We start from the raw sequence: 141,070 nt of genomic DNA, 5'->3' as shown, positions 1-141,070 counted from the left end.
AGTGTTAGATTTAGGGGTTAGGCACTAAGGAAAGGGTTAGGGTCAGGCTGTGGGGGAGGGGCGTGGTTAGGGATAGGCTGCAGGAAAGGTGCGTTAGGGGTAAGGTTAGAGGAAGGGTTAGTATTAGATTTAGGGGTTAGGCACTAAGGAAAGGGTTAGGGTCAGGCTGTGGGGGAGGGGCGTGGTTAGGGATAGGCTGCAGGAAAGGTGCGTTAGGGGTAAGGTTAGAGGAAGGGTTAGTATTAGGTTTAGGGGTTAGGCACTAGGGGAAGGGTTAGGGTCAGGCTGTGGAGGAGGGGCGTGGTTAGGGGTAACGTTAGTGGAAGGGTTAGTATTAGGGGTTAGGCACTAGGGGAAGGGTTAGGGTCAGGCTGTGGGGGAGGGGCGTGGTTAGGGATAGGCTGCAGGAAAGGTGCGTTAGGGGTAAGGTTAGAGGAAGGGTTAGTATTAGGTTTAGGGGTTAGGCACTAGGGGAAGAGTTAGGGTCAGGCTGTGGGGGAGGGTCATGGTTAGGGATAGGCTGCAGGAAAGGTACGTTAAGGGTAAGGTTAGAGGAAGGGTTAGTATTAGGTTTAGGGGTTAGGCACTAGGGGAAGGGTTAGGATACTTACATGCATGCGTCTGAATTACGCTGCGGGGATTCTGACCGCCGGTATTATCAGCACCGGGATCGCGTACCCAACCCACGGAGACACAGCTACCATGACAACACTCTATTTCCTCTATCACAAGGCGTAGAGGACCTGATTCAGAGTTGCTCACTGCTGCACCTCCTATTGCGTCCTTTTTGCTATATGATAATGCTAGTATCGCTGTAATGCCTCTTATTGCGTCGGCTGCCCGATCGGAACTTGCCCCTGCCCTATGGTAAGTGTGCAGTGTAAGTGATTAAGCGTCTGTGTACGTAAGCACTTCAGCAACGCGCCCACCAGGACGGGCCATCTTCCTGTTCTGAGCGGCCACTGCCCAGGAACGCCCAGCATATTGCCAGTACATGTCTGATACCATGCGTCTCAATTGCAACTGCCCTCTGCGCATACAGTCAGTGTGCCGCACCAGATTTTAGGGATAGTCGCGCACACGCAATAGCAAATCGCTCGACTCGATCATCGGCATTGGGTGCAGCTCCTAATCAGGCCCAACTTCGCCCTCCTAAGTTTGTAATAGAAATGTTAACAATTGTCGTGAAATTCAGTTGAGCTGGTTACTGACAACCTGGTGACCGCAAGAGGCTTAAACTGTATGCACACAGATGCAAACGTATGCAAAATAACATGTATACGCCTTGACTCATGGCTGCTATGAAAGTACATTGCCATCATCTATTACTGAGTGACAGCCTGCTATTCATAGCTTAAAGCACCTGTCATCCGGTCCTCTGGTGATCATTTATAACTTTACTACTTTGTGCACAAAGTTTAGAGAAAAAACAAACAAAAAGGGGTTTGCCCAGGGGAGCACTTTATCCAGTGAGCTCTGCTGGGCAGGCAATAGAGCTGTGTCGTGTAGATGAAGCAGGCCCAGGAGTTGGCACTCATATCTCGCATGCCAGTTGTCTCCATGCCCGATGGTGTGTAGAGCAGGCACACGTTGGATAGAGCCAGCTTGAGTTGGGCTGTGAGACTGCAGCACTCGCTCCTACCCCCAGCTTCCTCTACACATCAGAGCTCTACTGTTGTGCGGGCTCTAGGAAGCTCCAAAGAGAGAGAAGAGCGGAGGTCACTGAATTCTACCTGTCCAGAAGACCAGCGCCGGGATGCCGAACATAAGTATAGCGGAGCTGGTTAGGACTTAGCCGCAGGGGAGGAGGGTTAGGTTTAGGCTAGGGGAGGTTAGGGTTAGGTACCCCCTTGGGGATGGGTTAGGCACTAACGGGGAGGGTTAGGATGTAGGGTAAGGGTGAAGGGTTCCTATACTTACCTGACCCTCGTGATGCCGCTGTCTGTATATTGACAGCAGACATCCCGACTTCTGGTATTTCATACCCATTCCAACAAAAGATCCTTTGGTGTAGCCAACCAGGAACTCCACCATTAGATAGGGATCAGCACTCCAATGTCATACGACAAATGATCCTTACTGTGCAATGTTTCAAAAAGCCATAATAAAGTGCAGTAACAATCAATAGTTCCATTAATAAGTCTGCTGGAATCCAAGCCATCACATAGTCCCGACAGCTGTTTCGGTGTAGGAACACCTCTCTCAATATTACCTCTTCTTACCAACTGCCCAGAGTAGGATGAAGCCATTAATGTGTTTGTTGATTCAAGAATGACATCCTGGTACAAACCAAAAATCCCATGATCTTCTGACGACTGTTACACACAATTTACAAAGTCTAAAGAGTACCTTCCTCCTCGCCTACACTCATAGAAGTCATATCAAGGCAAGGTCTGAGATCAATCTGAAAATAAAAGGGACTGATTCAGATGGGTGTAGTAGGTATTACCGCCGACTGCTAATTAGGTAAGTATCGCTAACCTAATTCCCTAACCTCCCCACCCAAGTGCTTTACCCCCCTCTAAGTGCCTAAACCTAACCCTAAGTCTCCCAGGGGGGTGCCTAATCCTAACCCTCCTAGGGGGTGATTAACCCTAAGTCCCCCCAGGAGCCATAAAACTTAACCCTACCCCCCGCCCGGCTTACCTTCGTTCGGTAAGCCGGGCGTTGGGCTCCTGGCGTAGGTCTGACAGGCGTCGGGATTTTGACTCCTGTCATTAGCTCCTTGCCGAGATTAGACAGTTGGGAAGCCGGCGGTCGGCATTTAGACCGTCTGCTTCCTGACTACATCCCATTCAGATATGAACGCAATGCCAATATTAAATGCAGTTGACCGATTATCGGCCGACTGCGCATGGGTCACGGTCCCACTGAGCGCGCACCTAGGTACCTTAGTGATGCCGCTCGCATGTCAGGATTTCTTTGCAAAGTAATTGACATTCATGGACCATTTGTGGGAGGGTACAAGGAGTGGCGGTAAAAACGCAGCTGCTTTGCGACCGCTTTCAGGGTGTTTCAGCCTAAAACTGCGATCCCGTCAAAATGGTCCAAACATCTCGGTTCATGCAATTCTGCGTGACCATAGGCCTACTCCGATGGCCTATTATTAAATTATCTGCGATGGTGGCTGCGCACGTGTACGTAGTTACTTGGATTTGAGATGGCCCCAGTGGGCGTCTCAATCCATATTTTCCGGATCTGCAACATTTGCATTTCAGCCGCGATTTCATTAGCATACAGATCTGAATCGGCCCCAGAGAGTGCAGTTCTCCAAACATCCCCTAGCTGGAGCTACGTTCTAACCGAATACGTTGTATACCAAATGTAAGAAATGTTTTCTCCATCTATCCAAAACTGTATCAGCCATAATATTAATATCGCCAGCTGTGACCATCTGACCTGTAGGGAAATCGTGCATCTGAAATATAACCTGTAGAAAGGGGTGATTACAATGTATGCTACACAATGCAAATCTTCATTCATGTGTAGTAAAATCTATCATTTTGGCCGTAAGGTTCACAAAGTGAAGGCGTGTTCTGCAATAGGTGGATCCCTTTATATTACAATGTCTGCCCCATAGCTTTGGATGTAAATAAGTGAAACATTTTGTTATTTACCATCCTGTCAGTTAAGGCCATTGGAAGAATTTCTCATCGCCTAAACTATGTAGCATCTACCAGCGTGACCAGGCTCTTGGGCTACCTCCTAGCCACTTATGTGGGCCATACATCGATGGCTCCGATTGCACGTCCTGCTGATCTGATTCGCCGATCGGTGGCCATCGATGATTGTGTTCCATGGCCGGGTCGGGGAAAAAAACAGCATGTTAAAATTTCCAGACAAAAAATTATCAGGGTCGGTGAATCGAGGATTTCCAACATGTTTGATTTCCCCCAATTCGCAGACTACGCCATCGGCAGAATGGGGAATTGGGGCAATACATCACAGATGTATAGGCCCTCATTAGTTATCAAACACATGACCAAATCTAGGAACTCTCATTGTCTCAAGTTATGACCAGTCTTAGCAGAAGCGCAGTGAAGTGGTAAGTGACTTATATATTTGCTATCTTTTATGATTTTTAACTTTTTTTTTTTTTAAACCTCTTCAACGATTTACACATTTTGTATTACTATATTTTATTAGCTGGTTAAAACAAGTAATTTTTTGTTGGTGTTTTTGAATCAAATTATTCTTTTAATCAGTCTATAATATTCCACAGCATTGTATGCTTTAATTAATATGCAGCTAATCTACAAGTTATGTAGTGTGTGAGATACTCTGTTAAAGGTGGACAGGATAAGGGGAATTCAGTTAGGTGAGCGTTTTCAAAAGGCGAAAAACTCACACTTCGCCTTCATGCGCGCACCTGAGATACGCACAATTCATTTCGAAATGCGAATTCGCACTACTCGCAGCGAGACTGTGCATATTTTGTCCAAAAAATGAACAGCGAAAATAGCAAGAAAAAGTGGGGAAACCTTCCTGGACCCCCAAAAATGACATGTAATTATTGGCCCAATTAAGCTAATTGAAAAATTCTAAATGCCTAATTAGTCATTAGGGGGGGTGTCCAAGGGGTTCTGAAGTAAGTCCCGACATTTTTATGTTAAAATGCAGATTTTCCCCACCTTTTCCCTGTTCAGGTGGGTGCGATCGAAAACAGGCAAATTTATTCTGAAAAATAAATGTAAGTTTAATTGAATTGCAAATGTAATTAGCAAGGCGAGTTTGCAGTGATTTCACCTTGCGGGACCAAACTCGCACCTAATTGAATTCCCCCCAAAGCGTTACACGTTTCGTGGTGGATTTTTCGTCACGCCTGCGCAATGATAACCAGTAGAAGATGGAAGTGCAGGTGGTAAGCTAGCTGCGTAAGTTATTTTTGGGGACAGATGTCTTTCTGGGGCAGGCACGTTTTGTTGACTCGGTCCTGATGAGATAACCACCATAAATCAGTGATCAGACAAAATTGGCAGTTTAACGTTGGAGATTCGACATGGCAGCCAAATAGCTACCGATCCTGCGCCACCCCCACAATGATCTATTACACCTTATTTCCCCATAATTAGTCCTTGATGCGGAGTTTCCCTTGGCTGTTGCTCATGTGAATAAGTTCTGTTGGTGGTGATATGTGCGAGAACTCAACCGCGAGGCACTAATGAAGAAATTGCTGTTTAATGACTGTTCTAAGTAATTAGGGAATTTCTAACAATTAGATGCAGTGAAGGTCAGTGGCACCAGCCACAAGACAGGCAAAGGTTTTCTATCACATTAAAGAGAGAGGTAGGTCATTTCTGGTAAGAGGTGCCAGAACTTACTAGAAATGGCAGCATTTTACTGACGAGCCTTACTGCATATTCTGGCCAAATTGGAGGGGTGTGGATTGAAAGATCTACAGTAAAAATATAGACAATGTCTAGATAGACACCAGATGTTAGACAGGCGACAGGGCCAAAAGGTCAACACACTTAATGTCGACATGGAAGAACGTCGTGAGGTACAAATTGTCGAAAGTATCAAAAGGTCGACACGAAAATGGCCGACACTTTTTTTTTTATAACCCTAATCTTCACAAGTATCCTCCTAGGATAATATCAATCTCAGGTAATAGTTCGAAGTATGTATAAACGAGTGCTTACCGCACTAGGTAATGATCCTCCAGGTGGTATCTTCCCAAGGAGGTAGGTCATTAGAAATAGTTTGCCGGCAAACTTGGGGTACGTAGGAGGACACTTGTATCTAACGATCTCCTTATTTTGGACTATCCTTTTTTGGAACACAGTATCAGGGTAGCAGAGTAAGACGCACACTTAGCGTGTCTGCTGCCCCACCTACAGTTGTCATTGTTTTATGTTAAATGTTGTTAGTGAGTATGTCTATTTTTTATTGGCTATAGCCATATATATATCTATATACAATTCAACATATATTTATTTTGTATCTACTATGCCTTTTATTAAACTTATTTAGTTTTATCACTCACCTTGTGATTATTACTTCAGCTATATACAGGACCTATAGGAGGCGCCAGAGGATTCTTTTTCTCTCTCATATATTGACTACGGTATGCAGTCGGGAAGCTGGCGGACCTAATCCCAACAGCCAGCTTCCCGACTGCTTTATCCCGGCGAGGGCTAAATGACAGCCATCTAAATCTAGACGCCTGTCATTTTACCAATGCTGGGAGACCAGCGCCCGGCATCCCGATTGAAAGGATGCCGGGCGCAGACAGCCACGGGGGTGGGGAGGGTTAGGTTTAGGGCTCCCGGGGGCGGACTTAGGGTTAGGCACCCCCCCTGGGGAGGTTAGGGTTAGGCTAGGGGGAGGGAGGGTTAGGGATAGGCACCCCCGGGGGGGACTTAGTTTTAGGCGGCGGGGAAGGGGGGGGTAAGGTTTAGGCACCCCTAAGGAGGGTTAGGGGAGGGAATTAGGTTAGTCTATACTTACCTTAGGGATGATCGGGATTTTCACCAATGTCGGGCAGATGCTGTCGGGATTTCAACTACTTGCAGCCACATTACAAGCCTGAGTCGGACGCAGTTGAGTAGGTTTTCTTTTTTAAATTATTGTCTACAGCTCATGACGCGTCCTTAGTAGCGATTGAGATGCACGGTCTCAGAGGGTGTGATATGATTTGTCGACAGCAGGTTGACATGAGAATGTCGACATGGACGAACTGTTGATAATGACCGTGTCGACATTCATGTCTACACGGAAGATGCGTTGACATGATGGCCTGACGACTTACAATCCCTGGTGGCCCAGTGGTCCAGACTTTTTCTCCGGGTCCCAGCAGCTATGTGACAGTCACTTCCAGCACGGACCTGTGACGCTCCAGTGTTGCAATAAGTTTTTCTCTCCTTATACTTCTCCCTAGTGCCTCACATTAACATCTCTCCGCAGAAAGGGTAGGCGTGGCCAATTTGTGGGAGGTGTGGCCACGTCCCCATAGGATTTGGTTTTTTAAAAAAAAAATACTTTTGCACTCTGTGGAGGGGGGCGCTGTGAGCCCCCCAGCCTGGCGCAAAGCCGCGGATGGGTGCAGTCAGCGTGATCGCTCTCCCCCACAGGCACAGGAGATTGCTGACTGATCATCCTGATCGAGTCCCCCACCCCCCAGGATATGTGCTGAGCTGAGGGTCTCACAACGCCCCCCTCCCCAGCATGCAGCGCCTCTGCAACAATGTTTTTTTTTTTTCTTAAGGGGGTGTGATCGCGCTTCCCATGATTAGGACACGCCCCCGGCTCCTGGCAGCCCTGCTTACCACCAACATGTAGTACACACATTTCAGGCGTCTCAATATAAATCCCAGCGGCTGAGACATTTATTTTCGCACAACCGATGCGTACGAGACCGCAGCAGTGACGGGATTTGCGTACACCTCTGAGTCAGGTGCATAGTCACAGCACTAGCAATTGCGTATTCTCTACTACTTGCATGGTCTATGCTATGGGGCCCATTTGGTTCTGCTAATTGGTTGGGAAGTGTCTCATATATTTTTATGGTAAAAGTTGCCTTCACTTAGGGGATCCATAATAAAGGAAGGAAACTGTGTGATGTTAAGTAAAGCCATAGCAGCTGTCGCCGGCATCTTTTTGGCTGCCAGAAAGAAAGCATCAATGGGGGAAGCTCCTCCAACCAATACTACAATCAGAAAAATGGCGGTTTGAGGTTACAGATTTCCAGATAAAACAAAAAAAACAGGACAACCTTTTAAAACCTGCAAAACTAAAGGTTATATCAGTGTTGGCTAACCTTGACACTCCAGCTGTTGTGGAACTATATATCCCAGCATGCCCTGCCACAGTTTTAGCATGCCCTAATAGCAAAACTGTAGCAGTGCATGCTGGGTTATGTAGTTCCATAACAGCTGGAGTGTCAAGGTTAGCCAACACTGGGTTATATGCACCGTAATTTGGGTTCCCACAAGGGTTTATTTCCAGGACAGATGTTGAATTGACAGGAACAAGTTAATGTAACTCCTGGTGCAGATTTCAGGGACGACCTGACTTTCCGTATCATCAGCTTGTGAACAGTGATAAACAGCACAGATCTCCACATGTGCATCCTCAGGAAGGAAGGAACGCCTCATATCCTTGTCATGGTTTCCAGATAAGCCGCTGACATGTGAGGAGAGACGTGTTGGGTATTTCACCCATTTACTGGCAGAACTGTGTCTCGGAAATCGGCTATTGTATGCTGGTTATTACTCCTGACTGATTGTTTTAGGCATGCAGGGAGGGGAGAAGAATAGTGGATGCTATACATGTAAGTGTGTATGTCGGGGGTTCCTAGACTTGAGGTCTGCTTCAGATGTGGACACAGTTTAGATTCAGTTGCAACTGGCCAAGATTTTATGGTCTGCACGTGCACCTGAGCGCAACTGCACTTGTGCTGCGATGGTCTTGCCACGCCGGTCGCAGTGCGGCTTCAGACGCACCTTGATTGGCAGACTGCAGGTGTTCGCCGGTTGTGATTGGGAGGCATGCTTAAGACAGCAGTGCCTGCAGCATTTCAATAAGTTCTCAGATCCGCAACATCCGAAGACGCAGCATCAACCCGGATTGTGTTCAACTCTGAAAAAGACCCTCAGTTCTCTAGGCCAGAGGTTCCCATACACTGCCATTACAGTCCAGGTATAAGGATATTCATGCTTGAGTCCAGATCGTTCAATCATGAATATCCTTAAAACATGGACTGTAATGAAGGAGTTTGGGAACCTCTTCTCTAGGAACCCAAAGCAGTCCAGATTTTAAAGTTATCTATGTGTGAGCACAGGAGACTTAGGATCTCATTCAGAGCCGGTCGGACAGAGCGTGCGGTTGGTCTGAATGAGGGGAGGACCTCTTGAATTTTCAAGACATCCTCCTCTGCGGTGGTAAGGCTGTGGGTTAACACCCACAGCCTTACGACCGCCTAAGGTGATGGTCGCGATGGTCAAGACCATCGCAACCATCGGGGCTTACGACGATACCCTAGGGTAGGGTCTCCCTTGTCGTAAGCCCCGGAGAGCTTTCGGCTCTGTCTGAGCCGGAAGCTCTCCACTGACATCACTAGTGATGTCAGTGGGGCCGCCCCCAAACGGTAGGCGTTCCCATGGGAACGCCCCCGTTTGGGCTGCCACCCCCCCGGCCCGCCTTCCAAATGGGGCGAGCTGTCAATCAACATCGACAGCTCGCCCCCTTTGGATCGAGACCCGCTATGACCAGCGCTGTCGGTCGTAGCTGGTCTCACGCATGCGCACGACGGCGCCGGTGCCATCGTGCGCATGCTCTGTGGGGAGCCATCGACCCGGTCCGAGCGCATCGGCGCTAACGACCGGGTCTGAATGACCCCCTTAATTAGTAGCTCATTTATTTTGAATTAACCATCTGTGCTCAGCCATGGATATCCTAAAAACCTGGACTGTTAGGATGCCTTGAAGACCGGGTTAGGGAACCACTGGTCTATGTGATAGGGAATATAGATTGTAGGCTCCACTTACTATGTAAGATGGACCTGATCCGGAATCAGACACGAGGCGAAATGCGGGTGGCTGTTGCGCATTTCGGTATACCAAATAAAGAAACTTGAGACTGCGCATGCACAGCATCAGGTATACGCACCAGGGAGGAGATTCTTTAGTGCCTATGGATTGCAGCATCCATTGATGGACCACACTTTACAGGGGTGCGACCACGTGATCGCATAGAACTGTAGCATCTCGTAAGTGTTTAAGTTAGCTTCCGAGCTCGATTGTTACATGTAGACAGAGAGGGGACGCCTGTTTGAGATGGGTCTTTTGCACCCGGCATGGGGTGGATGCGAGCCTAGATACTAATGATGACCATTCGGCTCTCAGTCCAAGCAGCCGATCATTTCTGACCTCAGTGGGGCCTATTAGTGCAATCAGAAAATATTTACCTCATAGTTGCCTATTTCGTCTTGGGAATGGCCATCGACCATCGATGGTTTCCTCCAGGTGTTAAATATATTGGATGGCATATTTCCATCAGATTTTAGCACTGGACACGTGCAGCTAAAGTCTATCCGTGTGCGCAAGCGCTGACCCAATCCATCAATGGTTCAAGCATCAATAAGTTTTCCCTCAATGGGTAAAAAGCATGGATTGACAATCCTCCTTATTCTGTCTCCTCTCCAGGTGAACCAAGTTGGCTGTCTGGGAGGGGGGGGGGGCATCAAACCCCCCCTTCCTCCCATCCCTTTGTGCAGTGCAGCAATTTATGTATTATGCAGTGGAGTGCAGGTAAATTATGACTCAAACTGTCCTGAAACACGTCATCAAGCCCCTGGCCTTCACTGGATACCGACGCTTGTCTCCTCTCCTGCGAGTTTGGGTTCACCCGGAATTTGGGAGTTTCCCAGATACTCTGTGAGAGTGGGCAAAATCAGTCCTATTAATTCCAATAGGAACATTAGTGACATCTCATTAATTCTGGGCCTAGGCCGCGATGTTCGACCAACCGCCTGTTATTGGCTGAAACATGGCAGAGTCTGTGGACAGCATTATTTCCAGTGCATACCTACTCCACACTGTCCACAACGCTGCAGCCACTAGAAGTCTGTCGATGTCGGTGAGGGACGTCCAACAAACGCCACATAGAAGCCGTTCAGTAAAACTGTAGCAGCAAAACTTTACGAACTTGCACATATTTATAGAGGAGCCCTAACATCATTAATAGAGATTGCAAAACCTGCCAATCTAGTGACCCCACAGGAAGTGTTGCTGTCAGATACCAGATAGACAGCGCTAGAACTGTATTCAGTCATGTCCCAGGGTGTGGCTTTCTCTCTCTGAGCAATGCACTTGGAGTGAATGCAGTCAGGGAGCATTAGTCAGTGTTTTAGGGAAGATTGCGATCCTAATGCCGACCTGTGCTATTAGTGTGTCTCAAACGTCCAGTCCTGCAGGATCACCCGAGGGGAGAGCTGGGAGTTACGGTAACTTCAACATCAAAGGCAAAAGATTGTTGGAAACATAGAGGTCATCAATTATATCATTAACCATTTATTCTTGGTGGCTCCTGGTAAATCAATTATAATAAGAGGATTGCATGATCCCTGTGGAGGCTTATGGTGGGAATTGTAGACTGAAAGTGAATTTGAATAACATTTGCCGACTCTGAGGCACGATTGGCAAATGTCCTTTTTTTTTTATTTTGTAACAGAGAACAATGTAATTTCCTTATATTGGGGTAAGTTCCTTATTCGCGCTGAATCGTGTCATCATGGCCCCTCCCCCTGCTTCATAATGCTGGTAATCTCTGTATTGTGTAGCGGTGAGGGGGTTATGATAACGTGATTGTGTGGTCACGCCCCCACTCTGCCCCTTAACGATGGGTAATGTCCCCAGCCACGCCTCCCCATATGTAGGCCCGAATGCCCCCTCCTCGAGCGGCAGCCTCAATGGCAGCAACCCTGACGCTACTGCAGCTGTGAATGCGTCTTTATGCGAATGCCGCAGCTGCTGGTATACGTACAGGCACACCCACTGACTGCGGCGCTAATCGGATGTAGGAGCAGATTATCCGTCTGAACATGGCCGTCTCTGTCAGTGCAACTGCGCTTTTAGATGCATTTGCTGACCGCAACCATCGAGACGCATGCATAGCCTTAAAACATTGGCCAATTGAGCGCGGCATCGACATTCCGAGCACCTCTAAGTCAAGCCCGCAGTATCTGTTTTAATGCTGTATATAAGGACAGCTACATGGTACACAGGGTCAGATCCAGGGTTAGCCGTGCACTGTGCGGGACGACATCCCTTAGCCCATACTTGCCGACATTCAGCTCCCTCCTTCCTTCAGCTGCCCCCATTATAGATATACGCCACTTTCTGAAATGCAGCTGTATTGTCATTGATATCAAATTAGCCTACAAAACACCAGTAGGCAATCATATACATATATTGGGTTGGGTATGAAATCCCAGCTATTGGGATGGCGCTAGTCAGAATGAATGGGAAGTATTTTTCTAACCCCTACCTTAACCCACCCTCCCCGGTGCCTAACCTTAACCTCCCCCTCCCCGCACCCTAACTCTCCATCCCCGATGCCTAACCCTAACCCCGCACCCTAACCCCCCCAACACCCCGATACTTACCTTCGGGATGCCGGTGGTCGGGATACTGTTGCTGGGATGACGACTACATCCCCATATATCAATGGCACTGGCTAAAGGTATAATGAGCGCAGTGTATTGTCACTGATAAATATCCAAACAATTAACAATATAAATATTAATTGACACAGTCACCAATGTGCATATGATATTAAACATGCAGGTACATACTAGGGAGGCCAATTCCGGGTGTTTTTTCCCAACATCTGCGCGAGTGCTGCAGGTGCTCAGTGATGCCTGGAATAAAAAAAAAAAAAATTAAATAACTACTGCCAATTTTAGGCCAAAATTATTGGCCTCCCTAATACATACACATACATACAATGTACAATACATACCAATAGCATAATAATACAATAGATACTTGCCTACTCTTCAATAAGCATGTCAGGGAGAATGTGGAAGTAACACCTATGAGCGCGGCGGTAAAGTGGGCGTGTGCTGCTACATCTGAGGGGCGTGTCCTAATACTGACTTACATCCAAATGTAACTGAACCCCAAAGCAGTTAGTTAGATCTACTTGTTGATGAAAACACACTGATACTTTTCAGAAGATGCATGTAGCCTTAGGGATTATTGGGGTAGATGTATTATAGCGGCACTTAACGTGCCGCTATAACGCTTCCCGCTTTACCGAGGCGAAGCAGGAAGCACTACCGATGAGATGTTTAAACATCTCATCGGCCGCAGAGGGGGAGCGTTAACTCCCCCCTCCGGCACTACCCGCTAGAGACAACAGCGTATCAGCCTAGTGCTGATGCGCTGTGTCTCTGTTCCGGCCGGCTCCACTGAGCATGCGCGGGATCTCACAAGTATCGAGAGATCCCCGCGTGGAGCCCTGGAGCCAGTAGCCGCCGCAGCAGGGACAGCGCTGTCCCTGCTGTGGAGATAGGGCAGCGCCAGGTTGTAGCTGTCGATAACGACAGCTACAGCCGGCTGAACGGTCATGCGTTATGACCGTTCGTACATGGCCCTGCCGTCGGCGCTGCTATCTTGTAGATAGCAGCGCCGATAATGACAGGGGCGCATAGCGCCCCTGTCATTTACCGCCCAGACCCCCGATCATACATCGGGGAGAAACGGTATCAGCGCACATAACGTGCGCTGATACCGTTTCTGGGCTTCGTACATCTACCCTTGTGCCTTATACCCAATGCAGGGAAATTACACTAATGATCCCATTTGAATGTATACAGTATATATCTGTTTTATTTTTTTTTAATATAACAGCTAAATAATGGGGGTAAGATGCCATCAGGGAGATTGCTAGACTCTTCAGGGAGTCAGGGAGATTGCTGCTATATCAGGAAGTCTCCCTGACAAGTTGGCAAATCGGGTACAATGTCATACAGCATATGCAGTGGTAAAAGGAGAATATAGTCTCATTGTCTCAATAATACTTCATTTTGATCCCACCATACCTGATTGATACCTATATGACCTGCCAGTTGTGCCACTGATATGCCCTGGCTACACCCACCGTCTTCTTGGCAATGGCTTCTTTACATGTGATAAAATGGGGGTGACACAGAAATACCAGACTGGCAGGGAACATTTAATCTATGAAAGAAAACTGCATTATATAAACCAAATGATAACATTTTAATGTCTTCCCATTGCCTTCCAAAGGTGCGTCGCACTGCTCCTATGCATATAGAGAGCCTCATCTTCTGGGGTTATTGTGTTTTATATGCACCTGGAATGTACCTCATGCCTCATTCATACTGATGCACCAGACTGACAGCCAAGTGAAATTTTATTAAATGTGACATCTATAGCACAGCTGCGTAATTAAGAGGGTCCTTGACCATCAATCTATACAATCCTGCTTACAATGTTTGGAGAGGCCATTCAAATGGCGCTTATATATTTATGGGGGAAAAACAACAGCTGCAATCTTTGTGGCAAGCGACAGCCGTCATTGCTGTTTCTGCTGTGTGTATATAGCAACAATGAAATATTTGTCAGGGAGCACACGTAACATCAAAGTCTGTACACCTGTTGCAGTTTTGCAGACGTAACTGGATTCTGCTAGTCCTGCAGATATAGAACAATTCAGACAATAGGCATTGCAATGGTTTGTGGTAGCTGGTCCTGCTTCATTAGGAAAACTTTCCACAGACTGACAGGCAGAGGGGCCCATTTATCAAAGGGAATATGAGGTAAATTCGGGGGTTTACCTCAAATACTAAGTATCCCCCGGATGTATGAAGTATCCCCCGATACCTGCTGCGATCCCTCCAGAGCCGCTGGTAGCCGCCTCCCCCATAGGTTTCTATGGGGGATGCGATGCTTCGCATACCCGATATTGGCACCAGCAGCTAACGCCATCTGAAGATAGCATTAGCCGCTGTAGCCTATGGGGACTTACCGCATGTCAGCCGGCGGAGGGATCTCCCAGATCCCTCCGCCGGCAATGGGCGCTGCTCATGTGCAGTCCTTTCGGAGCCCGTTACCCTGCATGTGCCGGATCATACATTCGGCCACTATGATCGCATTTTGCAATGCGATCAAGGGCGGTACTGCATGCCCTGGTCGCATTGCAAAATGCGATCATTAATAAATGGGCCCCAGAATGTGATACACATTCATTATGGTGACAAAAGGAATGTAATGTCATTATGCAGATAGCGGCTCAATCAGATAGGGCTGCAATTGTATTATCAGGGCCATAACTAGGGGCAGGACAGTGGTGCCACCCAGGGAGCACAGGCTAGAGGACAGCACCGTCACTACACCAGGGTACCTATATTTGGTTTGCAAGCTGATAGAGGTGGAGAGTCTCATAGGGAAAGGGAGAAAGTTCCAAAGGTATGGAGCAGCACGGACAAAATCTTGGCGGGAGTGGGAGGAAGTAATCAGTTGGCAGGAGAGAAGGGAGATGAGGTCAGAGATGTAAATGGGAGAGGATTGGGTGAGGGCTTTGTCAGTGCGTGTAAAAACCTTGAATTGGTTCTGAAGGAGAAGGGGAGCCAGTGTAGGGCTTGAAGGAGAAGGGAAGCAGATGTAGAAAATTTGGAGAGGAAGATGAGCCAAGCAGCAGCACTGAGGACAGATTGGTGGAGAGAGGTGGGAGACTGGGAGGACAGATAGGTGGAGGTTACAATTGTCCAATCTGGAGATGACCAGTGAGTGGATGAGGTTTTTAGTAGCATCCAAGGTGAGAAAGGATCTGATCCTAGAAATATTTTTGAGATGGAAATGGCAGGATTGAGATAGGTGCTGAATGTGTGGTTTAAGGGAGAGGGAGGAGTCCAGGATAACTCCGAGACAGCGCACTTTGGAGCTAGAGGAGTTAGTTGTGCCATCAATGATAATGAAATTGGGGGAAGTGAGGTTATGCGGGAGGGTGGGAAGATGATCAGCTCTGTCTTGAACATGTCAAGTTTAAGAAAGCGCTGGGACATCCAGGAAGAGATAGCAGATAGACAGTTGGAGATACAAGTGAGGAGATAGGGGGAGAGGTCAGGGGAGGAAAGGTAGATCTGAGTATAATCAGCATAGAGATGATAATGGAAGTCAAAAGAGTTGATGAGTTCACCTAAAGAGGATGTATATAGGGAGAATAGGGGAGGTCCAAGAACAGAACCATGGGGAACGTCTACTGTCTGTGGAAGTGTGGGGGGGGAAGAGGAATCATGAGAGGAGACAGTGAAGGAATGGTCAGATAGGTAGGACAGCCAGGAGAGGGCAGTGTCACATAGACCAAGAGAGTGAAGGATTTGCAGCAGGATAGGGTGGTCCACAGTGTCAAAAGCAGCAGAGAGGTCAAGGAGAAAGAGCAGGGATTAGTGGCCCTTGGATTTGGCAGGAGGAGGTCATTGCTGAATTTCGTGAGGGCAGTTTCAGTGGAGTGGAGGGAACGGAAGCCAGTCAAGGACCACCAACGTGAGGCACCCTGCAAGTGTCTGGGGTGCCAATGCGCACAGTTTGGGAACCACTGGACTAAATTAAAAGTGTAGTGAAAAGTGGACTAAATTGAGACCCTTCATCATCATGACTGTATATTCTGATATAATTCTACTTGTTACTCCATTTTCATAAATGTCTGCCTATACTATCCCTTTAAGATGATAAGATATCAGACTACATTGAAGAGTACCACATGCAGTTTGCTAAAGACACTGAACACACATATACACTAAACATACTATAGTCCTGGAACCTGCGTGAGGCTCTCGATTTTTCGGGGAACCCCCCCCGCACCTCCGGAAGAGTAGGCACTTATCCCACATAGTGACGCGATTTGGCCCCAACCCCGAGTTAAATATGCAGTATTCCTATCATTTTTTTATGAGGAGGCGTGGCTTAATGACACGGATAGTCTGGCCCCTTCCCTCCCTCCATCACCACCCTCCTGCATCTCCTCTCAGGTAACTCCCGGAGATGAAAATCTAATAGTCGATAAGTATGATATAAACTTGAAAAAAAAGAGAAACCTCTGAGCAACTTTTTTGCAATGTCATCAGCCAGACTGGTTATAATGAGTTCTGCGATACTGGGAAATATTGTGCAAACTGTATGCAGATAGCATTAGTTATCAGGGGCCCAGCTCTGAAACTTAGTAACCTGGTGCAGACCGCTGTCCCTATTGTGAATAATAGGGACTGTGGTATTCAACGTCAGTTTGCCTAATGTAGAAGATATCTCTGATACACGGCGCCATCACAGGTAGCAGTGCGCTCTGTGCCACTCCCTAAACCTGTTACATCATGACATCCCGTCTGGTTGGTGGCACACCTGCTCTGGTAAGTAGTGCACTGCCCCTTTCCCAACTCTAAAAATATTAGCACATTTAAGAGGTCAAATCAAGTTAGCTGCAAACTGGCTCTCTCCACAGGTAAGTGTGCCCATGTGCCGCACTTACTATAGCTCCAAACTCCCGTGTTTTTTTTAAATTTTGCTTACAGCCCCACAGGGCTGCGTACTAAAATCTGCAAGTCCAGGGCGACATTGCAACGGCACTTCAACCCGCTTACTCCTAATTGTAAGAACCATTATTATTACCAGATGTTTGCCTTGTGCCTATTCGCTGCAGAGTGTGGCCTTATTCGGTGGCATCTGGGCTTGCAGTGCCACAAAAGCTAGAGAGCCACAGATAGCCATGCCTGGATCTGTTGTCTGACAACAGACCTGGCCAAAACGTTGATCGCCAAAACCGGTAGATTATTATTATCCTTTATTTATATGGCGCCACAAAGGTTCCGCAGCACCTTACACAGGGCCTGATTCAGAGCCGCTCGTAAGCGGCCGCTCGCTCGCTCCGAGCGATGTTCGCACATCTGCGCATGCATATGGGTCGTAATGCGCATGCGCCAACCAGCCATTGCGGTTGGAAATCGTGCGCTTGCAAAACAGCGAAGGCCTGCTAATTTGAGTGACAGAACGAGGCGTTTGTGGGTGGTAACAGGGGAAGGTGCTTGAAAACGGGGAGTGGAGATCCGAACGCAGGCGTGCCAAATGGTCAAAACGGGCGTTTAATGGGTGTGCATAATTAACAAAGCAGTGTCATCTACCACGTCACTTGGTTGTCTTTTAGCCTGAACTGCTCGCAGTGATTGCGGGAAGTAAAACCTACCACAAGCACTGCGAGCAGTTCAGACGCCTTTCGATGTACTCGATTAATCTAATAAATAGCGGAGATGACGTATGATGCGAACGGCCAGGGGGCGTCTTTACAAAATAGCGAGCGCATGTTTCGTTCGCTCGCTCAGACAGAGGCGCCAACAGACCGCAAAGAGCGAGCGCTCAATTTAAATAGCCAGCCCCTTTTTATAAACAACCGTTCGCAAATAGCGTCCGGCTCTGAATCAGGCCCGCAGTACATAAATGAGCACATAAGAAAACACAGTTAATAATAATACAATAATACAAAACAATGCAGGACAAAGACATGGTATATAAACAACCAACTTAACATAAATAAACATCTGCCAGCTACTGGGGCCTCAGAAGCCCAGCTCCCAGTACTGCAGCCAGTGAAGTGATGTCATGACTGAGCCAGATTGAATCAATCTGATCCAGTCAGAGGCAGCGAGAGGTGAGGCAGCTGTCAGCCGCCCCAGGCAGTCACAAATCAATAATGAAGACTTGTCAGGTAACTTAAGTGTTCTGTAGGCATATTATTGGGGTTATTATTTGATGTGGAAATTATTAAATAATAGCGCCAATAACAATGCCCACATCAAATAATAAAACTAAAAACAATGCACATTAATCTTCTCTAAAGTTAGAGGTTTTAGAAAAGGGTATAAGCAGCATAGAAAACAAGATTGCACTGTGACTGAGGACCTCATTCAGAGTCTCTCGCTAGATGCGATCGCTCGCCCCCAGCGTATGCAAATTTGTCAAAGTGACGCCATGGGAAGCGATCGCTCGCCAAGGCATAAGCACGCCCACCATGTCTTAGCGAGCGGCCAGCGTACACCCAATCGCACAGGCAGAGCCGCCCACCAGCACACGTCATCTCCAGGAAGTATATTAAAACATTGGTACATCGAGGACAATCGGAAGCGATCGCAGCGCTTGTGGTTGACTTACCCTGCCGCAAGCACTGCGAGGACTTCAGTGTAAAAAACAAGCATGTGACGTGTACTATGACGCTGCGTGTTATGCAAGCCTCTAAAACAGCGTTGAAACACTTAGGCACGCCTGCGTTGGCACCTTCACTCCCCAATTATTAGTGTCCTGCCCGTTACCACCCACAAAGGGCCTCTCCTGTCACTCATTTCACTGGGCTGTCTTTGCTGGGCGAGCGAGCGGCCTGCGATCGCACAGAGTAGTTCATGCACGCACAGAACGAAGCGTGCGCATGCACTTACGCTAACCATCGGGCCGCTTGCTACATGCTGGGCTTGCTTTATCCATATAGGAACCAACTTTTGTCAAAATCAGTTTTATTATACTTTGAGGTCTGTTCAGGAATAATACTGGGCACACACTGGCAGATATATTGGCAGATCAATTGAACGTCCGATATATCGTGAGTACTTCGGCCAGTGTGCACCAGCGATATGTTTGTGAACGATGTCCTTCACAGACATATCGCATCGGCTGTGCTGCACAGCTGATGACCAACTTATCTGCCGATATATTCTTGCATTGCACTATGGGCCTGATTCAGGCCCGCTCGCTATGATGAGAACGCTCGTCGCTGGCTGACAGTCGCTTCCTGTGCATGCGCGAGGCAGTGCGAGAGATCGGAATGTATTCGCTCGCTGCGCATAGACTGCCCAGCAGAGTGATTTACAGATGAAGCCTTTTGCAGATGGTGACAGGGGCTGGCCTCTGTAAACGGGGGAGTGGAGGTGCGAACGCAGGCGTGCCTGAGTATTACAACGCTGTTACAAAGGTGTGCATATTTAAAAGGGAGTGTCATAGTACACGTCACGGGATCCGGTCTAAAGATCTACAGTAAAAAGGTAGACAATGTCTAGATAGACAACAGATGTTAGACAATCAATAGGTCGACAGGGACAAAAGGTCGACACACTAAAAGTCGACATGTAAGATGTTGACATGTACAAATGATCGACAGGATCAAAAGGTCGACATGAAAAGGGTAGACAATAAAATGGTCGACACGTGTTTTTTTGTTTTTGTTTTTAGGGTTAGGTACTTACCCAAACGGTTAGGGTTAGGCAGTTACCCTGACGGTTAGCGTTAGGCACCAGGAGGGAGGGTTAGGCACCAAGTGGAGGGTTAGGGTTATGCACTAGAAGGATGGTTAGGGTCTGGCACCTACCCCGATGGTTAGGCACTAGAAGGGACGCTTAGGGTCAGGCACCTACCCCGATGGTTAGGGTTAGGCACTAGAAGGGACGGTTAGGGTCAGGCACCTACCCCAACGGTTAGGCACTTACCCTGACGGTTAGGGTTAGGCACCAGGAGGGAGGGTTAGGCACCAGGAGGGAGGGTTAGGGTGAAGATTAGGGTTATCAAACAGAAGAAAAAAAAAGTGTCGACCATTTTGTGTCTACCTTCTTCATGTCGACATTTGTACCTGTCAAGCTTCTCACAAGACGACCTTTAGTGTGTCGACCTTTTGTCCCTGTCGACCTAACATCTGTCTAACATCTGTTGTCTATCTAGACATTGTCTACCTTTTTACTGTAGATCTTTCAATCCACACCCACACGTCACTTGGTGGGATTTCACTCTGAAGTGATCGCAGTGCTTGTGGTAGGGTGTAGTTAACCTCAAGCGCTGCGATCGCATCCGATGGTGCTTGATGTACCAATGTTTTCATGTACTTCCAGGAGATGACGTGCGCAATTGGGCGTATTAAGAATGGTCGGTGGGCGTCTGCATACACAAAGTGATCGCTCGCCAAGACATAGTGGGAGTGCTAATGCCTTGTCGTGTGATCGCCTGCCTTCGTGGACGTGCACTGAATTTGCATATGCAGGGAGCGAGCGGACGCATCTAGCAAGCGGGTCTGAATCAGGCCCTGTGTTTACAAGGGGCGGGGGTCAGCCGACTGCCCGTACACTTGCTGCAGAGGCCGACGAGGAGGGCCGCGCAAAACAACCCCCGGCCAGATATAGCTTTAGATGGCAGTGATGGTTGTTCATTGTGTATGAACAACCGTCTGCAGATATATCTTTCAGGTGTGTACCCAATTAAAATAAAGATTCAAACCAGTTCACAATGGTATTTTCAGCCATAAGTGACTTCTACACATTTGTTATGCTGCCTATAAAATAGAATTACATTTCACTGTCTCTAATGTCAGCGTTCCCGTACGTAACTGCAACTGCCATCGTATGGTTAGGTTCACACGTTTGCAGTAATGGAGCATACACACGGTCAGATGTGTCAGATGAACGATTTCATCTGACACACCTGACGATTCCATTCATTAAAATGAATGGAATCGTCCAAGTCTGACTGCAAACACATCAGATGTCAGATATCGTTATCTGACCAGTGGGAACGCGCATCGTTCATATGACAAACATGTCAGATTTTCCTTCAGATATGAACGATTGAATGATTTTTAAAATCGTTATCGTTCAGATCTGAAGTAAAATCTGACCATGTGTATGCACCATAAAGGAGCATACACACTAGATGATATGCACCCTGAGCGATATCGTCTAGTGTGTTCCTGGCAGGGTGTGCTCAATGTCGTTCATGACATTGAGCACACCCGCTGAACGATATAATTAACAATATTGTTTAGCGCCCGGCTCTCTCCCCCATTCCCCAACATGCAGCAACCTGACAAAATCATCAGGTTGGCCTGCATGTTTGCCCGATGAACGACAATGATGAACGACTCGCGGGAACGCGCAACGTCATTACCGTTCATCGTTTTGGCGTAAAAAATGGACGATATAGTGAACGACTGAACGATAACGATATCATTATCGTTCAGTTGTCCACTTTATCGCCCAGTGAGTACACACCTTTAGTGTTTTTCTGGAGTTATTCGCGCATGCACAGTAACAAAATAATTGCTCAACTGCGCAAACAGCGTAATAGTGTCCATCAGTAAAGTGAACAAAAAGTAGATCCTAGGTCACGAAAGTCCGGTCACCCCTGTCTTACAATGTCCTGCCTGTCACTAGGTGTTCTCCCCCCTCTGGCATGGGATGCAGGGACACGTAATGCCACAGATAGTTACATCTGGTCTAGTGTTGCCACTAGGTATCCCCAAGTTGGCAGGGCATGCAGGGACTTGTAGTCCTTCAGCAGATAGAAAGCCACAGACAGCCTTGCCTGATCCAGTAAGTGTTGTCACTTTGTGGCTTCCAGCTGGCAAGGCATGCAGGGACTTTTAATTCATCAGCAGATGGAGAGCCACAGAGTGACAGCTATGCCTGGTCCAGTGTTGCCACTAGGTGTCCCCCAGCTGGCAGGGCATGCAGGGAATGTAGTAGTGATAGTCCAGCTGCCTGTTACTATGTGGCCCCACTAGGTGGCCTGCAGCTGGCAGGACATGCAGGGACTTGTAGTTCCTCAGAATATGGAGTACCACATAGATCTAGGTCTTGGCACTGTATCAGATGCCACCCTGTTGCCTGGCACCCGCCGCCCAGCTGTCACTTACACGCAGTCAGCAGGGGGCGCTGTGCCACGTGTGTATGTGGCCGGGGGAGGGGTGCGGGCACCGGCAGCAGGAGCGGAAGTCTCTCCCTGACTGTGTGTGCAGCAGCAGCTCCTCTCCGTGCCTCACACCTCCATGGCTGTCTGGACCCGAGCCTCCAAGTCCGGGCCCCTGGACCTGCTGCTGCAGGATCACTGGCTGCGGGTCCAGGCCGAGCTGTCCGGGGAGAGTCTTACCCTGACCTCGGAGCAGGAGACCGGCGGACTGAGCAATGGCACCAACCTGGCCCCGGACAACAGTAGCAGCCCCCGCAGGGGCCCCGCCGCCCCTAGCTCCCCGCGGGGCGGCTCGGACTGCGGCTCGGAGTCGGGTCTGGGCAGCCCGGGAGTTCGGCTCCTCCCGGACAGCCCGGAACTGCTGAGTGCGGAGCCGATGAGGAGGGTGCGGGTGGTGAAGCAGGAGTCCGGGGGACTGGGCATCAGCATCAAGGGCGGGCAGGAGAACCGTATGCCCATCCTCATCTCCAAGATCTTTCCGGGGCTGGCAGCCGACCAGAGCCAGGCACTACGAGTCGGGGATGCCATCCTCTCCGTCAACGGGGCAGACTTACGAAGTGCCACCCACGACCAGGCAGTGCAAGTGCTGAAAAAGGCTGGCAAGGAGGTGACCCTAGAAGGTGGGTACAAGTGCACGGTCCTTTGCAGTGCCCGGTGTCCTGCACGCTGTCAGTGACTGTAGCTGCGTCAGGAAAGACGCAAGGAAATCGCAGAAAAGTTTCCTGCAGCTGGTGTCTGCAATGTTAGTGTCCTGATGCCCTGCAGCTTTCCCTTCCTGTCATCTGTAACTTCCAGTTTCCTCTAACTTTCTAGGTGCTATGAGGAGACTGCGGGGACAGAGTGACAGGCAACACCCATGCATTGCACCAGTGCTTCTCAAACTTGGTCTTCAATGTACACTAACGATGTGTGTACACATCGATGGTCGCATCGATGTGAGTACACATCGATGCAACCCCCCCCCCTCCTGCCGAAGGGCCGACATATCGGGCGATCGGGACACATTAGCCGAACCAGTGCCAGACTGCCCGATATGTCGGTCCCTGCCGCATCCCACTGAATGGGGTCGACAGCCACATCGTCAGATTGAGCTGCATATAGGGCCGACCTGGTGATGCGGCTGAAGACCCCACGGGAGCGTGCACTGCCCGATTTGAACAATTTGTTGTTCCGATCTGTCGGAAATCGTCAAATCGGCCAAATATTGTCTAGTGTGTACGCGGCTTTACAGTCCAGGATTTAGTTCTTATGTCCCAACATAAATATCAGAGCGCAGTTTTTTTTTTTTTCCTTTATAGTCCAGGATTTACACCACACCACACTGATTCTGCGTATGTCCGCCCACAAGGAGGAGGATGTAGGAAATATGGTCAAATTATCGAGAATGCACACACTGGTCGACATCGGGATAATCGAAGGAATGCATTTGTGGACGTGTTTAACAGTTTTATCAGCGTAATGCCAAAACAATCGGTTATACACACTATACAATGAATCGGGGCGATCACCCGATTATTGGCAAATCGGCATAATAATGGTATAGTGTCTACCTAGTTTAAGAACCTGGACTGTTTGGGGAATTTATTTTTTTGGGTGTCGATAATTAATGGGCTACAATTAATTATTGCACCAGGCTTAGCTGCGCAGAGTGGCTAAACCCGTCTAAACTCTAAAGTAATGGTTATGGCGCCCAAACCACGGACTTTTCGCACATTTCTGCTCGTCACCTCAGGTGGCAGCGAGAAGAAATGTGTGTGTTTGTCACACCCGATCGGAGCAACAATTGAATTGCATCGTTGGGCACTATAAAAATAGAAGTCCCCCCTAAGGCTGGGTACACACTGACAGATACATTGGCCGATCAATTGTATTTGCTGCCCGTCTGCCAGTGTGTACCCGCGATAAGTCGGTGAACGTCGGCGTTCACCGACATATCGCATTGGCTGTGCCATCGGCAGGTGTGTCCGCCCGTACACACAGTGGCAGCCAAGAGGACGGGGGCGGGACCTGCCGATGGGTCCCGCCCACTGGCCGCCCGGACCCGAGGACCCAAGCAGATGAAGACCGTTCAGGGTGTATGAATGACCATCATCTGCCGATATATCTGTCAGGTTTGTACCCACCTTAAGTGTGTCTTGAGGACCGAGCTTGAGACACACTGCATTACACCCTTAAAGTTGCAGAAAACTTTCCTGCAATTGGTATCTGCATTTTTATCTAATGTCATTCCCTGCAGATTTCCCTTCCAGTCATCTGTAACTTTCCAAGTGCTTTGGGAAATGCAGGGACAAGGTTTGAGGTCAGCGATATGCAGAACCCATGTATCACACTATTAAAGTTCAGAAAAGTTTCCAGCAGCTGGTATCTGCACCTCTATCTAATGTCATTCCCTACACAGCTTTCCCTTATGGTACCTTGTAACTTTCCAAGCGCATTGGGGAATACAGAGACAAGGTGTGAGGTCAGTGACAGGCAGCACCCATGCCTCACAGCCCTCTGAAACTTTTTAAGTTCATTGGGGAAGTGACCGGTTTTAAGATAAGTGACCGCACCAATGCGTTTTACACTTACGGTTGCAGAAAAGTTTCCTGTAGTGTTTGCTGTTTGTCCCATGTCCTCTGCTTCCTCCTTAAATTAATCTGTAATTGTCTAAACCAATCAGCAGTGATAGGTAGTTCTCACAGCTGGGGTCTGTGCTATGGAAAAAAATGTATCCCCATATTTTGTATATTATGTTTATTTTTGGACTCCTCTATTTTTCCTCCAGATCAGCCAAGAATATGAGAATTCCCCAAGCATGTTAACCCCTGCTGTGACACAGCGCAGGGATTTGCTGAGTCTGCTTGTGAGAATACTAATCGGTTTTAGCTGAGCATTAATATCAATCACCTCCCCCAACTGATGGATGCTGTCAGGTTATCTAGGGCATAATCTGTTTTGCTGTATTTTGTCCGTCCTATTTTGTGACTAGAAAAGAGTAAAGCTGGGTACACATGTAAAGATTTTCTGTCCGACCATCCAGCTAGTTGATTGGGTGGAATGAAAATCTGGTAATGTATGGGAGTAACTGATGATCAGCAATTTGCTCCTAAATGCCAGAAAACAGATGAAAATGGTCGTCAGACAAGTTTGTTAAATGTTTGATCTAAATAATTTGTTCAAACAACAGTTTTTGTCCATTTTCCGGCGTTTGGGAGCAAATTGCTGATTGTCATTTGCTTTCATACCTTACCAGATTTTAATTCCAACCAATCAACTAGTTGGATGGTTGGACATAAAATCTTTACGTGTGCAAGAAGCCTTAAACTTCCTGGGTGACTTTCCCTGAAAGAAAGAACTATATATATATATATATATATATATATATATATATATATATATATATATATATATATATATATATATATACATACACACAGACACACACACGAAAATCATAAAGATTGAAACGTTGATACAACTTGCTGTGTTGTAGTTTCTATATGTGTGCATAACCCTGAGTGCTGCACCTTCTGGTATTGCGCTATATATATATATATATTCTCAAAACTAGTTGTTATGTCCTCCACACAAGTGTATTTAATTAACACATTAACAGCTATTCTAAATGCTTTGATCTGCTTGCCCTTGTTATATTTTATTAGTCTGTACATATAACATACTCTGTATTCTGTTATCAGCCATAAATGATGGATGGAGGGGTGTGGGGTACAGTTAGGGGTCCAATGTTTTTGTTTTACAGCAGAAGAGGATAGCAGACCCTCCAACATGACCCGTTCCATTAGGTACAAAATGCTCTGCTCCTGGACTTCCCTCTAAATTTATGATTGCAGTCACCTGTGCTTAAACACCTGTCTCATCAATTACCTAGTTCAACACAGGTGACTGCAATCATACATTAGGTGGGAGCAGATTGTTTTGTACCTAATGGAATGGGTCATGTTGGAGGGTAGGGGATAGCTATGCTACATTATGTACTTCTGAGAGATATTAGGTGGTGCTTTAGAAGGTGAGGTCAGGGGGATAGTTTAGAATGCATCACTAATACCTCTTTTCCACCAAAAACCCAGGTCCGACCTGGGTTTTTGGACATGGTTCCAACCCTGGTCAGACCCATTTACACTGCACCTTTGATCTGGGTTACTCCCAGGTCAGCCCTGTTCACACTGAACTCAGGTCTGCCCTGCTAAACCTGTGAGGTCATAAAAAGTGGGAGGTGAATGCTCCTCAACCACCAATCCGCTCATTTTAGGCATGACCCAGATCAGATAACCTGGGTTGCACCGTTTACACTGCACCATTACCTGGGTCCATCCTGGGTCCAACCCTGGTAGCTACCTGGGTTGCATTGCAGGGTCACTTGACCCAGGTTATTTTTCAGGGACCCTTTTACACTGAGCTGCAACCCGGGTAGACCCTGCAAAAACCAGGTTTTTGCTTTGGTGTAAAAGGGGTATAAGGGGTCTATTTACTAAGCAGTGTTAGGAGACAGAGTGGAAAATGATAAGGTGCCAGTCAATCAGCTCCCAACTATGATTTTTCAAATACAGCCTGTGAGATGACAGTTGGGAGCTGATTGGCTGGCACCTTATCACTTTCTTATCACTTTTCACTTTGTCTCCTAACACTGCTTAGTAAATAGACCTCTAAGTTTGTTATGCATTACGTTATTGTGAATATAGAACATTGTTCCCCTTGTTTCTACCCCAGATTTTTGCTGTTGAAATGTCACATACATAGCTTTGGCAGGAGAGCCTCATTCCTTATTCACGTTAATGCTGTGCTTATTGAGGGTATCATTGTTTTAGGCCCCCGTTTATTAATGATCACATTTGCAATGCGATCAGGGCACCTCAGTACCGCCCATGAACGCATTGCAAAATGTGATCATAGCGGCCGGATGTATCACCAGGGACTTGCAGGTGTCCCTACGATGTCTCTGGAGAGCTGCCGGCCAGTTCCGGGGCTGCAGCACATGCACAGTCCAGGTGACTGGCGGCCATTGCCGGGGGGAGGGGGAACCCTCCGCCGGCTAATTATGCGGTGGTAGCCCATAGGCTACAGTGGCTAATGCCATCTTCAGACGGCGTTAGCTGCGGGGGCCTAGTATCGGGAATGCATCGCATCGATATTGATAAATCTGGCAGCATCGCTTCCCCCATCGAAACCTATGGGGGAGGCGGCTGCCTGCGGGATTGGAGCGATCACAGCAGGTATCGGGGATACCTGCTGCAGTCCCTCCTTGATACATCCGGGGGAAACTTAATATTTGAAGGAAACCCCCGTAAACGTGTGTTTTCGGGGATTTTACCTCAAATATTCAATAATGAACGGGCTCTTATAAGTATACTATAGTTTCCTGATGGGAACATTGGGATTTTGTAAAAAGCCTGTCTAAACTCGCCCTAAGGGCCGTATTCAATTTGGAGTGAAAAGTCCGTTCCTGGACATTTTGCCGTCATCTGAGGTTTTGTCGTTGAAAAGTTATCACACGCGTCCCCGCTTATCCCCGTATTCAAGTCCAAATCGGCGAAAACAAAATCGGTGAAAAGTCTTGTCATTTTTGGGGAAATCAGCCTGACACCCCCCAAAAGATGCTCTGACATGGGGGTTTACTATGAGTACCCCCGAATAACCCTGCTAAAGGTGCCGTTTTGCGTTTTTAAGAAGGGGGTGAAGAATAGCATTTAGGAGAGTTTTTTTTGGCAAAATAAGTAGTCCCATCAGATTTGGGGTACATGAAAATGGGTGCTTGCATATTTTAAAGTTAATAATATGAAGTTTTAAAAAACGTGAAAAATCCACCTGCCGCAACTACTTGCAATAAAAAAAAAACACCTGGGGCATACTCGGGGACCCCCTGAGTCTATGTCACTAGTTTTAAAGTTTGTCCCCCAAATTTTTTTTTGTGCCGGGTCTGATGCATTGACTTTTCGCACCAGCGAAAAGTCAGAAAAACTGAATATGGGGAAAAGTGGAATCGGCGAAAATGACGTCATCCGCGAAAAAGTTTAGCTGAGAACGGCTTTTCGCTGCCTAATTAAATACGGCCGTAAATGTAACAGTAGAAGTAACAATGCTAATAATCACCCTTAGGGGGATATCCAATTATCCCTGATATATTTTTTGGGGTGAAAAACAGGGATTTTTCTGCAATAATCCAAGTTTTTCGCCCGTTTATTTATCTCCGTATCGGCCGAACCAATATCTGTTTTCATGCTTTTGCTGGTTCAGTGCGTACTCTTGCCTCTGACTAGCTATGCAAACGACACGCCCTCAGAACACAGCCTGCTCGCGAACTCCCCGTTGCTGCCCGCCATCCAGCCGCAAGTCAAGCTGCGCCTGGGATGCGTACGCCGCTGAATCGCCTGCCGCTGCTCAAAGTTGCGTATGCAGACTCCGACGCATGCACAATTGCTAAAAATGTCAATATCCGTCCGCGATGCAGACTTGCAGGCAGTTCTGAATCAGCCCCATTGTGTGGTTAAATTAAATGGCCTCTTTTGACCTCGTAATTGTCAATTCTAGCATCAGCTTCCACATGAAACACACCTTTCAGACACCAGACCGATGTCTGTAATGATACAGCATATTGTAAAACGGTTTATTTGTTATGCGTCCACAAGCTGTGCATCTGTTAAAGTTTGTTCAGGGTTAATTTGAAGCATTATGAAACTTTTCCTGTAACTAGTTAATTGGTTCCTGCTCAGGGTTAAAGCCTTCAGCTCAGCATTTGGAGGGATGGGAGTGTCTGGGACTCTGGCGCTGGGTGTGTGTTTGTGTTGGGAGCAAGCGTGTGCATGGTTTAGTTGTGCAAGCATATGGCGCTTGCACAGATGTGAAACAAGATGCTCATGTATGTCCAGCCTGCAAAATGAAGCAGTGTGAGCGGGGTGTGTATCCCCAAACACATGGGGCTCATCTGCTAACACTGCATGTCAACGACTGGGCCACAGCAACCGATGAAACACTTGTTATTAATGTCTTTGCATTTAAATGCAAAAAATTGCTCCTCACCAATGTTTAAAAACAAACCACAATAGGCTCAAACACAGGCAGGATTGTTGTTACCATTAGCAACTAAATGATATCGTGATGCTACAGATTACAGCAACACTATAGGCACTATATTTAATATATGTCCACGGCTGAACTTTTGATTATTGCTGCTTTGTCTTCTCCCCTCCTATGATGCCAATGTTGTTTTGCGCCCCTTGTGTAGCTTATGTATTGGGTGCTGAGCTGCATAGATATCCGCTCAGCTTTCAGTGTTGCAAATGTGATGGCCTAAATGGGGGCTCGGGGAGGGGGAGATGCAACCTTTCTGGGTCAATCTGAATCTTGGGCAGCTGAGAATGCGCAGACACGCCCCCGATAATTTGTGACCACACCCCCTGCAGCGGGCAGCATAGCATGTAAAGTGGGCCTAAGTATTCACAATGGGGCATGGTCATGTCGCCACAAACTTGGCTACACTCCTCTAGTACAAAGGCCAGATAGACCTTATGGTGACCCTTGGTTTAATGGATGGGTGTGGTATAAGAGAGAGACAAAAATTAGTTAGACAATGTCTAGATCTACCCCAGTTGTTAGACAGTCAATAGATCGACAGGTACAAAAGGTCGACATGTAAGAAGGCCGACAGGTACAAATGGTCGACATGGACAAGGTCGACACGAAAATGGTCGACACATTTTATTTATTTTTTTAAATTGCGTAAACACCATTCGGTCCCTTGCGGGCTCGCTTCGTTCGCCACGCTGCGGGCACGGTGGCTCGCTTCGCCTGCCACATGGATTTATTCCCCCTCCATGCCCACTTGGATGGTGGGGAATGACGTTGGATGGTAGGGAATGACGTTGGACACTGGCTCATCTTAAGTGCCTAACCCTAAAAAAAAAAAAAAAAATTGATCATTTTTTGCGTTGACCATTTTCATGTCGATCTTTTCACCCTGTCGACCTTTTGTACCTGTCGATCTATTGACTGTCTAACAACTGTGGTCGATCTAGACATGGTCTAACTAATTATGGTCTATCTACAGTCCGGCACCCTAATGGATACGGAGCATTACAATATTTACACGATTGTAGCATTTAGACAAACATAAGACAATAGGGAGCTAATTCAAGAAGGTGCGAGCTGCAGTCTGCGCAATCACGTAAGCGGATATCGTCCCACACGCCATAGGCTGCAAGCAGAAATCGGCCTCTGAAGTCATTTCAAGGACCGTGCCAGATAAATGACAGTTAGAAGCTGATCGGTTCGTTTTGGACAACTTCTCCACTATATCTATCTCCAAGGATTGATACATCTCCCCCTTTAGAGAGGAGGAGGGAATGAGGTCACATGCAGAGCGGAGGGTCCTTTTTGCGGGAGCACTTTGTGGCTAGGAAAGAGCTGTAAAGTGCTGTGGAATTGCCGAGGGCTTTACAGGTTAGAATTAGGATTTACAGACTGATGGATAGCAGTAACACTTGAGCTAAGGAAAGTTGAATGAACAGTTTGGAGTGGAGCCGGTATTTTCAGTGGTAGTCCACAGAGGAGGCTGCTGCAATAGTCCAGGTGGGATATGAGTAGAGCATGCAGCCTTTTAGTTGAAGCATATGTGAGATAATGATGGATACAAGCGATGCCTATAAACTGAAGCTTGTCACTGAGTGGTTGTGATAAATTAATTAAATTACAGTTAAAAATGAGGACTAAGCAGTGGGCTGGGGTCCTGGAGACATTGGACTCTTCTTCTTGGGATTCTTGTCAAGGATAGGGACCGATTTAGGAGGAGACTGCAGTCAGGAACATTAACCAGTAGAGATGAGAGATCAGGAGCTGAAAGATCATTTTAGGTTCATCAGCATATAGGTGTTACTGTGTTACTGAACCACTGATGGAGCAAATAAGCTGCCTAATGAAGTAAGTACAGATACAGAAAAGTAGTGGTTAAAAACGGAGGGCGAGGCGTTACAGCTAGGAGAAGATCCAAGATATGGTACAAGATCTTCCAGTATATAGTAGTGACCTTTGGATTTAGCAACAAGTAGATCTATAGTAACCTTAGCATTATCTATACTAATATAATAAGAATGTTTTGTCTGTTTGTTCCAAGTTGGCGCAAAAACTACTGAAGCAGTTTTCATGAAAACTGCATCATTGTGTAGCGGAAACTCCTAGAAATAACCTGCACTGTGTGTCATCTCCATCTGTCAAGTGAAAGCTGAGCAATAACAAAAACAAAATGTATTGACACCATCAATGCAAGAGATAGGTGCAGCACCATGTTCTCGGCCCCAATAGGATAGGCTACATAGCAGTCTGTGCACAGGGCACACAGTGACATTGGTGTGAGTGGTGGGTGAATAGGATAGGCTACATAGCAGTCTGTGCACAGGGCACACAGTGACATAGGTGTGAGTGGTGGGTGAATAGGATAGGTTACATAGCAGTCTGTGCACAGGGCACACAGTGACATTGGTGTGAGTGGTGGGTGAATAGGATAGGTTACATAGCAGTCTGTGCACAGGGCACACAGTGACATTGGTGTGAGTGGTGGGTGAATAGGATAGGTTACATAACCGTCTGTGCACAGGGCACACAGTGACATTGGTGTGAGTGGTGGGTGAATAGGATAGGCTACATAGCAGTCTGTGCACAGGGCACACAGTGACATTGGTGTGAGTGGTGGGTGAATAGGATAGGCTACATAGCAGTCTGTGCACAGGGCACACAGTGACATTGGTGTGAGTGGTGGGTGAATAGGAGAGGTTACATAGCAGTCTGTGCACAGGGCACACAGTGACATAGGTGTGAGTGGTGGGTGAATAGGATAGGTTACATAGCAGTCTGTGCACAGGGCACACAGTGACATTGGTGTGAGTGGTGGGTGAATAGGATAGGTTACATAGCAGTCTGTGCACAGGGCACACAGTGACATTGGTGTGAGTGGTGGGTGAATAGGATAGGTTACATAACCGTCTGTGCACAGGGCACACAGTGACATTGGTGTGAGTGGTGGGTGAATAGGATAGGCTACATAGCAGTCTGTGCACAGGGCACACAGTGACATTGGTGTGAGTGGTGGGTGAATAGGATAGGCTACATAGCAGTCTGTGCACAGGGCACACAGTGACATTGATGTGAGAGGTGGGTGAATAGGATAGGTTACATAGCAGTCTGTGCACAGGGCACACAGTGACATTGGTGTGAGTGGTGGGTGAATAGGATAGGTTACATAGCAGTCTGTGCACAGGGCACACAGTGACATGGGTGTGAGTGGTGGGTGAATAGGATAGGCTACATAGCAGTCTGTGCACAGGGCAAACAGTGACATTGGTGTGAGTAGGATAGGCTACATAGCAGTCTGTGCACAGGGCACACAGTGACATTGGTGTGAGTGGTAGGTGAGTAGGATAAGCTACATAGCAGTCTGTGCACAGGGCACACAGTGACATTGGTGTGAGTGATGGGTGAATAGGAGAGGTTACATAGCAGTCTGTGCACAGGCCACATAGTGACATTGGTGTGAGTGATGGGTGAATAGGAGAGGTTACATAGCAGCCTGTGCACAGGGCACACAGTGACATTGGTGTGAGTGGTGGGTGAATAGAATAGGCTACATAGCAGTCTGTGCACAGGGCACACAGTGACATTGGTGTGAGTGGTGGGTGAATAGGAGAGGTTACATAGCAGTCTGTGCACAGGGCACACAGTGACATTGGTGTGAGTGGTGGATGAATAGGATAGGCTACATAGCAGTCTGTGCACAGGGCACACGGTGCCATGGGTGTGAGTGGTGGGTGAATAGGAGAGGCTACATAGCAGTCTGTGCACAGGGCACACAGTGACATTGGTGTGAGTGGTGGGTGAATAGGAGAGGCTACATAGCAGTCTGTGCACAGGGCACACAGTGACATAGGTGTGAGTGGTGGGTGAATAGGATAGGTTACATAGCAGTCTGTGCACAGGGCACACAGTGACATTGGTGTGAGTGGTGGGTGAATAGGATAGGTTACATAGCAGTCTGTGCACAGGGCACACAGTGACATTGGTGTGAGTGGTGGGTGAATATAATAGGTTACATAACCGTCTGTGCACAGGGCACACAGTGACATTGGTGTGAGTGGTGGGTGAATAGGATAGGCTACATAGCAGTCTGTGCACAGGGCACACAGTGACATTGGTGTGAGTGGTGGGTGAATAGGATAGGTTACATAACCGTCTGTGCACAGGGCACACAGTGACATTGGTGTGAGTGGTGGGTGAATAGGATAGGCTACATAGCAGTCTGTGCACAGGGCACACAGTGACATTGGTGTGAGTGGTGGGTGAATAGGATAGGCTACATAGCAGTCTGTGCACAGGGCACACAGTGACATTGGTGTGAGTGGTGGGTGAATAGGATAGGTTACATAACCGTCTGTGCACAGGGCACACAGTGACATTGGTGTGAGTGGTGGGTGAATAGGATAGGCTACATAGCAGTCTGTGCACAGGGCACACAGTGACATTGGTGTGAGAGTGGTGGGTGAATAGGATAGGCTACATAGCAGTCTGTGCACAGGGCACACAGTGACATTGGTGTGAGTGGTGGGTGAATAGGAGAGGTTACATAGCAGTCTGTGCACAGGGCACACAGTGACATAGGTGTGAGTGGTGGGTGAATAGGATAGGTTACATAGCAGTCTGTGCACAGGGCACACAGTGACATTGGTGTGAGTGGTGGGTGAATAGGATAGGTTACATAGCAGTCTGTGCACAGGGCACACAGTGACATTGGTGTGAGTGGTGGGTGAATAGGATAGGTTACATAGCAGTCTGTGCACAGGGCACACAGTGACATTGGTGTGAGTGGTGGGTGAATAGGATAGGTTACATAACCGTCTGTGCACAGGGCACACAGTGACATTGGTGTGAGTGGTGGGTGAATAGGATAGGCTACATAGCAGTCTGTGCACAGGGCACACAGTGACATTGGTGTGAGTGGTGGGTGAATAGGATAGGCTACATAGCAGTCTGTGCACAGGGCACACAGTGACATTGGTGTGAGTGGTGGGTGAATAGGAGAGGTTACATAGCAGTCTGTGCACAGGGCACACAGTGACATAGGTGTGAGTGGTGGGTGAATAGGATAGGTTACATAGCAGTCTGTGCACAGGGCACACAGTGACATTGGTGTGAGTGGTGGGTGAATAGGATAGGTTACATAGCAGTCTGTGCACAGGGCACACAGTGACATTGGTGTGAGTGGTGGGTGAATAGGATAGGTTACATAACCGTCTGTGCACAGGGCACACAGTGACATTGGTGTGAGTGGTGGGTGAATAGGATAGGCTACATAGCAGTCTGTGCACAGGGCACACAGTGACATTGGTGTGAGTGGTGGGTGAATAGGATAGGCTACATAGCAGTCTGTGCACAGGGCACACAGTGACATTGATGTGAGAGGTGGGTGAATAGGATAGGTTACATAGCAGTCTGTGCACAGGGCACACAGTGACATTGGTGTGAGTGGTGGGTGAATAGGATAGGTTACATAGCAGTCTGTGCACAGGGCACACAGTGACATGGGTGTGAGTGGTGGGTGAATAGGATAGGCTACATAGCAGTCTGTGCACAGGGCAAACAGTGACATTGGTGTGAGTAGGATAGGCTACATAGCAGTCTGTGCACAGGGCACACAGTGACATTGGTGTGAGTGGTAGGTGAGTAGGATAAGCTACATAGCAGTCTGTGCACAGGGCACACAGTGACATTGGTGTGAGTGATGGGTGAATAGGAGAGGTTACATAGCAGTCTGTGCACAGGCCACATAGTGACATTGGTGTGAGTGATGGGTGAATAGGAGAGGTTACATAGCAGCCTGTGCACAGGGCACACAGTGACATTGGTGTGAGTGGTGGGTGAATAGAATAGGCTACATAGCAGTCTGTGCACAGGGCACACAGTGACATTGGTGTGAGTGGTGGGTGAATAGGAGAGGTTACATAGCAGTCTGTGCACAGGGCACACAGTGACATTGGTGTGAGTGGTGGATGAATAGGATAGGCTACATAGCAGTCTGTGCACAGGGCACACGGTGCCATGGGTGTGAGTGGTGGGTGAATAGGAGAGGCTACATAGCAGTCTGTGCACAGGGCACACAGTGACATTGGTGTGAGTGGTGGGTGAATAGGAGAGGCTACATAGCAGTCTGTGCACAGGGCACACAGTGACATAGGTGTGAGTGGTGGGTGAATAGGATAGGTTACATAGCAGTCTGTGCACAGGGCACACAGTGACATTGGTGTGAGTGGTGGGTGAATAGGATAGGTTACATAGCAGTCTGTGCACAGGGCACACAGTGACATTGGTGTGAGTGGTGGGTGAATATAATAGGTTACATAACCGTCTGTGCACAGGGCACACAGTGACATTGGTGTGAGTGGTGGGTGAATAGGATAGGCTACATAGCAGTCTGTGCACAGGGCACACAGTGACATTGGTGTGAGTGGTGGGTGAATAGGATAGGCTACATAGCAGTCTGTGCACAGGGCACACAGTGACATTGATGTGAGAGGTGGGTGAATAGGATAGGTTACATAGCAGTCTGTGCACAGGGCACACAGTGACATTGGTGTGAGTGGTGGGTGAATAGGATAGGTTACATAGCAGTCTGTGCACAGGGCACACAGTGACATGGGTGTGAGTGGTGGGTGAATAGGATAGGCTACATAGCAGTCTGTGCACAGGGCAAACAGTGACATTGGTGTGAGTAGGATAGGCTACATAGCAGTCTGTGCACAGGGCACACAGTGACATTGGTGTGAGTGGTAGGTGAGTAGGATAAGCTACATAGCAGTCTGTGCACAGGGCACACAGTGACATTGGTGTGAGTGATGGGTGAATAGGAGAGGTTACATAGCAGTCTGTGCACAGGCCACATAGTGACATTGGTGTGAGTGATGGGTGAATAGGAGAGGTTACATAGCAGCCTGTGCACAGGGCACACAGTGACATTGGTGTGAGTGGTGGGTGAATAGAATAGGCTACATAGCAGTCTGTGCACAGGGCACACAGTGACATTGGTGTGAGTGGTGGGTGAATAGGAGAGGTTACATAGCAGTCTGTGCACAGGGCACACAGTGACATTGGTGTGAGTGGTGGATGAATAGGATAGGCTACATAGCAGTCTGTGCACAGGGCACACGGTGCCATGGGTGTGAGTGGTGGGTGAATAGGAGAGGCTACATAGCAGTCTGTGCACAGGGCACACAGTGACATTGGTGTGAGTGGTGGGTGAATAGGAGAGGCTACATAGCAGTCTGTGCACAGGGCACACAGTGACATAGGTGTGAGTGGTGGGTGAATAGGATAGGTTACATAGCAGTCTGTGCACAGGGCACACAGTGACATTGGTGTGAGTGGTGGGTGAATAGGATAGGTTACATAGCAGTCTGTGCACAGGGCACACAGTGACATTGGTGTGAGTGGTGGGTGAATATAATAGGTTACATAACCGTCTGTGCACAGGGCACACAGTGACATTGGTGTGAGTGGTGGGTGAATAGGATAGGCTACATAGCAGTCTGTGCACAGGGCACACAGTGACATTGGTGTGAGTGGTGGGTGAATAGGATAGGCTACATAGCAGTCTGTGCACAGGGCACACAGTGACATTGATGTGAGAGGTGGGTGAATAGGATAGGTTACATAGCAGTCTGTGCACAGGGCACACAGTGACATTGGTGTGAGTGGTGGGTGAATAGGATAGGTTACATAGCAGTCTGTGCACAGGGCACACAGTGACATGGGTGTGAGTGGTGGGTGAATAGGATAGGCTACATAGCAGTCTGTGCACAGGGCAAACAGTGACATTGGTGTGAGTAGGATAGGCTACATAGCAGTCTGTGCACAGGGCACACAGTGACATTGGTGTGAGTGGTAGGTGAGTAGGATAAGCTACATAGCAGTCTGTGCACAGGGCACACAGTGACATTGGTGTGAGTGATGGGTGAATAGGAGAGGTTACATAGCAGTCTGTGCACAGGCCACATAGTGACATTGGTGTGAGTGATGGGTGAATAGGAGAGGTTACATAGCAGCCTGTGCACAGGGCACACAGTGACATTGGTGTGAGTGGTGGGTGAATAGAATAGGCTACATAGCAGTCTGTGCACAGGGCACACAGTGACATTGGTGTGAGTGGTGGGTGAATAGGAGAGGTTACATAGCAGTCTGTGCACAGGGCACACAGTGACATTGGTGTGAGTGGTGGATGAATAGGATAGGCTACATAGCAGTCTGTGCACAGGGCACACGGTGACATTGGTGTGAGTGGTGGGTGAATAGGATAGGCTACATAGCAGTCTGTGCACAGGGCACACAGTGACATTGGTGTGAGTGGTAGGTGAGTAGGATAAGCTACATAGCAGTCTGTGCACAGGGCACACATTGACATTGGTGTGAGTGGTGGGTGAATAGGAGAGGTTACATAGCAGTCTGTGCACAGGCCACATAGTGACATTGGTGTGAGTGATGGGTGAATAGGAGAGGTTACATAGCAGCCTGTGCACAGGGCACACAGTGACATTGGTGTGAGTGGTGGGTGAATAGAATAGGCTACATAGCAGTCTGTGCACAGGGCACACAGTGACATTGGTGTGAGTGGTGGGTGAATAGGAGAGGTTACATAGCAGTCTGTGCACAGGGCACACAGTGACATTGGTGTGAGTGGTGGATGAATAGGATAGGCTACATAGCAGTCTGTGCACAGGGCACACGGTGACATTGGTGTGAGTGGTGGGTGAATAGGATAGGTTACATAGCAGTCTGTGCACAGGGCACACAGTGACATGGGTGTGAGTGGTGGGTGAATCGGATAGGCTACATAGCAGTCTGTGCACAGGGCACACGGTGACATTGGTGTGAGTGGTGGGTGAATAGGATAGGTTACATAGCAGTCTGTGCACAGGGCACACAGTGACATGGGTGTGAGTGGTGGGTGAATCGGATAGGTTACATAGCAGTCTGTGCACAGGGCACACAGTGACATGGGTGTGAGTGAAGGGTGAATAAGAGGCTACATAGTAGTCTGTGCACAGGGCACACAGTGACATTGGTGAGTGGTGGGTAACGGCGCTGCTGCCACCATTCTGTATACCGCTGCTGGTCACGTGGGCCACTCCTGCCACAGGGTCCCTTTGCAAAGCAATACAGCTAAAACACGTCAAATAAAAAAAACATGTTGGCAGAAGCGATTTTATCGTGGGCAATGCCGCGGGCATCGGCTAGCATTTTATAAGTTAATAACTGACATAACAATTGTACAGTGACTGTAAGATGACACAACTGTGGGACAGCACACTGAAAAGATTCGTCTGTTAGCACAAATGAAAGTGAAAATCAGATTGTACAGTAGATAGAGGGCCCATTAGGGGATTAGAGGAAAGATAGAACTCGAGAACTTCAATTAATGTTTTTTTCCGATGGGATGTAGTGAGACTGGGGCTAGAGAGGGGATTTTATTGATGGATCTTGGTTCATTTAAATGGATATAGTAAGGTGCCAGTGGAGGGAGATGAGTTAAAGAGATGTTAGGATAACCAAATTTGGTAAATGTTGAGGAAAATAAGAAACTTGGAACCTTCGTGACTAGCTGATCTCATTTGTGCTGGTGGGATTTCATTAATCATATTCTCATGTCCCCTGTGAGTGGTTAGTCTGGTGTGATGCTGATCATTACCAGCTGCCTGTGTATGATCTGTATTGTAATTACATCCAGGAGAATAGTGTTACCCTATTTCCTCTACTGTGTGCCTCATGCCTCAGTGATGTTCCTGGTTTCTAACTAAATACTAGACTACATTATTATAATAGTCTGCCCCCTCTACGCTTTTAAATGTATTATTGATGCGACTGGGTATTCTGTAAATAGCTCCTTAGCTCACACAAAGGAATCGATGTGAAGTATATCTATTTGTTGGAGGGAGATGAAAGCCGCGGGGATATTAGTTTAACTGTTCAACTCCCTAGCAAAATATTTTGTGGGGGGGGGGTTGTCCTTGGACAAAGAAAAATGTTTAAGGGACTTGTCCACCCTTGACGCGATATATCACATCTGTCGTGCAGCAATATACCCGTGTAAGACGTTTTTCACAGGTATTGTGTGTGAACATTGCCAGATGGACCGTATGATATATCGTTCGTCGGCTGTATGAACGATACATCGCCTGGTGTGTTGCCAGCATTAGACAAACCATGCGCCCATTTTTATCCGGATTTGTAACTTAGTGGGCCACACTGCTGACCACATAAGGACCCACTACATTAACGTGGGCAGCAGCTGACTGCAAACATGGGAGATAGCGACAGTCGGCCTGGCGGATTTGCATGCATGGCTGTAACTGGTCACACTGGATACAACCTGATTTTTTTTTTTTTTCCAATGCCACACCCATTTTGGGACACCTGTTTTTTATTTATTTTTGGGCCAGTTTGCTGTCATCCATTGTACGATGATCTTAGTTCCGAGACAGTAGAGCCGTGCCATTCAGTGGTTAAATTATTCCCCAATACATTGAAAACCGCTTGCTTGTCATTGGCTCTGTCTTGTAAGTACGTTTATCAAAAGATACAGTAATTAGCACTGGAATTGCTTTTAGGTATATAAGAGACACCCCTGATAAATATGTGGCAGCTTGTAGTTGGATTACAGTGGGAATGGTTTGTGAGGTGCCTCATGCCTCACTACTGTCACTTGATGCTAGTGCAGTGGTTCTCAAACTCGGTCATCAGGACCCCACACAGGTCACGTTTTCCAGGTCACTCAGCAGGTGCACAGGTGTATTCATTACTCACTGACACATTTTAAAAGGTCCACAGGTGGTTATAATTATTTCAGTTTTGATTCTGTGAAGAGACCTGGAAAACATGCACTGTGTGGGGTCCTGAGGACCGAGTTTGAGAACCTGTGTGCTAGTGAATTGATAGGCTGCAGTCTTAAGAATATTGGCTCAGCCCACAAAGTGCCTCGTGTGTAGGCGCACTTTAATTAGTGGTATGGTTACACCCAGTGCTCCATGTGTCTGAATCTGTTCTGATATCATTATTTCCTCACTGCTGCACCTGACAAACCCAAGGGGAGCCTGTCCCAAAAACCCCCTGTGTGCTGCCCCTTCTCTTTACTTTCTCCCCCTTTCCTGCACCTCTACACCATCCTTTCCTCTCTCCCTTATATGGACCTCTCTCTCTAATCCTCCCGATTTTGCAGCTAGCAATATAATCTGCAGCCAGATAGCAGCTTCAGACCAGATTAACCCCTCTATGTCCGTGAGAGGGAGAGGGAGGTGCTGGAATGCAGATAGTGACGGCCATTACGTAACTCGCCTTCATTTATTCTGTGGACCCCATTTAAGGGGAAGAAGTTTTGAGGAATTTGAACCTGTTTTTGTCTAGTATGCGCCTCACTGCATTCAACCCTTCCACTGTAATATGGAAGTATAGCTTCTAAAGACAAATACAAATCAGCATTTGTACTATTAGAAGATTTTGGGTGTAGCAGACTCTGTGGTGTCTTTTCCATTCCAAATAATAATAAAATAAAACCTTCTTATGTAGACTTTATTGGTATAGTAACAGGAAAAGGGCGTTCAACACATTTCTTAAGTGAACAGTTGTTAAATATATGAGTTTTGTTTTTGTGGATTTTTATTTTCTTACAACAACACTTTATGAATTTGATTTCAAATCCGTTTTGTAGCAAAAAATAGGCACGATTAAAGGAAAACACACCGACGCGCTCAAGACTCTGCCAGGTGTAACTATTCCAGAAACCCATTCGCTAGAAAAGTGGGATTGGCTAGCACTCGCGAGTGCCGGGGCAGGCAACCTGCAGCACTCCGGCTGCTGTTGAACTACACATTCCAGCATGTCCTGCCACAGTTTTAGCATGATCGAACAGCAAAACTTTGGCAGGGCATGCTGGCATGTGTAGGTACACAGCAACTGGAGTGCCGCACGCTGCCTGCCCTTGCTATAGTGTATGAATAGTGAATAGACTTTATTAACTGTAGATCTGCAGGATTAATAGGGCTCCAACGCAATACCTTTATTTAATTAATTTTTTTTTAATTGGGGGACACCGTGACTGACCTAATGGGGCACCTCTTTCGCTGGTTGGATCTAATAGTTACCATTCTACTAGAGCCAGCATACAAGGAACGTATGGTACCGGCAGGCAGGAAATAATTGACACTGGTCTCCCCAGCGATGCCCTGTGACTGCCATCTGCTTGGGGGCGTCCTAGTGATCCCACTGCAATGACATCTCTGCAGAGATGCAGAAGAGCTTACAGTCCATCTATCTCTGTGTGACACACATTTATTTTCTTCCCGCAGTGCGTTTCCTGCAGGATGTGTCTCCCTATATCCGGAAAGCGTCCCTGGTGGGTGACCTTCCCTGGGATGGCTGTGACTTACACAGCCCGGCACACAGCGATGCATCTGGGTCTCCCAACCGCTGCTTCCGGGACTCCAAGGTCATTCCTTTAAAAATGTCCTATGCTGCACGAAACCTGAGCATGTACGACCCGGAGGGACGGTCAGTGGCCATGTGTGCGTGACTCAGATGTTTACGATTGTCTATATAAGAGGTGGTGTACCTCTCTCCCCTCTCCCTCTCTCATGTCTAGATCTCTTACAGGCTGGTGGAACTGCGCTCCCCGGATGGATGTCACTCCCTCGTGCTCCGCTGCAGAGATTCAGCCTCCGCGCTGTCCTGGTCGCAGGCTCTACACAACAACATAACTGCTCTGCTGCCGCAGGTGCTGGCGGAGACTCAGTGCATGCTGGGAGCTGCAAGCGAGGACCTCAGACATTTGGGCTGGGTGGCTGAACAGGTGCGTCCAGTGTCTTACAGCAAATGGCACTGTCTTTGTGCTGCACCTTGCACGCGGTTTGTGATCTCTGCCGTCTCATCTCTCTATGGGGCCGTTCATCATCACTAATGGGCCTGTTACACATGAGGAAATGTCTCTAGTTTCCACATGTTATCAGTGACAGGTCCATTCTTTATGTAGGGGCCCGATGTGGCTGCCTAGTACTGGGCAAATTCCAAAAGCGGAAAGTTTTTGGAATTTTCCTACGGGAACCTACACCATCTTCACATGGCATTTTTCCCGGAGCAACGCTCCTTCCTATGGCAATGAGGTTTGGGTTCTGACGATGGGTCCTCTCGGATCCTCCCACACTGCGAGCCCTCCAGCAATGCGGAATCGGTATGAAATACCGCCGGCGTCGCATGCAGCGCCTGGCCGACAAAAGCAGAGTTCCCGGCAGCGGAAGCCCAACAGCGTTGGAAATCCCGATCGTCGCTAAGGTAAGTATAAACTAACCTAACCTAACCCCCTAACCCTCCTTAGGGGTGCCTAACCCTAACCTCCCCCCCAAGTGCCTAATCCTAATCCCCCCTTCCCTGCTGCCTAAACCTAAGTCCCCTGGGGAGGTGCCTAACCCTAAGTCCACCCCGGGGGTGCCTAACCCTAACCCTCCCTCCCCCTAGCCTAACCCTCCCGGGGGGGTGCCTGACCCTCCCGGGGGGGTGCCTAGCCCTAAGTCCCCCCGGGTGCCCTAAACCTAACCCCCCCCCCCCCGTGGCTGTCCGCTCGCGGCGCCTGGCGTCCCTTCGATCAGGATGCCGGGCACCTGTCTCCCGGCGTCGGGGAAATGACAGGCGTCTAGATATAGATGCCGGGCATTTCACCCTCGCCGGGATATGACAGTCGGTAAGCCGGCTGTCTGTATTAAGGCAGCCGGTTTCCCGATTGTATACCAGCAATGCACATGCGTGAGCTGAGTTCACCCATGTACGCTATCTAACACAGCCGTGTAAAGTCTAACCTGGCTAGTAATTAGTGGCAGAATCGCCAGTGGAAGAGATCGTGGGGATTTTCGGACCAGCTTTCCCGCACCAGAGCAATATAGAATTTCCCTGGTAATATGGTATCTGACACCAAAGTTCTTGGCGAGCCGAATACTAAAGCTTCAGGACTCATTAGGGGCATATCGATGAATATGCCCCATAAGTCTTTGCTATAAACAGACATTGATTATAATATTTGCGGGAAAGTAAGTGGTACGAGGATTCTCTCAAAGGCGGCTGGTCGTCCTTTAAATTGTCTGCTGGTATTCCACAGTCACTGTTGTGTGTTCTCCAGGCTGCGAGATTCCTGGAGACTAGAAATCTATGGATGAATCAATGAGCTGAGGGCCTGATTCAGAGCCGGACGCTATTTGCGGACGGTCGTTCCAAAAAAGGGGCCGGCTATTTAATTTGAGCGCTCGCTCTTTGCGGTTTGTTGACGCCTCTATGTCTGAGCGAGCGAACGAAAAATGCGCTCGCTATTTTGTAAAGACACCCCCTGGCCGCTCGCATCACACGTCATCTCCGGTATTTATTAGATTAATCGGGTACATCGAAAGGCATCTGAACTGCTCGCAGTGCTTGTGGTAGGTTTTTCCTACCGCTATCACTGCGAGCGGTTCAGGCTAAAAGACAACCAAGTGACGTGGTCGATGACGCTCCTTTACTAATTATGCACTCCCATTAAACGCCCTTTTGACCGTTAGGCACGCCTGCGTTCGGATCTCCACTGTCCTGTTTTAAAGCACCTTCCCCTGTTACCACCCACAAACGGTACATTCTGTCAATCAAATTAGCAGCCCCTCGCTGTTTTGCGAGTGCACGATTTCCGATTGCAATGACTGTTTTGCGCATGCGCATTACGACCCGTACGCATGCGCAGTTGTGCGAACATCGCTCAGAGCGAACGAGCGGCTCTGAATCAGGCCCTGAATACTGCCAGGAATCCACCTATATTGCTGTTGAGGGCGGATCAGAGCTTTGCGGAAACATTTCTTAGGTTGACCGTTCGCCAAGAATTCAAATGCCAAATTGTCTGCTGTGCCTCCTGTCAAACCATTATGTACCTAGAACTTTGCTCTCTGTACTGCTAGTAACCTGAGTGATCCTGGCCGCAGTGAGAGGCCTACATTGCACTCTGAGTATGCTCTAACCTCATTCTGCGCTCCCAGGTGCCTCAGGATGATGGCCGGTCCACATGGAATCCTACGCTCGCTGTTGTCTCTCAGAGGGATTTTCTACTCTTTGAATCGATGCCGAGGACACGGCAAGAGTGGGCGCACCCAAAGCTGATGTTGCCGCTGATCTCTACTAGGTAAAGGAGCGTTTGAAATCATCGCTTACACTTTCTCTGCGGTGGGGGTGGGAGTGGGAGAACCAATCAAAAGGTGCAATCGAGAGGTTGCACCTTGTGATTGGTTCTCCTGCTCATAGCCCTTTTTCACCATCATCTTAAAGCAGCAAATTAATATGATTTTCTGGTTTCCGATCCAGTTACCAATGGGATACCAACTGCACCAGTCAGTCCCAGAGTAGAACGTTATATAAATATATCTGGTAGTTGGTAGTGCAGCTTTAAGGCCCAGCTTGGCTCATCTGGTTTCTCACAATTTCATGGAACTACGCAGTAAAATATGGATTTAGAGCCCAGTAGAGCATGTTAAGCCTTTTCTTTAGCCCTAACCTTTAACTTGCATTGAATAGTTTTGAAAGTAGTCATAGAACACGTGGGCAGACTCTGTATCAGGAACAAATATACAATTGATCCAACAAGTCAAGAAGAAGTCCATCAAATGAATTGTCCCACGTCCTCCGGTCATGGTAATTCTCCAGTATGTAAAATAAATGGGAAACACAATATAGTGTAATAACATCACTAAGGGCAAATGGATATAATATAGAATGGATGTGATACTGCATACAATAGGTGAGGTGACACTCTTCAACGTGTATCCACCGTACAAACCGAGCTTGCATCAGGGAGTGAAAGGACACTCCTCTTAATAAAGTCGCCGAAACGCGTTGAAGTGTCGCCCCACCTATTGTATGCAGTATCCAATCCATTCTATATGCTACCCATCTGCCCTTATTGTCCCAGGTCCATATTCTTCAGGGCAATAGCAATCTGCATAATATTACCACCTGATCGTATGGGCTTACTGCTACATATTTTATTTATATTTTTATAATAAATAGCTGTTTTTCATGGTACTGGATGACGGTCTTTTCCTTTTACCTTGTCCTATCACGACTTGGAAAGTCCCCACATTCTGTTAAGGACCACAGGTGGAGGTTTCTGAAGCCAAAGATACCTATATGTGCCAGTACAAGTCAGCATACATGTAAGAAACTCACCACAAGATTTCTCCTCACTCACATCTGGATGATCCTGATTTGGGACCATACTAAGCCGGGAGAAGATCTACATAGACCACCATATTCTCCTCATATTCACATTCCTGGGGGGCTACATCATACAGTGACGTTATTACACTATATTGTGTTTATAATTTATTTCATATACCAGGGAATTACCATCACCGGAGGACGTGGGACAATTCCTTTGATTGGTTTTATTGTTGACTTGTTGGAACAATCCGGAGTGTAAGTGAGGTTGATGTGTTTTGTTATATGCTATTAGATATAAAGTGGTGACATATTATTACCCTTCGTAGCACTGGAGTGCAGCTCCATAGGGTTTGTAAATTTTTCGTTTGTATAAATACACAATTGAATTTACACAAAAGATGCTTTATAACCTTCTCTGATACGCTAAGCCCGCCAGTGTTTGGTGTCTGTGTGTGAATGTTTTTTTTTCTTCTAGTTTTGTTTTGTTGTTTTTGCCAAGTGATATTTTTTCATATTTATTATTTTTGTTACATAAATTTGAAAATCGAAATAAAACAATATAAATGAAACCGGATTCAGTTATGTACTGTCTCTACCTTTCGGACATTATAGTGTGTTCATGAAAACGAAAATCTTCTCTGAAAATGAGCGAAAGACTTATCGTAAAAATAAAGTACAAATCTACCTGTATTTTCTTGTACGACTGATCTTGTAATGTAATTGTAAAAGGGGGAGGAGTTTAACGAATAGAATAATGCCAAAACAAACGAAATTTCCGAGCGAATGATTCGTAGCGAGTACAGGTAATGGGGGGGCATCCACTAAGCGATTTAAACAAGCGATTGCACGATAACGATGTCGCTATCATGCAATCGCCTGCAAATCGCGCATGCATCGGGGATGTTTTGGACGGAAGCGACCTGCGATGCGCGTGCCCGTGGGTCGCTTCCGATATCGACCGAACATGCAGGTCAACCTGACGATCTTGTCAGGTTCAGCATGTGCGGGGATGAGGGATGTGCCGGGACTGAACGAGTGAACGTACAGTCTAGGCACATCACTAGCTATACAAACGACAGCACGATTGCAATGTCGCAATCGTGCTCTCGTCTGTATATCGCTAAGTGGATACCCCCCTTAATGTTACGTTACAGTATTGCTGTGTAGCGCCTGTCACACATTTTTTTTGTTGGAGATAAAACAGCGACAAGTTAAGAAGTTTTAGAAGTTACAGAAAAAAACAAAAACTTTATGAAACCGTAACGAGAACCCACCTGAATGAAAAATGTTGCTATTCTTATTTTATACTATGAAACAGAAGGATTTGTTTGATTAAATATCCTGCATTTTTTATTGATATGTAATGAGGGGAAAGACGCCCCTTTGAGGTTGTACAGGGAACTAAAGGAATAATTTAGACCTGGCCAATATTGGCCGCAAGTGGCCCGTGGTTTTTGATCTACACATACAGTACATAGGAGCTTCACTGCTCATGTGCAGATCTGGTCTTGCGTCGTCTGACGCAGTGCGGCTGCAGATGTTGGGTGAGTGATAGTCTGCATGGCTTTGGGGGCAGGGAGGTGGTCCTCCTCACAAAATGGGGGTGTGCTGAAGGCAGTGTCTGCATCGCCAGACGCAGTGTCTGCCCTGGGCAGCTGGACATACTGAGTAACCCTAAGGTCTGATGGTCACGATGGTGATCCGATGCTCTAGGCGCAGATGGGTGTCTCAATTCAAAGGCGGCGCTTGAATCATTTACACACCTTGTCATATCGGCTATTACGGAAGACTGAGCACGGATCACTGCTGCGTCCACCTCTGAACCAGACTCTAAGTATAAACTGGAGGGGGGGGGGGGTCTACATTTCTATTCAGAAATTGATGATAAATGAATGGGGTTTGTCAACGCAAACGTGCTGAAATAGAATAACCTTAACATTTTTTTTTATTATTATTTTATGTAAAGCTAAAACGTAATAGATGTTTGTTCAGAATATGACCTCTTGCAACACGAGTGTATGTCCCCCAGTAGTCTTCTATACAGCGTCCTGTCCTACGGATCAGGCACTATGGGGTGCTGACATGATCTGTTCCCTGTTACCTTACCTTGTAGTGATAATGTTGCCCGTCTCTGTGGGCACACTGATGGCACTGATGGCGCAGATAACACTGATGGCCAGTTGACTGTGAAATGTGGAAACTCTACCTCTATTACTTTTGACCTTTTTTTTTTTTTTTCCCCTCCTCCTGTTTTTCTTTTTCTCCTAGATTGGTGCACTCGGGCCCTGGACACAATTCCCCCTCTTTGGGGCCACATCTATCATTTGCCACTCGCACAGGGTGTCCGCAGGGCATTGAAATGCATGTCTTCAGGGTGGAGACCCAGCGAGACCTCTCCGCTTGGACGCGGGCGCTGGTGCAAGGGTGCCACGCTGCTGCCGAACTTACTAGAGAGGTCACAGTTAGTAAGTCGTCATTCTGGAGGGAGGGGAGGGGGTTTAAGTTAACGTTACAGATATCCCCTTATTTATGCATATCCAGAAAACTCTTTACTGCACTCACTGCTTGGACATAGCGAGTACTCCCCTATTGTGCTGCTCTTGTTCATTGATTTTGTTGTTCAAAACAATTCTGACTGGATCGGCTCTGTACATTGTCATTTTTGCCTTCATACTACTGCAAGTTCTTTTTGTATTCCCTTTTTTCATTGTATCACATCTATCCACTTTATTCAATCTTTATTTTAATAACTAATTCCTGCACCCACTACTCACATATGTCACTTTTATAGCTGTGCTCATACAATAGCAGCACTGTTCTTTTACTTGTATTTTTGAACATTTAACAACTTTTATCCACACTGTCTCCACATCACACAGCCTCCACATCACACAGCCTCCACATCACACAGCCTCCACATCACACAGCCTCCACATCACACAGCCTCCACATCACACAGCCTCCACATCACACTGTCTCTACGTCATACAGCTTCCAGTCCAGTTTTTATCTCGCTTATTACCTCGTTCACAGCATGAACACTCTTACTTCAAACACCCCCTTATTCAGTGTCCACATAATCCTCTACTTTATCCATCCCCATCCTCCCCCTCTTGTCTTCTCCGCTTACTGTTTCCCCTATTTTCTCTCATCAGTCTCCCTTCCAATCCTCTGCTTCTTTCTCCCGCCTTTCCTGTTCCTCCACTCTCATCCACCACTAAGGTGCCCCCTAGGAGACCTAGGTGCCATGATTTGGGGCCACTTCGTTCTGAACTTCCCACTGAAATTGCCACCTTCTCGGGATAACGTTGCACCTGGGATGTGGGCTTCTGGGCATCCATGTCTAAGATATCATGGTGATATGTAATCTATCCGTGTAACAGGCTGCTCTCTGCGCGGGGAAGGCGTGTCTCTCTCCATCCACTATGACACAGGGTTTACAATGTGTCGGGGGGGCCCTTCAGGCCCAGTCATGCACAGGTATCCTTTTGAGAAACTGAAAATGTCAGCAGATGACGGAACCAAAAATCTTTATCTGGACTTCGGGGGCCCAGAAGGAGAACTGGTGAGTATTTTTTTTTTTTTTTTTTAATATAGTTTTATATATGTTAATCTATTATAATTAAATATATTGTTCTCCCAGGTTTAATCAAAGTGTGTGTGTGTAAATGTGTATATGTATGTGTTTGTGTCTATACCAACAATCTAGAGAACTCAAAAACTGTAAAATATTGATAAATGTGAATATGTGACTTTATTTGGTTGCCATGGCATCCTCTGCTTATATGCGTACCGGACATATACTTGAGGTAAAGCGTATATATGCGTACAGAAAGTACAGAGTGTTTTGTCTGTAACTGGACGCCTTCATGATATTACCCCTGAAGAAGTCCAGTTATTACAGTTGAAACACATCGGGATATTTGCCTCCTCTAGCATTTATATGCAGTCTTCATTGGTCTTACCTCGCTTAGAAAGTATATTTGGAGAGCTGATTACACCCGATGCTGAGGAACCCACTGGGACTAGTACACATATAAGCATTGGGTGTCCTGTTGAAACCTACCACAAATTTTGAACATACTACACTATTAGGCTCCCGCTCCCTCTCCACTATATATATATATATATATATATATATATATATATATATATATATATATATATATATATAAAATACATAATACATACAGTCAGGTGCATAAATATTGAGACATTGACAGAATTTTCATATTTTGGCCTCTATTCACCACCACAATGGCTTTGAAATGAAACAAACAAGATGTGCTTTAACTGCAGACTTTCAGATTTAATTTGAGGGTAATTACATCCAAATCAGGTGAACGGTGTAGGAATTACAACGGTTTCTATATGTGCCTCCCACTTTTTAAGGGGCCAAAAGTAATGGGACAAACTAAACAATCCTAAATCTTACTTTCACTTTTTAATACTTTGTTGCAAATCCTTTGCAGGCAATTACAGCCTGAAGTCTGGAACGCATAGACATCACCAGACGCTGGGTTTCATCCCTGGTGATGCTCTGCCAGGCCTCTACTGCAAATGTCTTTAGTTCCTGCTTGTTCTTGGGGCATTTTCCCTTCAGTTTTGTCTTCATCAAGTGAAATGAATGCTCAATCGGATTCAGGTCAGGGGATTGACTTGGCCATTGCATAACATTCCACTTTTTAGCCTTAAAAAACTCTTTGGTTGCTTTTGCAGTATGCTTCGGGTCATTGTCCATCTGCACTGTGAAGCGCCGTCCAATGAGTTCTGAAGCATTTGACTGAATATGAGCATATAATATTGCCTGAAACACTTCAGAATTCATTCTGCTGCTTTTGTCAGCAGTCACATCATCAATAAATACAAGGGTACCAGTTCCATTGGCAGCCATACATGCCCATGCCATGACACTACCACCACCATGCTTCACTGATGAGGTGGTATGTTTTGGATCATGAGCAGTTCCTTTCCTTCTCTATACTCTTCTCTTCCCATCACTCTGGTACAAGTTGATCTTTGTCTCATCTGTCCATAGGATATTGTTCCAGAACTGTAATGGATTTTTAGATGTTGTTTGGCAAGCTCTAATCTGGTCTTCCTGTTTTTGTGGCTCACCAATGGTTTACATCTTGTGGTGAACCCTCTATATTCATTCTTGTGAAGTCGTCTCTCTTGATTGTTGACTTTGACACATATACACCTACCTCCTGGAGAGTGTTCTTGATTTGGCCAACTGTTGTGAAGGGGTTTTTCTTCACTAGGGAAATTATTCTTCTGTCATCCACCACAGTTGTTTTCCGTGGTCTTCCGGGTCTTTTGGTGTTGCTGAGCTCTCCGGTGCGTTCTTTCTTTTTAAGAATGTTCCAAACAGTTGATTTGGCCACATCTATTGTTTTTGCTATCTCTCTGATGGGTTTGTTTTGATTTTTCAGCCTAATGATTGCTTGCTTCCCTGATAGTGACAGCTCTTTTGGATCTCATATTGAGAGTCGACAGCAACTGATTCCAAATGAAAATGTCACACCTAGAATCAACTCCAGACCTTTTACCTGCTTAATTGATAATGAAATTATGAGGGAATAGCCCACACCTGTCCATGAAATAGCTTTTGAGTTGATAGTCCCATTACTTTTGGCCCCTTAAAAAGTGTGAGGCACATAAAGAAACTGTTGTAATTCCTACACCGTTCACCTGATTTGGATGTAATTACTCTCAAATTAAATCTGAAAGTCTGCAGGTAAAGCACATCTTGTTTGTTTTATTTCAAAGCCATTGTGGTGGTGAATAGAGGCCAAAATATGAAAATTCTGTCAATGTCCCAATATTTATGCACCTGACTGTATGTATGTGTGTATATATATATATATGTATGCAGAGCCGTAACTAGACTTTTTGGTGCCCTGTGCCAGAAAGAGCATTTGCGCCCCCATCATTTTTCAAAGGGACATAATGCACCCAAAAAGGCCATGTCTTCATGGGGAAGGGCCAGGGAAGAGATAGGAGAGGCCAGGAGATGCTGGGGATGAAACAAGAGGAAGCTACAAGCAAGAATGATAATAAACAGAAATATTACAGGCCCAAACAGCGCCCCTTGACCTGTGGTGCCCTGTGTGATGGCACCGGCTGCACTACCCTAGCTACGGCCCTGTATATATGTATGTTTGTGTGTGTGTATATACATTGTGAGTATGCAGCTGTGAGTTGTACTTTATCTCTATCTTGTCTCACAGTTCTCTCTCCTCTCCCAGGCTCTGGATCTGCACACATGTCCGAAGCCTGTTGTCTTCCTGTTACACACATTCCTTTCTGCTAAAGTCACCCGTATGGGTCTGCTGGCCTGACCCTAGAGTGCCCTCTGCAGGACACACGCATTCCTCGTGCTCAGGGCTGTCCTTATAACCAGTGCCTTCCAGCGACAATCCGAACGTGTAAGAAGGGACAGCGCATTGGAGTCTGCCCAAACCACGTGGTATTAGCTCAGTCTTGTAACAGGCGACGCCCCAAGCAGCGGCCCTGTGCGACTGGACCCACTAAAATGTGAGCTGTGCTAGGTGACACCAGTCAGAATTGGGGGCTTTGGACAAAAAAAAGAAAAATGTGTTTTTAAAAAGACTCTTACTGTTTTTTTTTAATTTTTTTTTTTAAATCACAAGAGTTTGTGAAACTATTCATAGAAATGTGTTCTAAGGTAAGTGCTGGCAAAAAAGAACAACGCCCATCTTACCAGACTGTTACAGACCTATCCGGGCTTCAGCCCTTTCACTACAGTGACTGAAATTTTCCTCTGAGAATATGAAGCCATATTGTTTTTATGACCAAAAGTGCCTTTTATGTTATTGCTGCCTTAAATGTTTATTATGCACAAATTATATTTATAAGAGTATATAAATATATATATATATATTTACACATATCTGCACAGGAACACAATAAATTGGGACCTGCTGGGACACAGATTAGCTATTTCCTGCTGTTTAAGGCGGGTATAGGACCTTTCGGCTGTTTCCAAAACTCAGTCTGGACAAAATCTGGACAAAATTTCCCCCCAGGTTTAACCAAAGATATTTGTGCAGAGATATTGGTTATGTATCATGGTAAAACTGCTTTGATTAAAGGGGAAATATTCCCTATTTATAAGCAGGGTTTATATTCACTTTATTTTTTTTATAAATGTTCAGTAAGCCTATGATATTTGCACAGATAATCTTGCTTCTCTTCCTATTACCATTTATTCATCTATAAACGAGTGCTAGAACGTATGATGAACAACGTAAAGTTACAGTGTAGCTATTACGTGCGCACAACGGCCCTGATTGTGCCCAATTGCTTCCAATAGAATGTGATTATGTAAAAATAAATAACAATTTTGTGCATAAGCTACTCTGCAACAATCCTAAGATGCGTGCAGGTTGGCACCAGTAGTGTATGTGCCCAGTTTACGCCAATGCATACGTCACAATCGCTGACAACCATGGTTGTAATAACTAGGAACTAAAGTGCTTATGTCTCTGTAATAGCAATAGCTCCTAGTAAATTATTTATCTACGGATGGCCATCGACCATTCATAATCATCGATGGTTTACGGGCTATGTCAAATGTTTTTCCTATCGATGGGGGAGAACCAGATGATTTCCCTCCATCGCTGGAAGAACATAACCGAATAGTTTTTTTTTTTTTTTTTTCAAGGCTCCGTAACAGAGCATAGTTCCGACACCCGCAAAGCCACGCCCCCTCGGTTCTAATTGTCCCACGTGGAAATCAATCATAGAACAGGGATGACCATCAGTTGGTGAAGCCATTGATAACCAACTATGCAATGGATGACCATCATTGATGGGCACTTTCTATATTTTGCCATCGATGGTAAGCATACCGATGGCCATCCCTACATTTACATGTATGTTGGTTCTGCCTTCAAGATGGCTACCTTCAATGTATGTATGAGGCATACATTAAACTATCAGTGGACTGGTGCCATCTAGTGGCCAATTTGTAGTGGTGAAATTCATGTTATGTACAGTAATATTATGAAGGAATAAAATTGTGCAGTTACCCATAACAAGCAGTTGCGCTCGATTGATCAAAGCTGATGGCAAGTTGGTTGCTACAGGTTACAGCACACTTGTGCTTTGTTAGTAAATAATCTCCAGTAACTTTCACACAAAGCTTTTTTTATTACTTGAGTGCATATTTTTGCTCCTTGGCAAGAAGAGCTTTATAAAAGTACTGCACATCGGGGTCCAGTCTCCAGTACTTCAATATTCTTTAAATCCCTAAATTCTTCTCAATGTTTTCCATATGTGTAGTATTATAACATTTGATTTAATGGAAAGCTTTGCTAATTATAACTTCTTTATATTTTCTGATTAAAGGACAAGTATGCCTAAAATGTGCAATGTTCTGATGTGGAGTGCATGGAGATACAATGTGTGGTTCAGTCTTGGACGATTCTGAGACCTTACTAGTCCAAAACAATTATATGCAAATACGCTGTACATGAACAGTGATAGCACTTGGTACAATATATAATGGAGTTCTGTGGAAACGCTTGTTAAGTAAGCCACACATTTTTTCAGAAGCGACTGTCTTTTGCCGCAGCGTGACTGCATCCTTATGCTAATGCCGCAGCCAATGTGATTTGTAAACAAACGCCCGCAGACTGCAGTGCTGATCTGCCGCTGTGCATATTAAGACGCACTATTTGCCACAACTGTGACATGATTCTTTGGGAAGGTTCTAGAGCTCTGCTAAAAATGAGTACAGAGTACAGGGTTTTTTCTGTGCTTTTTAACTAACATTGTTTTTCAACAACCGTCTGTATTAGCATGAGCTCTGATGTCTTTATCCCACTACACTTTTTAATGGATTGGCTTGCAAAGCGCAACATACCCTTTCAAACGTGCACGACGGTCTTTGGCTCCTCGTTCAGATCTACGGGCCTGTAAAATAAATTTCCATAACAAAGGAATCTGTGGGCCATCACTCTGATTTGTGAAACTTTAGGCTTCAGTGCAGTGCTCCCCTCATTCCAGTTTCTGAGTGAAAGCTTGGGGGAAAGATATGAGATCGCTTGCTGGTGGATTTACCATTTTTAGCTCTGTAATAGACAATTCTGGGCACCTTGATTACGGTGAAATTGACATACCTTAGAACAACCAGTAGGTGGAGCAGTGAGCTATTACTTCTCTGTACTCACTAGTAGTGATTTGAACGGGATGCAGTCACATTACCGGCGGCAGGGATGCCGACTGTCGGAATCCCGAAGCGGGACTAAAGATAGGCGTTGAAATCCCGACACCTGTCTTTATCCCACTGCCGAAATCCCGACAGCCGCCATGCCGAACGAAGGTAAGCGGGCGCTGTTAGGTATTATTTACGGGGGGAGGGGGGAGAGGAGAGGGTTCGGTTTAGGCACCCTGGGGGAAGATTAGGGTTGGGATATGGGGAGGGAGGGTTAGGTACCCCCGGGGGGAGGTTTAGGGTGCGGGAAGAGGGGGTTGGGGTTAGGGTTAGACACCACTGGGGCGGGTTTAGGGTTAGGCACCACTAAGGGATGGTTGGGGGGGAGAGGGGAGGGTTAGGGTACTCACCAGCCCCTGTCCGGATTATTCACAATTGTGTTTTGACTGCCGGCATCCCATCCATTGGTATATCATACTGATTCCATTTGAACAACCTATAATCTGGACCCTACACACTGAAATGGAACAAATATATATACTGGTATTCTATGAAATAAATTACATCCATTTTCTCCTACTCCTAATTTGATATTTTTGGTGCTTCTTTTTCTAAGGTAACACTAATTATTGGTGTATCTGCCATATTTGGACACTTGCTAATATCATCCAGTACTGCTGTCTGCGTGCCAGCTTTTCTATAGAAATGTTATTATAGAGGTGTATTTAAAACCATAATAAATGAACGTTATAAACATTTCATAAGTATACAGAAGATGAGAAATGGAACAGTTTACATGACCAAATACAGAATAAAACGTAGAATGAGATAATGACAATCGCAACACAGCAAGCATTAAGAACAAATAAAGATGTGATATTCCACCTAATACACACGAATGAACTATGACCCGGAATTGCATACGGAGCCTCAACTTAAGGGGTCAATTCTGTTCCATGTCTTTGAGCGGCAGTGGCCTGTAAGGAGCTGTTGCATTGTTTTTTTTTTTTTATATATATATATATTATATATCCCTTTTGATTTACGTTGTGGATGAAAATTTAGCAGTTTAATAAGCTGGTAAACATGAGCTTGGTATGTTTTTATTTTAATAAAAAATATTGATTCAATTGAGTTTATTGGTTTATTTTTTATTAGGTGTTGTGGTACTACGTTTTCCAGTGGGCTTTATCTGAAAGGGCATGCTAGTGCTTGACTGTTGGGGATCGTTACCGTCACTGACCGCACAGGGGTATTCAGCACGGGGTTAGTTTGCTTTCGGATGTGAACGTGTTTGCAGGCCCGATTCCCCAAAGGAACTCTGCCCTGTGCTGACTGGGTTGGGGCTGGTTTCACATTATGAAAGGGGGACCCCACACTGTGCCCACTCTCGTAGTGGTTGTTGCTTTTGCAGTAACCAGCCCAGGCGTATAGTTCTGGTGCTGTTTCTACAGTTAGAGAGGAGGCATAATGCTCTTTCATTTGTTCGTATTTTTTTTTCTTTTTACAAGAAACTGGACATTAGACTGAATGACAAGCAGCCAGTAACCCGCTAAGGAAACCGGGAAAACTGTAATGCTAATTTAGACAGGTATGTTATAGTATTTCACTATAAAACTTTAATTCAGGACCGGTGCAATGTGGTAAAATTGCTATGCACTTTAACATTTGGTACGTCTTTACAGCACTTGGGCTGGTTACCTATTGAACGATATATATCGTCCGATATACCGATTTGAGGTAGAGCGGAACAGTATATCGGGCACACTGTCTAATGTATACTCGCAATTGCTCGCTCCCTTGGGTCGACGTCGACGCTGTGTAATTGGTCGTACCCGCACGGCCAATCAGATGATATAGCAGGTGGAGCGGTGTCTGTTAATGAGGGCCAGAACAATTGATCGTTCCATCTTTCTTTATATCTTCTAGTGTGTACCGACAATCTTGCATGTTCCGGGGCGAAGGGTAATTGCCCCGACCATCGGCAAGCTTGCCGGGTCGTTTAGGGTGTACCCGACCTAAGTCACCTACAGTCTTCTATGTTACAGGAAAAAAGGTTTGTCATTGAATGCAACATCACCGTTTATTGATAGTCCTGCTGCTCCTGCAGAACCGTAAAATACCACAGTACCATTTCCCTAAGTCTCCTCCTTTACATTGAATTCTGGTGGCATTAAGCAGAGGGTTTCCACAATCATAATGTATATTGAGATAAAATAAATAAATAAGAACAAAGGGTTAGCATGCTATCTCAGGGCCTTATACAGCTCGCAAGCAGCTTTGCAATTCTGTCTGTACTGATATGGTAGTGCAGAAGGGGGCATCACGTCTCCTGCTGCATTACCTATCCAAGCTGCGTTGTCCAACGCAGCATCGGATACATTGCGGGACATTGGCCGGATAAGGTTACCCTTGGGGTGACGCAGCCGGCCGCCGCAGTTGAGATGAAGAAGCCAGGAAATCACCGTCAGCTGACGGAGATCCTGGCTTCTTCCCTCCACCCCAACGGCGGCGACACGTCTCCGTTTCGGGCAACGGAGGGCATCGCCTCCCCATCTACAAACAGCAGCAGGCTGCCAATCAATGAAAGTCTGTCAGTCTGTGTGTGGGATTGCAGACCCGTTCTGCAGATGCGTAGAACGGGTCATCATGCGCCTGTGCAGATTCCCAAACATTGTGAATCTGCGTTCAGCAGAGCATTGCTGAATCAGTCCCTCACTCCACTGCAATCCGTTTATATCCATTCTAGGCCTGATTCAGAGTTGAGAGCAAATCAAAACTAAGGAGAAGTTTGCTCCTGGAACAAACTCTTTACATTTTTTTTGCATGTGGGGAAAACACTGGCTGCTCTTCTATGTAGTGAGCAACTATTTTGCAGTTTTGTTTTTACATTAAATGAAGATAGGACCCTTTACTAACACTAAAGGCCCCCATACATCAGTGATGCGTTGGGGCAATTCACCAATGCCCCAACCACGGCGTCTGCTGATCCTGACCAAAATATGTACATGATCAGCAAATCGGGGATTTTTAACATGTAGAATTTCATTGATTCCTTGAGGAATCAGCAACCATCGATGGCCATCGATCTGCATTTCTGAATGGTGGTTCCGGTCCGATAGGACGATCGGTAAACCAGCCGGCAGAAGTGTGGGGCCCTTTTAATATTTCTACAAGTTATCTGCCTCCCTCAACTGCAGTGCAACACGGTTTTGCCAAGATGCAAATTGTTCCTATATCTGAATCCGGCCCCCTGTGTGTCTGTAATTCATAAGATACAAGTATGGTGCATGTATCTGAACTAAATGCAGTGTAGCCAGGCAACATGCATTTAATATGTATTCAGTTTCAAATTGTTGTAATGTAAACTTAACTTTAGTATCTACCTATAAATAATACTTGTGTACAGCAATCAATGTGTTCTCTATCAAATGCAAAATAATTATAAAGAGGAGGAATTTGGTGAGAAGTAGGATGATTAGATGATTCAGAAGCTTATTTAAATTTTTAAAACAAAAAAGTTTTTACAACGGACTTCCTAAGGAAATGTAAATACTTAAAGAGGAAATTTCTATCCTCCTCAGACCGAATTATATGTAGATCCCAGTACTTGATGCAGTCACCTAAGGGTATTTTAAGGGGATGGTAAACAAAAAAACAACCCAATATGCTACAACCCTCCTCCACCCCTTTCCTCCCTGGTGTTCTTGAACCTATTCTTTTTGAACAATAGCACTGTATACAACGGGATGTAGTCAGCACGTATTATGCTGATGGTCTAAATACCGATGCCGAAATCGCCCCATATTCTATCATTACCTAGGCCCCAAAACCATATCTATAGCACAGGACCTGCTCACTGACCACCACCTATCTCTCCTCTGTTCCATACCACACACGGCCCGGCAGCACTAAATCAAGGCTTTGGCTTCAGCCTTGGGGCCTGATTCAGAGCCGCTCGTAAGCGGCCGTTCGCTCGTTCGGAGCAATGTTTTCACATCTGCGCATGCGTACGGATTTTAATACGCATGCGCGAACCAGTCAGTGCGGCCAGAAATCATTTGTTCGCTAAATAGCGAATGCCTGCTATTTTGAGTGACAGGATGAGGCGTTAGTGGGTGGTAACAGGGGAAGGTGCTTGAAAACGGGGAGTGGAGATCAGAACGCAGGCGTGCTTAAAGGTCAAAACGGGCGTTTTTAGGGTGTGCATAATTAAAACAGCAGCGTCATCGACCACGTCACTTGGTTATTTTATAGCCAGAACTGCTCGCAAGATTGTGGTAGGAAAAAACAGCCACAAGAATAGCGAGCAGTTCATACGCTGTTCGATGTACTCAATTAATCTATTAAATAGCGGACATGACGTATGATGCGAGCGACCAGGGGGCGTTTTTTACAAAATAGCGGCTGCAGGTTTTGTTCGCTCGTTCAGACATGGAGGCGTCAACAGACCGCAAAGAGCGAACAGTTCATTTGAATAGCCACCCCTTTTCCTGAACGAACGTCAGCAAATTGCGAACGGCTCTGAATCAGGCCCTTGGTGTCTAGGCCCTGTCACTTAGCCCCACGATCCTGGCCCTTACAGGGCACAGCCCCCACCTAGGCCCCTACACTGAACCTCTACTCCATCATGGACTGCACAACTTGGGCCTGTCACTTACATGGCCGATCTGTGTTGAGTTTGTATGTTCTCCCAATGTTTGCCTGGGTTTCCTCCGGGGTGCACTGGTTTCCTCCCGCAGTCCTCAAACATACCGGTAGGTTAACGGGCAGCTGACAGCACATTAACCCTTGTGTCTAGTTATGTCCCTGTGGAAGAGAATATAAATCGAGTGCAAGCTCTACTGTGGGCAGGGACTGATGTGAATGACTGAAATGCACATACTAAAGCTGGCCATACACGCTTCAATTATCGGGGTGACCCGCCTGATATCCGCAGGTCGCCCCAATAATTGTAGCGTGTGTGCGGGCGACCGAGGGATAAATATTGTCCGGCCTGCCCGTCTGATGCGATATTTAAGAGGTAAACTGTCGGCCGCATCGGGCTGTGTATGCCCAGTTACGGCCGACAGTCACATTTGCTGTGTTCCTTCCCATGGAGGGAGCAGGGAAATGTCTCCTCCCCCGGGGGCGGAGCGCAGATGTCGGGGCCAATACATGCCGCGGGCATCTGCGGCTGGCAGGCTGCCAGATAACATGTCTGTCGCTCTGACAAGCATTTTATCTGGACGTGTATACCCAGCTTTAGCAGAATAGCGAAATCATTGGTACAATCAAGTACCGACGGACCCCTATGCACACTTCCACCAGCCCAGACCTTACTCAGAAATTTCTATCAGCCACGCACGCTATGAGACACCCCTGCAAGGCCGTGCGAAGGCGCTTACACGCCTGCGTTCGGCCGGCCAACCACCATCACCACCCGCAAACGGCATTTCCTATCAATCACTCTGCAATGGGTCTGCGTAGCCACTGCGATCGCAGAGGCTAGTTCATGCGCAGCACGCAACAAACGGCCGATTGCGTGCGTATTAGCAACTGCGATCCTTGCTGAATCAGGCCCTCTGCTGCCAAATTCTGAACAGTTCCACAATGACTGCTGCGACTGCGACAGATCTGCAGCAGCCTGATCATGGGATGGAAGTGTAGTTCCCGCTGTGGTAGCGTCACGGTCGCCATGGTGACCACCCACCGCAGTCACACGCTCGGGTGTCACCTGACTCCGGCAGCCGCTTCCGCTTTCCTTAGATGGGTTCAGCCAGTCGTCACTTCCGGTTCCGGCTGAGTGACAGGCCCCGGGATCCGCAGAAACCCTTGAGACACCGGGACCGGGAGATGAGATGACAACGTCAACCCTGCAGGTAGCGAGGAGAGCCGGCGAAGGGGGAGGGCAGAGGCCGCGAGTGCCGGGTATCACTCTCACACAGTGCTGGGAGGGAGTGGGGGAGGTATATGTGTGGGGTGAGGGCAGGATTCAGCAATGATGGTGGGGATGCGAGAAACAGGTTACCCGGGAGGCAGAGGATATGGGGTCTGTGTACTGAGCAGAAGGGGAGGTGGGAACAAGTTTGTGGGGAGAGGGGCAACAACCAATGCAGATAGATCATCCCTGGGGGAGAAACACAAGTTTGGGAGGGTCACAAAATGCAAAGAGGGGGGGTCTTGCGTTGTAGGGTGGGCGTGGTTATGCAGGTAGATGGGTGGGGGGGGGGTAGAACTGGTAGAGGGTCAGGTGTCTGTATAGTTGGCAGGGGGATGTGGGGAGAGGGACAACAACCGATTTAGAAGTATTACTCATGGGAGAGAAACAGGATTGGGGGTCATAAAATGTAAGGAGGGGGTCCTAGAGTTGTCAGAGGTGGAGGGGGGGCCTATAGCATTCAGAGGGCCTATAGCTGGCAGAAGGGTGCAAGGGGGGAACCTGTGCTTGGTTTAAGAACAGGGAGAGCTGGGTACACACCTGAACGTTATTGGCCTGATTTGTGCGCTCCCACGGTCGCATGCGATATCATGTGATTGCCCGTGTTGCACGGCCAATCACACGATATCTCAGGTCAGGCTGTACATGTTAATGAAGGACGTTACAGTGATCGTTCCGTCGTTCATTAAATATTTTAAGTGTGTACCGGCAATCATGCTGTGTCCTGGTGAAGGCAAATTGCCCCGAACATCGGCACGATTGCCAGTCGTTTAGGTGTGTACCCACCCTAAGGTTCAGGGAACCTAGAAAGCCTGTGGTTGGAAAAAGGGTAGAGTGATTATAAATAAAAAAAGGGGTTGCGCATAGATTCCCTTCAGTAGATGCACCCTGACGTCATCTGTTACTATCCACATGGACATAGAGTGGGAAATGTGGCGAGGGTACAGATTGCTTCTTTTGGTGACCTTTAAGGGCATGGAACCGCACTTCCGCCCTCACTCCTCGTCACTTCCAGGTATATCTACTAAAGGGGAACTATACACAACCATTACAAAGGTGAGGGGTTTGTCTGGAAGAGGCTGACTGTGTGTCCATGGAATAATACAGCATACAGTTAGTGCAGAGTGGGGAGGGGACTGTGGAGCTCATTCAGAGCCGTTCATTAGATGCGATCACTCGCACCCAGCGTATGCAAATTCGCCTAAGTGACGGCATGGCAGGAGCTAGCTCGGAAAGGCATAAGCACGCTCACTTTGTGTTGGTGAGCGATCACTTTGTGTCTATTGACGCCCACTAGCGCACGTCATCTCCAGTAAGTGTATTAAAACATTGGTACATCGAGGACCATCGGAAGCGATCGCAGCGCTTGTGGTTGCCTTACCTTACCACAAGCTATGCGAGGACTTCAGTGTAAAAAACAGGCATGTGACATGTACTATGATGCTGCCTGATAATTATGCACGCCTCTGAAACGGCGTTGCTACATTCAGGCACGCCTACGTATGCACCTCCACTCCCCCGTTATTAGTGTCCTGCCCCTGTTACCACCCTCAAACGGCCTCTCCTGTCACTCATTACACTGGGCTATCTTTGCTAGGTGAGCGAGCGGATTCCGATCGCACCGAGTAGTTCGTGCACGTGCAGAACGAAGCGTACGCAAGCGTGGTCGCTTACCATTGGCTGCGAACGAGCGAGCAGGCGCTTGCGAGCGGCTCAGAATCAAGTCCTGTGTCTTGAACTAGGACACCTAAACTGTGACATAGGGGGAGATGTATCAAACTTTCTTAAATAGGACAAGTGGATGTATTACTCATAGCAACCAATCAACTTCCAGCTGTCATATTATAGACTGTTCTATATTAATGATACTTAGAAGCTGACTGGTTACTAAGGCAAGTTCTCCAATTGTCCTCTTTAGGAAGTTTGATACATCTCCCTCACAGACATTAAAGTTTCCAGAAAACACTTGTAATATATCTGCCAAAAAAGGATTATAGGTTGGCCCTTCCACTATGTTGTGCTGATCTCTTGTTAAACATGAATAAACATTTAGTGCTCAGACATTTTACTGTTTGTCCTAATAAGTCAGTTTCATCTGATCGCTTCCTGTTGAGTTGAATCTATTCACCTCATAGTGATTGAGTTTCACCCAAACATCCAGATAAAGGTGTACGTCATGTGATCCTGTGGCTTTGTGCCAGTAAATACAACCGGTGACTCAGGTACTGCTTGTGAGTAGGAGTCACATGTGCTAATATGACAGTACAGGTGTAATTATAGGCTGGAGAGACTGCCTGCTATTGGCAGTGCCTAAGGATATACTGCAGATTGCCAATTTTGCTATATATAGATACTAGTAGGTTCCCATCTTGATCTAGATCTTCAGAGCCCCTTCCTGGCCTGGTGACTGTAGATCGTAGAGCTTTCTTCTGCCGTATATGAGATGATAAACCTGTTTTAGCCAGTGGTATTCACATATAGGAATAGAAAAGTTCTGTGTTTCTTTTTAATCTATATTAAAGTATTATTGAGATTGTTATAATAGTGCACCTTCCTACCTGCAACTAAAAAAAAAAAAGCAAAAGGGGCAGCCCCAAATAGCCAAAATATATATATATATATATAATCTGTCTATAGTGAATATTTACTTTTTTTTTCAGCACTTTGAATATTCCCAGATGAGAATCACTGATTCAATTCTGCGCGATGTTGAATAGCATCAGGAAGGAGCTCCCGGAGCTTTTCGAATAACCGCACTGTTAAGTCCGACTAGAACCACTTAAGACGGAGAATGCCGGTTACCGTGGTTTAAGCTGGGTGTATAGTTGCGGTAGCCGGCACTCTCCGACTAAAGTGCTGGCCACGAGGCTGTTAGCACAACGCTAAGCTGGAAAACAGCTCGATTCTTCACAGGTTGAAACCTCTGATTATATGATTTGGGATTGACTTTATTTGGCAGCTTATCTAGTGAGCGCATTGTTCGGGTGTCTAAAGGCCTCCTAACAAGAAAAAAAAATGTTCTACATATAACTGGGCATTTGTTACCACCAATTTATTAACCAACAAAAGTGGACAAAGTGCTCGATGGGCTAATTAAGGGGATCTCATACCCAAGCTGGCGCTTGGGGATGAGATCATCTCCAAACGCCGGCTCAACAGCGATGGCGGTGACGTCATCGACTTGGCATTACTGCTGGGTCGGGCCACCAGTCTGAAAGGGGTCTCAGGCAGGTCGCACCCGGGATCGACGCGTGTACAAATCCCGGGTGTGACCCGCCAATAGCGATGTGAAAGAGGTATCGGTAACCTGTATTTGCCTGGGTGGTTTCTGTTGTTTAGGAATGGCCTCACTGCTAATAATGGGCACTGGATTTGAGTTTTGAGATGGATCAATTAGAATTTATTATTGTGTAATCCTTTGGAGGTGTATTGAGTCATTTGTCTACTATTGTTTGTTCCTGGTACTGTGATGGCAAATGTCTCCTGAACATTACAGCCACACTCTGTAATTACTGGAGGCACATACTAGTGTACTCTGACCTATGTAAGCCAAATATGTACAGATCCAATCGAGAAAAACGTGCCTTTTGCTTAATAACGTCTGTTCATAATGGAACTTTAAAACTCAGTATAGTGTAAGGTACCCTGCAGTACACGTGCATCATACTAAATGGGGCATCTACCTTGTAAATGGAGGAGGAAATCTCTGTTTTTACGCTGTTCCTGCTCTTACTTTTCTGCTCTCTTTCTCTGTTCCTGGTCCCTTTTCTCTATGGTCCCCAGCCCCGTGTCCCTTTTCTCTCTCTGGTCCCCAGCCCCGTGTCCCTTTTCTCTCTCTGGTCCCCAGCCCCTGGTCCCTTCTCTCTCTCTGGTCCCCAGCCCCTGGTCCTTTCTCCCTTCTCTCTCTCTGGTCCCCAGCCCCTGGTCCCTTCTCCCGTCTCTCTCTCTGGTCCCCAGCCCCTGGTCCCTTCTCCCTTCTCTCTCTCTGGCCCCTGGTCCCTTCTCCCTTCTCTCTCTCTGGTCCCCAGCCCCTGGTCCCTTTTCTCTCTCTCTGGTCCCCAGCCCCTGGTCCCTTTTCTCTCTCTCTGGTCCCCAGCCCCTGGTCCCTTTTCTCTCTCTCTGGTCCCCAGCCCCTGGTCCCTTTTCTCTCTCTCTGGTCCCCAGCCCCTGGTCCCTTTTCTCTCTCTCTGGTCCCCAGCCCCTGGTCCCTTTTCTCTCTCTCTGGTCCCCAGCCCCTGGTCCCTTTTCTCTCTCTCTGGTCCCCAGCCCCTGGTCCCTTTTCTCTCTCTCTGGTCCCCAGCCCCTGGTCCCTTTTCTCTCTCTCTGGTCCCCAGCCCCTGGTCCCTTTTCTCTCTCTCTGGTCCCCAGCCCCTGGTCCCTTTTCTCTCTCTCTGGTCCCCAGCCCCTGGTCCCTTTTCTCTCTCTCTGGTCCCCAGCCCCTGGTCCCTTTTCTCTCTCTCTGGTCCCCAGCCCCTGGTCCCTTGCCTTTATTCCGTCCTCTTTAATTATTGTCTTTGCCCTTGTCCCCCTTACCTCCATGCCTCAGTCCCTGGCCTTTTCCCTATCTGCTCCCCTTCCCTTGTCCCCAGCCCCTCCTCTCCCTATTCCTCTGCCCCCAGCATTCTTCCCTCTCTGGTCCACTGCCTCTGTTCCCGCCACCCTTCCCTCTCTGGTCTCCTGCCTCTGTCCCCGGCACCCTTCCCTCTCTGGTCGCCAGCCTCTGCCCCCGGTACCCTTCCCTGTCTCTCCCCGTGCCTCTGCCTCCGGAATCCTTCCCTCTCTGGTCCCCTGCCTCTGTCCCCAGTATCCTTCCCTCTCTGGTCTCCTGCCTCTGTCCCCGGTATCCTTCCCTCTCTGGTCTCCTGCCTCTGTCCCCGGTATCCTTCCCTCTCTGGTCTCCTGCCTCTGTCCCCGGTATCCTTCCCTCTCTGGTCTCCTGCCTCTGTCCCCGGGATCCTTCCCTCTCTCGTCCCCTGCCTCTGCCCCCGGGATCCTTCCCTCTCTGGTCCCCTGCCTCTGTCCCCGGCACCCTTCCCTCTCTGGTCCCCTGCCTCTGTCTCCGGCACCCTTCCCTCTCTGGTCCCCTGCCTCTGTCCCCGGCACCCTTCCCTCTCTGGTCTCCTGCCTCCGTCCCCGGCACCCTTCCCTCTCTGGTCCCCTGCCTCCGTACCTGGCACCCTTCCCTCTCTGGTCCCCTGCCTCTGTCCCCGGCACCCTTCCCTCTCTCGTCCCCTGCCTCTGCCCCCGGGATCCTTTCCTCTCTCGTCCCCTGCCTCTGCCCCCGGGATCCTTTCCTCTCTCGTCCCCTGCCTCTGCCCCCGGGATCCTTCCCTCTCTGGTCCCCTGCCTCTGCCCCCGGGATCCTTCCCTCTCTGGTCCCCTGCCTCCGTCCCCGGCACCCTTCCCTCTCTGGTCCCCTGCCTCCGTCTCCGGCACCCTTCCCTCTCTGGTCCCCTGCCTCCGTCCCCGGCACCCTTCCCTCTCTGGTCTCCTGCCTCCGTCCCCGGCACCCTTCCCTCTCTGGTCCCCTGCCTCTGTCCCCGGCACCCTTCCCTCTCTGGTCCCCTGAAAAGAACACATAGACCCACAGAATATTTATTCTTTGTTGCAGAAAGCCATCGATCTGGTGACCAAAGCCACAGAGGAGGACAAAAATAAGAATTATGAAGAGGCTCTGAGGTTATACCAGCATGCTGTGGAGTATTTCCTGCATGCCATTAAGTGTAAGTCCGTTGGCAAAATTAGATAAAGGCTGTACTGGGTGACGTGATACAAATACACATAAGGCGCTATGTTGGGTGAGATCTCACGAAGGGTTCCATAGTTTGTCAGGTCAAGAGAAAAGGTATATTCGGCTACACTAACTCCATCACCCTGCACGTAATCAGTGAGCAGGGCATATTTTAATTTTAAAGGGCAAAATGTTATACGTGTTGTATTGCTACAGTAGCTATAGTGATCATGTCTAAAATGCTGCCCTTCAACATTAAAATATGCCCTTCTCACTGATTACATGCAGGGTACTAGAATGAACACTAATGGTGCCATGCTGGTTGCAAAGAGGTGCAGGCATACACATTTTAGTTTAGGTGCGAGGAGATGCAGGCATACACAGGGTGCCAGGCTGGGTGTGAGGAGATGCAGGCATACACATGGTGCCAGGCTGGGTGTGAGAAGATGTAGGCATACACAGGGTGCCAGGCTGGGTGTGAGGAGATGCAGGCATACACTGGGTGTGAGGAGATGCAGCCATACACATGGTGCCAGGCTGGGTGTGATGAGTTGTAGGCATACACAGGGTGCCAGGCTGGGTGTGAGGAGATGCAGGCATACACAGGGTGCCAGGCTGGGTGTGAGGAGATGCAGGCATACACATGGTGCCAGGTTGAGTGTGAGGGGATGCAGGCATACACATGGTGCCAGGCTGGGTGTGAGGAGATGCAGGCATACACAGGGTGCCAGGCTGGGTGTGAGGAGATGCAGGCATACACATGGTGCCAGGCTGGGTGTGAGGGGATACAGGCATACACAGGGTGCAAGGCTGGGTGTGAGGAGATGCAGGCATGCACAGGGTGCCAGGCTGAGTGTGAGGGGATGCAGGCATACACAGGGTGCCAGGCTGGGTGCCATGGACTGCAGGCATAGACATTATAACCTATGTAATGTGGTGCTTGCTGTTGATGTGAATGAGAATTGGGTGGGGAAAGGAAACATGCACCTAAGTAGTTCCTTGTTTTATGACAACAGATGAAGCTCATAGTGACAAGGCCAAGGAGAGCATCCGAGCCAAGTGCATGCAGTATCTGGATCGAGCGGAGAAACTTAAGGATTATCTAAAAACAAAGGACAAGCAAAGCAAAAAACCTGTGAAGGAGTCACAGAATGAGAAGGGGTGAGATGTTCTTCTCTGCATACTGCATGGGGGTATGAGGGGACCCCCTCTTACAGGTGACTTGTTAAGTTTTAACTCTTTTAATATAGATTCTTATACAACACTCCCATGGGTCCCTAATCAGCCTTTACATCAGAGAAGCCAAGGCAGCCGTTTTGGGGCTAATTCAGCAATACCCGTTTCCAGTTGTTGTTCAAAGAGAATCGGTCACCCAAGTCCAATACTGCAGTTTTATTTCCTCCATTACCGATGCTTATGTATAAAAGTGCTTTTCTGACCTAAACCCTTATGTGCTAGTGTATATTTAAAACAAACCTTGATGATTAAAAAGAAATTGAAGATTTACATATTGATGGATATTATCATCAATCTAATTAATACAATGTCTATATGTAATCAGACAAATGTTGACAAGATTCAAAATCTAGATATTTTGTCCTTGATTTACTATTTCATGTTGAAGGTTTGTAGCCATGCTCTTTACAGAATTAGTATTATTATTTATTTCTCAACAATTTCTGGTTTCAGAAGGTCTATCTGTGCTGTGCTGTGCTGTGCTGTGCTGTGTGCAGAACCTGTCGGACAGTCATTGTAACATTATTTTCTATCTCCACAGAAGTGACAGTGATAGCGAAGGGGAAAATCCAGAAAAAAAGAAGCTACAGGAACAACTGATGGGTATGTTCGATGGGGTGTAGCAGTTTTTCTTAGTGGAACAGGAGACTGTATGGGGGTATGATTGGATGTAGAGGTCCCTGTGAGTGGGACAGAGACTGGATGGGAGCTGTGATGGTGTGTAGAGGTTCCTGTGAGTGGGACAGGAGACTGGATGGGAGGTGTGATGGCATGTAGAGATGTCTGTGAGTGGGACAGGGTGGATGGGGGTGTGAAGGAAGTAGAGATTTCTGTGAGTGGGACAGTAGGGTGGATGGGGGGAGGGTGATGGGGTGTAGAGGTTTCTCTGAATGGGACAGGGACTAGATGGAAGTGTGATGGGATGTAAAGTTTTCTGTGAGTGGGACAGGAGACTGGATGGGGTGTGATGGCATGTAGAAGTTTCTGTGAGTGGGACAGGAGGCTGGATGGGGTGTGATGGCATGTAGAAGTTTCTGTGAGTGGGACAGGAGGCTGGATGGGGTGTGGTGGCATGTAGAAGTTTCTGTGAGTGGGACAGGAGGCTGGATGGGGTGTGATGGCATGTAGAAGTTTCTGTGAGTGGGACAGGAGGCTGGATGGGGTGTGTTGGCATGTAGAGGTTTCTATGAGTGGGACAGTAAGTTGATTTGGGGGGGGTGATGGGGTGTAGATGTTTCTCTGAGTGGGACAGGAGTCTGGATAGGGGGTGTGATGGGGTGTAGAGGTTTATGTGAGTTGGACAATAAGCTGGATTGGGGGTATGTGTTAGGGTGTAGAGGTTTCTGAGTGGGACAGGAGGCTGGTTAGGGTGTAGAGGTTTCTGAGTGGGACAGGAGGCTGGTTAGGGTGTAGAGGTTTCTGGGAGTGGGACAGGAGACTGGATGGGGGGGAGGGATTCAGGTGCAGAGGCAAGGTGGCTATGGGTGTGACTTGTAGCGAATGTGAGAGGCTGTGACACGATTGATTGATGTCATGGGTTAGCTGGTACCATCACATTATATTAAACTGTAGAATCAGGTGCTATTGTAAGAAATACAGCTCTTGTCAACTACAGTCAAAGTAGATGACTGAGATAAAGTCTATTTCTACTTCAGGGTCAATAGGGGGTCCACAGGGTTGACCTTGGGGTATAGGTTGGGAACCAAATCCGGGCACCACGCAGTTAAAGCTTTTAGCTCCCAAGATGCACTTGGGTCCACTCTCCCTATACCCCCACCCCCAAGCCAGAAGCACCTCAGTTTAAGTTGGTGCCCGGCCGGAGTCGGGTCACCGGTTAGTGCAGTGGGGAGCTGATTAGTAACCCCTAAGCTTTATTTTTTCTAAAGGACAAAGTTTTTTATTTTTTACTTTGGATTCTTCAGAGCGGCAGCGTCGGACTGTCCATAGGACGTCTAAGCTGCCGCTCCGTCACCCCGCTGGCGCTGAGACGCCAGTACAGATCTGGGGATCTCAGCGGGACCCCCGAGTCTGTACTAGCCGGACTCTGCGGGTGCCCAGGACTGCTGCCGGATCCACGGGGAGCAGGTAAGGCGCGGGTCACCGCTTGCGGTGATCCGCGCATTTGAAATGCAGTCCTGTGCCTCCGGTCTCTGGAGACAGACCGGAGGCGCCAGCAGTGGCGGCGGGCCCCCCCATACCCCGCGTGTCCACTAGACCACCAGGGACTTAGTGTTCGGTGCAGGGAGCCGGCGTCCCGGGGGGTTAATAGCCGGCCAGGGGAGGCAGCCTTCCCTGTTACAGCGGCTCCTCCCCTCAGCTCAGCACGCCTTTCAGTATTATAGTCTGGCGTCGCTGAGCTGCTTCCTCCGCGGGCCACGCTTCTTCTGAGGTCTCCAGCGGCCATTTCTTTGTGGTGCAGCAGAATTCTCCGGAGATGGCAGTTGGTCCAGTCCCCCTGCGTACCTCACCATCAGGTCAGTGTACACAGCGCTGTAGCCTTCCCAGACACTGAATCTGGGTAAGTTGCATGCAGTGTAAAAGTGCAGTATATTATATGACATGTATATGTATATATTTGCATTGTATGTGACTTATGCTAGTGCTGACTGTCTGTACTTTATTCTCTCACCTGTCAGTGTATATCTATCCCTTTTCTTTATCTGCCCTAATACAGCTGTGCTTGGGGTGGTTCTGAGACCTCACATTTATATACTTAATAATATTTGTGAGGTTTGTCACATACTGTTGCGTGCTGCACGTTGCCATATTTTGAGTGGAACTGTGTGTTGCATACTCTGAAAATGGGTCCCTGCAGCTAATTTTTAGTATCAGTCAGGACCAGTATAGCGCTGCTTGATCGCAAGGCTTGGTCAGATATGTCTGACCAGGAGATAGAGCGTTATACTGCACCCATTTCTACTTCAGGGTCCATAGGGGGTCCACAGGGTTGACCTTGGGGATATAGCTGGATCAGGATCCATGGGCACCACACAGTTAAGCTTTTAGCTCCCAGGATGCACTTGGGTCCTCCTCTATACCCCGCCCCCGAGCCACAGGCACCTCAGTGTAAGTTGGTTCCCGGCCGGAGTCGGTCACCGCGCAGGGGGGGCTGCAGGAGCAGCCCCCAGAAGCTTTTTTAGTTTAACATAGATTTTGTTTATTTAATCTTTCTTTTTACTACAGACGGCAGCGAAGGGCTGTCTATTCAGACGCCCACGCTGCAGCTCTGATCCCCGACTGGCGCTGCGACGCCAGTACTTATCTGGGGATCGCGGCGGGAGGACAGAGTCCGTGCTAGCCGGACTCTGTCAAACTCCCAGGACTGCTGCCGGAGTCGCCGGGGATTCAGGTAAGCCGCGCGTCGCTGGCTAGCGGCGGCGCGCGGAATGCCTTAAAATGCAGTCCTTTAGCCTCCGGTCCTGGGGACAGACCGGAGGCTGCTGGCAGTGGCGGCGGGCCCCCCATAACCCGTGGGACCACTAGACCACCAGGGTTAACAGGCATGCGGGAAGCCAGCATCCCTGGGGTTATGGCCAGCCAGGGGAGGAAGCCTTCCCTGTCAGCTGCTCCTCCCCTCAGCTCAGCGCGCCTTTCAGCACGCAGTCTGGCGTCGCTGAGCTGCAAACTCTTCGGCCACTCCTCCTCTGTGGTCTCTGGGGGCCATTTTCTATGTGGCAGCGCAGATCTCAGGGAGCACGCGGACCGGTCCCCCTGTGTACCTCTCCCCCGATTTAAGGACAGTGTACACAGCACTATAGCCCTCCCAGACACTGAATCTGGGAGGTTGATTGTAGTGGAAAGGTGCAGTGAGTATATCTTCCTGCATGGTATGTGACTTTTGCTAGTGCTGCCTGTCTGTGCTTATTTTCCGCTTACTGTCAGCTTATACCTGTCCCTTTCCTTCTCCTACAAGCCCTATAGGTGTGTGGGGGAGGGGCGTTTCTACTGACCTCACTTATATAGATCACGTATTTGTGAGGTCCGTCACATACAGTTGTGTGCTACACAGTGCCATATTGTGGGCTGTTGTTCAGCACACCGGTGAGTGCGTTTACTTCTGCCCTGTTGCCAGATATATTTTTTTGACTATATAATATATTCTGTCATGTCAGACGAGGAGGTTGAGCGCTCAGTGGCTCCGGTGTTGGCCTCCTGCGGACGCTGTTCTGCAGGAGTGGATAGGGAGGATTTGTCACAGGATGGCCTGTGTAGTCGATGCCAGGTGGCTCCTGGCCCATCCAGACCTTCTCTGACGCAGGAACCACCGTGGGCGATGTTTTCTCAAGTGCTGGTGTCTATTGCGGACCGTCTGTCGGTCCCGACTGCTCTCCCTACTAGGGCGTTGCCCCAGCCGACCATCCCTCATTCCCCGGGTGTCCCGCAGTTATTGCGGAGTCCTCCTGGGTCTCAGTTAGTGGGTCCCTATGCGGGGTTGCCTATGTAAATACAGGCTTCCCCTGTGCCGCAGCAGCCTGTGGTACCTTTTCAGGCCCCTATGGCGACTCCTCCACCCTGGGTGGATGTGCTCTCCAACTCCCTGCAAAATTTGGCGGCCGCTTCCTCGGCTTTTCAGTCAATGTTGCAGACTGACATGCCTTCTAGGATTTCAAAACGCCCACTCATGACACGGGCTGCTCAGGTATCGGACTCAGAGGGTTCCTCAGATGATGGGGAGGTCCCTGATGACACTGACTCGGACGCCTCGGTCCAGGAAATGGATACCAAGTCGTCCATTAATGTGCGAGCACTAGTTAGGGCGGTGCGAGCTATTCTTCTTATAGAGGATGAGGCACCGGTTCCTGAGTCGAAGTTTCCTAGTTTCAAAAAAACTAAGGTGGCTTCTGCGGTGTTTCCCCTGTCGGATCAGTTGCCGGATCATATGGCGGTAGCTTGGCAGGCGCCCAGTAAGAGATTCCTTCCTCAGAAGTGGTTGGCTTCTAATTATCCCTTCCCTGAGGCACATTGTAAAAAATGGGAAACTCCACCGGCGGTGGATTCCCATGTCACCCGTTCAACTCGGGGCGCTACCTTACCATTACCGTTGATATCCTCGCTGAAGGATCCCACGGACAGGAAAGTTGAGACTTGCTTAAAGTCTATTTACTCCCTCTCCGGGGCGGTGGCCCGACCGTCCATGGCCATCTCCTGGGTGGCCAAGGCCATTGAGGGGTGGGCCAATGCATTGGAAGATACCTTCCCGGACGACGCTCCGGATGTCCAGCGGGCGTTGTTGGGACAAATGAGGGACGCTGCTTCTTACATCGGAGAAGCTTCTTTAGATGCTAGTCTGCTGACCTCGCGGGTATCGGCTGCAGCGGTGTCTGCCCGCCGATCCTTATGGTTGCGGTCCTGGAGAGCGGACTCTGAATCAAAGAAAGGTCTGGAGGCTTTACCTTTCAATGGGGAATTACTATTTGGTCCGGACTTGGACAAAATAGTGGATACCCTGGCTAAATCCAAGTCGGCCTTCCTCCCTTCGGCGGCACTGCCTGCTAAGGTTCGGAGTTCGGCTTTTCGTTCCTTTCGGGTTCAGGGTAAGGCGAAAGGTCAGTCCTTCCAGAGACAGTCTGCGAGTAAGACTGCCTCTAAACCCAAGAAGCAAGCCTGGAGTGCTCGGCGCCCTTCTTCCAAGCAGGAAGATAAACCTGCGGCCTGATGGGACGGGCCTCCCTCTGGGGGACCTCAGAGTGGGAGGCCGACTTCTTCTATTTGCCCAGTGCTGGCACAATACCACCACGGATGCCTGGGTTCGAGAAGTGGTCTCCCAGGGGTACGCCCTGTCTTTTCGGCACAGACCACCCCACCAGTTTTTCTTTACGAGTCCTTCTCAGGACAAGACCAAGGCGTTACAGGTTCAGGAGGCTATAGAGTCCTTGCTGAAAGCAGGGGTCATTGTTCCAGTTCCTCAATCACAACGAGGGACGGGGTATTATTCGTCTCTGTTTCTGGTGCAGAAACCCAATGGTTCTCATCGCCCTATCCTCAACTTGAAGTCTCTGAACAAATTCCTCAGAGTTCCCAAGTTCAGGATGGAAACGTTACGTTCTATCATTCTGGCGATGGAACCGGGGGATTACATGGTGTCCCTGGACATCCAGGACGCCTACCTCCATGTTCCGATAGCATCTTCGCACCAGCGGTATCTGAGGTTCGCTATCCTTCAACACCACTATCAGTTCCGGGCGCTACCCTTTGGTCTCTCCACGGCACCGAGGGTGTTCACGAAGATTATGGCGGTCATGGCCGCACATCTTCGGAGCCAGAATGTACGGCTGCTGCCGTATCTGGACGACCTCCTGTTGCTGGCGAGCTCCCCGGAGGTACTGCTTCAACATCTCCACCTGACGATCGCTTGCCTGCAAGCACACGGGTGGTTGATAAATTGGAAAAAGTCCTCCCTGATTCCATCACAGCGGATGGTTCATTTGGGAGCCCTGCTGGATTCGCGTCAGCAAAGGATCTTCCTGACTCCGGAGAAGGTCGCCTCCCTACAGCTGCGGATACGCAGTTGCCTGAGCAGTTGCCGCCTGTCGGTCCATTCGGCTATGAGAGTTCTGGGGTCCATGGTGTCGACATTCGACATGGTGGAATTTGCCCAGTTCCATTCCCGGCCCCTGCAGGGGTTGATTCTATCGGAATGGAACGGGTTACCTCACCGGATCCGCTCTCAGGTGCTGGTGTTGTCTCCGGACGTTCGGAAATCTTTGGCTTGGTGGCTTCAGACAGCTCATCTCGTCGAGGGGCGCCCCTTTTGGATCCCGGACTGGGTCCTGCTCACGACGGATGCCAGTCTCCAGGGTTGGGGGGCAGTGACCGGCTCATTGTCTCCCCAGGGTCGTTGGTCTGCGGAGGAAGCACTTCTTCCCATCAACATCCTGGAACTGCGAGCAGTATACGGGGCCCTGCAGTCGTACGGCCCCGCTCTTCACGGAAGGGCGGTACAGGTGCAGTCCGACAACGCCACCACGGTGGCGTATATCAACCACCAAGGCGGAACTCGCAGTCGGGCAGCGATGTCGGAGGTGTCTCACATCCTGACGTGGGCGGAAGGTCACATTCCAGCGATCTCGGCGGTCTTCATCCCCGGAGTCCTCAATTGGGAAGCGGACTTCCTCAGCCGTCACGACGTGCATCCCGGGGAATGGTCGCTTCACCCAGAGGTGTTTCAGCTACTCGTGGACAGATGGGGACTGCCGGAGCTGGACTTGATGGCCTCCCGTCACAATCACAAGTTGCCCGTTTACCGGTCAAGGACAAGAGACGCAGGCGCAAGTCTGGTGGATGCGCTGTCGGTGAAATGGTCTTTTCACCTGGCGTATCTGTTTCCTCCGATATCCCTACTTCCTCGGGTTCTGCGGAAATTCAAGCAGGACGGCGGCACGCTCGTGCTGGTGGCTCCGGCGTGGCCCAGACGGCCTTGGTACTCCGATCTCAGGAGCCTCTCTATCGACTCGCCGTACCTTCTTCCTCAGCGTCGGGACCTGTTGTCTCAGGGGCCCTGCCTTTACCCGGATCTTGGTCGGCTGTCTTTGACGGCGTGGCTCTTGAGACAGCCGTCTTGAGGTCTCGGGGCTTCTCCAGTTCGGTTATTGGAACCATGCTCAGGGCACGCAAGCCTGCTTCAGCACGGATTTATCACAGAGTGTGGCACACTTACTTTCAGTGGTGTGAGTCTAGACATTATGATCCTCAGGTGTTCCAAGTTTCTAGGATCTTGGAATTTCTTCAGTCAGGATTGGACCTCGGCTTATGCCTTGCATCTCTGAAGGTTCATGTGTCCGCCTTGTCCGTGTGGTTTCAACGGTGGATTGCAATACTGCCAGACGTTCACACCTTTTTCAAAGGTGTTCTCAGGATCCAGCCTCCCTTTGTGCCTCCTGTGGCTCCTTGGGACTTGGCAGTGGTGCTACGGGTCCTGCAGGGTCCTCTGTTTGAGCCTCTTGAGTCGGTGGAGCTCAAGTGGCTGACATTTAAGACTGTTTTTCTCCTGGCAATTGCTTCAGCCAGGAGGGTGTCTGAATTGGGGGCGCTTTCCTGTCGCCCTCCTTTCCTGATTTTTCACCGGGACAGAGCGGTGCTCCGCACACGTCCTGAGTTTTTGCCCAAAGTGGTCTCGAAGTTCCACATTAATCAGGAACTTGTTGTGCCAGCTTTTCAGTCCCCTGATCTTTCAGCTGGTGAGACTTCCTTAGATGTGGTCCGGGCACTTAGAATTTATGTAGACCGGACGGCTTTGGTTAGGAAGTCTGATTCCTTGTTTATCCTCTTTGGTTTTCACAAGAGGGGTTGGCCTGCCAACAAGCAAACGTTAGCCCGTTGGCTTCGTTCCGTTATTTGTGAGGCTTATGCACAGGAGGGTTTACCTGTGCCAGCCTCTGTTAAGGCTCATTCCACTCGTTCTGTGGGTCCCTCTTGGGCTGCTAGACGTGGCGCTTCTGCTGTTCAGCTGTGTAAGGCGGCCACTTTGTCTTCAATTCAAACGTTTTTGAGGTTCTATGCGTTTGACACCTTCGCCTCTCAGGATGCATCCTTTGGGCGCCGGGTGCTCCTTTCAGCACAGGAGCGTCCCCGCCCTTAGTTGAACTGCTTTGGGACATCCCCAAGGTCAACCCTGTGGACCCCCTATGGACCCTGAAGTAGAAAACAAGAGATATGGTAAGAACTTACCTTTGTTATCTCTGTTTCTACGAAGTCCATAGGGTCCACAGGGCGCCCGCCCTGACGCACCTGGCTTCAAATGGGCTGTGTGGCTGGTCACCGGTTTTCCGTCTCCCATTTCTGTGAGTATGGTTTCTTGTGTGTTCCAGTCTTCCTTCTCTCTGTTCCATATTCTCCTCCGGCCTAGGCTGCTTACCAACTGAGGTGCCTGTGGCTCGGGGGCGGGGTATAGAGGACCCAAGTGCATCCTGGGAGCTAAAAGCTTAACTGTGTGGTGCCCATGGATCCTGATCCAGCTATATCCCCAAGGTCAACCCTGTGGACCCTATGGACTTCGTAGAAACAGAGATAACAAAGGTAAGTTCTTACCATATCTCTTGTTTTTTACTATCCTGCAAGCCATGTGCTGCAGGTGTTAGTGCGGAGGATTTAACTCTTAAAGGGTTCTGTATGTGGTGTCATCGGGTACCGGCCCCTTTCACGACCCCCTTGGGCGGTTTGTTTTCTCGGGATCCTCTCAATTGCGGGTCGCCGGGCGGGCCCTATTGTTGTACCTCATCTGGGGGTTACTTCACCATACTGCCCTTTTCATCTCAGGGTATCTTGCAGTTTCTTGCACTCTTCCCCTTAGTGAATGTTGACCTGCACCTGTATCATACACCCTCAGTATTACGTGCCTTCTGGTTCCCTGTTGCTGACTAGCGGGTGGAACGCATGGCGGGACTCTGGCTGTTGCCAGATATGAGATATTACAACAGTGTTTGGCCTCATGTCCCAAATTCCCTGGAGGTCTTCACGAGCCCCTCCTGGGGTGGATGGGCGTGTTACTCGTCTGATTACAAACGTTACTACGCATCCCATTCCTGCGTGGTCGGATTCTTCCGATCCGTAGGTGGTAACTCTGCCTGAAATCAGTATACTTGCTTTCAGGGGTTGTTACCCATTCTACCATGGCTATAGCATGGTTGGTTAATACTGTTGCATACTGAGGTGATGCATTTGTAATGTTTTTTCCCCTCCAACACGTCTGGGGTTCAAATGTTTTTGGTCGCTCATGTAATATATGCAGTTGTCATAGGTGGAAATGCCTATATTGGATACCAGTCTCCTAACTTTCAGAGTTCCGGCTGCGACTGTATCCTCCGTAATACCCTATGGCTGCGCTCTGGGAATGCAGAGGTGCAGATACCATCTATAGGGTAGATCTTGTTGGGTCCTGACCTTGACAGTGGCAGTACAAATTTACCGCCTTCAGCTATGCCCACTACAGGGCCTCAGACTAAGATTAAGTTTTTTTTGTCCTCTGGGTCAGCCTAAAGGTCTGTTTCTTCATAGACTGTCGGCCTTTACAAGAGCCGACATATCCAGTACCGAGCAGGCCTGGACTGCCAGCCGATCCTGTTGCTGAACCTACGGATATATCTTCAGCCTGACGAGACAGGCCTACCGCTGGGAGATGGCGATTTTCTCAGTTCGCCCGGTACTAGTGTCAAGTTGCCGCGGCTACGTGGGTAGGAGGGTACGCCCTCTCCTTGCTCAGGCGGCCTATTTCCATGTGATGGTACGCAGGCCCTTTTTCGGACCCGAACAGGGCCTTACAAATCCAGAAAGCTATACAGTTGTTGCGGTAAGCGGAGCTAATGGGTCATCCCCACGTTCTAAGCGAGGGACTGGTTGTTCTGCTTTATTTCTGGTGCGGTGGCTGAATGGTCCTCTTTGGCCTATTCTGTCTCAATTCCCTGAACCAGTTCCTAAAGCTACCTGGGCTCAGGAGGCAATCCCTATGCTCCATCATACTATGTTTGGAACCTGGGGACTTTATGGTATCACTGGATATACAGGTCGCGTGCCTACGGGTACTTACGGAGACCTTGCCTCAGCATGGACTGAGGTTTGCTGTATCACAGCACTTACAATTTTTCGGGCTCTGCCTGTTGGGACTGTTCTCAGCCCCACAGGGGTTTACCAGCGTTTTGGATTTTCTGACAGTTTTTCTGTTCAGTATATCCTAATGCTCCTGTACCTGGATGGCCTCCTGCTCTTAGCAGGATCACCGGGGTACTTTACAGCCGGGTCAGGTTGACTGTGGCTTCTTCAGGGTGCAGACGTTTAATCAATGGGGAAAAACTCCTCCCTGCATCCCTCTCTGGGTATTCTTCACCTAGGAGCCCTGCTGGATTCCCAGAATCTGAGAATTCTTCTGGCATAAGACGGCTTCTCCACTCTTCCATTAGGAGTACATGGATGTCTGCGCAGTCGACATATGTCTTTACACTCTGGGATGCATGGTCCACTATTCAGTGTCTGCCTTTGGAAGGGTGGAATGGGCTTAGTTCCATTCCAGGCCTTTCCATAATTGGTTTATCTCCAGATGGAACAAGTTTTTTCTGTCTGATCACTGTTAAAACGATGATGCTCTCCTCGGAGGCAAGTCGGTCCCTTTTCGGGTGACTATGGCCATCTTGTCCAGGGTATTTTTTGCTAAGGACAGTGTCTGGTTCGCATCCATTTCAGTGCAGTTGGATGTCTGTCGATTCCACCCTGTCAATTAACTTGTTGGAACTTTAGCCTGTCTTGGGCCTTCACTCGGGCATAGCTCTTGTTTCCCGGTGAACCTGAAAAAGTTCAGTCCGACAGGGTCAGAACAGTGGCTTCCTTTTTAGCAATACTGTTCGTTGGGTGGCACTGTCAGGTATGTCATACATTTGGACATTGTCCGAGGGTCTCCTCCCGACCATCTCGACAGCGTTCATTTCAGGTGCTCTCCATTGGGAAGCGGGAGTCCTCAGCCGTCACGACGTGCATCCCGGGGACTAGTCTCTTCCCCAAGAGCGGTTTCATCTCCTGGTGAGCAGGGGGGGCCCTTCTGAGGTGACCCTCATGGCTTTCTGACTCTATCACATTATGGTGTTACAGTCCAACTCTGGGGATTCTGAAGCAACCTTCAGTGACTCTTTGTCGGTGAAGTGGTCCTTCCAATTTGCGTACCTGTGTTCTCCGGTCTCCATTCTTCCTCGAGGGAAGTGTTTCAATTGAGGCGGAGATGCTTTCCTGCTGGTGGCTCCTGATTGCCCCAGATGTCAGGGGTACTTGGATTTTCGGAGTCTCTCCATCGATACTCCATTCCTGATGCTTCACTGCCCAGACCTGTTGTCTCAGGGACCTGGGGTTTGCCTTGGACCTGGGTCGTTTGTCTTTGACTGCGTCCCTACAGTGGTCTTACGGCTTCCCTGGCTTTGTCATCGTTGGAATGATTAGAGCACATGGATCAGCTTTTGCTGGGACCTACCACAAACTGTGGCAGCCATAATTCTTATGGTATTATACCTGTTGATACGATCCTCCGGTGTCCAGGATTTCCAGTTATTGCCATTCCTTCCGACTGGCTTGGGTTTCACCCTCGGCCTGGCCTTCCTGACAGTGCGGATCTCTACACTGTCAGTATGATTAAGATATGGAATTGCTCCGCTCTGGTATCCAGTTCATCCTTTGGAGTGTTTTCTGGATTATGCCTCCATTTGTCCTCCCTAGGGACTCCTTGGGAGTTAGTACTGGTTCTTCGTTCCCTCCGGGGACACTCAATGGAACCACTGGTTGTGATAGCCATTACATGGTCTATTGCTTTGGCTCTCTCTCTTTCTCTCACGGTGTTTCTGTCGACCAGGTGAGTGTCGGAATTTGGAGCGTTCTCATGTGGCTCCCTCTTCTGGAGGGCATCATGTCAGGGTGTGAGTTGCTCTCGCCCTGTGTTTCTTCTTAGTGATTTTTAGGTTCCATATTATTCTGGAACTTATGGTACGGCCGTTCAGTCCCCAGTCCTCTCGGCTGGTGTGGCCTCTTTGACTGTGGGCCGACCTCTGTGGATTTATGTGATCCGTTCAAGTTCCTTACGGAAATCGGACTCCTTATTGGTGGTCTGAGATTTCTGGTTTTAACAGGAAAGGATGGCCGGCCTATAGCCAAATGTTGGCTGGATGGCCTCGTATGTCTTCTTCAGGGGCCTACCCATGGGTAGGCCTTTCTGTTGATGAGGCTTGTTTTTTCTCGTGGGCGGCTCGCTGTGGCGCCTTGGCTGTTTTGCCTTACTAGGTGGCCACGTGGTCTTCGGTCCACACCTTTTTTAAGGTTCTAGGCATTGGTTTCCTTTACCTCTCAGGATGCTTCCTTTTTGGCGGCGGATTCTCCTCTCAGCACAGGAGCGTCCCCCACCCTTGGTTTAACTGCTTTGGGACGTCCACAAGGTCAACCCTGTAGACCCCCTATGGACCCTGAAGTAGAAAACAAGAGATATGGTAAGAATTTACCTTTGTTATCTCTGTTTCTACGAAGTCCATAGGGTCCACAGGGCGCCCGCCCTGACGCACCTGGCTTCATATGGGCTGTGTGGCTGGTCACCGGTTTTCCGTCTCCCATTTCTGTGAGTATGGTTATTGAGTGTTCCAGTTTTCTCTCTCTTTTTCTCTCCTCCTCCGGCCTTTGGCTACTTACAAACTGAGGTGCTTGGGGGGTGGGGTTATAGGGAGAGTGGACCCAAGTGCGTCCTGGGAGCTAAAAGTTTTAACTGCGTGGTGCCAGGATTTGGTTCCCAACCTATACCCCAAGGTCAACCCTGTGGACCCTATGGACTTCGTAGAAACAGAGATAACAAAGGTAAGTTCTTACAATATCTCTTGTTTTATTGACTAAGCTAGTTATCAAGTGAAACAGGGACTTGATGCTAGATTCCACCAGGCACTCTAACACGTGTCACACCTATAGTGTTTGTACAGATGAATGGGAGTGGTAAGTGGAAACAGTATGAACTGGTGATTCTGCATCTGGGTGTAAGAAGAGACATGATGAACAATCGGGTGATGTAGTGAGTGTAAAACAGATGGAAAGGTGAATCTGTGTATGATAAAAGACAGGACGAACAGTTGGCAAATGATGTGAGAGTAAAAGAGGAGGATCTGTGTGTGACGGGAGACACTTGGGTTACTGAGGTGCATCAGTATTGTGTATTACACTAAAGCACTCCAGTCCCCGTTTACCCTGATTATTATCGTACAGATTGTGACTTTGTTCTTCCTCCATTCACTATTAACCTTTGTGAATTGTTGCAGGTGCCATCGTAATGGAGAAGCCAAATGTCCGGTGGAATGATGTGGCTGGGCTGGAAGGAGCAAAGGAAGCTTTGAAAGAGGCTGTGATTTTGCCCATTAAATTCCCCCACCTGTTCACAGGTCCGTATTCCCTAACAATACAGAATGCCCCCTATTTCCTCTTGTGTAACATTCTCTCACCGTATTTGAAGCCCAGGTGCTGGAGAGGTGATGCTACTGGGTAAGGTTCAGTTCTCATCAGGGCCTGTGCACTGAAAGTGAAATCCGATTGGATGGTGTGAGTAAGTTCCAGTCTGTAGCCAGCGCTCATTTCCTGCTGACAGCTGAGTTTTAACCAATGGCTCCATCTCCCTAGCTATCGTTGGTCTCTGCACATGCCAACTCCTCTTTCTGTCCATTTTGTAAGGTGCCCCAGTGAAGAGACTTCTACCTGGGGGGGGCGGCATTGGTTTGCTTCGTCAAAACTCCATTTGATGATAAGATGCCACATTCCCTATTTGGGTCAGAAGAATCAAACTGACTGCTATACGCATCAGAGACCGCAGCACTGTGTGATGCCTGCTGGCAATTCCAGGGCTAACGGCGGAGGACTACCCACAAAGCTGCAAAAATAACAATGATTGCAGATCTTCTTATTAAGAAAAATATTGCACAGGGATTCCATGTAAATGAATGTACTAATCCTGACCACAGCTAAGGGCCACAATTAGGTGCGAAAAGCCGTTTTCGGCGATAAAGTATCGCGAGTGTCATTTCGCCATGCGAAAAGTTTCCTCCGTATTCAATTCCGGACACTTTGCACCGGTGCGGAAACTCAGGGCCTGATTCAGAGCCGGACGCTATTTGCGAACGGTCGTTCAGAAAAAGGGGCCGGCTATTTAAATAGAGCGCTCGCTCTTTGCGGTCTGTTGACGCCTCTGTCTGAGCGAGCGAACGAAACATGCCCTCGCTATTTTGTAAAGACGCCCGTTGGCCGTACGCATCATATGTCATCGCCGCTATTTATTAGATTAATCGAGTACATCGAAAGGCGTCTGAACTGCTCGCAGTGCTTGTGGTAGGTTTTACTTCCCGCAATCACTGCGAGCAGTTCAGGCTAAAAGACAACCAAGTGGCGTGGTAGATGACACTGCTTTGTTAATTATGCACACCCATTAAACGCCCGTTTTGACCGTTTGGCACGCCTGCTTTCGGATCTCCACTCCCCGTTTTCAAGCACCTTCCCCTGTTACCACCCACAAGCGCCTCATTCTGTCACTCAAATTAGCAGGCCCTCACTGTTTTGCGGGTGCACGATTTCCGACCGCAATGACTGGTTGGTGCATGCGCATTACGACCCATACGCATGCGCAGTTGTGCGAACATCGCTCAGAGCGAACGAGCGGCTCTGAATCAGGCCCTCAGTCGAATGGAACCGGCCAAAAAGTTCCGGCTATGAATAATGAATAGGTGTCGTAAAAAAGTGCAGAATTTGGGTTTTGGGGTGCAAACTTCGGAAAACCCCCCTGCACCCTTGGAACAGTCCCCCAAAGGTAAACTGCGTCAAAAAAAGTTTAAAAAAATACTTTAGATCACCCCAAAAACGTACTTTCATTTTGGGGGTGAAAAAGTCCAAAGTTGGGGGACAAATTCAAAATCTAGCAAAATAGACTCTAGGGAGGTCCCCAAGTATGCCCCAGGTGTTTTTAAGTTTGCAGGTGGTTGCGGCAGGTGCATTTTTAAAGTTTTTTTTAAAACTTCACTTTAGCAACTTTAAAATATGCTAGCACCCATTTTCATGTACCCCAAATTTGCTGGGACTACGTAAAGAAAACTGCTAAATGCCGTTCTTCACCGCTTTTGCAAAGACGCTAATTAGCAGCTATTGAGAGCATTTAAGTGGCCCAAATACCTTCAGCAGGCCTATTCGGGGGTATCTATAGTGATCCCCAATGTCAGTGCTTCTGTTAGGGGGTGTCAGGCTGATTTCCCCAAATCTGACAGCACTTTTCGCCAAGTCCGAATTCGCCGGGTCCCGTTTTCGCCAATTTCTAATTGAATACGGGGATAAGCGGGGACAGGAGACCAATACTTTTTCGCATGGAATACCAGCGATGTTGGCGTCGCGTCTAATTGAATACGCTCCTAAATGTCTCTGATTTGACAGTACCCGTATATGGACATATGAAAGTGCATTCTAAGGTCAGTCATACAAGAACGGCCAGAGATAGTCTATTACTGTTCTTCCCATCTACTCCCCTGTCAGATGTAGATTGAAATTTAATCCGTTTTAAAACAACCTAATAAGTCATAAAAATTGCATGACATCCCAGTTTGTCTTTACACCTCTCTCATGAGTATTCCTCCTGTTATTGTGCATCTATTCACATTGGTGTGTTCTTCTCTCCTCTCCCCCCAGGAAAGCGCACCCCCTGGCGTGGTATCTTACTCTTTGGACCTCCGGGAACAGGAAAGTCATACCTGGCCAAAGCTGTAGCGACCGAAGCCAATAACTCTACGTTCTTCTCTGTGTCCTCCTCTGATCTGATGTCCAAATGGCTGGGAGAGAGTGAGAAGTTAGTGGGCAGATGGTGTTGCATGGAATACAGATGGACCCCAATATTTGCTGTGGACATCATTGTCACCCACTCTTGATGTTTTACAGGCTGGTGAAAAACCTATTTGAGCTGGCGAGACAACACAAGCCGTCGATCATATTCATTGATGAGGTTGACTCGCTGTGTGGGTCTCGGAATGAAAATGAGAGCGAAGCTGCCCGTAGGATCAAGACCGAGTTCCTGGTGCAGATGCAGGGTAAGGCGTGCTCCTCTGTTATATAGATCCTACCCATCCCTAGGCTTCCCTTATGTCGCCATGGTGCACAGGTTCTATTCTTCTATACTTTAGTTTGTCGGTGACATTTTTCTACACACTAGCTGGGATATCTGGCGTTGCCCGGGTTGCAGACTGGACCCTGAAGTACACCTGCAGCCTTTATGTTTTTACATTATCCTCACCTATAACCTGGATAACTGTACAAATTCGGAGTAAATGACAGTGCGGGCAGAGTATTCTCATAGCGTTTGGAATGGGGTATATAAGGAGCAGACTGACTTACAGAATAGGAATCCATATAGCTTCCAACATCACTTGAGTTTCAGAAATCCCTGCAGAACAGAGGGGGTGATTCAGAAGCGGATATGCATGTTAGCAGCTGCAATAGCTGTAATATGGTAATGTAGTAGAAGATTTCACGGCTCCTGCATGCATTACTGAACCGAGCTGCGTCCGTTCGAAGGACGGGGGGGGGAAATGTGTGCCCGTCCGAAATGGCACTGTGTGGCTGAGATCAATCTCCCCTGCTGTTTGTAATCTCCATATGCTAAGCTTTGCCAGGATCAAACAGTCTAAATGTATTAAGTGCTGAGCTGCTCATGAGCCTGCCAGAGTGTGACAGTGGGCCTGATTCAATACTGATCACAACTGCGATTGCGCACGCAGTCTCACTGCAAGATATGCTAATCCATTGCGATCGCTATGCCGTTGCAGCATAACCTAAGGACACCCACTTTACTTTGCACACATCCGTAATGTTGAGCAAGACTGCAAAACCATCGGTATTACAATCGAGTACCATCGCAGCCTCACGCACACTTTCACAGCTCTGACCTTACTCAGGAATTGCTAACCTCGTTGCACGCTATGAGTACTCCAAGCTGCGTACGGCATCGCAGTGGATTATTTATGCACGCCCCTGTAGCAGCGTTTAAATGCCGACTACTCCCCCATCACCACCCACAAACGCCACGTCCTGTCAATCACTCTGCGATGGGTCTGCATAGTCACTGCGATCGCAGTCCCGATCGCAGTTGCCGGTTAGCGCACTGCTATGCATACGCACAATGCAACAATTGGCTGATTGAGAGCGTAATCGCAGTTGCGATCGTTAATGAATCGGGCCCAGTGTGTGTATGAAGCCAGCCTCTCAGCCACAGAATCTGTGTAATTTAAGAGTGTCTCGGTTTTATGGGATTGTGTGACAGTGTGTGGCTATGACAAAGTTCAAACCTAGGCAGAAACCTAATCCTGGTCAAACTACACCACCATGTCAAATTTGCTGGAGCTAGGTCCAAAACTTTGGCCGTACATAAAGGACAAACAGACAGACACCCACACTTTCCAGCTTATTATATAGATTTGCTGTACATTTTATCGAGCTGGATTGACCAATAAAATGAGTGTGACCAGATATGCTGAAGATTCCGTTACATTAGTCGTATATCATGTCGTGACCGGCCCTTGTTTTTCAGGTGTCGGAAATAACAATGATGGGATCTTGGTTTTGGGAGCTACCAACATACCTTGGGTGCTGGACTCTGCAATACGAAGAAGGTAAGATTGGTGACTACTGTCCATATCGAACACACTACTTTGCTCTTATTAAGGACCAATAGCATATATTTATTAGTACGATCATGATCTGTAGATTAGATCAAGTAGAAGAGGTTGGGCGGCTTACTTATTTAGCAACTCTCCGAAGCCATAATAGTTAATAACTATGAATAAATGCTTCATACAGATTGGCTTCTGAATTGCAGGTTTGAGAAGCGGATATACATCCCACTACCAGAGGAGGCAGCCCGAGCCCAGATGTTCCGGCTGCACTTGGGTAATACGCCTCACAGCCTAAGCGACGCAAACATTCGCGAGCTGGCGAACAAAACCGATGGTTACTCTGGAGCCGACATCAGTATCATCGTGAGGGATGCACTAATGCAGCCCGTACGCAAGGTCCAATCAGCCACACACTTCAAGAAGGTAACGTCGCGGAGAACCCGGAATTGTGGAGAGTTGAGGAGAGTGCATAGCGGTGGTAGTGAGACGAGTACTGATGTGGTGGTTCTTCTCTGCTAGGTACGAGGTCCTTCCCGCACCAACCCTGGTGTTACAGTAGATGACCTCCTGTCGCCATGTTCTCCTGGAGAACCTGGGGCTATTGAGATGACTTGGATGGAGGTTCCCAGTGATAAACTGCTGGAGCCTGTAATCTGCATGGTGAGTAGGAGCCATATTTCACACCCATTGTAACATACACCTGCAGCTACCTTGCGGAACCAGTGGTCAATCTTAGCCACTCTCACCTTCTCTTCTCTCTTAGTCTGATATGCTGCGATCTCTGGCTACCACCCGACCCACAGTGAATGCAGAGGACCTGTGGAAAGTGAAGAAATTTACAGAGGACTTTGGGCAGGAAGGATGAGGTCCAGTGGGCACTGTGAAGGGAGGGGGGGCATCGTGTTTGCTTGCTTATATTTAAGTGCCCCTACTGGTAACATCGCAGGAATCTGCAGGCTCTGGCTACCCTCTCCTATATTCAGGACTCCTACCCTCCCCTAGGGCCCTGCACCAAAGGGGAGGCTCCACCCACCTTCAACAAGCTTCATGTCTTTGAGGTTTACATTCATTTGCCATCAGTCACCAACCCCTCATGTGACTGCCTCCACCCAACCCAGCAAACTGCAGGAAGCTCCTACTCTTCCTCCTTGTCTGACTTACGGTGATAACTGACTTCTAATTGACTGTAAATTCCCATTTCCCTTCTCCTTCTACCCTCCCTGGGAGCATAGGCAGGGTGGTTCCAACATGCCCCCACTGATATCCGCGTCCTCTACCCTCTCCCCGCCGGTATCTGATGTGTGCATTACTGGGGATGAGTGTTCAGCTATGTAAATATATCCTCTCTCTCTTTCAACTCATGTTCTATGTCTGATATTCGTTATTAAATAAAACTGCTGACAGATGCTGTCATCTGGTCCGACCGTGGAGGGACAATTTGCAGGTTAACTAGTTAAGACGATGGGTCAAAAGAACGGATTGCAGTGGAAACTGTTGACACGTTTCCGCTCCAGTTCCAGGTGGTACCATAGGCCCACATGTAACTCTAGGGGACATCTGTTGGTTGTCGCTGGCTGAATTCCGTTGAGTGAATATTTTTGTGTTTTGGTGCCAAAAATAATCCATTCGCCATTTGTGGGACCAGGATGAAGACCGCAGAGAGCCAAGTTAAGGATTGTCCTTGTTGGGATGTTAAGTCCCTCAAACATGCAGAGCTGATGTAATGCTTGCTCTGATCTTGCATACGTTTGCTATTCCCACCTATGCTGTGCTCCCCTGACATGACCAGATACGATCACAGTAAAATTATGACTCTGCTTCTGCCGATCCCCAGCAGCGATCACTGTCCAACTACTGCTCAATGCAAAATGTTTAAACTGTTATTTGTAACAAATGTTCCTGCAGATGGGCATGGCCTCACTGCTAAGAAGTCACCCGATTGTTTGAGTTACCTGCAGGCCTTAAAAGCAATGCTGAGGTCATTCAAATCACATACATGCTAATCTTTCTGATTTCCTGGTGGGCAAAAAAAATGTGGTATGGCCAGATCAGGAATGGTATCCGAACTATAGACAGACAGTAAAGAGGTCAACAATGTCTAGATAGATAGCAGATGTTAGACAGGCAATAGGTTGACAGAGACAAAAGGTCGACATGGAAGAAGGTCGACACGAAAATGGTTGACCCACAAATAATTTACATTTTTTATATTTTTTTTTAGGGTTAGGCACTTAAACCCCGGTGGTTTGGGTTAGACACTTACCGGAGGATTAGTCTCTGGAAGGGACGGTTAGGGTCAGGCACCAAAGGGAGGGTTAGGGTGTAGATTAGGGTTAGAAAATCATACACGTGTCGACCATTTTCAGGACAACCATTTGTACCAGTCACCCTTCCATGTCGACCATTTGTACCTGTCAACCTATTGCCTATGTAACGTCTGGTGTCTATCTAGACATTGTCGACCTGTTTACGGTTTCTTTTATACCATAATCATCAGGAATATGGATTCCATCCTGGTCACCACACCCTACTACTTACATGCTCTGTTGAATCTACCCCAGTCCCAATACCAATGTAGGAGTTAGTGTCAGCAGGTCAGCACCTGTATCCTATTTATGTGCTTTAAAGTGTACCTGAAATTCACAGGGTAGATGCAGTCATCATGGACGCTGAAACAAAATTTCTGATCATGCTGACTATGGAGCCACAAGGAACTATTGCCATATCTGAGGATGTCACTATTACACTACATCGGTGAAGTGTTTCATACATTTTTCACCAGTATTAATGGGTATACAGGCTATAACCACAACACGTGCTTGAAACACTTACATTTTAATTAGCATGAATTATTTAACAGTTTGTATTAACAGTGTAGACAAGCTACAGTTCTTCATCCAGCCACGACTTGCATTGATTATCCTTACCACTAGAGGGCACCCTGAGTCTGGTATTGTACGTTTTCACAGCACTGGAGGCTGACGGGAAGTGATTTTACATCAGTCATTTACTTCCATCCAGTTAACGTTTATAAAGGTCTGAGGATCCATTTTGTCACAGTAGAGGACGCCATCCAGATGATCCATTTCATGTTGGATAATCCGGGCAGCCCAGCCTTGCGCTTTCCAGGTTGTGTGCTCCCCCTTCTCATTCAGACCTAGGAGAGCAGGCAGGTTAGTGATAAAAAATGTACAGTCCACACCAGTGATGTGTGGGGAGGTGAGGCAGAGCCTCACCTGTCATACTTAGGTATACTCCATAGTTTTGACTATAAAAATAAGAAAAATGTAAAGAAAATATTATAAATATCATCTTTGCATTCTTATTTTATAGTCAAAACTCTGGAGTAAAAAGTGTATGGCAGGTGAGGCACTGCCTCCCCTGTCTACTTTTTACGCACATCCCTGATCAAAACACAGCACTATATACTGCTGCACCTATGTATAATGCCCACATGAACCCTCGCGTTCATATTTGTATCTGTAACTGGCTCTGATACTACCCAGTGCCTCCCCAGCCATTTGGTCACTGGTGCACACCTGCAGAGCGTATAATAAGGTAAGTAGCAATATTCCCATTATACAGCTGCATTCTCCTGGTGTAAAAAATAATAAGTGTTGTAGAATCCTATTTCGGTGCATAAGGGACAGTTTTAGGAATATCTGAAACATCAAACATTTCACACATGCGCTGGTGGTATACTCTTGCTGTCAGTGTACCTAGGCAACTTTCTAGCCTGCCAAATTGTTTCTATCCACAGACGTTCAATGTGTATGAAAAGCATATTCAACATAAGTTGCTTTCAATATATTTGTTACAACGGTTGTATTGCTCATTCATCCTATGGGGGACACTGGATACTATGGGGTAGCGTGCAGGGGCCTAGACACTTTATACTTATAGCTCAAGCGCCTCCCCCTCTAAACCCACACTGACAGGTGCACACCTGTGGAGATGTTTTTTTTTTACTTAGCTGTCTTTATCAGAACTTTTTTTTTTTTTAACCTTATTTTCTTCACTCTTGGGTGACATTCCTCAACCACAACTGCTTTCTTCTGCTAACCATATACTTCCAGCATGGGATGGCCTCTAGAGGGAACACGGTCAGTGCTGCTGCAGGTTGTGATCAGAATGGACCCAGCAGGGGAGTAGTGGTGATGTGTATTGGGGGATCTGGTTGTTCTTACCTGGCCCTGGTCTGTATCTTTTGCAGCTCCACATCCTGGTTTGTGCCACTGCAGCTGCCCCATCCTTTTCTTCCCTCCTGTATTTTATCTGGGAAGGGTAGTACATCCTGAACCCAGCCTGGAGGAGGGACAGTAGAAATCATTTGCCTTCTTCAGATGCTCTGTAGTGACACATGAGGAGGACGAGAAGTAGCCACCAGGTGGGGCTGCAGCATAGTCCAAAATTTAAATAGGGGAGCCACACAAACTGCCAGTGAGTTCCGGCCGGCGAAGTTTGGCAGCATTTGGGGTGGCTCCCCTATTTGAATTTTGGACTGCACTGCAGCCCCAGCTCTGGAGTGCACCCACTGAGGTGGTGGAGCTATTACAGAGAACACTTTCCCTCCCCTCCCTCTATATGGGAGCTACACTGCTCCCTGGGGGATCCGACCTCCCCCTGCCCTGAACAAACCAGCTTGGTGTCAGGTACTGGCACAGCCAATGCAGTGTCTAATTCAGGTGTCCTCTTCCGTGGAGAGGATTCTAATTACCGCCACCATTTTTAGACCATGAAAGCGGCAGTTTCCGGGGCTTCTCCAAGTCCTGGAGGAGGTTCTGACCCTGAGAGCTTCTCATGTCCTGCGGAGGATTCCACAGGAAGTGGGCAATCTAGAGCATAGGTGGGCAAGAAGCAGCCCTCCAGGTGCTGTTGAACTTCATATCCCAGCATGCCCTGATAGCAAAACTGTGGCAAGGCATTCTGGGAAGTGTAGTCCCACAGCAGCTGGAGGGCCGCTTATTTGCCCACCCCTGATCTTCGCGTACCATCCTGCAGACACTGGAAATCAAAGATCGCAGAATATCTGAGATTCCGGACAGCTCACTGTTTAAAAGGAAAGAGACTGCTACTTCTACCTTTTCTACTTAGGTCAAGGACCTGCTTAATGAAGCATGAGCCAGGTCTGACCACAGATTTCAGGCCTTTCTGCAGGATGCAGTCCCTCTATCATCTCCTAGTGATGATATGGTGAAATGAAACCATTATATGTCAAACATCATTCTGATTCCAAAAGCTGCTGATTTACAGGGTAGCATTGATAGGAAAATTGAGGCTACCCTTGAAACTATTTACACCACAGCAGGCACCTCCAGTTCAACTTTAGCTTGGGTCAATGAGGTGGTAGACAAATGGCCGGAACAATTGACTGTGAGCCTGGAATCTGGCAGACCAAAATTGTTTTTTTCCGACACATGTTCTCACTAATACCCCTTTCTACTTCACAGTCCACAGGGTGACCTTGGGGGTATAGGTGATGCCGAGTCATCGGGGCACCTTACGCAGTAAATTTTTCTCCCAGGATGCACTTAAATCTCCCTCTATACCCAGCCCCCGGGCCAGAGGCACCTCAGCTTCGTAGCAAGCCAAAGGCCAGAGGAGGACAAAAGAGAGAGAAGACAGTCTGGAACACACGAGAATCACATTCTCACAGAAGGAAATGGAAAAAACGGTGACCAGAGCAAAGCCCATCTGAAGCACAAGTGTGACAGGGTGGGTGCCCTGTGGACCCTATGGACTTCATAGAAATAGATAACAAAGGTAAGTTCTTACCATATCTCTCATTTTCTACTTCAGGGTCCACAGGGTGACCTTGGGGATGTCCCAAAGCAGTACCCTCAAGGGTGGGGATGCTCCTGTGCAGAGAGGAGAATCTGCCGCCCGAAGGATGCATCCTGAGAGGCAAAGGTATCAAAGGCATAATACCTCAGAAAGGTCTGGACAGAAGACCACGTGGCCGCCTTACAAAGCTGAACAGCCGAGGCGCCACGGCGAGCTGCCCACGAAGGACCCACAGACCGAGTAGTAACAGGGTGGCACTGGAAGGCTCTCATGAATGTAAGCCTCAGAGATAGCCATGCAAAGCCATCTAGCCAAAGTTTGTTTATTGGCTGGTCATCCCTTCTTGTGAAAGCCGTAGAGGACAAACAAGGAGTCTGACTTCCGAAGGGAACTAGTAAGGTCCACATAAATCCTGAGAGCACGTACCACATCCAAAGAGGCCTCACCTGCCAAGAGGTCTGGGGAATTAATGGCCGGCACAATAATTTCCTCATTAATTTGGAAACTAGAGACCACCTTAGGAAGGAAACCAGGGCGAGTCCGAAGCACCGCCCTGTCCTGGTGAAAAAACAGAAATGGGGAATGACAGAGAGACCCAAAATCTGACACTCTGCTGGCAGAAGCAATAGCCAGAAGAAAAACTGTCTTAGCAGTAAAGCCATTTGAGATCCACAGAGTCCAGGGGTTCAAATGGAGGGCCCGAAGAACAACAGCCAAATCCCAAGGTGTCACAGGAGGGACAAAGGGAGGCTGAATGCGAAGGACCCTTTGAAGGAAAGTGCGGATATCAGAGAGAGGAGCAATCCTTCGCTGGAACCACACTGACAGGGCAGAGACATGCACCTTCAGTTGAGCAAGGCGGAGACCAAGGACCAAACCCGCCTGTAGGAAAGCCAAAACTCTGGATACCCTAAACACTTGGGGGTCGTAACCTCTGGGACGACACCATTCAAAGTAGGTATGCCACACCCTATGGTAAATCCTGGCAGAGACAGGCTTCCGTGCTCTGAGCATGGTATTAACCACAGAGTCGGAAAACCCTTGGACCTTAGGAGGGATGTCTCAAGAGCCACGCCGTCAAAGGCAGACGACCCAGGTCCGGGTAAAGGCAAGGATCTTGAGACAACAGGTCCAGACGTTGAGGCAACAGCAATGGAGTATCGATGGAGAGACTCTGAAGATCTGAGTACCAGTGACGTCTGGGCCATGCTGGAGCCACCAGCAGGACAGGGCCGCCTTCTTGTTTGAACCTCCGAAGCACTCGAGGAAGAAGGGAGATTGGAGGGTAGAGGTATGCAAACTGGAAAGTCCACTTGACTGACAGAGCGTCTACCAAGAGAGCCTTGGCGTTTCTTGTCCTGGACCTGTTGAGTGGTAGTTTTTGATTTTGTCGAGAGGCCATGAGGTCCACATCCGGAAGGCCCTACCTGTCCACTAGGAGCTGAAACACCTTTTGGTGAAGAGACCATTCCCTGGGAAGCACGTCGTGACGGCTGAGGAAGTCCGCTTCCCAATTGAGAACTCCTGGAATGAACACTGCTGATATGGCAGACAGATGACCTACCGCCCATGTCAGGATGCATGACACCTCTGACACAGCCGCCCGACTTCGAGTTCCTCCTTGATAGTTTATGTAAGCCACGGTTGTGACGTTGTCTGACTGAACTTGAATTATTCTCCAGGTTACGGGAAAAAAGAGTTCCTTTCTACCTGGTAATGACCTTATACTGTAGAGTGCTAGTTTTTGCTCCTCTAGTCGATATTGACCAGGTTACTATAGGGACCCGCGATCGCTATAGTCATTGGTGATGTGCAAGCATGCTGCAGTGTTTGTGGCATTGCGAGCGCAAGTGCGGCCCCGGATCTGCACATGCACAGGGCGGCTCCTGCGTGTGCGCTGATCTAAAAACATCAGGTTTATATAAATCTCTGAATTAGGCCCCACACAGTCACTAATATGAATGCTCCAATAAATAGCTTGTTCCAGTGCTCATCAGTAACGGAACTATAATAAGTGTTCTCCCCAGGCTGTTTTCTTGTGGGCGCACCACCCGGCATTTTCCCCCGCCCCAATGCGCTGCGACGCCTGGTCACCCTCACTGTGTCCTTGTTACCACGGACATGGATGCCGGATGTGACGCTGAGCTGTGCCAATGTCACATGTTCTTCCCATCGGGGGCTCCCAGTCCGTCTGGCATCTGTGTCCGCCGGCAATAAGGAAACGTTAGTGAGTGTTCTTTTCTGGTGGACGGGATGCGGCACATTGGGGCGAGGAGGGCCGGGCAGTAGGCTGTATGAGGATGCGGCGCATTGGGGCAGGGGAGAGTGCCGGCTAGTGCAGCTCGGGCCCGTCACAGTACAGGGTGGTGTCAGGCTGGAGGACAGAGATCCCTCCCCCTGTATAAAATCAAGGGCGCGCTGTTCGGGCGGGAATAGTCGTCTGAACATATTAAAGAGGGTAGTCCTGCGTCCACACTCTGCCTGTGTAGGAGCTCCAAAAAAAATGTTGCGGACATTATTTGGGGGCCTGTAAGTGGGGAAAGTATCTGGGAGCTGTATAAAAACAATTCTGTGGGGCCAGCACTGAATAACCTGATGCTGATTTCACTAGAGGGACCAGATCCTTCAGCCTTTGATTATGAAAAAGCTGCGGATGACTGGGCCTCTAATAATAAGAGGAGAATTAATATATAAAATGTTATTTCAAGTTTAAATCATCATAAGGTCAGGGTTTAAAACATTTTATTATTGTGAAGGCCCCACCTTGCTATTTCTTGATGCCACCCGGCTGGAAACATTTTTTGGGGAGAACACTGTAATGTGAATTGATGCATGATCTCTATTATCTGAAAATTTATTTACTTTTTGTGCCCAATATTTAATTCACAGGATTCGGGAGTCCTCCATCTACTTTGCATGTTTTACCCATGAAAACAAAGGTCCATGGCATTGAATATCTTATATTTATACTGTTCAGATAAAATTATTATCCAGGCTTAATAACATTTGCACTGTACATCATTTAATAAGAGGTTTACAGGAATTCTGCACAGGTACTGACAAAACCAGAAGGCAAAGAGCTAAAAAGATGTGATCTCTGCGGCCGAATCAAATAGCCACAAGGGGTCCATCGGAACCTCGCGGCTTAAGTTCAACGATCGCAACTTAAACAGGGTTTCTGCAGTTATTTCTGCCTGAGTCACGAGCTGAAATAAGCAACATCTGCTCTACCAATGGAGCCTCACTATTCACTAAATTTGCCTAGTGTTCATTCTAGCACCCTGCTCCTGTCACAACCCTCCTCTTTCCTGCCTGGGGTGTCGCTTTCTGCTCTGGTGCTTCTAGCACACTCTGGTCTGTATCTCTGCAATTTGTTGCGGAGTATGCTAGAGGCACCAGTGCAGAGAGCGACACCCCAGGCAGGGAGGAGGAACTGCAGGGGTTGTGACAGGTTTGCAGGGTGCTAGAATGAACACCATCTGCCCCATGACTGTTATACTGTTAAAAATATGGACTCTGGCTATGCCTAATTCTAGCCACAGTGGTCATTTAGAAAATTCATCTTGCATAAAAGGGTTAGTAATAAATATATGTAAGAGTTTCATATCTTATTAGAATGGCTGAGTCTGAGATCTAGGGACCGGTTCAGTCCTGCGTCATGTTCTGCTATGCATATATTTCCTTATTACAGTATGCTTAGCATTGTGCACCTCCCTGCACTCTTCTATAGGGTACAAGGAGTAACTTGCGATGCTAATGGGCACTGCCAAGAACTGAATTGGTCACATAGTTACTTACACACAAACTTTCTGTCAGAAAACATATCAATAACCCCTGTAATGTGGTCTCTTACAACTGCCTTCTGCAAAACATGGCTGACAGCAGACTGCACATAAATGTAAGCACCATGCAAAGTAACGTCAGTACTGTTTTATGTATGTACATATTTGTCATTGCTATTTTTGTCTTTTATATGATAAAAAAAAAAACCTTTATTCTAGATCTAGCAGGACTTGTAATGAGACTGCATACGTTTAGTACAGTATATTTCAGACCTATTTTCACCTTTAAATACCAACCAAAAACTAGTTCCCAATGAACTAACCTGAATCTCGAACCCTCAAATAAAATGACAATATCCGATTATAGGCCTGATTCAGAGATAAACGCTAATCTGATCGCAGCTGCAACATCGTACGGAACGTAACTGCGAAAATATGCTAATGGTTCCAAAGATCACCCGAGCATAGGGACGCCCACTGCTGCCTTGTCATCTGCGTACCACGTTGCTTACTTGCGTAAACATCGGTAACATCGGTGCTCATCGAGCGGCCATCTTGCCCTTGCGGGCGGTCTGACCAGCCGTAAACACTGCAGCTCTCCTAACCCACAGAGGGGATGTAGTTAATAGTCCGGCGGACGCGATGCCGCCGGTCTAAATCCCAACTCCTTCTGTCCGACAGGGAGAGAGGCGTCGAAATGCCGACGCCTACCTTAATCCTGACGCTGGAAGACCGACTCCCGCCATCCCGATCGTCCTCTGACGGGTAAGTATAACACTTAGCCCGGGGATGGGGGGGGATAGGTTTAGGGACCCCCCCGGGGAAGGTTAGGGTCAGGCTAGGGGAAGGTGGGATTAGGCCCTAGGGGGGGAGGTTAGGGTCAGGCACCCCTGAAGGAGGGTTAGATTACTTACCTTTACCTGTCGGGATTTCGACCCGCTGGGCTGCCGCTGTCGGTATTTGATCCGGCGGCTAAACATCTGCCGGCATTACATACAGATTCCCCCACAGAGAGCTCTCATGCTGTGTATGCACTCGCAGTGGCTAATTTATGCACGCCCATGTAACAGAATTCCAACGTACCGACACACCTGTGTTTTTCTGACCAGCCCCCCCCGTTACCGCCCCCAAACAATGATAACTGCGACATTTGCATATTCTCGCACATTAGCGTCCATCTCTGAATCAAACCTTATGACAGGACATTCTGAAGTCCCGGCAAGTTCATTATCTGGTTCAAAGTTCAGACTTCTCTGTAACTTACCTGATATCTCCACAGAGTAGCATCTGGGGACAACGGCTGAGAAGCCCTGTAGACTGCTGCAGCCCTCCGGGAAGAGGAGTTTACGAGAGTCCAGGATCCGCGTAGATGGGTTAATGAAGATCCTCAGCGGGAAGGGCTCCATTTCACGCAGCTTTCGCACTTCAGGGGGCACCTCCTGGCACATCTTCTCCGGGAGCTCCATAGCCATTATACGCAGAGGAACCCCCAGCTGAGGGGCACTTAGCCCTACACAGCCACCTGACTTCAGGACCGTAATCATTCGCTTCAGCACAGCCTGGGTGTCCGGGTGTGAGATACGCTCCGGGGGAACAGCCTGTGCCTGGGCACGCAAAACTGGATCCCCTGTCTGAGCCACCCACTTGTAGGGTGGTGAGGAGGCTCCCAGCACAGACCTCTTAAAGTACCTCCAGTAGCTGCGTGTCTTTATACCTGTCCAGGATGCACAAAGACGGGAAGACCCCAGACCGATACCAAAGACTAGACTGGGTGGGTACTGCGACAGGAGCCCGAGGATCCTGCAACTTCTTGAGAACAACATGTCTGAATTATCTTAAGGGAAAAAAAAAAAAACATACTCAACTCAGTAAGCACCTCATAGATATTGTGTCCTCCTAGACGTCACATAACCCTTTATCTCAGTGGTCTACAAGAACTTAAAGTTATACTCATAGGGGCATATTCAATTGGGTGCGATAATAGCAAAATACCCGTACCCGCGAGGTTTCTCCTGCAGGTGCGGGTTTTTTGCTATTCAATTAGGTGCATGTTTTTTTTTTTTTTTTGCGCACCAGGAGGTTTTTATTCTCGCACCTCCAGAGCAAGACTGATTTTTTCCTGAAATCGTTAATTTTAGGAAAAATCTGTGGGACTTGCTCTGGCACCCCCCCCTTAGGACTAATTCTGCAAATGGAAGTTTCCAATTAGCTTAATTAGTCCTTAATTACTTGCCTAAGGCAGCGCTGTCTTCTGCATCCAGTGTCGGGAGCCGGCTCTTCTGCAGCAGGGTGAGTATGTCAGTGTGTGTGTGTGTTGCTTGTAAGTGTGTATGAGTGAGTGTTTGTGTGTGTGACCCCCAGTACCAGTGTGCCCCCCCCCCCAATGTCCGTGTGGCCCCCGGAATGGGCGCTGGGAGAACTTCATCTCCCAGCCGCCCTTGCCCCTCCCTCCAGCCCCTGGAGCCTCCCAGCAGCCCCCTCCAGAGAGAGGGGGAGCCGCGGAGACCCCCGGCCAGGTAGGTGAAGATTTTTTTTTATTATTTACACGGCGCGGGGTTTTCAGAGCTGAAACACCCGCGACCACTATTTTTTGCATTGAATATCGCAGGTATCGGAGGCGCACATACCCGCGGTATTCCTAAATTGGGCGCAAAGGTTTTTTCCTCGCTAAACCTCGTACCCAATTGTATATGCCCCATAGGATCCACTGGGGCTTCTCACTGCTGCCATTCTCCTCACAGCACTGGGCAAAAACCATGGGATGCATAAAGCCACAAGTTAGTAGTTTTTTTTTTGTGGGTGCTTGTTTTTGGGCTTATTTTTAAGGTTGCTTGTTTTTGGGCTTGGTTTTTTTTTGTGTTAATTGCCGAGGCATCCCTGTTGGTAAAGCGAATGTGTGTGTTTTTTTACACTGGTAGTGACTGAGGGAGAGGGTAAAGGTTATGTCTAGGGAATAGAAGGCAGTAAAAAGAGGACAGGTGAAGTTGGAGGTGGCAGGCAAGAGGGAGAGGTAAAATAGATGAAGGAAATGAGGCAGGTACATGAGGCTGTTAAAGAGAGGGGATAATGGAATTAGACAGGTGAAAGGAATGACGGAGGTAAAGAAGAGGGGTCAGAGGAGAGTAGAATCAGGTAAAAGGTGGGTACACACTACTAGACGATATGTTGCCTGAACTCACGTTCCGTCGGCTTCCATTTAGTGCCTATGGTACGACCCAGATGCTGACGCTGGCATAGTGGATGGAGCCGGGGTCCGACATAACTGGCTGTCAGTTGCCACATTGTACAGGGTGTACCGCCCGCCCGCCCGATATATATTGCACGGTCAGGCGCCGCATCGCTGGGTGCACACATCGGCAAGTGAGTACCCAGCTGAAGACTGCCAAGGGAATGAGGTATTAAAAGAGAGGAGATAAAAATATGGAGGCTGGTGTAATGGGAGGAGAAAGCAATATCGGCAGATAATAAGGCCATGTACACATTAGCACAAAGGGCAATCGGCACGAAGGCCGGGACGAATTCCCTGCAACCCGAACCACGCGAGATTGCTCGTACACACTGCAATCCTATAAATGACGGAACGATATCTCATTCCGTCCTTTACTGAACTGTCCCACATCATACACGTTATCTTCCGATTGGCCGTGCAGAACGTGTGTGGATTCAAATGTATGTGACTGTCTCATCTTGCTTATTGCACCGATATTCTGCATAGAACCTCATGCTTGCAATCGTGTGTGGATTCAAATGTATGTGACTGTATCTCTTGCATAGTTTTTTTTTTTTTTTCTCTTCCTGTATAGTCTGTATTGGTCAGTGAAGCATAGTTTATGGTATATATCTGGCCTGGTTTTGGCTCCAACTCAGAGCAAGTTATCTCCTTTGATCAGCAAGCCAATTGAGTCAGTTGTAGCCTGTCTTAATCAAGGCTTACCACTCCTTATATTCAGTCTAGGGGCAGCTGGGGCTGTTTGCAGCTGGGGTTAAAAACACCAAGTGTTAAATGCACAAAGTGTGATTACATAACAGTTAATCAAACAGTTGAACAAACATTGACCAACATCTTAGGTAATTTCAGATCAAGATACCATTACTTAAAATTTGTCTAAAAAAAACAAACCTAAACTCACCATGTACTACACATTTCTTTTTTTCAAATCCCTCCTTTGTATTTTCTCTAAGGATATAACATCCCTAACTCTCCCTGCATCTCCCCTCTCTGGGCACACTGCCGCCCTATTGAGTCACTCACCTCCTCTAAAAACTAATGAGATTTCTTTTCATCAAAAATTGACTATTACAGCCTCATTGTGTCACTATAAAATTTTTTTACACACCTACAACTATATGCACTTCTCCATTCTTCTGCTTTTATTATCTGGTGACATATCACCAAATCCAGGCCCCACACACGGACAGCGGATATACTATGGAATAAATATCCTGCAAACCTCACATGTCTCCCATCACCCTCCAAATCAATAAATGTGCCTTATAGAATTCACACTTGATCACAACTTATTATTTTACATCTGAACATCTCTTTACAATAACTACTTTTACCAATTTCTACATTTACTTGAGACTGCTGGTTCACACGTTAACCAAACTCTCTAAATAGCCCTTCACGAAGTGGCTTCAGCTACCCGTCAGACTTCACGTAAACTGATATAACAGTCATGGCTCTCCACAAACACCTACAAAAACTGCCTCTTAAAGTAGAATGTCAGTGGCATAAATCTTAATTCAAATGACTTCCACACATACTGTAAAATAGGAATCCACCCATCTGTCATCCTAAGCCTCTGTCCCATGCTCACTTTCTACCCCATCCGTGTCACCCCTGTCTGTTTGCCCATCCCCTCTAGAATGTAAGCTCTCACGAGCAGGGCCCTCTTTCCTCTTGTGCTTATCCTTTCTTTACTTATATTATCTGCTCTATACTCAAAAGCACCTAACCCGTGACTTTTGCCATCCTGCTTCTGTGGCAGCAGTGTTTATATACCATGTACTTGTATTGCATTGTCTTAAACTGTATGACACTGTTTTCTTGTTCTGCTCAACTGTCTATGTACTATGTTTGTGCACTATGTTTATGTACTATGTAAGGCGCTGCGGAACCCTTGTGGCGCCATATAAATAAAGGTTAATAATAATAATCGGGTGTATGCACTGTACGATCCGTGTGATATATGTCGTTCCAATTTGCCTGGAAACGATATATCATGCAGATAACGTCCTAGTGTGTACCCGGCCTAAGAGTGGTGAGGGAAATTAGGTGGGAATGAGATAGATAACAAGGATGGGGAGTTAAAATATTTAGGTTAGTGAAGCGGGAGGAGTAAAGGAAGTTAGGCAGGTATGGAGCGAGGACAAAGAGACATCCCAGAAACTGGGATTTTTAGGATTGGTTTAGGCTTGTTTTTTTTTTTTTACTTATTGGGTGCTTTTCATTTCACGGTTGGCACCACTAATAGTGATACAACAGAGGGGGGTGGGAGTACTGAATAGGAGGAATGATTTGGAGACACCTTATGAAAAATATGAGATATGGTAAGAACTTACCTTTGTTATCTCTATTTCTACGAAGTCCATAGGGTTCCACAGGATACCTTGGGGTATAGGTGATGACGTCAGGCATCGGGCACCATACAGTTAAGTTTTCAGCCTCCCAGGATGCACTAGGGTCCCCCTCCTATACCCCTCCCCTGAGCCAAGGCATCTCAGTTACGTACCAAGCCATAGGCCGGAGAAGGAAGAGAGAGAAAAAAGATCTGGATACACACAAGAATCACACTCTCACCAGAAGGAGACGGAAAAACCGGTGACCAGAGTAAAGCCCATCTGCAGCACAGGTGCGACAGGGTGGGAGTCCTGTGGAACCCTATGGACTTCGTAGAAATAGAGATAACAAAGGTAAGTTCTTACCATATCTCATATTTTCTACATCAGGGTCCATAGGGTATCCACAGGATACCTTGGTGATGTCCCAAAGCAGTATCCTTTAAGGGTGGGGACGCTCCTGTGCTGAAAGGAGAATCCACCGCCCGAAGGAAGCATCCTGAGAGGCAAAGGTGTCAAACGCGTAATACCTCACAAAGGTATGGACCGAGGACCATGTGGCAGCCTTGCAGATCTGGACTGCAGAAGCACCACGTCGAGCAGCCCACGAAGGACCCACAGACCTAGTGGAATGAGCACTCACAGAGGAAGGAACCGGAAGACCTTCATGAAGATAAGCTTCTGAAATGGCCATACGAATCCAGCCTGCCAAAGTCTGCTTTGAAGCAAGCCAACCCTTTTTACGGAAGCCATAGAGGACAAACAAGGCGTCCGACTTCCTAAATGAAGAAGTGCGGTCAACATAAATCCTTAAGGCCAGCACAACGTCCAAAGTGGCCTCACCCACTCGTTGATGTGAAAACTGGAAACAACTTTAGGAAGGAAACCAGGACGAGTGCGCAGATGAAAAATCACAAAAGGGGGTCTACAGGAGAGAGCCCCTAAGTCAGAAACACGTCTGGCCGAAGCAATGGCCAGAAGGAAAATTGTTTAGCTGTCAGCCATTTGAGGTCCACTGAGCCCAGTGGTTCAAACGGCGGTCCCTGGAGAGCCCTCAGGACCACAGCTAAATCCCAAGGCGCCACCGGTGGAACAAAAGGTGGCTGAATTCTGAGAACACCTTGCATAAAGGTGCGCACATCAGGGATTGCAGCAATCCTACGATGGAACCAGACGGACAGGGCAGACACCTGCACCTTCAGAGACGCAAGGCGAAGCCCATGGTCCAGTCCCGCCTGTAGGAAAGCTAACACTCTAGACAGACGGAACTCCCGAGGAGCATAACCTCTCGGCCGACACCACTGGAAGAACGTATGCCACACACGATGGTATATCCTTGCAGAGGATGGTTTCCGAGCCCTTAGCATTGTTTGCACTACAGAGCTGGAAAACCCCCTGGACCTTAACATGGCCGTCTCAACAGCCACGCCGTCAAAGACAGCCGAGTCAGGTCCGGGTGAAGACAAGGACCCTGTGACAGGAGGTCCGGTTGTAACGGCAACCGCAGAGGAATGTCCACGGACAGTCCCTGGAGGTCTGAGAACCAGTGCCTCCGGGGCCACGCTGGAGCTATCAACAGGAGCGTCCCTCCTTCCTGTTTGAATTTCCGGATTACCCGTGGAAGAAGGGAAAATGGAGGAAACAGATAAGCAAACCTGAACGTCCACCGGACGGACAGAGCATCCACCAGAGACGCCTTTTCGTCTCTTGTGCAAGACCCGTACACCAGCAACTTGTTGTTGTGCCGTGACGCCGTGAGGTCGATCTCTGGAAGACCCCACCTGTCCACCAGAAGTTGAAAGACGTCCTGGTGCAGAGACCATTCCCCCGGATGAACGTCCTGGCGACTGAGAAAGTCCGCCTCCCAGTTTAGGACTCCCGGGATGAATACTGCTGATATGGCCGGGAGATTGCGCTCTGCCCAAACCAGGATTCGGGACACCTCTACGAGAGCCGCCCGACTTCGGGTTCCTCCTTGCCGATTTATGTAGGCCACGGTGGTAGCGTTGTCCGACTGGACCTGCACGGGGTGACCTTGGAGAACCCGATGTGCCTGCTGGAGAGCATTGAAAACCGCGCAGAGCTCCAAGATGTTTATTGGAAGCTCCGCTTCCGCCCGAGTCCACCTGCCCTGGAACAAGTGTGGACCCGTGACTGCTCCCCAGCCCCGAAGACTGGCATCCGTTGTCAACAGGACCCAATTCGCCACCCAGAATGGACGACCCTTATTGAGATGGGTCGTCTGCAACCACCAGGCTAGGGACAGACGAACCTCCGGAGTGAGCACCATCGTCTGGGATTTTAGACTCTGAGGCAGTCCATTCCATTTGGACAGGATCAATTGCTGCAGAGGTCTGGAGTGAAACTGGGCATATTCCACCATGTCGAATACTGACACCATGGAGCCCAGTAACCTCAACCAGACAACTGCGCACCCTCAACTGCAGGGCAGAGATCTTTTCCCCCGTCACAAAGATCCTTTGCTGTCCGGAGTCCAATAAGGCTCCGAGGTGCAGAATCCTCTGAGACGGGATCAGGACGAGATCTGCCAGTTTATCAACCAGCCATGCCGTTGCAGTACCGCAATGGTCAGGTCCAAGTGGCGTAGAAGGAGCTCTGGAGATCCTGCCACCAACAGAAGGTCGTCCAAGTACGGTAACATGTGGATTCCCTGCAGCCGCAGGGAAGCCGCCATGACCGCCATCACCTTGGTGAATACACGTGGTGCTGTCGCCAGCCCAAAAGGTAACGCCCGGAACTGGAAGTGATCGTTGCGGATTGCAAACCTGAGGAACTGTTGATGATGTAAAAGAATAGGGACATGCAGGTAAGCGTCCTGTATGTCCAACGACACCATGTAATCCCCAGGTTCCAGCGCCAGAATGATGGACCGTAGGGTCTCCATCCGAAACCTCGGCACCCGCAAAGACTTGTTGAGTGCTTTGAGGATCGGATGATACGACCCATTGGGTTCTGCACCAAAAACAGTTTGGGATAGAAACCCTGGCCCCTCTGGGAGAATGGAACAGGCACTATAACTCCAGCCTGGAGAATAGTGTGCAAAACCTTCCGCAGTTCCATGGCTTTGTTCCGGTCTGATGGAAGACCCGTGGTGAAGAATCAGGACGGGGGCCTGTGCCGAAAGGAGAGGGCGTACCCGTGAGAAACCACCTCGAGAACCCAAGTGTCTGTCGTGGTAACCGACCAACACTGGGCGAACTGCAGCAGACGGCCTCCCACTTTGGGATCCCCCAAAGGGAGGCCCAGACAGTCAGGCCACAGGCTTGTCATCTGGCTTAGGGGCCGGATGTCTGGTACTCCGGGCCTGTTTCCGGGGCTTGGCCGATTTTTGGGGGCCAGCCTGTCTGGGAAAAAAATGTGTCTTAGGCCTACCCTGGGCCCTGTAAGGCCGACGTACCTGAACTGGAAGGAACCGCAGCAGACGGAAGACATGCCGACTTGGCTGCCGCCAGCGTGGCTACGATTTTGTCCAGAGCTGGACCAAATAGGACTTCTCCATTAAAAGGCAAAGCTTCCAAGCCCTTCTTGGAATGAGCGTCCGCCTTCCAAGATCGCAACCATAAGGTGCGACGAGAAGCTACAGCTGCCGAAGAAATCCGAGACGCCAGGGTACTGATATCCAAGGCCGCTTCATTGATATAAGTGGCCGAATCCCGGAGATTGCCTATCAACTCGGTCTGTTCAGCCGAACAGTCGGAATCGAAAGATGCCTCCAAACTATCAGCCCAGCGCTCCATAGCTCTGGCTACCCAACAAATGGCCAGCTGCCCCCCCCCCCCCCCCCGCAAGGGAATAAACGGACTTTAGGCAGATCTCCACCTTACGGTCCGTAGCATCCTTCAAGGAAGACATGGAGGGCATGGGCAATGTGGCACTTCGGACTAGGCGTGTCACATGAGAATCCACCTGTGGAGGGGATTCCCACTTAGAAAAATAATTATTATAAGCCACCGCCAAGCGTCTCTGAGGCTGATACCGTTTGCCACGATGTTTCCACGCCTCCTCTAAATGGTCCACTAACTGACCCGAAAGAGGAAACACTGTGGCGTCACCCTTAATATCCTTAAAAAAGGCATATTTAGATTTGGACACCGGAGGATCTTCATCCTCAATCACTAAAGCTGTGCGGACTGCCCGAATAAGTCCAGGAATATAAACCTTGGACCTAGCGTCCGACTCTTTAGTACGGAGAGGTTCCTGGTCAGAAAGATCCAGAATCACCCATCATCAGACGTCACGTCGTCATCCTCATAAGGAGTGGACAGAGACGCCACCGGCCGCTTATGTGGCCTCAACTCAGACTCCCCTTGTAACACGTCCAACAAGTGCTGTACAGAACTTGTCAGAGAATTAACCCACGCAGGCTCCTGAGAGACTTGAGGAGGGGAAATAGGGAGACTGTGGGGTACCATCAATTGTCTCGGGAAACCCTGCATGGGTGACAACACCACTGACTGCTGGGACAATCCCATCTGTGAGAACACAGGCTGCGGAGCTAACTGGCCCACGAGGGTTGTAAGCGATTTGGCGAAACAAGCTCAGGGCGGCTCCTGTACCGGAGCCGTGACAGTAATTGGCCGCGCCAATAAATAACACTGCCGACATAGCCCCTCCGCGTTACCCTCCCCCTCCACTATTGGTACCTTACACGTAGTACACATAAGCTGGAGAGGAAAGTCACTCTCAGACATGATGGTAAGTATGTAACCCCTCTCACTGATACTTGTTAGTATAGTGTGAGACCACCCTGCAATCACCGCACTGCAAGGGCTTTAGCAGAAAAAGATCAGGGACAGTGAAATGGCTGACAGTAGAAAATGAAATTACAGGCAGCAGACGCTAGCAGAAATCACATACAATGCAAAGAAATCAATTCCTGCACTATCAGCGCTGATTCTCAACTACGCAGACACAGAGCCTGGTAGGACACAGCGCTGCATACACAGACCTGAACCAACGGAGAGGTATGCCGGGGGACCCAGACCGCGATGCCACAGATCTTCAGCGTCCAGCAGCGCTCACCATGCTTCAGTAAAGATGGCCACCGAGGAGCAGAGAGGAGGCCGGCCTGGGGGAGGAGCGCTGCCACAGGACAAGTCAGCTAGAGCAGAGAGGGCTGTGTGCAGCGGGGGAGGCGCCGGCTGTGTACATGGAAGGCGCGCTCCCCTGGCATGCAATTAACCCCTGGGACGCCGCAGCGCTACCGCTCAGCCGCGGTCCGCTGTCCCAGGGGGTAGTGGAAGCGCAGGTTAGTTACCAGGCTCCACGCTGCAGCCAGTCCCCAGGGAGCCCCCTGCCTGGGGACTCTGGACCATGTGTCAGCAGGGTCCCACCGCGGGACCCCGCTGCTTACGTGCTGCCTCCTTGAATCCAGCCATGGTCCCAAACATCTGGGGTCACCGCTAGCTGTGACCCCAGATGCTTACCAGCATCCCCGGATCAGTACCGGCGGGGGTGTACGGAAGACAGCATGGACGTCAGCACTGACTGTCCATGCTGTACCTCCAGATGTGCAGCCACAGCTGCCTTGAAGAAAACTTCAGGGGCTATCCTTAGCCCCCCTCTAAACAGGTGCATCCGACTCCGGCCTGGCACCAAACGAAACTGAGATGCCTTGGCTCGGGGGCGGGGCATAGGAGGGGAACCCTAGTGCATCCTGGGAGGCTGAAAACTTAACTCTATGGTGCCCGATGCCTGACGTCATCACCTTTACCCCAAGGTATCCTGTGGATACCCTATGGACCCTGATGTAGAAATACCAGATAAAATAAAATTTCAGATGAATCAGAAAAAATCGGGACAAGATTACACAGCGCTGGTTTGAGGGACAATGGATTTACCAATCAGATAATGAATGGGGATTTATATTCAGCTACGGATACTAACAACGTGAAGAGAGGACTGGCTATATTAGGGAACTGGCCATTGAATCACAGGGGTAGGAAGTAGATCAGTCCGTGCGATCTTCCCACATCTCATTAGATTTATCTCTGCCCAGCTGTATTGTTACCAGAGATCCCATCGTGGCTGCATTTGAACACATAACCAGAAACGCCCATTTAAATAAGAAGTTTGCCCTTACTTACCCTCACATGCACAGCAGCAGCCTCTGCGGCGCGCAGATTATACGTCACACTACCGCAAGGCTTATCGGGAGTTGTAGTTTCCACGTCTCCCTACAACACTGAGCTCACATTGCACATCAATTTATAGTCTCTCTACGTCGATATGTTTTATTAAACTCCTCCCTTTGACACAAGAAGAAGTATCTCTTTGTCTCCTAAATGCATAGGATCCGCCCTGTATATTATTATTAGGTGCTTTATTATAGATTTGTGCTTTTTCCAGATTGCAGTTACCATGTGTGGCCAAGTATTTGGGAGGTCATCACACACCCTCCCCGCCATGGTCACCAACCCTCAGTTCATTTACTAACAGTCAAAAAATAAGTAACATCTTTAGCTAGTAAGAAAATATTAAGTAGCAATTATTATATAATAATAACACCCTCCTGTCACTGCTAATCTTACATACCATATTAGTCTTATTTTTCAAACCCTGGCCCTCTGTGTCCACTTTATGCAGTTAGGTATATATAGCTATATAATATAAATATCTAATTCATACACTCTTAAGCAGAGCACACACTGCAATGATACGCCAACACAATGTATTGCGTCCTTGTGTGCTCTACCGTACAATGACTTGATATATAAATAATATAATAACTATACTAACTAAATCACGACTTACGATGGTCGTACAGGGTGGTCGCAGATACCATGACTGCACCTCAAATCGTGTAGTGTGTAACCAGTGTCAGCGTCTAATTTACATGCAGTCTATAGGAGCCAGCTCTGTGGGTGCTTGAGCACCCCCAATAGTTGTGCTGCCATTATCCTTGACTGTGCTGCCATTTTTCAATCATAATGAGAGCACTCCCATTTTTTAAAAAGAAGTTGGGCTCCTATGATGCCATCCACAACCATTTGACAATATATTTAACCAGTTACCCAGTGGCTTATCTAGAAGAGCAGGGCATGCGGTGGAACCGCCCCCTTTAACCCCCATATCTGCTGGTATCCTTCAGATGATATATTCAGAAAGACTGGGCTGTCACAGGTGTTCAGAAAGGGATGTAGTCAGTATTCTGGCTGACGGGATGCCAACTTCTAAAAATACCACAAGTGTAGGCATGATAACTGTCGGGATAAGTATAGAGGTTTAGGGTGCGGGGCTAGGCACTAAGGGGGAAGGGTTAGGGCGCGGGGGTTAGGCACCAGGAAGGGACGGTTAGGGTAGGGTTAGCATACCAACCAACAAGTGGGGGGGATTCCAACTGCCGACAAGCCATACCCAACCCGTTCAGAAACACTCTGGCACACCTATCTGAAGATATTACACCAAAAATGGTCGCCACCAGAAGATATAGGTTGCAGTACTGTAAGGTGCAGGTGTTTTCCGCATTCCAGGTCACACCCCCTGCGGCTTGCCTTTGCAGTTGCCAAGTGATAACTACATATAGATGCAAATAACTAGACGCCATCTTTTTTTTAAAGCAGATATATTTTGCCAAGCATTTGCAGGAAAGCCACTTCCACCCCAGACGTGACACTGGTACTCCCTGGACCAGTAGTAACACAGTTATTTTTAACTATTGTTATAGCAATATAAATAAAATAATAGCTAAATATAAACCAAATCAATTCTGAGATTTAAGTGCCTTTATTTTTTGGCCCTAAATATAAACAGAAGACTGAAGGAAAGCTGTAAGTAAAGTGCAATAGGAACCAGACTGACAACAAAATAACAGTTACAGACAATTTTGGAGATATAAGACCCATTTACTCCTTTTTGAGTGTTTCTGAGTAGGAGGACCTTAACCACACAGAGGACTTTTGCGTATATATTATATATTTTCCTAATTGCCCAATGTCAGAAACCCATTTTCCAGTTAGTGATGAAGGGGAAAGGCAGGTTGGGCACAAACCTATAAAAAAGGGTCATACTGCACCTTCAGACCTAAAATCCCGGCTTCAACCCAGCTCGGACCTGGGACACAGAGCACTGGTTGAAGCCAGGCTACCCTTTCACACTTAAGGGGACAACCCATGTTATTCCCAGGTCGTCACCCTTCACATCAGACCCAGGTCTTGCAGTGACCTGGGTCTTCCAGCATTCAGTGGGCACTTGGAGATGATCTCATCTTCTACACTGATGTCAGGTGATCTTATCTCCAAGAGCTACTGTCCCCGGCCAATCAGTTTGTTTTAGGCATGACTCGGGTCACAAGTCCTGGAAAAAATCCTGCTAACGAGCAGGGTTGCAGCCCCGAGTCAGTCAACCCGGTTAGTACCGTTCAGACTTACGCCAGACCCGGGTTGATGCTAGTTCACGTGCAAAAACCCGGGTTTTAGGCTTGAGTCTGAAAGGGGTATCACGGTGCCCTGGGCAACACCCACAACAGGTCATGTTTAGACGACTTACCGCTGTGGCAATCAGCACTGACCCAGCCAAATAGATAATTTCATCAGTAGAAACCCTCTAGAGAGCCAGGAGGCATCTGAATCTGTCCAGTCCTCAACAGCTTTAACGATGTTAAATCCTACTGAGGCAAATCTTCTACACTGATGTCAGAGAGGTACTCCCTCCCTAAATGCTGCACAGTGGGTAGCATTGTTACCTTACTGTGCTAGTCATGAGTTTAATTCGAACCAGGGACCTATTTGTGTGTAGTTTGTGTGGGTGTCCTTCCACAGTCCAAATACATACTGGCAGTGTTAATTGTCTTCGGATACAATTACCTTGTGTGATTGATCATTTAGAATGTAAGCTCCATTGGGGCAGGGACTGTTGTCTATGCTTACAGCCTCTGTACAGTGATGCATTATATGATATATTAATAAGGGTTAAATGTGGGTTTCACTTTAAATAATTACTACACTAAAAACACCTCACTTCCCCATAATAAATATTTAGTTGGGTTCTATTATTAGGAAGGATAAGGGATTTAGAACACAGGTTAATGAAATACTCATTCATTACATGTGTTTTCTGAGTAATAGTTATCCTGGTCCCAGCTCCCACCTTCTGCTATGTGAACACCACTGAGGCCATGGTAAGGAGATTTAAGGTGCAATTTACACTGAAGCAACAAAGTCCCTTCTATAGCTTTAACATTAGGCACAAACTGCCTTATTGGTGCAAAAGATCGTTACACATTTCATCTAGTTTGGAGATCATTCCGGTACCCTGCTGGCCACTGAGTGGGACTTCTAGCTTTACAAAAGGCGCCAACTTCTTATCATATACAACCTTATTCTACAAAGATGATTTTATTGTGGGTGATAAATTATTATGGAAAAAAGATCACAACCCGTTTACATCAGAGAATTCATAGGTTTTTAAGTGGATGTTATACCCCCTTCTACACTAATGTCCTGGTTCTGACCAGGTATTTGGAACAAGGTTCCAAACCGGGTCAGATCCGGGACATACCCCCTTCAGACCTCAGCTAAGCTTCGGAACCCATTAGCATATTTCAGTTACTGCGATCCGTAAAAGAGATTGCGATTCCATTAGCGTAAATCTCAGAATCAGACTCATATTTCTTGAATGCGTCTTACTTTGTTTTCAAAATCTATATAGACTTAAAGCTTAAATCTGCTGAAAACCGTACCAGTACTGCTAGTGATTGTGCGATAACTAATATTCACCAAGATTCTTATGAGACCCGAGAAGCATAGGATTGTGTGACTGAGGACAAGTGTTGGTACAGATGCTGTCAGTAAGATTAGTGCAAGCAACAATTATTATTATTTTACAGCAGCGAATGTAAACATCATTGTAGTTACTCATAATAGGATAAATCTCTATGCGGAGATCATGTCACATTATAAATTCTTGATTGACAGCAGACCGAACCCACTTCCCATAGATCAGTTCCAATAACAGCAACTTTACTAATGCAGTCACTGATCATCTTCTACAGGGACACCCGGCTCAGTGACTGCGGTCTGTATTTGTACATCTTCCTCTGTCTGCAGCTCCACATTGTCTATGGGTGGAAGGTATTTCTCTGGGTCAGAGTGAGTCAGCAGTGTGGGCACCAAGTCTCTGTCTGGTACTAGTGTTGTCTCCTTCTGGGGTAGTATTCCCTGCAAGGCCTCATGCAGCACAGCGACATCGATAGAACCCAGATTGCCATATCGGGAGAGATTTGTTGGGGCCACACCTGGATGAACAAGGAGAGCACTCGTAGTCAATGCACAAACGCCATCCTGTACATTCGTCTTTTATAAATATGAGCAAAGTACACTATAAACATACATACACACACACACACAAACCTTCAGCTTGCCATCAGTGTTTATACCCAGCACCCTGTATACTTTATTTGCACTACCTTGCAGTGGGGCATGGATGTGTGTCATATAATCCAGAGGTTGTTATGACTTTTTAGCATTGATAAAGGGTTCGGAAAGATTTGTCAATATTTATAATGTCGGCTACAGTATGTCAGCAGGTACTCCATGTAACAGAGTACATGTCGACATGATGAAATGTCAACACCTGAACCTAACATTTGTATTGTCAACATTTTGCAGATGTTGACATTTTAACCATATCGACATTAAGAAAGTCAACATTCTGGTGTCGACATAGCGACTGTCTGCAATGTGAATGTAGATATGCTGACTATATCCCCTAAGGAAATTCAAAGTAACACAACAATAACGAGTTAGCCTCCACCATATCAAAACTAGACCACCCATTTGTAGAGTGGTTTACATATGACAAAAATTCTACTTAAATAATTTTTTTTTTGTACTAGTTGTTGAAAGGGAATATAGGCACCATCCTGGCTCCAGAATCCCGACCGCTGGCATCCCAACAGTAAGTATTAGGGATGGGGAGGGGGGTTAAGTTTAGGATTAGGCTGGATAATGGTGACGCTGTATAAGCCTTTCATTAGAAACATATTGTTATATATTTAGCCCCTCACACAACAGAAGGGAGAGTGACAGGCTTATGTCTAAGTTACTGATGACTTGTGTGTATAAGGAACCTGCTCAGCCACTCCAATAATTACTGGCCCAGCTAAATATTCTACTCCCTTATTTGTCAGACCCATACAAAACACCTTTATCTTATGCTGGGTACAAAGTACGCGATGTGTACCGGGCAGTGTGTAGGCCCCACATATCGTACTGCGGGTACACATTTGAGCAATGTAATGAACGACCCCCCCGTTCCGTCCTTCGTTGCCTGCAACGAGGCCACATGCAGTATTGTCCGGGTAGAACATGCAGCACGGCCGACCAGACGAAGTCGCATGCGACAGCAGGTACACACTGAGTGATGCGGCAGATATGTCGTTTTGATTCGACAGGAAACAATGTGCCGACATCGTTGCAGTGTGTACCCAGTTTACGTCTCAGATTAACTAGATTAAATGCAGCTCAACTCTATGCAAATCCACGCACACAGAAATGGCTTGTTAATAAGGAATGGGATTGAAATGCCGACAGCATCAGGTAAGTGATCTAACCCTCCCCCCTCTCCCTAACCCTCCCTTAGGGGTGCCTAACCCTAAACTCCCAGGGGGGTGACTAACCCCAACCTCTTCCTGGGGGTGCCTAACCCTCTCTTCCCTTCCTCCCCCCCCCCCCCCCCCCTTCCCCATGGCTAACAGGACGGGCGCCCCGGACTTACCTCGTCCGGGCACGCGTTGTACTGGATTCCGGCGTCGGGATTATGATAGACGTCGGTATCTCAACGCCTATCAAATACTTTGCCGCCATTCTGCAGTCGGGATTGTGACCGGCGGCTGCAACATAACTACATCATGAAAATAAATATATCACAATTCTCATATGGTCTTAAGCGTTCAACAAACAAGAGCATTATACCGAAGATTTGGGCCCTCTGTGCAGGAGGGAAGAGGACCTGCAAGCACCGATTCAGATATGGAGTCAGGTCCTCTAGGAAGGCGGTGCAGAAATGGATAAATAGTTCACGTTCCTGGGGGCTGAATGCGGCGTCTTCGGCGCGATGAAACAACAGGATTATATTAACAACCTGAAAGTAAAAAAAAAAAAAAAAGGTTAGTGCAGTACATGAAGGAGTGGGGAGAGACCAGGTTGCTTTTTAAAGGAGTTTTAGTAGATTTAAAGCATCATTCTTTAAATTTCAGAGCGATCTTGTATCCGTAAAGCCTTGAATCCCAAACATTGCAAATAACAGATTCCATATGGGAACTTTGATCACAGGGAGCCCCACTCAGCACACTGGGCTGAAAATCACTCATAACAAGGTAATCACTTTTCCCGCAGTCCAATCAAAATCCACAATGCTCCCTACTGGATTCTGATTGGGCAGAAATGGCTACTTAAGGCCCATACACAGAGGTGTATCAGGCGAGTCTGTACGGATATTACTATATTACAGTGTGTTTGGGCAGCATCTGAAACCGGCAAAATGTATTAAAAAATTATTAATAATGTACTCCCTTCAGTAGAACATTACAAGTATTAGCAGTCACCTCACAGTTTCAGGACTCCTATATTAATGAATTGAAAAAGAAGGACTTCTAAAATCCTTATAATTCGAACAATACAACACTTACCTTACTCAAAGCATCCTGCAACTTATTGGTCACTTCCTGAGTGAGACCCACTGGACAACAGAGACGTAGGTCATTAAAGGCCACCAGAATATTGTTAAGAAAACAGGCAAGGGGAGGGAAATCCAGGAGCACCATGGGGGGTTGCAGGGTGCCTGGCTGGGTAGGTGGTGTTGGGACAGGTGAGATGTTGCTGCTGCCCAGGCCCATAGGGGAAGAGATCAGAGTATACATGTTCATCTCTTCCTGGAATTTTTCCACTGCCTCCTTTGCTGCCCGTGCAAAATTCTCAGCTGCTACTTGCTGGAAGATGGGTGCTAGCTGGCCACGGAAGTCTGCACCCACGCGGCTGAAGGAGAGTCCAAAGTACATGCACTGCCCCAAAAGAGAGTCCAGTCTACTGCCCACGCCTCTCTGAAGGTCACTTTCCAACACTTGCAGAAATTCACTTACTTTCTGCAACACCCACCCATGGAATATAGCCCCCTCGCTCACGGGTAACGAGCCTGTAGATGGGAGTAGGAGGGGGTCTTCATCAGAGAAGATAGCCCGGTATTGTGTGATGACATCAAACAGGTTAACACGGCAACTTTCAATCGTTTTTGTGAGGTGGAAATACGGATCATCCTGGGGGATGGAGCTCTGCAGCGAGCGGAGCCAGGCATCCCGGGCCTGCAGGAACTTTATACGCAACTCGGCTTCTGTGAAGACATCCATCCTACGAAGGTAGCCAATCACCCGCAAGCAGACGGGGAGCTGAATGTTACTGCGGAGCTGCTGGAGGAGCTGGTTCAGCATCAGTTGTGCAGACTGCCGCACCTCATTCACTATTCCCTGCGGAGAAGAGACATGCACACAGGATGAGAGAGGAACGCTGCATCAAACAAAGAACAATGCTCAATGAAAAGGATGAATTTATTTCAAATTTAATATAAGGTATAAGTGGTAGCGTTCCTGCTAAACTGTTTTAGCGGGGCGCTGCACCCTGCCCATTTCAAAAGGGCAGAATGTGCCCTGCCCTTTTGGCCGCATCCCGCTAAGACAACATGGCGGATGCCATCCCCATACACGGGCCGCAGTTTCCAGCGGATGGGAAAAATAGCGGTGCAGCGATCAACGCCAGTGATCTTTGGACAGATGCGCACAGCATCTATCCAAAGAGAGAGGAGAGCTTGGGGGCAGCCCGGCATGTCCGTAAGTGACAGGCACGCCCCCAAGAATGATTAATAGGGGGGAGTGTCCTAAAGTCGCAAACCCTTTTCCTCCAGGCCACACCCACTATTTTTGGATGTGCACGTGTAAGGTGCCTACACACTTGGCGATGTGCTCACGATCCGACATTGTGTCCGATTTCCCCTTGAACTCTCCCCAGCAGCTCCCCGGCACGATTTGGTGTTAAAAACTGTCCAATTTGACAAACGATCTATCGTGCCTCCTAACTATTCCAGTGCATCGTGACTGAGATTGTCAGATCTGCCCTGCAGCATGGCAGATCTGAAGATGCAATGTACGACCTGCTGGGACGCGCATCGGCATCGTGAGTGGACACTCACGATTTGGGCATATTTTACACGTATATAGTCATCTTTTATAGTACTTTTGCACCAACATTAAGGAACACACCTGTATGACAGGAATAGAAGAGTATTTCTTCTCTAGGCGCTTGACATATGCAGCAAGTTCCAGCGCTTCCTCATAGTATCCATTCCGGACACAAGTGTCCATCAACTGCGGGATCTCCAAGATTTCCAATATCTCAGTATGCCTGTTCAGGGTCAGTGTGTTCATACGCCGACTGGAACTAATGTCCTCTGCCTGCTTCACAAATCCCCTACAAATTCACAAAGGATAATATATATATTACATGTCCCATTAGAATACATAATAAGGGCACTGTAAATGCATATTGAGATTAAATATGAAGTTAGTAGTAAAACAGGTAGCCCACAAGGGGCAGTGATGACCGCTGCGGGTAGGGAAGGTAGCAGCGACACAGGGCGACAGCTGGGGCGGGGAAGGTAGCGGCGACACAGGGCGACCGCTGGGGGCGGGGAAGGTAGCGGCGACACAGGGCGACAGCTTGGGGCGGGGAAGGTAGCGGCGACACAGGGCGACAGCTGGGGCGGCAGCAGCAACACTGTCAAGGGAAATGCAGGATCACTGTTAAGGGATTATTATTAGTAATTTAGGGACACATGAAGGGTATTAGCGATAGGGGTGACAGGGGAGGGGCATTAGCAGTGGAGATGACAGGGGAGGGGTATTAGTGGTGGGGGTGACAGGGGAGGGGTAAGAGCGGTAGGGGTGACAGGGGAGGGGGTATTAGAGGTAGGGGTGACAGGGGAGGAGTATTAGCGGTAGGGGTGGCAGGACAGGGGTATTAGCGGTAGGGGTGACAGGACAGGGGTATTAGCGGTAGGGGTGACAGGACAGGGGTATTAGCGGTAGGGGTGACAGGACAGGGGTATTAGCGGTAGGGGTGACAGGACAGGGGTATTAGCGGTAGGGGTGACAGGACAGGGGTATTAGCGGTAGGGGTGACAGGACAGGGGTATTAGCGGTAGGGGTGACAGGACAGGGGTATTAGCGGTAGGGGTGACAGGACAGGGGTATTAGCGGTAGGGGTGACAGGACAGGGGTATTAGCGGTAGGGGTGACAGGACAGGGGTATTAGCGGTAGGGGTGACAGGACAGGGGTATTAGCGGTAGGGGTGACAGGAGTATTAGTAGTAGGGGTGAGAGGTAAGGATGACAGCGGATTGGGGAATAGTGAGAGACGGCAGGGACCTGCAGCTTTCCTGGAAGCCAGGCAGCTTGCCGAGCAGCCGGGACACGCTATCCTCCACCTGACTGAAGTCCCGGTAGATGAGCTCGGTGCACTCGGCGGTGCGGATGAACGTCTTGTAGTGAGTGAACGCTAAGTCCCGGGTCTGCTGTAGGATCTGAGCCCGCTCCTCGCTCAGCCTCTCCGGCTCCCTCCGCAGCTTCTCCACCCCGAAGGAACTCAGCTCCAGCAGGTAGGCGGCAAAGTCCGGGCTGTCCCTCCAGGTCTCGGGGAAACTATCCCGAAACACCGCGGCCAGGAGGCTCTCCTCCTCCACGTCCACCGCCGCCATGTTCCCAGAGAGGACGTCAGCCATCTTGGTGCAGGCATAACGTCAACAATCTTTATTGAAAGCTGACAGTCAGACACTGCCTTGTGATTGTTGGAGTAGTAGTCGTCTCCCAGAGTGCACCGCGAGTGTCGCTAGTTAGTACCCGGCTGATGTGAGTGAGTCTCTCACGTGGAGGCAGCAGGATGAGGCCGCTCACTGAGGACGAGACCAGGACCATGTTCCAGAAACTCTCCAAATAGTGAGTGCAGACTGGCAGGGGGGACACTGATAGGTACAGCAAGATGGGGCAAGCACTAGTGTAAGGGTGTGGGGGTTCAGGGTTATAGCGATGAAGGAAATGTGGGTGGACGTGTATACAGTAATGGAGGAAATGTGGGGACAGGGGGATACAGTAATGGAGGAAATGTGGGGACAGGGGGATACAGTAATGGAGGAAATGTGGGGGGACAGGGGGATACAGTAATGGAGGAAATGTGGGGGGACAGGGGGATACAGTAATGGAGGAAATGTGGGGGGACGGGGATACAGTAATGGAAGAAATGTGGGGACAGGGGGATACAGTAATGGAAGAAATGTGGGGGGACAGGGGGATACAGTAATGGAGGAAATGTGGGGGGACAGGGGGATACAGTAATGGAGGAAATGTGGGGGGACGGGGATACAGTAATGGAAGAAATGTGGGGACAGGGGGATACAGTAATGGAGAAAATGTGGGGACACGGGGGTACAGTAATGGAGGAAATGTGGGTACACGGGGGATACAGTAATGGAGGACATGTGGGGCCACAGGGGTATATAGTAAAGGAGGACATATGGGGCCACGGGTATGCAGTAATGGAGGACATGTGGGGGCCACAGGGGTATACAGTAATGGAGGAAATGTGGGGGCCACAGGGGTATACAGTAATGGAGGACATGTGGGCCACAGGGGTATATAGTAATGGAGGAAATGTGGTGCCACAAGGGTATATAGTAATGGAGGATATGTGGTGCCACAGGGGTATAGATGTGTCCAAATATGCCTATCCTCAAATCATGCCAAATAACCCTGTTTGGCCTGTCATGGACTTTGCAAATGAGCCATGCAATTTTTTCTTAATGTATGTACCTTTACCTATTACTTTATACCAATTAATTTGCCACATAAATACTAACCCTAAGTAGGTACACAATTAGTGAATTAAGATGCAAAAGCCAAAGGTCCTATATGAGTGACTCGCCCCACATATGGTTACGTTTAATCTGCTACTTTATACCAATACCTCTTAGACAAACAATACTAAGGGTGGCGTTTAATTGTTATAGTGCACCAGATCACCCTTCTAAAATGACAAGAGATTGCTGGGTGCTATCCATTTGTTGCAGATTTTCGCGCTGATCGCGCCCATAGTGATCGGGTTTAGCTGTGTAAAACGGTTACCCCCGACCAAAGTGCTGGGTGTGATCGCAAAAAGTGCCGTTTGGGCGCCCAAACAGGTCACTTTTTTGCCCATTTCAGCTCGCAGGTGCGCGCTGAAATGGTGTGCCGGCAGCTGATTGCGCCCGATAAGAGCAACAATTAAATAGCTCCTGTCGGGCGCGGAGGGTGGGGGGGAAAACAATGGAATACCGCCCTAAGCCTAGTACACTATTAGCGTTTGGGGAAATGTACTCAAACACAGGAAGCACTACCCGTCGTCGTGCATCTAAGTCATGTCAGGCTCCATATGGCGTAAAGAGAATAGATGTATGAGGCCCCCTCTCTCTACAGTTGTGGGGGGGGGGGGTTGGGTATATAGAAGTGGAGTAAACACACGGGGATCAGGGATAGGCGATAGTGGAGAAAACGTGGGGGTCGGGGAACCAGTAATGGAGAAAACCCTCTGTGGTTGTGAGACTACCCTCTGCCACAAGTTACTTAATCTGGACATTAAAGCACTTTTGAAACACTGCTATTTAACACACTTAGGGGTCTATATACTAAGCATTGTTAGGAGACAGAGTGAAAAGTGATAAGGTGCCAGCCAATCAGCTCCCAATTGTCATTTTTCAAACACAGCCTGTGAGATGACAGGAGCTGATTGGCTGGCACCTTATCACTTTTCACTCTTCACTTTTCACTTCTCCTAACACTGCTTAGTAAATAGACCCCTTAAAGTTCCAAACAGGAGTGTGAAAGTTTGGCGTCTATATTGGCAGCACAGACGGTGTAATGGTTAGCATTACTGCCTCACAGCGCTGAGGTCATGGGTTCAATTCCCACCACGGCCCTACCTGTGTGGAGTTTTTATATTCTCCCTGTGCTTGTGCGGGTACTCCGGTTTCCTCCCACACTCCAAAAATATACTGGTAGGTTTATTGGCTCCCAACACAAATTAACCCTAGTGCGCATGTGATAGGGAACATAGAGGGTAAGCTACACTGGGGCAGGGACTGATGTGAATGGGCAAATACTCTGTAAAGCGCTGCGGAATATGTCTGCGCTATATAAATAGCTGGTAATAATAATAATATTACTACTGTAGTTTTCTTGTGCATCTGCTTCTCTTCCAAACACTTTTTAGCTTCTCACTTGTACATAGAGAAACAGTCACAAGGCACCACATTTCCAGTGCTGAGCAAAGCGTGACTATAGCATTGACTAGCAAAGCGTGCTGGTATCAGAATCTAGGTGTATCTCAGTATACACTCCAGTGCCTGTATGGTAATATGTTCCTAGGACTTTATACCAATCCTGTCATATCTAAAACTGTCCCAGAACTATTTACTGACATATATTCAATTAATAAAAATAGGCCACCCTTTATGAGTTTCATACTAACATAATTTTGTTCCTAAAATGTAAAATAACAACAACTTTTGTCGTGTTCCCGGGATTGCGGAAACATGCCTGATTCGGAGTCTGCAGCCTATTTCAATTGCACAAAGTCAGCTGGATCACCACTTGTGGCAAAGTGGGTGTAAACTGGGTGGCAAGGGGGCGTTTGCAGGTTAGATCCGGGGTTGTGGGCATGGTGAAGGAACTGCGTGCTGATAATTTTGACAGCTGCAATCACAAGCGGATGTGTAGGGTTAGTGCAGCCAAATAGATGCAGTTCTCCACCTGTATACAGAGTCAGTCGCATCTGTTATAAAGCAGGCTCTATGTGATAACAGCACAGTAGCTGGTGGAAATTGTGTTGTGGCTTATTAACGTGGCTTTCTCGCTTGTTCTTCAGCATTGGGGAGAATATAAAGCTGCTCGTGGACCGACCTGATGGAACCTATTGCTTCCGGCTACACAATGACCGTGTATATTACGTCAGGTAAGTAAACCTTTAATAGCATCTATTCCTGGAGCACATAACTTTATGTTTCACTATAGAACTAGATAACGGGACCTGGTTCATGTTGCAAATTACTAAGAAAATATTGAATTACAATGTCCTAAGGTCACTGTACACCGCTGGGCTTTCTTTTATCCATATCGATCAAATCAACTTACACTTTATTATAAGAAACAATCAAAGTATATACTCTGCGTTCTTCTATGTATTCAGACACCATAGGTTATAATTCTAGGTCTGGCACTGGGCAAGGCGCCGGACTGTAAAAAGGGCAATGTTGACGAAAAGGGGGTGTGACCACAAGAAAAAGCGGGTGTATCCTTAAGACGCGCCACTTATTTGTCACTCTTAAGGGCGTGCCTAGCAATTGCAGACATGCTGGGTTGCCCCCAAGCTCTCCCCTCACTGTAAATAGATGCAGGTAGGGCAAGGGGCATTTTGCTGTTTTAAAATCGGGCAGGGCACGGCTCCCTGTTAAAATAGCTTAGCGGCAAGACTAGGTTAATCATCTTCTTTATAACATGTAGTTTATCCAGGGAGCCCCTTTCATATTTTGATGCCCGCAACCAAGTACTTGCAGTTCCCAAAGCTGAGGGCAATTGTGTAGGGACCCTGTAGGTAGAATCTGGGCGTTGGCTGCTGGTTGTTAAGCCCATGTTGTGTTCCAAGCTGGGTACCAGTGCTAGGCTTGTACACTACAACATGAACCATTCTCATCTCTTACACATGCCCAGTATGTGTGTGGTAAGAGACACATTGTTGTCAGTAACCCATGCTGGTATTATAATTAGCCCGTAATGCTTAGCGTCTCTACACATCTAACAATGCTCATTCTTATGGAATGTGGCTCGGTGTCCTGCTAACACCATCTAAGGTGCTACTGATTACCTCTTAAGGGCCCACTGACTGTCTCAGTGCAAAGAACAATTTGTCACAGGAAAGTAGGACTCTCAATGTCTTGTCTGACCCTAAAAGTTAAGGTAACCTTCAGACAGTATGCATTGACAAGAACTGCATGGTACAAACTTCTTATTGCCGGGGTCCAAAATAGGTTCTAAAACTTAAGTGTTATGTAGAAATGAAATCATGAGCCCTATGGTGTCTGTCGTCACTAGCAGTTCTTCTTTCATAAATGTAACTTGCACGCAAGAAACCAATCAGATTTTATTCCAAACTGTAAATACAGTGGATGATATTGACTTTGTAAACGATTAAGACCTCACCCGAGTCTAGTCTCGATACCCACACCGCGGGTCAGTTAGCCGTTAGAGGATGGGGATTGATCTTGGTATGTGTATGTAAAGGCTCTGCCTACTTGTCCCACAGCGAGAAGATCTTGAAACTGGCGACGAACATTGCAAGGGACAAGCTGGTGTCATTAGGAAGCTGTTTTGGAAAGTTTACCAAGACGCAGAAGTTTCGTCTACACATCACGGCCTTAGACTACCTGGCTCCGTATGCAAAGGTGATGAGCGATCTTGCGTCACACACCCTTCTGGGCTCCAATGTATTATTAACCGACTAGATGTACTTATCTATTTACATGCTCCTTCCAAACCACATATTACACATTTCTTGCTTCTGCTTTATCTAAGTAAAGCAGTCTTGTCGCATCATGCTGCATCACTACCATGTCTGTGCGTGACTCCCATCTCTGGATCTCTCAGTACAAGGTGTGGGTGAAGCCGGGAGCTGAGCAGTCTTTCCTGTATGGGAATCATGTTTTGAAGTCTGGACTGGGACGAATAACAGAGAATACCGCTCAGTACCAGGGGGTGATCGTATACTCCATGGCCGATGTTCCCTTGGTGAGTGCAATTTTATTGCTCTGACTTGTTCCACTAAACCACGTACAAGGTCTCTTCAGATGGTGTGTTAGGAGGGAGAAATATGTGCATGTGATGCTGTAGTGCTTGGGAGAACAGATATTGGGCCTGATTCAGACCCACTCGCGAGCGGCTGTCCGCTCGCAAGTGGGTCGATGTTCTGGACTGAGCATGCGCATGACGGAGGGAGCTCCGTCGTGCGCATGCGCCAGACGCGACGAGCGAAGGAAAGTCCTTCGCTCGTTGTGTCTGATCAAAGGGGGCGTGCTGTTGATGTTGGTTGACAGCACGCCCCCTTTGGTAGGCGTGCCGGGGGCGTGCCTCCCTGACGGGGGCGTTCCCACGGGAACGCCTCCCGTCAGAAGCCGGCCCACTGACATCACTAGTGATGTCAGTGGGAGTGATTTTGGCTCTGATAGAGCCAAAATCACTCCGGAGCTTGCGGTTGAAAACCTCAACCGCAGGCTCCGGCTCGCAGTTTCGATGGTCGCGATGGTCAAGACCATCGCGACCATCAAACTGCACGCTCGTATAGCCTGTGGGTGGTGACCCACAGCTATACGAGCGTCCAGGAGGACGCTCCATTTTCATGGAGGCCGGCCCTCATTCAGAGCGTGCACTCTGCTCAGAGCGTACGGCTCTGAATGAGGGCCATTGGTCACTAATTCACATTTAGAAATATGGAAAAATAATGGTCATTTTGGAACAGGTCTGTTGTCTCATTGATGCCTCTTGGGAGTAATTAGTGTGACTTTGTTTAATATTTTCGCTTTAAATAATTGATTTGATTAGTCAGATTTCCTTGGATAATGTAACAAAAAAAAACCTGAGCACATATTCATGATATCTACAGAAGGTACATGTATTGGGGCTGAGCAGTTCCAATTTTACTACACTCTTTTGGAAGAAAACAGCATGCATCCAGAACCAACACGACTTCAGGTCACCTGGTCTGAAGATCACTGTAATCACTCCCTCTGTTAATGCGGTCATACACTGTGCAATTGTAGGCCCGATCAACCAGTTATCTGCTGATCAGGCCAATAATTGCACAGTATATAGTGTGACCGAGCAGCCATTATTGTTCTGATGGGTATGAGAAATATTTCAGCATGCCCGGCAGGAGATGCGGTGAAGATCCTGACAAGTGGGATGCCGTCTGCCGGAACCCCGGCATTGGAATCCCGAATGCCGAGACAACACCGGCGTTGAAATCCCGACATGACTCGGGATGCCGTGGTCGGGATCCCGACAGACGGCATCCCGATCACAAGGTGAGTATCAGCTGCGGGGGGACGACAACTTAGGTTTAGGCGCTCCGGGGGAGTTAGCGTTGGGCTTCGGGCAGGGGGGGTTAGGTTCAGGCACCACCAGGAGGGGTTAGGCACTAAGGGGGGAGGGTTAGGTTCAGGCACTTACCGGGAGGGTTAGGGTGCGGGGTAGGGAGGGTTAGTATTAGGGTACACAAAAGGAGGGATAGGGGGTAAATAGGACAGGGGAACATTACTTACCGTTCCCTGTCGGGATTTGAACAATCAGGATGTCACTGTACTGACAGCCGGCATCCCGTCCAACGGTATTTAATACCGATTCCGCCCGGCAGATGTGATCTTTTGTGTTGGGATCTGGCAGTGGATATATTCACCATCCGACACATAGACCAATTATCTGACAGTGTATGGCAATGTCAGATTGAGTCTGTCTGTCTGATGATGAGTTTGATCTCAGTGTATGGGCAGCATGAGTTGATTATTCCCTTTTGGGTGACTTTTTGAAAGCAATACATTTCTTTATCATTCTCACTACAGGGATTTGGTGTAGCTGCGAAGTCCACGCAGGAGTGTAGGAAACTTGACCCAATGGCAATCGTGGTTTTCCACCAAGCCGACGTTGGAGAGTACATCAGGCACGAAGAGACGCTTACATAAAGGACAAGACCATCAAAGACTTTCTAAATCGGAGGACTACTCCAATACCACAGTAATCGGGCAGAGGCATTGACTTCAAGAACACGCTCAGTGCATCTTCTGTATTTGTTTTTTTTTTACTTTGTGGAAGCCCCAACGTCTAATGTTATTCCCTTTCCAGAAAGACCTATTTGAACTGCTGATTCTACAATGACAGCACAGCCATACAAGTGTGACTTAGTCAGGCCATGCGGGATCAGAGTACCTGGGACCATGCTCGGAAAGAAACATGAATACAACTTTCAGTAGAGAAGCCCTTATCTCAGGCAGTCCTTTATTCACCTCGTAGTAGTGCCACGTATGTTATAGTGCTTCCTGTTTATCAATGATTGCTTTCTCAGGGCAAACCATGTCAGTGAAAAGGAGAGTTTGTGACAAGCAGGAGCTGTTAGAAGGCGGTCAGTCTGATCACCACCTGTCCTTGTACATACAAAGTATATCCTATGATATGGGCCTCTATACTGTGATTTTTTTTTTTCTTTTTGTTGAAAAAAAACAAACTCTTTTTGGCATTGTAATAAACGGACAAATGCATCGTAATACCAGAGCTGAACGAAGACAACACACCAGGAGGTTTTTAATAATATTTTAATAAGTTGTACCATGAGATAGGTGTGTAATATCTGTGTTGGTTTCCTTAAAGGATAACTTTAAAATATAATATTAAGAAATCTCACTTGACACAGCTTTCATCCATGGCTTTAGCTGAAGTTGGGGTAATGTGGGTGACTGCCCCGAAATCAGAATAGTCTGACAGGGCAAGTCCTTAATAATGGGTTAATTAGCCAGGGAGACGTCTGTTCTGAAAGGGGTGGGACTTGTCAAACCTAAAAATAAAAGTGAAGGCGTTACCCATGGCAACTGATCAGATCCTTGCTATCATTTTATAGAATGTATTAGAATAACGATAGGTAGAATGTGGTTGCTATGGGCAACACCCCAGCTGTACTCTTTAGAAGGTTGATACATCTCCCCCTTGAAGAGAAATGATTTACATGAATTGGACCACTCAAAAACAGTAAGCCGAGTTTTATTGAGATATGTGCCTTATTGCATTTTAAAATATCGATTATTAGGTCTCGCCACTTACAGTAAGTGTGGTCCAAGCTTTCATACAGATGGCAGCAGATACTAAAAAGGTAATGGCTGGCACTAATGGTAATTATGCCTGTAACAGAATCAAAGTATTTGCATTAATAAAATATTCAGAGTTTGCATATTTGTCTATTTTAATTTTGGTTGAAACAGGTGTTGAAAATCCCCCCACCCCCCCACCCCACACACACCCTATTTGAGCTCCAACCCATCATTATAATAACATCTTTCATGGTGTTTCTATAACTCAGTGGCTCTGCCAAGGGAACACTGGCAGGGAGACCGGTATGGCTGCTGGTGTAAGAAAGTTCTCAGCTTGCGGGCATTTGGTCTCCACTCCAAAATGTATTTATGTTCTCAGAGGGTGACCTGAGCTGAGCCAGCCAGGGTGATGTCAGAAGTGATGGAACTGCTTCTATATATTCATTTTTTTTTCTTCTGTTTTGGGGAGTACCTATAAATGGTGCTGTTTATATTTACGGTAACTGCTTTGTAATAAGCACAGTTATTAAGTAGTCGCTTGGCACTCAGGGGCAATTCAATGCTCTGCGCGATGTATCTTTGCACCTCACAGACGGAAGATTGCTTGCCATAATAATGCGGCACATCAGAGGACTGAAGATCCCCTTTATACTGTAAATGATTTATAGTAGCTTGAAGACACTATGTAAAATTGCACAACTCTATATGTCTACTTACAGGCAGCCACATTCATTTAGGTTCAATAAAACCGCACTGTTTGTAGTTGCAGTTGTACACACCATCCAAGCTCGCACTAGGGAGGTGAGCGCAACATCACACAGGTCTTAATTTAATCTATGGCTATAATATGAATTACCAACTACCAGGAAAACGGCTCTGGCTAGAGGAATCGGAAGGCACCATATGGGGAGCCCATCATAAACCTAATGATGGATAGGTCGTCTGCTCTAATTATTGTATACTAACAAATGGTGGAACCACATGTATAACAAAACTTCAGCTGAACATTAATATGTGAATGTCCCATGTAGGACTACAAAATATTGTTTTTTTTTCTATTATTTTTGATTCAGGGTAAGCCTGTATGAGTGCAGAGTCGCTGTGTGTGTCCTCAGTGCCCCGGCTTCTGTGTCTCTGTGGTGGGCTTCAACAGGAAAAGACGTTTCAGGAAGTAGAGCTGCAGGACACCGGAGACCACAATCAGCAGGCAGGTGCCGGCCGACCACCAGTTCACGTAGTAATAGTTGGACATCAGCATGTAGTAGTCGGAGCCTCTCCTCATACGGGCAAAGTTATAGTATCGCCACATGTGTAGAACGCGACCTTGTACAAGACGGGCGCTCTCCTGGAGGAGAACAAAAGGGAGGAGATAAATTTATACAGTCCTACATCTTGGGGTTTCCCCTCTCTCCCTCCTATAATTTCACTTCTCTTGATCCACCATTAGCAAATGGGGGAAGTGTTGTAGGGTTCTGGTATTGCTGTGAGAATGGTGGGATATTCTAGCTATTCTGGTGACACCACTCCACCCATGGAAGTAATTCACATCCAAAAACACATGGCTAGAAGTCTAATGTGCTGTTGGCAAGCACGGGCCTAGCATGGCGCACCGACTGTTGCTGAACTCAAACTCCCAGCATGTTCTCCAAGTGTGGGGTATATTTACTAAAGTGAGAATTTGTTTAAATGGAGATGTTGCCCATAGCAACCAATCTACTTGACATTTAACTAGCACCTAGATGATAATAGCTAAAATCTTATTGGTTGCTATGGGCAACCTCTCCACTCCTTAAAATTCTCACTTTAGTAAATATACCCCTCTGTGTACCAGGATATCTACTAATTCAATATCTGTTGCATTGAATTCAGTATCTTTGGTAGTTACCTCGATACTTGCCAGTGTGTCATTTAGCTTCTTCCTGGGTTCTTCAGAATGCTCGGGCCCTGCTCCGTCATAATATACGCCAAAGTTGAGGTACACCTGGACTGAGCCAAAGTGATTCTGCCAGTTATTTACGCAGAGCTGATAGAATCCTAAGAAAAGCAGAGAGAAAAGTGACATGTAAAAGGGATGGAGCAGTGATCCTGGAGAATTGGCCCAGTAATGGGGTTAGAGGGCCTTAAATGGAGTTGTCCTCTTTCGGATAACCAACTTTTTACAAGATGGCACTGCAGCCATATATTACTACAGTGCCAGAACTTTGGAACAACCAAACCTGTCCCATTGTCAGTGTTTTCCCTCTTTACTGTCTGTATACGTAGCTAGGCAGTGCTTTAATGAAGGGCTCAGTGGCCTGGAAGGAGATAGATATCTAACCAGTGGGGTTATTCAGAATGGGTCAGGTTTAAAAGCCACACTGCTGGAACCTATACGCATTGTGAACTCCGGGCCTGATTCAGACCCGGACGCAGCGATCGCTTGCTATGGCCGATTGTCACCCGTCTGCGCATGCGTAAGCCTCAGTATGCGCATGCGCGAGCCAAACTTTGCGATCGCCCGTAGTACACAGACAGAATGCTACTGTGAGTGACAGAATGTGCCGTCTGTGGGTGAGGGAAGGTGCTTGTAAACGGGGGAGTGGTGCTGCCAACGCAGGCGTGTCTGAGCGTCAAAACGGCGTTTCCAGGGCCTGCATAATTAAACTGGAGCGTTATTGTTCACGTCACCTGGCTCTTTTTGACTGCAGCACTCGCAGTGCTTGCGGTAGGGTTGGGTCTACCTCAAGCACTGCATATGCATCTGATAGTTCTCATGTTACCGATGGTTTAATATACTTCCTGGAGATGGCACGTGCTGCGAAGGTAAAGGGGGAGGCATTAGACCAGCTTGCTATCGCTTTGCCGCCACCCGCTAAGACATTGAGGGCGTCCTTAAATCAGGCCGTGCGATGGTGGAGTTTGCATATCCGCCCCCTGATGGCTGCGTGCGATCGTGGCTTAGCATCCGACTCTGAATCAGGCCCTCCATCCCTAGTGGGGGACCGTCACGTGTGTGTGTATATATAGAGTATAGCTATAATTCTGGGGAGAAACCATATTTCATTGCAGAAAATGTTGGATACAGTCTGCCAGACCATGTATCCAAACAAACTAGAAAATAGACCTGGGAGATTTTAAATACTTAGAGTAAAAAAATAAAAGTTTCGAAAAAGTATACCCATCCTTTACATAATATCATTATTTTGCACAGCCTTGCTCAGGTACATATTTAACGGTGGAACATTTCTCAGATTTGAGAACTGGTGCTGGTCCCTTATAAGCGAAATATGTCAAACTCCAATGACGCAGAGAGCCACACTGGTTCCAGGGAATAGATATTAGATTTTAGGCATTTAAAAAACTTCTTATTCGTCGAAGAATAAAGTCTGCAGAAAATAATTACTAGGAAATATACTGCTAAATGCACGAACTACCTCAAAACGTTACTAGAGAAGAGTATGAAACTTTTGAGGTTGCATTGTAATTAGAACTCAGCGGCCACAAAGTTGGAAGAAAGGGACCTTATGCAGCCAGAACCTGCTTTGAGCTTACCTGCCTCCTTGGTCTGGAATTTGATTTGTCCACGTACATCTTTGGAGGTCTCAATGAGAAATCCCTGAGGGGTATGGGCCGAGGCGGACACATACCTGTCCTGCATGATTCCAGACGTCCATTGTACCTGCACAAAAGAATCCCTTTACATACAACACAAGCAAGAGAAAACAGCCCATGCTCAAATATACAGTATAGAAGTGACCACAATTACAACAGCGTAGCAATACATAGATACCTTCCTAATATCTGTACAGCTAGTGCATTGGTAAATAGTGTTTAATGTTCTAGATCAGTGTTGGCTAACCTTGACACTCCAGCTGTTATGGAACTACATAACCCAGCATGCACTGCTACAGTTTTGCTATTAGGGCATGCTAAAACTGTGGCAGGGCATGCTGGGATATATAGTTCCACAACAGCTGGAGTGTCAAGGTTAGCCAACACTGTTCTAGATTGAACTACTTAAACATTCAGCCTTGCTCATGTTCATTTTCAAGAGTATTTGTTCATACCTCAAAATGGCTGTGATTAGGCGACAGGCGTGTTATGCTGCCCATCCACTACATGCAGGGGTGTATCTATAATGAGTGCGGGGGACCCTCACTGCACCGCACACCCTGCACCCATAATATTACTTACCTCTCCGGAGTCCCACGTCGGCGCGGGGGTCCGGCGCTGTAAAACGACTGGAAAATGGCCGGAGCGGCCATTTTCCCGTCGTTTGCGCATGCGCAGTACAGGGACAATGGCCGCCGCGGCCATTTTCCCGGTGAACTGTGCATACATTATAGACTCTGGGCACACTCTAATGCCCAGAGTCTATAACTCCGGCGCTGGCCGCGCACAGCTCAGTGCGCTGCCGGGCGGAGAGGAGGGGGCCCGTGTCGGAGACTGCACACGGGCCCCCTCCTCTCTAGAAACTCCCCTGACTACATGACATAGAAACGACAGCACGTCATCGCTGTCGTTATCGCTCACTCGCTAGGTTTAATCGCCTAGTGGATGGGCAGCATAACATGAGACGGCTTGCACAATCTTTAGGCCAAAGAATTTGACTACAGAGCAGAAGCCTTCCCCCTTGTTCTCATGTCATCAGTTCCGTTGAGAGTTAAACAGAGGATTCCGGAATAATATGTAGCAAAACAATGTTTTATTATTATTTATTACCAGCTATTTATACAGTGCACACACATTCTGTAGCTCTTTACAAAGAAAATGTGGCCATTCACATCAGTCCTTGCCCCAGTGGAGCTTACAATCTACAGGGCTGTGAGAGTGGGTACTAATTATCCAGGCTTGTTGGAGGGGCACGGCTGGGACCTGAGTTTGACCCTGCCCCTCTCTTACCTGTCAACAGCAGCCTCTCTACCCAGCCTAGCACACACTGCTGTGTGATGGGCTCCAGTAAGGTCAGGGAAGCAGTGACTGAGCAGCAGTCTCCTCTGCCTGTGTGTGTGTGTGTGTGTTGGAGTGACCACACTGATCGTCCTCCGCCCTGGATTTGCTCCTGGCTGTGGGGCTCACAGTGCCCCCCTGTTCAGCAGCCAGTGCCATTTTGCGGCGCTGTAAATAATTTAAATTTTTTAAAAATATTTTCTTCTAAGGGGGCCTGGCTACACCTCCCGTGATTAAGCCACACCCAGTACCTGGACCCCGCCAAGCTTTCGATGGCTCGGGCAAACTCTATTCAATGTTAAAATGTAAATAAATAATAACTTAACAAAATGTCAATTCTGTGTGAGAGAGTTTTATATGACCCTAATGAATAAACTTTGGAAAGGAATCATGAGTACACAAATTACATTAATTAATTAAATTATAGATCAACATTTTCATTCATATATCAACACCTTACCTTCCCTCTGCCTCTTTCATGATAGTAATTTTAACATCTTCTGTATTTGTTTTTTTTTTACTTTGTGGAAGCCCCAACGTCTAATGTTATTCCCTTTCCAGAAAGACCTATTTGAACTGCTGATTCTACAATGACAGCACAGCCATACAAGTGTGACTTAGTCAGGCCATGCGGGATCAGAGTACCTGGGACCATGCTCGGAAAGAAACATGAATACAACTTTCAGTAGAGAAGCCCTTATCTCAGGCAGTCCTTTATTCACCTCGTAGTAGTGCCACGTATGTTATAGTGCTTCCTGTTTATCAATGATTGCTTTCTCAGGGCAAACCATGTCAGTGAAAAGGAGAGTTTGTGACAAGCAGGAGCTGTTAGAAGGCGGTCAGTCTGATCACCACCTGTCCTTGTACATACAAAGTATATCCTATGATATGGGCCTCTATACTGTGATTTTTTTTTTTCTTTTTGTTGAAAAAAAACAAACTCTTTTTGGCATTGTAATAAACGGACAAATGCATCGTAATACCAGAGCTGAACGAAGACAACACACCAGGAGGTTTTTAATAATATTTTAATAAGTTGTACCATGAGATAGGTGTGTAATATCTGTGTTGGTTTCCTTAAAGGATAACTTTAAAATATAATATTAAGAAATCTCACTTGACACAGCTTTCATCCATGGCTTTAGCTGAAGTTGGGGTAATGTGGGTGACTGCCCTGAAATCAGAATAGTCTGACAGGGCAAGTCCTTAATAATGGGTTAATTAGCCAGGGAGACGTCTGTTCTGAAAGGGGTGGGACTTGTCAAACCTAAAAATAAAAGTGAAGGCGTTACCCATGGCAACTGATCAGATCCTTGCTATCATTTTATAGAATGTATTAGAATAACGATAGGTAGAATGTGGTTGCTATGGGCAACACCCCAGCTGTACTCTTTAGAAGGTTGATACATCTCCCCCTTGAAGAGAAATGATTTACATGAATTGGACCACTCAAAAACAGTAAGCCGAGTTTTATTGAGATATGTGCCTTATTGCATTTTAAAATATCGATTATTAGGTCTCGCCACTTACAGTAAGTGTGGTCCAAGCTTTCATACAGATGGCAGCAGATACTAAAAAGGTAATGGCTGGCACTAATGGTAATTATGCCTGTAACAGAATCAAAGTATTTGCATTAATAAAATATTCAGAGTTTGCATATTTGTCTATTTTAATTTTGGTTGAAACAGGTGTTGAAAATCCCCCCACCCCCCCACCCCACACACACCCTATTTGAGCTCCAACCCATCATTATAATAACATCTTTCATGGTGTTTCTATAACTCAGTGGCTCTGCCAAGGGAACACTGGCAGGGAGACCGGTATGGCTGCTGGTGTAAGAAAGTTCTCAGCTTGCGGGCATTTGGTCTCCACTCCAAAATGTATTTATGTTCTCAGAGGGTGACCTGAGCTGAGCCAGCCAGGGTGATGTCAGAAGTGATGGAACTGCTTCTATATATTCATTTTTTTTTCTTCTGTTTTGGGGAGTACCTATAAATGGTGCTGTTTATATTTACGGTAACTGCTTTGTAATAAGCACAGTTATTAAGTAGTCGCTTGGCACTCAGGGGCAATTCAATGCTCTGCGCGATGTATCTTTGCACCTCACAGACGGAAGATTGCTTGCCATAATAATGCGGCACATCAGAGGACTGAAGATCCCCTTTATACTGTAAATGATTTATAGTAGCTTGAAGACACTATGTAAAATTGCACAACTCTATATGTCTACTTACAGGCAGCCACATTCATTTAGGTTCAATAAAACCGCACTGTTTGTAGTTGCAGTTGTACACACCATCCAAGCTCGCACTAGGGAGGTGAGCGCAACATCACACAGGTCTTAATTTAATCTATGGCTATAATATGAATTACCAACTACCAGGAAAACGGCTCTGGCTAGAGGAATCGGAAGGCACCATATGGGGAGCCCATCATAAACCTAATGATGGATAGGTCGTCTGCTCTAATTATTGTATACTAACAAATGGTGGAACCACATGTATAACAAAACTTCAGCTGAACATTAATATGTGAATGTCCCATGTAGGACTACAAAATATTGTTTTTTTTTCTATTATTTTTGATTCAGGGTAAGCCTGTATGAGTGCAGAGTCGCTGTGTGTGTCCTCAGTGCCCCGGCTTCTGTGTCTCTGTGGTGGGCTTCAACAGGAAAAGACGTTTCAGGAAGTAGAGCTGCAGGACACCGGAGACCACAATCAGCAGGCAGGTGCCGGCCGACCACCAGTTCACGTAGTAATAGTTGGACATCAGCATGTAGTAGTCGGAGCCTCTCCTCATACGGGCAAAGTTATAGTATCGCCACATGTGTAGAACGCGACCTTGTACAAGACGGGCGCTCTCCTGGAGGAGAACAAAAGGGAGGAGATAAATTTATACAGTCCTACATCTTGGGGTTTCCCCTCTCTCCCTCCTATAATTTCACTTCTCTTGATCCACCATTAGCAAATGGGGGAAGTGTTGTAGGGTTCTGGTATTGCTGTGAGAATGGTGGGATATTCTAGCTATTCTGGTGACACCACTCCACCCATGGAAGTAATTCACATCCAAAAACACATGGCTAGAAGTCTAATGTGCTGTTGGCAAGCACGGGCCTAGCATGGCGCACCGACTGTTGCTGAACTCAAACTCCCAGCATGTTCTCCAAGTGTGGGGTATATTTACTAAAGTGAGAATTTGTTTAAATGGAGATGTTGCCCATAGCAACCAATCTACTTGACATTTAACTAGCACCTAGATGATAATAGCTAGAATCTTATTGGTTGCTATGGGCAACCTCTCCACTCCTTAAAATTCTCACTTTAGTAAATATACCCCTCTGTGTACCAGGATATCTACTAATTCAATATCTGTTGCATTGAATTCAGTATCTTTGGTAGTTACCTCGATACTTGCCAGTGTGTCATTTAGCTTCTTCCTGGGTTCTTCAGAATGCTCGGGCCCAGCTCCGTCATAATATACGCCAAAGTTGAGGTACACCTGGACTGAGCCAAAGTGATTCTGCCAGTTATTTACGCAGAGCTGATAGAATCCTAAGAAAAGCAGAGAGAAAAGTGACATGTAAAAGGGATGGAGCAGTGATCCTGGAGAATTGGCCCAGTAATGGGGTTAGAGGGCCTTAAATGGAGTTGTCCTCTTTCGGATAACCAACTTTTTACAAGATGGCACTGCAGCCATATATTACTACAGTGCCAGAACTTTGGAACAACCAAACCTGTCCCATTGTCAGTGTTTTCCCTCTTTACTGTCTGTATACGTAGCTAGGCAGTGCTTTAATGAAGGGCTCAGTGGCCTGGAAGGAGATAGATATCTAACCAGTGGGGTTATTCAGAATGGGTCAGGTTTAAAAGCCACACTGCTGGAACCTATACGCATTGTGAACTCCGGGCCTGATTCAGACCCGGACGCAGCGATCGCTTGCTATGGCCGATTGTCACCCGTCTGCGCATGCGTAAGCCTCAGTATGCGCATGCGCGAGCCAAACTTTGCGATCGCCCGTAGTACACAGACAGAATGCTACTGTGAGTGACAGAATGTGCCGTCTGTGGGTGAGGGAAGGTGCTTGTAAACGGGGGAGTGGTGCTGCCAACGCAGGCGTGTCTGAGCGTCAAAACGGCGTTTCCAGGGCCTGCATAATTAAACTGGAGCGTTATTGTTCACGTCACCTGGCTCTTTTTGACTGCAGCACTCGCAGTGCTTGCGGTAGGGTTGGGTCTACCTCAAGCACTGCATATGCATCTGATAGTTCTCATGTTACCGATGGTTTAATATACTTCCTGGAGATGGCACGTGCTGCGAAGGTAAAGGGGGAGGCATTAGACCAGCTTGCTATCGCTTTGCCGCCACCCGCTAAGACATTGAGGGCGTCCTTAAATCAGGCCGTGCGATGGTGGAGTTTGCATATCCGCCCCCTGATGGCTGCGTGCGATCGTGGCTTAGCATCCGACTCTGAATCAGGCCCTCCATCCCTAGTGGGGGACCGTCACGTGTGTGTGTATATATAGAGTATAGCTATAATTCTGGGGAGAAACCATATTTCGTTGCAGAAAATGTTGGATACAGTCTGCCAGACCATGTATCCAAACAAACTAGAAAATAGACCTGGGAGATTTTAAATACTTAGAGTAAAAAAATAAAAGTTTCGAAAAAGTATACCCATCCTTTACATAATATCATTATTTTGCACAGCCTTGCTCAGGTACATATTTAGCGGTGGAACATTTCTCAGATTTGAGAACTGGTGCTGGTCCCTTATAAGCGAAATATGTCAAACTCCAATGACGCAGAGAGCCACACTGGTTCCAGGGAATAGATATTAGATTTTAGGCATTTAAAAAACTTCTTATTCGTCGAAGAATAAAGTCTGCAGAAAATAATTACTAGGAAATATACTGCTAAATGCACGAACTACCTCAAAACGTTACTAGAGAAGAGTATGAAACTTTTGAGGTTGCATTGTAATTAGAACTCAGCGGCCACAAAGTTGGAAGAAAGGGACCTTATGCAGCCAGAACCTGCTTTGAGCTTACCTGCCTCCTTGGTCTGGAATTTGATTTGTCCACGTACATCTTTGGAGGTCTCAATGAGAAATCCCTGAGGGGTATGGGCCGAGGCGGACACATACCTGTCCTGCATGATTCCAGACGTCCATTGTACCTGCACAAAAGAATCCCTTTACATACAACACAAGCAAGAGAAAACAGCCCATGCTCAAATATACAGTATAGAAGTGACCACAATTACAACAGCGTAGCAATACATAGATACCTTCCTAATATCTGTACAGCTAGTGCATTGGTAAATAGTGTTTAATGTTCTAGATCAGTGTTGGCTAACCTTGACACTCCAGCTGTTATGGAACTACATAACCCAGCATGCACTGCTACAGTTTTGCTATTAGGGCATGCTAAAACTGTGGCAGGGCATGCTGGGATATATAGTTCCACAACAGCTGGAGTGTCAAGGTTAGCCAACACTGTTCTAGATTGAACTACTTAAACATTCAGCCTTGCTCATGTTCATTTTCAAGAGTATTTGTTCATACCTCATAATGGCTGTGATTAGGCGACAGGCGTGTTATGCTGCCCATCCACTACATGCAGGGGTGTATCTATAATGAGTGCGGGGGACCCTCACTGCACCGCACACCCTGCACCCATAATATTACTTACCTCTCCGGAGTCCCACGTCGGCGCGGGGGTCCGGCGCTGTAAAACGACTGGAAAATGGCCGGAGCGGCCATTTTCCCGTCGTTTGCGCATGCGCAGTACAGGGACAATGGCCGCCGCGGCCATTTTCCCGGTGAACTGTGCATACATTATAGACTCTGGGCACACTCTAATGCCCAGAGTCTATAACTCCGGCGCTGGCCGCGCACAGCTCAGTGCGCTGCCGGGCGGAGAGGAGGGGGCCCGTGTCGGAGACTGCACACGGGCCCCCTCCTCTCTAGAAACTCCCCTGACTACATGACATAGAAACGACAGCACGTCATCGCTGTCGTTATCGCTCACTCGCTAGGTTTAATCGCCTAGTGGATGGGCAGCATAACATGAGACGGCTTGCACAATCTTTAGGCCAAAGAATTTGACTACAGAGCAGAAGCCTTCCCCCTTGTTCTCATGTCATCAGTTCCGTTGAGAGTTAAACAGAGGATTCCGGAATAATATGTAGCAAAACAATGTTTTATTATTATTTATTACCAGCTATTTATACAGTGCACACACATTCTGTAGCTCTTTACAAAGAAAATGTGGCCATTCACATCAGTCCTTGCCCCAGTGGAGCTTACAATCTACAGGGCTGTGAGAGTGGGTACTAATTATCCAGGCTTGTTGGAGGGGCACGGCTGGGACCTGAGTTTGACCCTGCCCCTCTCTTACCTGTCAACAGCAGCCTCTCTACCCAGCCTAGCACACACTGCTGTGTGATGGGCTCCAGTAAGGTCAGGGAAGCAGTGACTGAGCAGCAGTCTCCTCTGCCTGTGTGTGTGTGTGTGTTGGAGTGACCACACTGATCGTCCTCCGCCCTGGATTTGCTCCTGGCTGTGGGGCTCACAGTGCCCCCCTGTTCAGCAGCCAGTGCCATTTTGCGGCGCTGTAAATAATTTAAATTTTTTAAAAATATTTTCTTCTAAGGGGGCCTGGCTACACCTCCCGTGATTAAGCCACACCCAGTACCTGGACCCCGCCAAGCTTTCGATGGCTCGGGCAAACTCTATTCAATGTTAAAATGTAAATAAATAATAACTTAACAAAATGTCAATTCTGTGTGAGAGAGTTTTATATGACCCTAATGAATAAACTTTGGAAAGGAATCATGAGTACACAAATTACATTAATTAATTAAATTATAGATCAACATTTTCATTCATATATCAACACCTTACCTTCCCTCTGCCTCTTTCATGATAGTAATTTTAAGGGTCGAGGTTGTTAACAAATCCTCCAGCCCTCCCCCACCCCCCGCCCCAGCCACTGCCAAGTTTGTGCAGGGAGAGAGAACACTGACTGCTGTCACACTGTGTGATGGGCTAGGAAGAGAGTTTGCTACAGCAGCAGTCCTCTCTCTCCCTGCAATATATACGGGAGCGATTGCACCCCCATTCCCAGACACCTGTGCCCCTCTGTGTGGCGCGCGAAGTTGTGAACATATTGATAACCTCCACAGTTGGCCATGTCCCCTCCATGTACCTGAGAAATAGCTGACAGCAGCCCCGATGGTTAGTGGAAATGTATAAACATTGGGGATGTTTCTGAGTTGAGAGAAAAGCAAAAATAATAATAAAAAAAGCTGGCACCTGGGCAACGCCATGCTGCACTACAGGTGGAGCAGATGTAAGATGTGCAGGGAGATTCAGGACCTCATTCAGAGTCGGTCGTAAGCGGCCGCTCGGTCATACCCAGTGATGTTCGCAAAACAGTGCATGCGTAAGTTTCGCAATGCGCGTGCGCAAACTAGCTGTTGCGATCGGAAATTCTCTCTCCTTCAACTTGGCCAGGTCGTTAGTTTGAGTGACATGATGAGGCGTTTGTGGGTGGTAACGGGAAGGTGCTTGTGAACGGGGGAGTGGAGATCCGAACGCAGGTGTGCCTGACTATGCAAACGGCGTTTTATGGGAGTGCATAATTAACTAAGTAGTGTCATGGCACATGTGACATGGGAGGTTTTTACACTGACTTGAACGTAGAGCTTAAGAGAGGGTATGGTCAACCTTAAGCTCTACGACCAGCTCTGATGGTTCCCGATGGTCTCGATTAATCCTGATATGCCCGGAGATTATGTGTAGTGCGAACGAGAAGGGGGCGTGTTTTAAGTCTTACGGCCGCATCCTCCCCTCGCTCGTCCAGCTAACGATCCTATCTTAACGACGCAACTTGCGAGCGCTTCATTTGCATATCCTGCCCCTTTTCCCTTACGACCGAGCGGCCGCAACGACCGACTCTGAATGAGGTCCTCAATGTGGGAGGGGTGTATCCAAAGTCAAATCTAATTTGCAGTGTAACAATAAAGCTGTTCAGCATTTGTGGGCTACATGCAGAAGCAGCCAGTATTTACCCTGCATTCAATAAATAATACATCTATTTGCCAGCATTGCAACACGCTCACAAGCTCTTCTTCGCTTTTCTGTCAACTCAGGATATGGTCTGTGGAATAGAACAAATCTGAGGATACTGCAATCATCCTGTCAATGAGCCAAGATGTTCAGTCCTGAAGAAATGACTTATTTGCCGGTCAGAGAATATTTGTGTTCAGGCCGGGACTGTGGGCCTGATTCAGACCCGGGTCGATGGTGGCCCAGTGCGCATGCGCACGACGGAGCCGGCTCCGTCGTACACATGCGCGAAACCCGGATAGCGATGTGCAAACCGTCGCTCCGGGTCTCGTACCAAAGGGGGCGTGCTGTCGATGTTGAATGACAGCACGCCCCCTTTGATGGGCGGGCCGGGGGCGTGGCTGCCCAGACGGAGGCGTTCCCATGGGAACGCCTACCGTCTGGGGCCGGCCCCACTGACATCACAAGTGTCTGTTAGAGCCGAAAGCTCTCTGGTGCTTGCGGCAACGAGACCCTACCACAAGGGTCTCGTCGCAAGCCTGATGGTCGCAATGGTCTTGACCATCGCAACCATCTTCCTGGCCGTTCACTATAGCTGTAGGTGGTCACCCACAGCTATGTGAGCGGCCAGGAGGCCGCTCTAAAAAAACAAGGCCGGCCCTGATTCAGAGCGAGCGCTCTGTCAGAGCGTCCGGCTCTGAATCAGGCCCTGTGTTCTGTGTTAAGCAGATGACAGGTTGTGGCTCTATAGCAAAGCCAGGGGTCACCTTGCTGAGAGTGATAAGGTGTTCCTGAGAACTTTTTTGGCTGGCAGCAGATGTTGAGGTTTCAGTCATTGCATCAGCACGAGCTACTACAGGAAAGGACTGATTAGTTCTATAGGAGACAGCCCCATTACCTCAAACAATCTGTTTCACTAGTACTGGGACAAGTAAATACTACGATACAAGAATAAAACAGGATCTCTCTTGCTTGATCAACTAAGATGAATCCATGTGATTTTAACCTGTCATAGTGACTTAAGACAGTGATTATTCATATACAGGCAACATAACCATTAATTTCATAACCAAACAAGATATCTGTGATTCATATACAGTATGCAGCATACTGTACAAACCACATTTTACGCTGAATAAATGTGACTTCAAAGTGTTGTGTAAAAATGAATGTAGACCAAACAGGTGATATAAATGCTGGTTGATCTGTATCTTGCCAGCTGTTGTGGAACTACAAGTCCCAATATGTCCTGACAACCATTGCAACAGGTGGGGGTCGACAAGATGACTCACCCTGGTATAAAAGTGCATTTTGTACACAAATACATAATGCCACCGGGATACATTTCCAAATATAAATGAAGAGATGATGAAGTGCATTGGAAAAGGAAACCAGCTTGAATAGTGGGACACTTCTGGCAAGCCTCAGCCAGCACCTTGTGCATAAGAGATGAAACAATTATTGGATGTGGAATATTGTGCAGTGCATCGACGCTGGTGGCAATGCCCACTTACCTCATAGCCAAAGTAGAAATAGCCGCTCTGATGTGCAAAGTGCCAGATGCACTCTGAACCCGCAGGACCCACCAAGATGGCAAAGTCGTAGCGATCTGCCCCACGAAATATAGGCTGCGAGTTGGAACTGCCCAATGGCTCGGTCTTCTGCGACAAGCTTGGGCAGAGCAGCGTCAAGAGGAAAGCGACGACAGGGAACATGATGTGTCCACATACAGCCAGAGACTGAACACTGGAGCCCAAGTACACCTCAGCAATCATTAACCTGTCCAGCCCACTGACACAAGAGCAGCACATGCCGGCTTCTTAGAAAAACTAAGAAGCTGCTGGAGCAGACGTACTAGATAATGAAGTATCTCAGCGTTGTGTTACATCAGCTCTTTGGCTAAAGTGCCTGTTTACTTGCACTGTAGCTTAATTTATGGAACAATATAGGAGCTGATTCTGGGTCGCACGCAAAGTGGCTGTAGATACAATCAGCTGCAGAAGCCTGATTTACTACCTCGTGCTAATGCGAGATTTGGTGGAGCTATTGCAGGGGTTTGTGCATCTGCAAGTGGAAAGCCAAATTGCCTGTTGATTTTACACCGATCGGCGCTACTGTCTTTATTAGCATCTGCATTTGTACTGGCATCGTGAAAGGTGTGAGAGGTCCGTCAGTAACAGGCTTTCCTATCTCGTACGCACAACTCGCACAGAGCTTTTCATACATGCCCACGGCACTCTCACAAGTCAGGGAGGTTCCATGGGCTCGTATTGTTGTCGTCCAGTTGTCCCACCCCCCCAAAATGCAATATTTAATGGTAAACGGGCAGAACTACAGGAGAAAATGGAGGCGCCCGGCAGTGGCCACGATTGGAGCTCACAGCTCCAATTGGGCAGCTTCCAGCCAGCAACAGCAGGCTGCGGGAGCAAGCAGGCAGGGTCCAGGGAGCAGACTCAGCACAGTGGGGGCAGTGGGGATAATAAAAAATGGCCGCTGGAGGAGGGCTACTTTGCATATCCGGCCGCACAAGCTCCTCCTTCCTTGGGCCTTTGCAGACTTTCTGGGCACTCCTTTGTGAACAAGCCTTCGGGCGAAATGCGCGTCATCGTAGGCCCGATCAGCTGACCACCGTCACGTGATCGCCACTGTGCAACACGCTATAGACGCTTTACAGCATACACGAGTTTGCTGCAGGATTTCTTTCACAGCTGATCAGACGGCTGAAGGCAGAGCAGCGCAGACTATTCCCCGCTTGCAGACAACACACGTATGTACAGGTACCTTTCTATCCCCTCTGGTGATAGTTTGACTGATCTGGGGCGCATTTGGGGTTCTACAATGCTTTGGTAACAGAGCCCACCTAACACCCACAGATCTTTAACATATACCACTACCCTGTTGTTTCTATGGACACATAACTCCCCACTCTCTCATCACTCGGCTTGCACCGATTCTGAGTGAAAGCAGAAGTGGAGAGTAATCTCATGTGTCTACTTTCCTTCTTTCAGCCACTAAAAATTCTTTTTGCACCATGCATAAATGTGTTTATTAGATATATGGTTGATATTTGGAATTTATACCTACCTTGAACAGCAACTAAGTGATGATCTTTGATGTTATTTATATCAACGTACAATCCTAAAAAGTAATTTCTTTTGATCTGCACTGAACATATGTGACTCAATTATTGTTGCACATTATGTTAATTTGATTACATATTGGATGCAAGGTTCAAATAAGTAGCTTTATAGCTGATTCAGAGCCACTCGTAAGCGGACGCTCGTTCGCTCCGAGTGATGTTCGCACATCTGCGCATGCGTATGGGTT

The 141,070-nt window shown here is 47.7% G+C and overlaps 6 protein-coding genes across 7 annotated transcripts; 3 read left to right on the top strand and 3 right to left on the bottom strand.

Annotated features, from left to right (window-relative positions):
- The first annotated feature begins 22,252 nt into the window (after positions 1 to 22,252).
- Positions 22,253 to 54,851, top strand: SNTB2 (syntrophin beta 2). The gene is made up of 7 exons (XM_088462278.1): positions 22,253 to 22,852; positions 41,603 to 41,804; positions 41,907 to 42,102; positions 44,297 to 44,439; positions 47,742 to 47,938; positions 48,857 to 49,038; positions 51,725 to 54,851. Exons 1-7 carry the CDS (start codon positions 22,312 to 22,314, stop codon positions 51,815 to 51,817), a joined length of 1,554 nt encoding a protein of 517 aa, XP_088318404.1. The 5' UTR covers positions 22,253 to 22,311; the 3' UTR covers positions 51,818 to 54,851.
- Positions 54,852 to 60,396: 5,545 nt separating this feature from the next.
- On the top strand, positions 60,397 to 87,039 carry VPS4A (vacuolar protein sorting 4 homolog A). Its single transcript, XM_088462276.1, has 11 exons — positions 60,397 to 60,518; positions 66,189 to 66,300; positions 67,325 to 67,469; positions 68,086 to 68,147; positions 81,305 to 81,424; positions 83,703 to 83,859; positions 83,949 to 84,097; positions 85,594 to 85,675; positions 85,882 to 86,101; positions 86,198 to 86,338; positions 86,442 to 87,039. The coding sequence occupies exons 1-11, from the start codon at positions 60,498 to 60,500 to the stop codon at positions 86,541 to 86,543; spliced, it is 1,311 nt and encodes a 436-aa protein (XP_088318402.1). The 5' UTR covers positions 60,397 to 60,497; the 3' UTR covers positions 86,544 to 87,039.
- A 1,479-nt stretch (positions 87,040 to 88,518) lies between these two features.
- On the bottom strand, positions 88,519 to 116,642 carry COG8 (component of oligomeric golgi complex 8). 2 transcript variants are annotated; one of them, XM_088462288.1, is made up of 7 exons: positions 116,240 to 116,642; positions 115,076 to 115,283; positions 113,456 to 114,286; positions 112,740 to 112,908; positions 110,880 to 111,061; positions 93,780 to 93,794; positions 88,519 to 88,824 (listed from the first exon to the last, which is right to left on the bottom strand). In XM_088462288.1, the coding sequence occupies exons 1-7, from the start codon at positions 116,590 to 116,592 to the stop codon at positions 88,678 to 88,680; spliced, it is 1,905 nt and encodes a 634-aa protein (XP_088318414.1). In that variant the 5' UTR covers positions 116,593 to 116,642; the 3' UTR covers positions 88,519 to 88,677. The 2 variants fall into 2 exon arrangements, with proteins under 2 accessions (XP_088318414.1, XP_088318413.1); XM_088462287.1 differs by lacking the exons at positions 88,519 to 88,824; positions 93,780 to 93,794 and having other exon boundaries at positions 108,273 to 111,061; positions 116,240 to 116,640.
- Positions 116,643 to 116,648: 6 nt separating this feature from the next.
- On the top strand, positions 116,649 to 124,148 carry NIP7 (nucleolar pre-rRNA processing protein NIP7). Its single transcript, XM_088462289.1, has 5 exons — positions 116,649 to 116,806; positions 119,766 to 119,852; positions 121,200 to 121,338; positions 121,541 to 121,681; positions 123,508 to 124,148. The coding sequence occupies exons 1-5, from the start codon at positions 116,751 to 116,753 to the stop codon at positions 123,625 to 123,627; spliced, it is 543 nt and encodes a 180-aa protein (XP_088318415.1). The 5' UTR covers positions 116,649 to 116,750; the 3' UTR covers positions 123,628 to 124,148.
- A 1,706-nt stretch (positions 124,149 to 125,854) lies between these two features.
- On the bottom strand, positions 125,855 to 130,152 carry LOC148453314 (transmembrane emp24 domain-containing protein 6-like). The gene is made up of 4 exons (XM_088462284.1): positions 130,133 to 130,152; positions 128,275 to 128,417; positions 126,629 to 126,777; positions 125,855 to 126,088 (listed from the first exon to the last, which is right to left on the bottom strand). The coding sequence occupies exons 1-4, from the start codon at positions 130,150 to 130,152 to the stop codon at positions 125,855 to 125,857; spliced, it is 546 nt and encodes a 181-aa protein (XP_088318410.1).
- Positions 130,153 to 132,300: 2,148 nt separating this feature from the next.
- Positions 132,301 to 139,458, bottom strand: LOC148453313 (transmembrane emp24 domain-containing protein 6-like). Its single transcript, XM_088462283.1, has 4 exons — positions 139,258 to 139,458; positions 134,721 to 134,847; positions 133,075 to 133,223; positions 132,301 to 132,534 (listed from the first exon to the last, which is right to left on the bottom strand). The coding sequence occupies exons 1-4, from the start codon at positions 139,456 to 139,458 to the stop codon at positions 132,301 to 132,303; spliced, it is 711 nt and encodes a 236-aa protein (XP_088318409.1).
- Positions 139,459 to 141,070: the final 1,612 nt, after the last annotated feature.

The sequence above is a fragment of the Taudactylus pleione genome, unplaced genomic scaffold, assembly GCF_031769625.1.
Source record: "Taudactylus pleione unplaced genomic scaffold, aTauple2 ptg001183l, whole genome shotgun sequence".
Classification (NCBI taxonomy): Eukaryota; Metazoa; Chordata; class Amphibia; order Anura; family Myobatrachidae; genus Taudactylus; species Taudactylus pleione.
This window is presented reverse-complemented; position numbering and strand designations above follow the sequence as displayed.

Excerpts from the sequence above, each read along its gene's own strand:
- SNTB2 (XM_088462278.1), top strand. The coding sequence starts at position 22,312 with ATGGCTGTCTGGACCCGAGCCTCCAAGTCCGGGCCCCTGGACCTGCTG. Across the intron at positions 44,440-47,741 it reads TTGCCGCTGATCTCTACTAG|ATTGGTGCACTCGGGCCCTG; the intron begins GTAAAGGAGCGT and ends TTTTTCTCCTAG. Across the intron at positions 49,039-51,724 it reads GGGGCCCAGAAGGAGAACTG|GCTCTGGATCTGCACACATG; the intron begins GTGAGTATTTTT and ends CTCCTCTCCCAG.
- VPS4A (XM_088462276.1), top strand. The coding sequence starts at position 60,498 with ATGACAACGTCAACCCTGCAG. Across the intron at positions 83,860-83,948 it reads TGGCTGGGAGAGAGTGAGAA|GCTGGTGAAAAACCTATTTG; the intron begins GTTAGTGGGCAG and ends GATGTTTTACAG. Across the intron at positions 84,098-85,593 it reads GTTCCTGGTGCAGATGCAGG|GTGTCGGAAATAACAATGAT; the intron begins GTAAGGCGTGCT and ends CTTGTTTTTCAG.
- COG8 (XM_088462288.1), bottom strand. The coding sequence starts at position 116,592 with ATGGCTGACGTCCTCTCTGGGAACATGGCGGCGGTGGACGTGGAGGAG. Across the intron at positions 115,284-116,239 it reads GGCTTCCAGGAAAGCTGCAG|GGGATTTGTGAAGCAGGCAG; the intron begins GTCCCTGCCGTC and ends GTGAATTTGTAG. Across the intron at positions 114,287-115,075 it reads CTTCTATTCCTGTCATACAG|GGAATAGTGAATGAGGTGCG; the intron begins GTGTGTTCCTTA and ends TCTTCTCCGCAG.
- NIP7 (XM_088462289.1), top strand. The coding sequence starts at position 116,751 with ATGAGGCCGCTCACTGAGGACGAGACCAGGACCATGTTCCAGAAACTC. Across the intron at positions 116,807-119,765 it reads TTCCAGAAACTCTCCAAATA|CATTGGGGAGAATATAAAGC; the intron begins GTGAGTGCAGAC and ends CTTGTTCTTCAG. Across the intron at positions 121,682-123,507 it reads CCATGGCCGATGTTCCCTTG|GGATTTGGTGTAGCTGCGAA; the intron begins GTGAGTGCAATT and ends TTCTCACTACAG.
- LOC148453314 (XM_088462284.1), bottom strand. The coding sequence starts at position 130,152 with ATGAAAGAGGCAGAGGGAAG. Across the intron at positions 126,778-128,274 it reads ATTCCAGACCAAGGAGGCAG|GATTCTATCAGCTCTGCGTA; the intron begins GTAAGCTCAAAG and ends TGCTTTTCTTAG. Across the intron at positions 126,089-126,628 it reads ACACACTGGCAAGTATCGAG|GAGAGCGCCCGTCTTGTACA; the intron begins GTAACTACCAAA and ends GTTCTCCTCCAG.
- LOC148453313 (XM_088462283.1), bottom strand. The coding sequence starts at position 139,458 with ATGTTCCCTGTCGTCGCTTTCCTCTTGACGCTGCTCTGCCCAAGCTTG. Across the intron at positions 134,848-139,257 it reads ATTTCTACTTTGGCTATGAG|GTACAATGGACGTCTGGAAT; the intron begins GTAAGTGGGCAT and ends TCTTTTGTGCAG. Across the intron at positions 133,224-134,720 it reads ATTCCAGACCAAGGAGGCAG|GATTCTATCAGCTCTGCGTA; the intron begins GTAAGCTCAAAG and ends TGCTTTTCTTAG.